Raw genomic sequence first — 112253 nt, 5'->3', positions numbered from 1 at the left:
GACATTGACGAAGAGATTGGTACTATAAGCGGGAGTCTGTGTCCTTTGCAAGGCCATATAGTCCAGAATCCTCCGCCGTCATCCTTATACCTAGAACTTGAACGTTACTAACTGCTTTACCTAGGGCTTGAATCTTTCGAACCGCAGTCTCCTCGATTTCCGCAAAAGTTTCCTGAACGGAGCTATATGATAGCATAGCTCCCCGTTCCTTTCTTTCCTGGCACACTCCGTTGACAATTTTGATCATAATATCTTCCGACAGAGACCGGTTATCTTTCCACTTCGCAGCTGGGGTCTGTAGTATCATTTCCAGTATTTCCGCGCTTCTGGCTTGTGTATTTTCTGCCGCGACAAGTGCAGCTTCACTCAAATCCTGGTAGCTTATAGTATGGCAAATTATCCAGCTCACCCTAAGGATGCAATTTTGTGCTGCGGTATATGTCAGGACGCGCTTAGTCTTACTTAGTGATAAAAAAGCGACGAGATGTGAGCACTAAAACGGAAAGGGAAAGGTCTCGAGTGCCAGGTATTATCCGGTACATAACTATGTAGTTAGTACATATGTATTACCATAATGAAGTGTATCATTGGCTGTAGAAATCCCCTAATATGCTTGGCTGATGTATATCCCGCAATAATAAATTCAGTCAATTAACATGCTTCTAGTTTAAAGAGATTATTCCAGAATACACATACTTTAGTATATTAACATATGTCAAGAGATTTCCGCTAGGGCTATATGTGCTTAGACCCTTAAGGCCTGGATACGGCGGGACTCTGGCTAGGAGTAGATTGTGTCATGGAGCTTTCCGGAGGGTTGGTGACCGCGGCTTAAAAGCCAATTTAACATAGGCTCCGGTTTTGTTCGATCCACTATCTCCAACCAACCAGGTGATGCGTTTCTAGGATAAGGTTTTCCCAGATCTAGGCCTGAGCCTAATAACTCGTTTGCAAGGTCTACATCGGTAAATTGCTATATATTTCTCATTTTATCTGGCCTAAGCGAGGTAAGGCCATTGTCGGCTAATGGCTTAAGTCGTTCCCAGCAACACTGAAACCATCTTTGATTCTATGTAGAGGCCTGAAAGATTGTGTATGGCTCTCCATTCGCTTCCCCCGTCAGAGTGGGACTCAAAAGATCTTTGGGTTCCATCGAAGACACCAGGCGTTGTATCAAGAAGTCGTCTTGGTCGCTTGTTGAGCTGCTCACGAATCTTTTGACTTTCTTGCGACTTACCAGCAATCCTTATGATGAGATTTGCTGGCATGTCAACACGGTTACCGGAGACAGTATGCGGGGAAGCGAGGACATGAGTCTGCCTTCAATGACTTCATTGGTAATATTAACGAACCGTTTCAGTGCAACCTGCCTTCTATTAGATCGACAAATATACCAAAAACCTCGAGTTATGAATCACCTTGTAGTAAGCTAGCATATAGTCCAACGATTCAGTAGATGCAAAACGTACCATATCTGGTTCCGATTGCTGCGACAGTGATTTGAATGCTCCACGCAGTAAGGCTCTTTTAAATTATTAACCCCAAAATAAAGCTCTAATGTCTTGGCTAGCTCGTATTCCTGGTGCTCGGTCCGGATATTCTGCAAGGTTTCTGTGAAGTAGTGATTGTAAGTAATGGGATGCCCTGTCTGGTGTGGCATCAGGAGCTCCCTAGTCTTGGTATCGATTTCCCGTTTGATGGTATTATAGGCTAGAATTATGATCTTCTCTAACACTGCAGCTGATGTGGCTTTATCCGTGATATGTTTGGCCACATGGGCGAGAAATTCTCTGGCAGCAGTGTATATACCGTCCGCGTGGCTGCGAGTCAGCTGTTCCTATAGGGAGCACTGTAATATTACTGTACCACGCTATGGACAGAAACCACTGTTCTCAATATAAAGCCGCAGCGAAATCGTGGTCGGCGCTTAGCTTCCTAGATTTGTCTCCTATTGACCAACCTGGTAATTTATTGATGGGTGTGGAAGATAATAAGACCTAAATGGATGAAAGTGAGTGTATTTTAGGCTAGGTAATACTAAGGTTTGAAGCTATGTATACTGGGCGCCTGGCACAGTCTGTTGTATCGTTCCCAAATGATTGGGATCGCGGATTTTCGAAAATGTGATTCTAACTAAAAAGCTATCTCCTACCTACCATACAATATATACCTCAATATTGTTAGATCTAAAGAATCATAACTCTGACCAGTTATACATTAGGGCGTTTAGTGAGTTTCGGGGGTTGAAATTCATGCTTAAAATAGTCCGCTTTCCCTGCTTGGCGTAAAGTAAATGATCTACAATTGTCCCTGATGTTAGGGGCCGCAGAAACTTAAAATTGTCAGAGTACATTCACTAATGTGTATACTCAGTAGCTAGGGCCTACCTGATAGTAGAAGCTTCCTAGAGAACTTTTTGAATTCTTCATCTAACACTGTTCTCATATGTGGCTTCCTAAATACTATTCGTCCGCGGCGCCTAACATTTCTGGTTGTCACATTAGTTATGGAGTATGTCGTCCAGTGGAAAATCTGATCAATTAGTCTTAGATATTTAAACAACTACTAGCTATGCTCACCAAATCTCTCTTGTCAATATCTAGTAGATAAGTTAGCTTATCGGGTGCCCAGTCTCTATGTGCTATCATTCCTCTAGTTAGTCATGATTGAGAGTTAAACATATAAAGTAAACTTACCGTCATCTTCGACTATCTATATAATGGCAACTCTTCCTAAGCGATGGGGATAACGCTGTAGATCGATTAACCATTTCAGATATGGTAGCTGGGCTGTAATGCCAATATCGGTTGCCACAAAAAGAAAGTTATCCCAGTAACTTGTGTCTAAAGCCTTTCCGTACGGGCCATCTGCTAGTAGCCTAAGCGATCTAGCAGTGGCTAAAGATAGGTTTCGGGTAATCCCGAACTGAACTTTAGCGATCACGTAGATTCTGCTTGCCCTACTAGATTCGTCTTGATCCCACTAAATAATATTAAAAGGATGAGACTCTGCGAAAGATAATGGATAGATCCCATATGCCCGAAGAAAGATATAGTTACTAGGATGAACCTCCTAGGGATGAGGTAGCGCAAAATCTATTATGACGGCATCTACCAATGTCTGGCGCTGTCCGGTGATTAAAAACTGCTTTCTCGTGATATTGTGAAATAACTCCCGAGTAGTATAGAAGAATGTGTTCAAAAGAAGGACGGCGACTGAGCAAATCAGTAGCTATCTATTAAGACCGTAGCGATCCTTTATATATATCTATATCATCACTATAGAGAAGACCCCGATCACGAAGTGCAGCTTTATGTAGATTTCGTAGATATAACGGCGGATGCACGGAACTACAACGAGCGATAATATACCGATAGAGACTATAGCCTAACTAGAAAGTGTCAGTACTTGAATTCAATGCAAATCAATCACTTACGATGAAACCGTTCTTTTGATACTTCTATTATAAGTCGAATGGTACGGCTCGGATAGAGAGGATAATATGTAGCGAGGATTGAAAAACTCCTATAACTCTAATGGTCCTATGGAGCTGGTGATATGTTTGTAAAGAGATTCCGAAGAATGCGGTACCGAAAGTAAGACGGGGTACCATACTTATAAGGGCGAGATGTAAGATTGCAAGAGCCCCGGTACGAGTACGAGCAGTTTCTAACGTCGAAGCCCTGATGATATTGTATGTTATTGTACCTATAATATATAGGCAATAGATCATGGCTTGGAGTCTTATTAAAGGACCCCAGAGAACCCGCCTTCTAAATAGATATGGGAGTATTAGGTGCCTTGTAATCAGACCATATATACGGCGAATGCGAGAAGTTGGACGAGGATTGAAGTATTATTAGAGAAAAAGCAAAGTGGTAATAGCTGCCATAACATATAGGTAGAGCAAGAAAACCTCTATTTCTGATAATTCTAATAGAGTAAGAATAATGAGCCTGTACTTTGAAACTTTTTGTATCACAAAATTGCTACGCTTTTTGTGGTTATTTGTGAGTGGGGCAAAACCACGACTTTTGTATCTACGTTTTTTACTGATAAAACCTATTGATCGCTCAGTCGACTAAGAAAAACTATTATGCGACAAAGATGGAGCCCTAAGAAAATACTAACCATAACCGTGTATCTGTCTTTCCAAGACCAAGAAATGGGGAAGCACGGCTCAAGAGGCTGTTAGCTGATCAGGAATCCGCTATCTAGGGAACGAAAGAAAGTGCACAGAAGCTCTAAAAGTAAAGACAGGGGGTTTTCACCGCCTTATATAAGGCAGCCTACAATCCCTGGGAGCGATACCGGAAAAGTTTCAAAATTAATCAGGCCGGACCAAGTTGGATCGTTTATACGAACGATGCCACTTTCTCGGAGAGAATTATCAAGGAAGTGAAAAGTTCAAAAAGTGAATTATCTAAGATTATAACTAGTCCTTATGAGAACCTCGTCTATCTCTAAGAAGCAATCTATCACGAGGGGACGGTGTTTCTCGTATATGAGATTATAGATGTTTCCTTAGCTCAAGTCTTTAGTACACCGCTTGGCCGTCTTCAGCTCTTTGAAGTAGCAGCCTTTGCGCGCGGATTACTGACAGGAATTGAGTATATCCATAAATCTCTGAAGATAACCCACGGGTACCTATTATCCGACTCGGTTCTTCTATCAGTATCTGGTACTATTAAAATAGGTATATTACTACTTTAACAATATCTGAGCAGAAGCTAAGGGATTATAGCAAATTTGGGAACCTCGATGCTAGAAAACAAAACCACTAGCGAATCACAATGAGATATCGAAGCGGTTGGCAATATTATCATCGAATGCCTTGAACCGAGTACATTTCTGCTGAGGGGTGCCTCGCTTATGTCCGATTGGGGACCTGATACTCTGAATTTCGTCGAAAGCACAAAATCGCAATCTGCGATAAAACTTCTGAAAGTATATATATCCCCCGAAGCTGAAGATTAAGATAGAGCTGACTAGGTTTAGTATGACTTTCTACAGCGTTCTCCAGGCCTATGTTGCCTTAAGCTATATATTCGCCTTGCTCGAGAGTTAGCTGCGAAAGAGGTGGAAGTCTTTAGAGAATAAACGGAAAGATTTCGGATAGTCTGTATAATTGGGAGTTGATTTCTTTTATCCTCTTGTTTGCCACGCTACAGTCAAATGATCGTTACAATAAGTTGGATATAATACCTGTTATAGGATTTCCCCTATGAGTGGATCAGTCATAATACTGTAGCTTGAATATATCTAGATACCCCGATGAATCAATCGAGCGGAGGATTCTATCCATCGTAGGACCGAATATGTAGATTTTCTACTGATAATTATGCGCGGTTAGTCTAGGAGCAACAGGGAGCCGTGGTCATTCGTAGGATATAAGTTCCTCAATCATTATAATCGTGCGATTAGTCAGGATAGGCTTGCTTCTTCTGATAGAACCTATCCTGGGATAGACCACGGTTTTCCCTTTTCAGGCTATCCTACGCAGGCTTACTTCTTCTGATAGAACCTATCCTGGGATAGACCACGGTTTTCCCTTTTCAGGCTATCCTACGCAGGCTTACTTCTTCTGATAGAACCTATCCTGGGATAGACCACGGTTTTCCCTTTTCAGGCTATCCTACGCAGGCTTACTTCTTCTGATAGAACCTATCCTGGGATAGACCACGGTTTTCCCTTTTTAGGCTATCCTATGTAGGCTTACTTCTTCTGATAGAACCTATCCTGGGATAGACCACGGTTTTCTCCCCTTTTTAGGCTATCCTACGCAGGCTTGCTTCTTCTGATAGAACCTATCCTGGGATAGACCACGGTTTTCTCCCCTTTTCAGGCTATCCTACGCAGGCTTGCTTCTTCTGATAGAATCTATCCTGGGATAGACCACGGTTTTCTCCCCTTTTCAGGCTATCCTATGTAGGCTTACTTCTTCTGATAGAACCTATCCTGGGATGGACCACGGTTTTCTCCCCTTTTCAGGCTATCCTACGTAGGCTTGCTTCTTCTGATAGAATCTATCCTGGGATAGACCACAGTTTTCTCCCCTTTTTAGGCTATCCTACGCAGGCTTGCTTCTTCTGATAGAACCTATCCTGGGATGGACCACGGTTTTCTCCCCTTTTCAGGCTATCCTACGCAGGCTTGCTTCTTCTGATAGAATCTATCCTGGGATAGACCACGGTTTTCTCCCCTTTTCAGGCTATCCTATGTAGGCTTACTTCTTCTGATAGAACCTATCCTGGGATAGACCACGGTTTTCTCCCCTTTTCAGGCTATCCTACGTAGGCTTACTTCTTCTGATAGAGCCCGTCTGGGATGTAGTCTTCTAAGTTCCGAGGTATGATCTAACGGGAGGAAAGGGAAATCCTCTTTAAGATTACAGAATGGCGTTCAATGATCTTGAGACTTCTCGTCACTTGGTTGCAGCCTGTATAGGCTCCTTTAGAGTCTGAGGATTGAACCATACCACCTTCGAAGGGAACGATGTGTATGGATCTTAAGCCTTTAGGTAATCTAAAGTCGACAGTATTATCCATAGGTTCGAGCAGGAGGGATGTCGTCGACTCGATCCACTGACTTGGATTCCGTGCGAAGTAGCAGCTACAGACCTATAATAATTGGTAGAGCCTAGCTTATCTGCTGGATACTTTTAAGATTTATAGGTCCCAGAGGGAGTAAATCTTCACTGTTTCTAAGGCTAATACCGTATTGCTGCTGCACTTCAGTGGCTCGACCTAAACGACCATTAGTGGAATTTTGAGATATACGACTCCGCGCAATTGAATGATGCCTGTCGTAGAAGACTCTGTGAATTTGATCAAAACTCCTAAAACTTCGGTGATGGGGAGATATTTCGCAATATACGTTACTACTAACGGGGTAGAAAGGCAGAAGCTGCTAAAGAGTGGCTTACAAAATGGTTACCTACAAAATGCCGCGAATTTAACCGGATTTATTGTCCGAAAGTAAGTACAGCTGCGTTTACTTCTCTAGGAGATATGCTAGACTTATTACTTCTATTCTCGGTACTTTGGATATCCTGGTTTATAGGGACTTATCTCCTGAGCCTAAGATATCCTGAGGTAAGGAAGTCACTGATTTGGCTTAAACCCTTGAATAATATCCCTATAGGAGCTGGTGGATTTATTGTCGGAGATTTATAAGGTATGGCAGTCGCTGACTTATTAATTACCAGAGAGCTTAGACCCAACGACACTTTTACTGTTAGAGGGTCGATATCTACGCTTATCCCTTACAGATCGGGTGTACATTAAAGAAATATTCTGCAATAGGAGGGTATTTCCAGATATTTCTAATCCAGATATACGCTTGTAACTTCAGCATACCGCCCTGGGATACCCGAAAATTATACTATCTCTTCGAACTTTCCTAGAGAATACCAAATATCTTAAGGCAATGACAGGCGTTATAAAAAGGATATTGCCTCCAAAATTCAATGGTACTATACGGGAGTATATAACGAAATACTATGTTTCCCCTATTGGGCGGCAATATTAAGTTCAAACTTCTGAAAACGACTTTTCTCGGGAGGAAGGTTTAACCTAATATAGGTTTTGGGCGGCCTATAGATAGTTATTCCTCTTCGCTATGCGACATTTTTTCGGTCTTACTAATGTCCAGCCGCTTGCCTTGGGCTCTTATAAATAGAGGTTTGATACTTCTGAATTATAGAGGAGGTTCAATCTATGTGCAGCGAATGTCGGGTTCGTTCTACCAGGACCTAACGGCTCGACGAACTCGAGGTTAACGACTTCCGTTGAATTCGTTGCTATTTACCGATTACTTACCCGTTTACGTCCGCCTGATTTATTCGTATACGACGAGGCTAGGCTAGCCGAGTGTAGTAACTAGCTTGTATCTCTTCTGAATATGATGCCTGCGCGTAAAGTTGATAATATAATAGTATCTCAAAGTTGGGACAAAATCGAAGACTGGAAATTTGAGGAGCGTTGTGGTATGATAACTGCGGATACTTTCTTCTCCGATCAGAAGTACCTGTTCTTGCATAATATATATTCAAATGACCAGCCTGCGCGCGTAAGTATGACGTCGTTTGCTGTGAAGCGGGATATTTTCAGGTCATTCTTTCTGGACTTTGATAGCGACAGTCATATGGACGAAACAATGACACTGGCCCCAGAAATACCTACCCCAGTGATTCCAGTACCAGCACCAACGATTCCAGCACCAACGATTCCAGCACCAACGATTCCAGCACCAACGATTCCTGCCCCAGCAAATCCTGCACTTATGGATCTGGATAGCCTAACGATGGCCCCTGGAGCAATGGTTCTATACCAGCCCTAGGTACCTCAGCCATCGAATCAAAATAAACTAATAAACATTATATATTAGTCGACGACAGAGTGCCAGTGTCGGGTTAATATGAGCCCTGACGCCTTTTATTCGTCATGCCAGTCATTTGTGAGGGAAAATCCTTGTGTTATATTCTTCGACATATCGTCTAATATGGCGTACTTCATCCGATAATACGATGATACTAGACTAGCTAACCTATGTACTGATAATTGTCGCTGGTTTGCACGTGTTCATTCGGTTACACTCGCCTTTCAGACACTCACTTTAGGTGAAGTCAGGGGATACTGTCGAGCGGGTTCATGTATAATATTCACTGGAATAGGGGATTTCAGTACCACCCTTGTACCAGTAGCTACAGAGAGCATTTCGTTCCCTAAGTTTCAGTCGAACGAAAATCAATGGATAGTGTGAAAATAGTTAAATGTAACTTACAAATTAAAGATAAATCCTATGATACCTGAACAGTGCCAGTTTCAGTTAGGTTGATATGAGCCCTAACATATTTTATTTATCCTGCTTGCTACTTATAAGCGGTAATCTGCACATTGTTTCGTTTAATATATGGGACAGGACGGTTCGTTTCATACGATACTCATTACAGCGACGATATACTAGCCAATTTGTGTAGTGAGGATCGGTGGTTTGTAAGAGCCTATCGAGATACACTTGCTCTCTAAATACCCCTAAGTGAGATAATATTGCCTGGCGAGTAGTTATATTATATCTCACGGGATACGAAATTTCAGCTCTATACTCACCCCGGCGACTGCCGAGGGGCTTTTATTACCGAATTTACCGAATTTGACCAGCGATTAATGAAATGGAAAACTTAATTCATATAATCAAAGATAAATCTTGTGATGCTTGGCTAGATGGCTCTTATATCCAGGAAGAGATATACAAACACTCAAATATTCAGGAATATCACATTGGCGACCTGAGCTTTCGAAAAGGTCTGGCAGATGATGACCTTTAAAATGAACCTGAAGTACGTCCTTTTGTGAGTACTTATATAGCCTGGCGATGGGGTCCAAGCCTGTATTCCCTAGGCATATAGGATATTCTAGTCTAGATGAGCTTTCCATTAGAACCACTATTTGTCTTAATGCTTCCTTCGGTCTACCTTTGAACATAATTCGGTTTTTTAAGGCCTTGGGCATATGAAGGCTGTTTAGTTTCAGTTATAGCTCGAGAGATCGAATGCGGTCTTCAATTAATTCCGTATCATCGATCATATCGATATCCCTATTCTTGAATTTAAGCTCGGCAAGCGCAATTCTCTCCGGCTAAATATGACTGACGTCTGGAGTGAAAGTGACCGGAGTACCTTGCTGGTTTTGCTCAATGATCCTGTTTCTAATACTATCGAAGAATTTCTTCTAGGCTTCCTTTTGAGCGCGGCGTTCTAACTTTTTTCGTTTTATCCGGATCTTTTGTTGCAGTCGCTTCATTTCAGTGAACTGTGTATCTGACGCTCCCTCCGCTTTCCTTAATATATAGAATTCTGATATGAGTACGTCTCTGGTGGACTTAACCGCCTTTTTCATATCTTGAAGTTTGGCATCCGTTTCGATAGACTCTCTTTACTCTGCATTTAGGTATTGTGGCGCTGATTCATCCTGTGTCAGATTGCTATGGCATGCGAGATTCAATAAAGAATCCCTCGTCGGGGTTTGCATAAAAATGGATTGGGTGTTATTAAACACGGATATATAATTTGAAAAAGTTGTACTTCTTCGGTGACCTATGATTATATTACGTGAGTGCTTATCAAGATTCCCTAAAATTTGTTAGTATCTAATTTATCGATCTCTAGTTTCTCTTCGTTATACTCAAGTTTTCAGCTGCACCTTTGTGGTATTTATAGAGTGATCCCTCGTCTGGGAATCTAGCCTTTGCGCTAGCCTTCTTTTCGTATTCTTATACCTGGGAATATGAAAAGCCGGCTGTATAGTCAGTGGCCTAAGCTCCGGTTTTTGTTCTTATAGTGTGCCTGAAAATGGGGATGTTTTTAACGTAATCCTTAAAATGAATAGGAGTGCTGTGGCGATGGTCTGGAACGTTTGTGAAGCGCTAAATATCTCGAGGACATTTGATATACGGACTTGCAAATGTATTATTAAGAAAAGCATATATAAGTATATCTTGGATAACGTATAGTCCGAGATTGTCGTTTCTTTCAGTATACGTGAATGTAGGCCTACTGATTGTGAGACTGAATCATAGTTAATGGTATAAGAATAGGACTCACGGGGCTCCTTGATTTCTCTTTCCCTTATTAAGCCTATGCCTAGCCCTTATAAGAAGAACTTAGGAATTAGTATATTCGGGGTATTTGACCATATATAGGTCAATATCTTTCTATTTTAGTGTGTCATTTTCCTCCTCGTAATATGAAGACAGTACAAGGGTTCCAGGTTAGGCTAAAGTCGAGACCATTATTTTCTGTAGGGTATTCAATTAAAAAAGAACCCGGACTGTGGGAAATGCTATATTGTAAGTAGCTACCAAGTGACGTGTGATGAAAAATACCTCGTTGATGCTAAAGGGCGGCTGCTCTTTCGCGGTCTTATCAAGATCGTGCTTTATAGCTATTGATTGGGCCAGCTTGTCAAGTAAGTGAAAGGACTAGAGATTAGACTGTAGAAATCATACCGAACTAATATCCTTTCTAAGTTGATAAGGAAGGTAAAGGCCCCTTTCATCCATCTAGTACATTCTGAAAAAGCGCACAATTGTCATGAAGCTGGACTTGTAACTTATATCATGCTCTTCCAAATACCACTTAAGAAAGCCTTCAACTATCCTTAGTGTGATATTTTCAAGCCAATATTTGTAGTCTTTGTTATCAAGTTCTTGCACCCATCTGAAAGTTCTTCAGTTAGTTAAAGCATATAGATCAAATAAGTAACGGTATAATACCTCTGAAAATTAAAATGGATTCCCCTCAACCGCTCCTCCGTCGATGGGACTTTGTTGGTCTTGACTATTGGATCCGGCTGGCGTACAAATGCATTCCAGTCTCTAACCTGCTTTTGTGGCTTTCGGGGAGGCATTCTGATATGTATGGGCTTGAAGGGGAGAGATTGATTAAGATCTAGGTAGAGGGGGAGTGTACGATATTTAACCACTGCGAATCAAGATAATAATAACAACCAATGCGTAGTGAAAGTACAAATTTGGAAATCAATTAATTGTAGCCCATGATAAAGCCGCCGGGCTTATTGACATACAGCACAGCAAGATCCGGACAATTATGCGCTAAACCCAGTTGGACATAGGCGCTAGTTCCCATAACATCTATAAAATCGCCTATACGGAATCACCACGATTATCTCCCACAAAACCACGCACAACCGTGGTCTTTCCGCTGTCCCCCTGGATTACACCATATCGGACGGTTAGAATTTCTTCCACAAATTACGTCTTTTGGACTAGCATCCGCTCTTCGGGTTTAGCGTCTCCTGCCCCTCCACGCCGCCGTGCGTGGTTCTATGAAGTCCCCTTGTCCCAGGGTGAATAAAGAAGAAAAAGAAAGTTACACCTACTTAATCAATTGTGATGACCTCGGGGCCATTATTATCTAGGTCGATAGGATAGGATGCTGTTCTAATAGCTAACTAACCTTGTGGAGGCGTTATCTAAACTGGGGAAGCGGCCCGTCTTCTTGTTCTATTTCGGGTGCTGTTAGGGAACAAACTGGATTGCAACAATCTACAGTGCTTCCTATATACAAGAAGGTTTCGTTAAGGAACAGGAAGGAAAGGGGTAAACACAGGCGTAAGTATGCTCGTACGAGGCGGTGAGAAGTCACGAGACTCCCCAGTCGAGTACTCAGGTGCTATTACTATCTCGCACGGAGTATCGAGATGTATGATCTTAGAACTTATATCTGCTATATGCTCTACCGACGTTGTAAAGAAATACTAGTTGTCAGGCTAGTCCTGTTGGTCAGGCGAGTTGAATAGTGGGAGGGAGAAACGTATGGTATTCTTTCTGCAGAGACTAATTCTTCCTACGTCTAGGTTACTATAACGGGCCAGTGCCCGGTTGATATCACGTGCGTACGTGACCTTCCCCACACCCCCTTTTATTTACGTTCGACCCCGTCAACTCTCTCTTCTTTCCTTAAGCTTTTAGACAACTGCAAACGGCTTAGTTAGTCTGAATCAAGACTGGCTACGTCCCTTCACACCTCCCCCTGAATCTTGGACTTAGCAAGAATTAGTCTCTGCAGAAGGAATACCATACATTTCTCCCCCCACTGTTCAACTCGCCTGACCAACAGGACTAGCCTGACAACTAGTATTTCTTTACAGTGCCGCTATACTAGTTCGATTTTACGCGTTTCGTGTTCTAGATCGAACTATAAAAGGACTGGCGAATAGAGTTCGTTCAAATCAGTGATAGTGACACTAGGTGTAGATGACGCGTAGACGTGCATTTCTCTAGGAATAGTAGCAATATTGTGGTATGATCACGGGGACGCGGCGCTCGTATCTTCGAGATCTGCGTAGACCCGACCTAACACCGAAGTCGCCTTTTACCGAAATCCTTATTAGTTTCAAGATTGATTAGTATAATAGATAAGATAGATAGATATGAACCTGGTTTATTTTTGCAGAAATAGCGTCGTGTAGACCGGATATAATATATCTCACTAATGCTCCGTCCTACGCGTTTCGTCTTCTATCCTAAATTATAGAATAACTAGCAAGTAGAGCTTTACAATCGGTGGTAATAACACTATACGCGGATGTGTTATAGATTATCCTCGTTGCACACGAACGAACGATATGACATATATATTAAGTGATACTATCCCTCTATACTATTACAAAAAGTAATCTACGTAGATATATCTCGATATCTGCTGAGACTAAGGAAATTGCACGAAGGCTTAAGAGTGTGAAATAAATACAATCGATCAGGACCCTACTTAGTCACATTTGGTCTTCACTAGAAAATTGTTAGTGACTTCCCGTCTACCTCCAGTCGGATTTTGATCCTAATGCAGCATAGCCTCTGCGTGTTACGTGCCAGGTTCTCTTTAACGAAAGAAGTGCATTCTAATCAAATATCAAGTATGAAGAAAAAAGGAAAAGAAAACAAAACGTAAAACAATAAACGGGTCCTTATACCCCTTCGGGGGCAAAGCCCTATCCTCGCTTAGCTATAAAGGAAGGTACGATTGCTTGCGTAAACGACTAACGGTACAATCCTAAACGGGAAGGTATAAGTTCTACATATGCCAATCGTAATATAACCCCTGGGCGAGAATACATTTAGTCCCTAAATACTAGCTTCTCGTTATCCACGTGGTTATCTAATATTCGATCATCCTACGCAGCCTCGATCTATTCTTATAGATATATCGGTAGTCCGGGCTTCGCTAGATAGGTATTGTAGAATTCCTTGATTATCTCTAGAATATTCTTAAAGTTACCGGCTAGGTACTATATAGGATCTAGGTTATATCCTAACCACTATATATAGTACTACAGCTTCCTATAATACTTTCTTATATCTAGGATCTTTTTAACTTCCTACTTATTAGTCTATCCTACCTATATCGGAGGTAGTGGATCTATATATTATCCTATAAGTAGTTCTATACTCACTACCTTCCGCAGCTTACTTAGGTTAAATACTAGGTAGACGTTAATTAACTGTAGTAGTTCTAACTTATATATATTCCTAACCTTTTCGATAATCTTATAGGGTCTACTAGTTATATAAGAGAGTTTTCGACTTAGATAGTCCTATAGCTAATCTTTTATAGTAATAAAGACTAGGTCGCTAATATCAAAGTCCTCTTTATAATAATAACAGTTGGCCTATTATATTTATAGTTCCTATAACTTCGCAATTTATTTATATATATCTTCCTAGATTTATTATAACTTTAAGAGTCGATCAGCCGCTTCTTATTTATTATACATCAGTCCTATATAATTCTAATCGAAAGATATTACTAGTTTATAACCCTATTTAATAAAGAAAGGGGACCTCTTTATTATATCCTATAGAAGAATTGATACCATGAAATCTACTATTAGTAGGTATTCTAACTAGTTATCCTAGTTATATTTAATATATAGTCTTAATCGCTATACTATAAACTAATTTATAATTTCACTCTAGCTATCTATCTATAGGTGGTATATAGTAGATAGTTTTCGCTTAATCCCTAGGATTCTATAGAACTCTATCTAGAACTTAGAGATAAACTATCCTCCTTAGTCTAATATAATAGTTTTAGGGATTCCTATAATCTATATAACATTATCTATAAATAGACGCACTATCTGCTTTATATTAGTATCTTTATAATAGAGGATTGATATTAGTCTTTTACTTAGTTAGTTAATAATAACAAATACTATATTATAGCTATATCTATCCTTTAGGAAGGAATAGAAATCTATTAATAGATATTACTATAGTCGTTTAGGAATCAGTAGTAGGTATAGGAGACTAGGTATACAATCTCTCTAGGTCTTTATATATTTATATATTAGATAGTTATCTATATATCGCTTTATATCTATAACCTATCCTAGCTAATAGTATCTAGTTACAATAAGCTTCTTAAGTTTCTTAATACTAGGGTATATAGTTAGTGGTTATCGGTATATCTTATTGAGTAACTATACTTAAAGATCCCCTTCATTAGGTACTTCTAGATAATCTTTAAATAATAGTAATTTATCTTATACTACCTAATAGGGATCCGTTTAATCTCTTATAATCTATTAGAATACTTCTAGCTCTAGGTTCTAGCGGTTTACTAACTAGACTTATTCGGTTATATCTAGGTCCTATATAGTTTTAACCGGTAGGGGGAGAACCTTAGTATCTTATATAGGTTCTATCTATAAGGGAGATACCTTAATTTCTAATACTAGTTCCATTTCTTCTCCGAAACATTCCTTAGAGAGTAATATAAGGTATCGACTGATATCTATATAGGGACTTTCCTTTCTTAAAAGGATATCTATAATAATATTCTATTTCCTAGGGTAGTATTTAATTATAAAGTAGAACTATAAGAGGAACTCACTCTACTATACTTACCGTTAATTTATCTATTATACTGTTATAAAGTATTCGAGAGATTAATAATCTATAAGGATCTCGAAATATTCTATATAAGAGAGTCCTTTAAGTTCTAGGCGCTATTCCTAGAGTATATAAATAATCGCGAGGAATTCCTTATCCCTGATTTTATAATTAAGCTCTATAGGTTATATAGTCTTTAAGAAGAAGGTAATAGGATACTAAAAATCGTCAGCCTTATGATATTATAAGAGAATAGTACTAATAACTCTATTTAAGGTATCTATCTCTATATAGGTCTAGAGGTCTAGATTATAGTACTATAGGATAGGTATAGTTATTAACTTATACTTTAATTATATAAATGCTTACTTATAGTCTAGTAACCATTTATATACTATATTATATTATATAAGATAGTATAATAGTTTCAAAAGGAAACTATAATCCTTAATAAATTGTCGATAGAAGTTATAGAATCCTAAGAAGGATTATATTCCCTTAATTATTAATAGTATCTTCTAGTTTCTAATAACTATAATCTTCTCTAGATCTACCGTAATACCCTTAGTACTTATAATAAATCCTAAGAACTTAGTTTTCTATATAGAGAATTCATACTTAGATAGTATAACCTATAATCCTACCTTTTATAGTTATTCGAGGACTTCTCTAATATATTTCTTATATTCTTTAAGTATCTCACTATAGATTATAATATTATCTATAAATATAACTGCGTAGTTATCTATATAGTCTCCGAGTACTATATTTATAAATTACTAGAATATTACTAGACCATTTATAAGACTAAACGGAGTTACTTTATACTTAAATAATCTATATTAGGTATAGAATATTATAAGATCTTCTATAGCTAGTATTAATCTAATATAGTAGAAACCTTAATAGATATTGAGCTTTATAAAGAACTTCGCTTTACTTATTCGTTAGAATACTTTATCGATAAGGGGTAATAGGTAATAATCTTTCCTTATAATTATATTTAATCTTTAGAAGTCTATATAGAAACGTAGACTACCGCCTAGCTTCTTAGCTATTAAGATCGGTAAGGTATATAGAGCTAAACTAGGTATAATAAATCCTTTTTCGAGGTTATTAAGGATATACTATTTCGCAGCCTTTAGTTTATCTAATAATAATTTATAGAGTAGATAGTATCCTAGCTATACTTCTACTTTAAGGATGATTTTATAGTCTACCCCTAGGTAATATAGTAGTAGTTTATTAGACTTCTTCTTAGAGAATACTTCTATAAGATTATAGTATTCCTTCGGAAGGGTTTATTTAATCTTATTAAGTTCTATATCCTTTATAATTATAGATTTAATATTAATAATCCAATTAATTTTATAGAGTAAGGTCTAGAAGACTTCGATATCTTTATTAATAACTATCTATATTTATAAACAATTAAATCCTACCTAGCCGATAATACTAATATCTATTAGTAGGAGAACTTCCTTTATTTCTTCCTCTGGTACCTCTATTCAGAGAGGTACTAGTTCGATTTTATTATTTAGGTTTTATACTATCTTATAATACTCTTTGATTTACTAGTATCTATATTAATACTCCCTTATAATAGGGTATAGCTTCTAAGTCTTTAGGTCCTGCTATAGATTACTTAAGACTTATTTCTTAAAGAGATAATTATATTATTCTATATCTTTCTAGTAATCCGGCTTAATTTATATAGGCTGTTTAAGGATTATTATAGGTACTAGTACAGCTAACTATCCTACTACCTTATTAAAAAGGGTGTTCTTATCCGGCTAGATTATATAATACCGTCGGTAGTTAAGGAGGACATCGTTCTCAGCGAACCATATATATCTGATAATCATATTATATCTACCTAGATCTACTACTAGTATAGGAATCTACTATTAGATCCAGTTGTCTATACTTAGTATAAGGATGATAGTATATATAATCGGTTAGGATAATTTACTATCGAATCCTCTAACTAGATACTCGTAGTCTAGCTTATAGGTATATAATCCAAATTTCTTACTAAGTAGTATAACTAGTTCTATATTAATAAATATTAAGCTATCTACTCTAGTATCTACTAGCACTAAGATTATAAAGGAACGTCTATTATAAGTTAATCTTATATTAAATACTAAACTATCTCATAGACCTCCTAAAAGCTTATATAGATCTAGTATATATAGCGATACTTATTTCCTACCTAGGATTAAGACTTCTCCTAGGCTATCACTTTTCCTAGGTCTACATTATCCTCCAATTCTTCGAGTTTAGTTATATATAACTAGCTGCGGGTCTGGTTAGTTATAGTAACGGTACTTATAGCTATATTCACCTTTTTCTTTAGGTATTCGAATATTATATACCCCTTCTCCTTATAGTAGAAGTATTAACCCTCCTTTATAAGAGTCTCTTACTCTATAGCTAATAGGCTAGATAATAAGGTAGCCCCTTTATACTTTATATATAGGGTAAAACTAGACTAGTTAATAGTAGTCCTAGCTCTACTTCTAAACACAGTTATTATATAGGTATATATAATATCCTTTACTTCCTATTAGAGACTAATCTTATAGGATATACTCTAATAACTCTAGGTAAAGGTATCGAAAGGAACTATTTCCTAATTAATAGCCTATATAACTTAGCTCTATAATAGATATAGAAGTTTTAAATATAGGTTATACTTACAATTTTCTTTAATAACCGCGGCTTCCTCTATAAGTTATATAAATTTAGCTAAGAAGTCAGTAAAATCTTCCTTAGGTTTTATCTTAAGTTTATAGTAGGCTATATATACTTCTATATAATAATTTAGGTTTATAAAGATAGTATAGAGGTAGATAATAATATCTTCTATATCGATATATAGGTTATTAGAGGTTACACTTATTTATAAGGTAATATATAGCTATACTTTACCTTTATATCAGCTTTATATATATAGCTTCTAGTAAACTAGTAGTAGGTAGTAATTGGCATTTACTTCGAGTTTCTATCTAATAACCATTTCCTATATTTCGAAATAGACTTCCTTTCTATCCTTTAGTATTAGTATATTAGGTATCTTTATAGATCTCTAGCTAATAACTCCTATAATCGGTATATTACTTTAGGCCTAGTTTATTTCGCTCTAAGTAAGAATAAGGCAGTAGGTAAGGTCATCGCGCTTATATATAGTAATATCTCTATAAGTAGTAGCCTTATTATATTCTTCTATAGCTTAGTTACATTCTATTATAAGGCAATCTCTTTCTATATAGAATCGATCATATTCCTCTATAATTTATTTAATAGCTTCCTTAGACTTTCCGTTCTCTATAATTAGGATTTAGATTTCATCTTATATTATCTAGTTATTATCTTCGACTATTTAGAACCAATTAGCTAGCTTAACGAATTATTCCTTACTAGGAGTTATATATATAATCTCTTAGATAGAAGGAGTCGAAGGACCCTCCTTAGGGCCATTATATTTAATACTTTTAATTAGGTCCTATATTCTAGTAGGAGTCGGGGTTTTAAGGTTTACAGCTTCTTCTATAAGACAATCCGGCACTATAGGTTATTTTCCCTTACCAATCGCAGCGATCTATTATGGTAGAACTATAGCTAGTCCCATTCTGGTTAGTTTCAGGATAGGTAGGGTGAAACCGGACTAGGACTAATTATAATAATTATCTGTGCAGTTGTGCGGCTTTAAAAGTTTGGGTTTAGGGTAATACTTAATATTATATTACGTGCTAGGTTCTCTTTAACGAAAGAAGTGCATTCTAATCAAATATCAAGTATGAAGAAAAAAGGAAAAGAAAACAAAATGTAAAACAACAAACGGGTCCTTATACCCCTTCGGGGGTAAAGCCCTATCCTCGCTTAGCCATGAAGGAAGGTACAATTGCTTGCGTAAACGACCAACGGTACAATCCCAAACGGGAAGGTACGAGTTCTACACGTGCCAATCGTGACACTGCGTACGAATAAGGGGTTCTACCTTATCCTAATCATGGAGGCCCCGTGATCCGCGCTCTCATATAAGATCAAATTCCTTGACATATTGACCCATCCATCGCCCCATAATCAAGTATGCCATGGTTACTCGAGTCTTTCCATCTGACGTTAACCTCAAAATCTACTGAAGTCGAGATGAACTCAACATGCGGCATCCAAGGACAGGCAAGCATCGATATATGAGTCAGGTTTCTCCCTGATTCATCAGACCACAAAACTGAAGCTCCATTTTCCAATAGGAAGCGACGGATCGGGGCTCGGTTCAATATCAAAATTAGACGTTCGCAGACAGAGAGGTTGAGTGGGAAACTGACTTCTATATCAATACTATTCACATTCGCTCCATGAATCAACAGCGTGAGAATGAGTGCTTGTTCCACCGACAAGGTCGTAGATTTCACATGGCTCCGCATGGAGGGAGGCTAGAATCGTGGCACATATCATTCAATCAATAACAATCATCTATGCTCTAGAACTTCCTTGCTGCTCTTCTGGAGTATGTAATCAAACGCACCCTATAGCCCTTTCTTCGATAGAAGGGTGTTAAAGGCCCTATGGAGCGACTCCATCACCACGATATCAATATTGCTCTCGGCGAACATGTCAGCTAGATCAGTGAAATCCAGTTGCCCACCTCGTTCCGCAACAGCCCATATTTCCTGCACCATTTTGCGCAGAATTGCACTTCGGCACCGAGGATCATCTACCGCAATAGCTAAATTTTCCGTAATGAGAGACATTCGGCAGAGGTTGGCTTCAGATCCTCTTCTTCTCTCCATTCGATGCCTTGCCATTATATCATCATAGATACCGCGGTAGTAGGCGAGAGATTCGGGCGAATCTTCCCATACACCTTCTGGTTCCACCCCATGTTCCATAGACTCCTTATATCCGTACATAGCTGGGTCCCAGTCGCGCGTAAGCCACCCGGGATATCTTTCGTTGCCAAGAGTACGAGGCACAGCAGCGATCCCATCCCAATCGATAACACCTCGGAGCTCGCCCTCTTCGGATACGATGAAGTTCTGGATATCAAAGTCTGGATGTGCAAGGACAAAGGGATCCATACTACTAGGCTCAGAGATCCAGCTTATTAACTGGCGTAAGAGCATTGCGAGACCCCTAGGAACCTTGTTTCGTTCGGGGTGCATGTCGAGCATAAGGGTGTAGTACGCTTTCGGGTCGCTGGATGCCGCACACTCGATATAGATAGGGTCATCGTCTGGATCTTTATGAACGAACCATCGGTCAAGCATAGCCTTATGATCGACTCGTCGCATAGACCCGATATGAGATGGGTTGCCATCGTTTCCAAAGAGAAGACGGCCGCCGGTTCGAAATGAAAACCTGTCTAGCTGCACCATTGCCGAGGCGATGCTTTCAAGGGCGCGAATTCGGCGTAAATGGGTGGTGTCAGGACAGGCACCTTTTAGGCGGTGTCCAAACCAGACGTTGTATAAAGGGATTCCGGAAATAAAGGTCATGATAATATAAGGGCATCGAAGAGTGTTTTGCGTGGTTGAGGAGAAGTCCAAAACATCAGGTAGAGGGATGGTGGTCTCACGCTTCAAGAGGCGCATTGTGTTTGCCTCGGAGATCAGGGCCGAGGCAGACAACTCATCCCATTTGCTTGCCGTGCCGTTAATAGGGATTTTCGCGATCCAGCGAAGGCCGATATCAAACGTCAACGGGAAGAGTATGTGGTAAGATCTATACAGAGGCTCGCCGACCGAGGGTTTCGCATTGGTGGTTCGATGGAGGGGTTGGAGGCGCCGTAGAATGGCGTTCGCAAGCAGGGGCAACTGCTCTCTGTCAAGCGTCGAGAGAACTGCAGAAAATAATTCTGCGTTTTCATCATCCTCAGAAGAAGGCGAAGAAGGCGAGGAAGGCGACCGTTCAATATGCTGCTGTTGGGCCATTCTGGTCTGTAGAGCAGGGCGAGCGAGCCAGGAGAAACTGAAGCGACGAGTTCGGGGGTGGGGGGCTAGGCCAAGGCCATTCTACCACTCTACCATCTACCCTTCTACACAGGGAGGACTAAGAGATATATAAGGACACTCATTCATGTATCTAGTTTATTTCTTCATCTTCAATTACACATTGTTACTAGTGGTTACCTTTCGATTACCAGTGTGACTCTTGACTTGATTATAACTTGACAACACCCACGAGTAGGACCAATACTCCGGTATAGATCTACTCGGCGCTCTACCTGGCACCGTTCCGCGAGACACTCGAAAGAGCCTAACCTGCAGTAAGGCCTGTTGGCAACAGTGCGGCTGAGAGACAGATCGTTGACGTTGGAAGATCAGAGACCTATTGCAAGTATAACCCGTGATCTACTAACCCTAACTGTGACCAGTTTGCAGTGCGTAACAGGCGCTAGGATGTACAAGTGCTATATGAATGAAGCCCGGCTATACCTAGTCAGGTTTAGTGTATATGTAAGAAGTGCTGTATAAATAAACGCCGGCTATACCTAATCAGGTCCTAGTCTATTCATAACCGCACTATACTAACTTTATTCTTGCCTGCACGGAAACACCACAGTTTTCTTAGTATAACACCACGTAGAATCATGGTCTCTCCGTCGGTACACCCTATTACACCATATCGGATGAGGACTGTAAATTACTTCTGTAGATTTAAACTTATCACTTTAGTTTAGCGCTCGCGGGTCTCTGTGCGTGCCTGTGCGTGGTTGTATATACATAGTGTTCAAAAAGTCTGTCCCCCCAACAACCATCGTGTTTTTTTTCCTTCTTCCTACACACCCCCTAATGGTATTAAGCTAGTGAGCTCGAGAACAGTCGTTGAGCAGGGTTTTGGTTCTGCCCAGGGAGGCAGACGCGCCGAGCGAGACATGAGATCGAGGAGTGAACCTTGACCAGGACATCCTCACCCCTTGACAACAGTCGATACCTTCGGGTCAAACTGTCTACCCAATTCTACTCACAAGATTTATTCTGCGGTCACCAATGTCCTCGTTAGATTCACGGATCCCTGGTATCGATCGGCAAAAGGAGACGGGCCTACTCCCGCAACAGTGATTTGTGAGTGGATACGAATGGTGCAGCTGCTTGCGCGTCAGTTGGCCTCCCGGTTTCATTCTCCTTCCTGGGCTTTGGAACAATTGGCGAACAGAGCTGGATCAGACTAGTGGCGATGAAACTAGGTGCAGGCCGACTTGCAGTCTTCTTCCCGAAATAGCATCACTATATATAGTGGTCTACTGGAATGGCCATGCACTGCGCATTAGACAGGGGATCATTGGTAGATAGCTCTCCGTCTGAATGTGATGCTGTCGGGTGCTATCAGCGGATGGGGATAATAATAGATCACCACGTCCGCCTTGCGTTGATGGGGACAGTCGGCCACATATAAAAGTCTGTATCTCGCACCTCCACGAAATCAAGAATTGTCTTCCATTCATCTCCAAGCTTACGCTATATCAGCCATCAAATCTTCGATTTCACTACCTATTCCAGTTATAATGAGCTATTCCGATGAACTGCCGGAAGCCTCTGGTAAGAACCCCCTTGAAAGCATGCTCATTCTTTATTGGAAATTGTGAAGCATCCACGAAGCCTTGGGATACTAAGCTGGATAGCGCGAAATATAGCCCATCAAACTCAGTTTCCAATCTTCGCCTTGACATTGGTGAGCTAGCGGAGACCCTGACTTACGATACAAGCTGGCCTCGCCCGAACGAGGAGGTAGAAATCGACCTAGCTACTGTTCTCACTGTATGCTATTAGTACAGTGACCCGCGTGCTAGTAAAGATGATACCTAGGCCACGCGGAAACCAATAGTTAGACCGCCAGGCTGTCCAACTTGCGCCCTGAACTTGCGCCCTGACCTATCCTTCTAGGCTAGGGACCGAGTATTGTCTTACTCCATTGGGCTCAACTTCCAATCCCGTCCTGACGCATGCCGATGAGGATTAGTATCTTAGATGTCCTTTATAGGAAATATTCAGTCCGCCCATAATGTTGGAGATCAGGTGATCTCTCTCTCTATAATGTATAGGTCTTTAGCTTCCTCTCTTCTTCTTCTTCTTCTTCTTCTCTCTTTCTCTCTTTCTCTCTCTCAATAAATCAATGAGAATAAAACCTTTCCCTCTTCTTCTCCAATACATAACGTCGATGAAGAAGCGGTCTCCCGGTCCGGGTACGGAGGCCAATACTACAGTGGTTGAGAATAATACTGCTTCAGTGGGCTCGGCTACCATTTCCACTGTGACTCTCGTCGAAGGAGCTTGTTCCCAGAGGACAGACCGTTCTGATATAGACACCGAGAGAATGACCTTACGGGAATCCGGGACGGAATTCTGGGTAACTCTGGCACACGAAGATGTTGAAGCGCACACGGCCGAGACATTCTCGACAATCGAGCCGCTAGCCTATAAACACACAGAAAGCCAGCAAAATCATCTCAGCTATCTTCAGGAAATTCATAGTCCGCCAATGACCTCGATTATTACATGTGAATTGGCCGAACACCACACTGGTTTCCCCAGCTTGGGCACAGAAGAAGTGCTAGAAGATGGCCCTAATTCACTGTGCTCTGCTTCAAATAAATACGATTCTCAATTTGACGAGGCTAGGTCAGACATTCCCGATGCCGACACCGAGGTCATGACCTCGCCGGAATTTTGGGCGAATGTAGCACACGAGAACGCAGACTGCGCAGTCTCGACAATTAGACCGCCAGCATTTGAGAATAGAATGCTTAGAGTTAATGCGACCACCGAAACGCAAGTTATCACTTGAAGACGCCACGAGGGTAGTGACTCGTTTTGTGGCCTTCAAGTAGTTATTAGGCGCTCAATCCCTCACTAACCTTCGAAGGGACTACCAGCGGTGTATAGCTCTCGCTTTCTTAACGTTTGACAATTTTTTTATGCCGGCGGGTACACCACCTGCAGCTACTCCCTCATGTTGAGATTCGAATGGCAGGATCAGCAAAGAATTACTCCAATAAAGGGTTTGGATCAATATGTCTCCAGCATGACAAGGGTCAAGGCTGTCATATATTATTGGACCGAGAGCGTTGGCTAAAGCACAAAACCAATGTGAGATCCCGTGCATTAGCGCGAGGCTGTGCCACATATATAATTGCGGTCGATGTCAGGAGTGATATCTTTCTACGACGAAGTTATAGAGCCTCATTCCTCCAGTCTGACGAAACATTATTGGTCCAAAAAGAGTTTGGGACCGTCTAACTCAAAGCCGGTATACGGCTACATGGAGTACATAGGCTTCAAAAAAAGGACTCTAGCCATTGTAGTAACGACGTACAAGCGGGGCACAGCGCCCACTTTCTTAGCGCTTGGCCGACTTGTTTGGCCCGACGACTATATCAAGACAAAAGCTTCGGAACACAAAAACAGATTCACTCACTGTCAAGTCCAATCGCTGCAGTGAGTCGCTTTTGATATTCATCATCCAATGAATGATAATCTCTCCATATGCGAAGATTGACGTGGATCCATAAACAGGGGTCAACTATGTGAAATCAATAAGAAGTTTGGTGGCTGCATAAAATAAGGCTTGATCTTTTTGTGTTACTCTTAAATTGTTAAGACTAATCGTTCTCTAAGCACTACCGATCTGCAAGTAGGGCGACAAGCGGTAATTTTGGATGGCAGAATAGAATTAAGACCCACAATTACCAACACAGACATGATTTAACGGTCAAAAAGCTCGGCGAAGGAGAAAGAGAAGAAGGCTGCCAAAGATTCCTAGTTGGCAATACTAGAGAGGATGAGATCTCAATGCAGCGGGGATCTTTGATAAGTGACAGAAATATGCAGTACTAAACTTCCAGAGCGGATACAGACTAGCGAACTTGTTTCAAGGTACTCATGCTGTAAAGCAAGATTAGCATTAGGATACTCGACTAGGTACTAGGGAAGGTTTGAAACCCATATCGCCGTACTGTTCAAATAGAGTTCTCAAGAATTGCGTGGCGTCATACTGAGGCGTACATTGAGCTGGCTGTGGACTCGCCATTTCGCCTATTTTTTGGAATCTTACAGATTATTTACGCTTGTCTTCGAGGCTCTTGAAAATTCAAATCTTTCTAATTCGAACCGCCGGACGTCTTTGCCCTGCCATGGCCTGTTCTGATTGTACGCATACCCTTTCTAGCTCTGAAAAGGGCGACGAGCTATCGGACCCCAAGATGCTATCTTTACCTGGGGACAAAACACCAGAAGAAGCTCGTCTAGAGCGAGAAGGATGTATCAGGAATCTCCAAGTGTTTCGATACAATCTCTACCAGAAAGAGTCAAAGGCCTATGATTGTGACGCCTTTGCCGACCTACTCTACTACGAAGAGAAGTTGCGAAGGAATTGTCAATCGGAGATTATTTTCCGGCATAAAGTGAAGAAAAATCCGTGTTTCTGGGGCACTGCCGTTCCAAGCTTTGAGGACGAGATGAGCACACTCTACCAAGAGAATTGGATGCTGACACGAGCCTGGTGGTATACCCGTGGTGGGATCATTGGTATTTCCGGGCCCTTACAACGGGCATTTGAGTTATGGAGATCCAACCCTACGTGGTATATGCATCCAATTCTTGTTGAAGACTGCAAGTCTAGAGGCGGGTGTTGTGGTCGTGATTGTGGATGTTGTCTTGATGCTCAACGTGCAAATAGTTCAGCCGGGGCGCTTGGTATGGGACACTGCACTCTAGAATGCGGATGTTGTATAAGATCGCGTGGCTTTGAACTGAGTAAGGAAAGGGAAAAATTTCTTGTTGAACGCTTCTCATTTGATGATCGCTTCTCATCTAATGATCAGATGAATACTATGGATCATGAGGTCGATACTATGGATGATCAAATCGAGCCTTATCAGCGCCGAATTTGTCTTGCCTCTATTTGGGGTTTGAGTGTGGGTGATAGCTAGACGTTTACGGAGGCCGATACCCGCCCTGGGTTGTTACGATCCAGTCGTCATACTCTTGTTTGCTTGCTAGTTTGCATTAGCTAGATTGTTTGCTAGATAGTTTTAGCGAGATGATTCGAAGTTTGCATTGTTTGCAAAGTAGCAGCTATATCAACTAGCTGCTTCCCACTTAGCAACTTGCTTCTTCTTTCTCTCTCTATCTTAGTTTTTCTGAATTATATGTACTCTGCTTCCTTTGCAAGATCTGGCACGTCACAGGTGACTTAATTACTATTGGTCAATATTGCCTGGCAGAAAACTAGTCAATGCACTCAACTTGATTTTTCATTCTACCTCAATACTAAATTCTGCCATATGTTTCACCATACATATAATGCATTTGTTCTAGTAATAAAAAAAAGTAGCATACTGTTGGCACACTCCTTTTTTGTTACGACAGGTGGGCCTGACACCACCTCGCCAGAACGGGTAATCATCTGATAAGCCAACGCTCTACCAAAAAGACCACTATGACAACCAGTATACGGAGGCCCCGAGTGTGACATGCCAGGTCTTGCAAGATGAAAAGTGCAGTTAATTCAAGATAACTAAGATAGGGGAGAAAGAAGAAGCAAGTTGCAAAGTGGGAAGCAGCTAGTTGATATAGCTGCTACTTTGCAAACAATGCAAACTTCGAATCATCTCGCTAAAACTATCTAGCAAACAATCTAGCTAATGCAAACTAGTAAGCAAACAAGAGTATGGAGATTGGATCGTAACACCGAGTTCGATCCCTGGTGTGATCGTTCTTTCTACCACCGCAAGGAATATTATGGCTAGCCCGCCGTGTGGCGCCCTAGACCCAGATATAGCCTTGGAGATCTATAATTTATATATGCCTTGTCACCTATCCTACCCTCCAATGTTAGAACCCCTCGAGGAGGTGGATCTAGTATCGGGTCTGATCGGCATGGCTCACCGAGAAGTGAGGTTGAAAGGGTATATAAATTAGAAACCTGACATGACAACCATGCTGGTTGTCAGAGTGGTCTTTTTGGTAGAGCATTGGCTTATCAGATGAGTACCCGTTCTGGCGAGGTGGTGTCAGGCCCACCTGTCATAACACTGACTCATTCATCTGATTTTACTAGGTCTGTTGGGCTACACCTTCTCTCGGGTTTTATGTGGCGCTCCCGATTCAGTGTATCTGCAATTGAGGCTGACCGTCCTAGCAGCTGGTTATACCTGTAGACTTACACCGGACCTCTTATATAAATCAAAATTAGAGCCTAGCAGTACCCAAGGTAGCCCTGGATTACTATGAAAAGGACCAGTTACCAGCAAGCGTATTCGGCGTACCAGGGAAGATTTGAAAACCGAATGGATATTCCGAAGAGATATATATCAAGACAGCAATTCTCTAGATCAAATGACATTTGCTTACAATTATTTATTACTAGCACTACTGAGCCAGTTGCCGCTGGCGCTGTAGATATTAGTCTAGCCTAGGGTTCCACCGCCAACAAACCGAGGCTAATCAAGCCAACATCCCTCGAGCATTCATGATCCCATGCTCTTTCTATCTCGATAATTTCGCTTTGTCTTCTTTACTACCATCTATTCACTACCTACTACACATTTTCATATATCTCCGAGTCCCAGAGTCTACCTCCTCCCTCCATCAGATCTACCCCGAGTTCAGAGATACTGGCTACCAATTTACGGGAAGAAAATGGCCCCAGGTTAACGGCAAAGTTGCAACGTCAAAATTGATCAATGAATATAAAATAGATATAAATGTACAGGTTGCCTTCCGAGGCTTGAATGAAAACAAGAAAAACAAATAATAAGATATACATCAATATACAGACAAAACTTGGGGTTGGAGCCGAGGTCCAGTTTTTGGAAAAAAAAAGAAAAAGAAAAACAAAAGAGAAAAGGAGAGCCCTATAGCCCGGTGAAGCTCCTAATGTTGATATTAATCATGTCAGCAGTGTTCGAGAATCATTCCGAGATCATCAAAAAGGCATAAAAAGCGGCGAAACTGAAAGATTCTCTGCTTCGGCAGGACAAAGGATAGGAACATAAGAATCTCGAGGCAAATATCTACTCTTCTCGAGGACTTCAATGAAATAGTCCGCGGGACTTACGACTAGTTCGAGTTGGCAGTGCCGGCCCTGGACCTCGTATTGCTTGCTGGGCCATCAAACTCAGCGGTGCCGGCGAGGGGGGTTGGCCACGGCCACGGCCACTGACACGACCACTGGCACGACCACGGCCACTGCCACTGCCACTGGCACTAGGCGAGCGAGTAAGCGAGCGAGTAGGCTCGGCATCCTCAAGCTCAATTCCGGCCTCAACACCGGCGGCGCTATAGTGTGAGTCAGCATATACTGTAACCTGTGACGAGCCAGGTCTTGCAAAGATGAAAGAGTGCATCAATTCAAAATAACTAAGATAAGGGAGAAAGAAGAAGCAAGTTGCAAAGTGGGAGGCAGCTAGTTAATATAGCTAGCCGCTGACCGCTTTGCAATAATGCCAATAACAAACAAGCATAGCGATCGTAACATAACCCCCGCGCGAAATTCCATCTAGTCCCTAGATGCTAGACTAGCAATAGCAGCGTCGTAATCAAAATCATCTTCGTCACTAGCTTCGAGAGCAGCTAGGTCTGGGTTAATTGAACCAACAGCAAGGTCCATACGGTCGCTGTTATTGTGGTTGTTAGAATTAGTATGCGAAGAATTTGTTACGTTTGAATGAGTGGACGAGAAAGAATATCCGGCGAGTTATTGGACAATTTTGATAAATTCCGGGTAAGTACGTGGAAGATTCAGTTGTTGGGAAAGGCGACTGCGGAGTGAATTATTAAGGCCTTTGCGGAAAGCGGAGATCTTTATAACGTCGGGCCAGTCTTGACCTTGGCTTCGTAGAGAACTCTCTCAAACTTAGCGATATAAGCGGGGATCGAATCGGTATCCTGCTTGATCGAAAGGAGACGATCTTCGGCTTCTTGAGTCTTATTGGGATTATCGTAAACGCGACGGAGTTAATTGAGAATTGTATTGAAATCGTGTATGCCGGAATCGCGTGTGATAGCGAGCTGGGGTAGGACCATTACCTGAACTTGGCTTATAAGGTTGAGATAGACGTAATAGAATTGGGCTGTCGAATCTCCGATCGCTGGTCTGTCGATAGCGAGTTTGGCACAAATAGCGGCATCCCACGTATCGTATTTAACTGACTAACCAGTAAACTTCTCTGGATCTGGAAGCGAAGACTTTGGACGTCTTACTTGGGGAGCAGGTGGTTGTTGAAACTGCGCTTGTTGTTAAAGTGTCTGTTGAAGATCTCGGATTTCGCCGCGAAGGGTCTCGATTGTGGCGGTGAATTCTGCGCCAAGTTCGGTACGGAGTTCGGCGCGAAGTTGTTGTTAGGGATCCATTTTAACGAGGATCGAGGGAAGGGAGCGAGGTTGAAGAATTGCACTAGAACCGTGGCCTAGAAACTTCTAGGAGTTCAGCTAGAATAGCCGCTCTCTCCCGAGTCCCTACCCGACCTTTCGAGTGTGAACATGAGCTTTGCCCTAACAAGCCAAGATTTTCCGCTCATTCGTTTCAGCATGGAGGAAACTGAATAATTGGTGGCGCTATCAGATTCATCCGCGTGTATTTGAAGTTTGTCGGGTCTACTGTAGAATATATCTAGATAAACCCGTTGGAGTACTCGAAAGAAGCGGCACTCGCGTTCCATTCCGATATCAGTATGTTGAATGATAGCCCGAAGATTGTGACTGGAAGGCCAACATAGATTTATACTATCTTATCGAGGCTCTCTGGACGTAAAGCCTTGAGTATTAACCCAGCCTCCTCGATCGACTTTGAATCAATTATAACAGAGTCCGATACCTAGAATTCAGTTGACCAGCTATTGAAAATAGGAGGGACTCTCTCTAATAGGGAACGCTGGAGGTGAATGAGGCTTCCCCTGAGACTTTTCGTTTGGTTCTCCTTTTCCGTATTGAGAAGGATAATCTTTAGGTTTGCTGAATGTACTACCTCCAGAATTCCGATCTGATAGTCATGCGGTTCTAGGCTCGTTAGTTATGCCTAAGGGAAGATATGAACTGTGCCATTCTCGATAGACACGAATTTACCTTGGCTATCAGCTTTATTTAGTAGGTAACCTTATGGAATTATGGTAGAAGAGAGTGTGATATTGATACTCTGGCCACAGAGCTTTAACTATTACCACTTCTAAACGAGCTCCTCGGTCTTTGAGTATACAAAATGGGCTTTATTAACCAGAATTTTCGAAGAGCGATCAACATAAGGAACGTGCTTCCTGCTGCATTTAGCATCGTTACAAATGGTCATTGGAAGTCAAAAAACGTACCCATTGGCATGCCGCCAATGCGAGAAAAGCGGACGTTCAAGTACTTGTAACATCAAGTGCTATATCGGACAGTCCTTCCTAGGAAGAGCTTCTAGTAGCCATCCGCAGATACTGGTATTCTTCGACGTGAAGGTGCAGAATCAGCGCTAAACTGGTCCAGTTTGGCGATGATATCAGTGTATGAAGCTGTATCGGGAGGCCTTGAAGAGAATGAGGATAAAGGACAATGCAACCTACTGAGGACCAGGCAAGATCAAGGGTTTTGTATCACAACTTAAATGGGTTCAATGGAACCTAAAGGCCAAAAGGGCGTACATTGTCACAGGGGATATCTCGGTGACAGTAACAAACCGCAAATGTTGATAAACTGCCTAATAACATGTTCTCATTATCGGTCAACATTTCTCACTCAACGTTGAGTATGAGCTGTTAGACATAGTTCTTTCACATGGCCAGAGACAAAAGGTCAAGGTGAACAGGGTTGAAGAGAAGCAGGGGCTTTTTTTTCGGTGTACAGCCATCATTGCCTTGTGTAAATAGTTTCTTCGCATACATGTCTCTTACTACTGAATGTAGTTAATGAACCCCATTTTTACTTCAACTATCTCTCATAATTCCATTACTATTTCTTTCTAGTCCACAATAGTGTACAGAGTCCAATTTTAGCTTATATCCTTTTCAAAAGTATAAAATACAATCCCATTGTTTGATTAGCGTGCGGCTCTACCCGTCCGAGACCCCCACAACCCGGAGGTTACGCATAGGCATATTGGTCAGGGTCGGTTTCAGTTCCAAGGGTTTAATGCATGCAATCGTGCCATAATAAGGCCATAATAAGGTAACAAGGCCTCAACGCATCTGGCCCCACTAGCCCTAACCCTTTGCACCTGCATAACCACAGGTTACACAGATAGCCTATTCACTACTTCGTATATTCCAACCTCAACACATAAAAGCCAAAAATTCACATCAACTCATGAACCCAAAATCAGCACCAAAACCAAATTCAAAGTCAAATTGACAAGCAAAAAAAATTATACAAAATGCAAGCTGTCCGCGTCCACCCATCCCCATCCGACCCTCCATACTCCGCAACAAACCCAGCCCCATCAACAGCCCTCGAAATCGACACCATCCCAATCCCAACCCCAACCCCAGGCCACCTCCTAATCAGCATCAAAGCAACAACCATCATCCGAGACATGCTCACATGGCCTGAGACATACTCCCACCCATACGCAATCCCAGGCCACGACTTCTCGGGCATCGTAGCCGGCCTCCCACAGGGCCCAGACTCGGTAGCTCTAAATACCCTTTAGGATATACGCAGTTATCTACAGGAGGAGTTTCGCCCTAGGGGAGTGGGGCAGACATCCGGCCTGTCAGTACCTACATCCTGTGCTCCAAGTCCGGTCGACACTTATAAACATTGAGACCGGGCTTGTACGACTCCTGATGGATACTACGTTAGAGGTTCTCCACTAGATGAAAATTGATGAAAATTGATTGAATCCGATGGAAAAGTAAAAGATCATGATGATGATAATGATATTCTCAAGCAAGTCAATCTCATCCTTCCGCCCATATTCGTACTCTCCGCTAGCAAACCTTTCCCTATCTACCGGAACAGCTCTCCTCTCAAACATGCCTACACAGTCATACCATATTCCTGCGTAGAGACCTCCGAGTTAGAACTTTTCTGCGGGGTACGGAAGTCTTCTGGATATATTTCTCCCACGGTAATAATCTGTGAGCGACGGATCTCTTCGGGCAAAAGAAACCCCCCTTTAAAGACAGGGGCATCCTCCTTCTCATCGATATGCACATTCTCACTCGCCGTCAGGGGTGCCTCGAAGTTCTGGAAGAGAAGAGCTCTAGCTGTCTCGTGCTGTGGTTCGCCTAAGCATAGGACACTGCCTGATGCCCCGCGAACGCTATCGGTGTCTCGAAGAGTCCTCCATAGCAAAGCTGTACCAAACGCCCGTGCATCCCAGCTGTACTGGGTCCCATGGATAATACACTGCTGGGCTTGTGTTGTTACTCCATGGCCTTGGTGAGTAAATGTTCTTCCGGTTGAAATATGGTAGCGGTGCAGAAAAACTGGCCGGCCTTGAAGCGCCGCTTCATATGGACCCCATTCTGTCACCCGGGGGGTGTGGGGGGGGATTCGTGAGCTGGGGGAGGTTCGGCCCAGTGACCAAACTCAAATCGTGTTGAAATCCATTGGGATATGGAATCATACGGTGGCGCGTACATCGGTCGTAAGTTACTGTAATAGTGCCAATCTAGTGAGGTTAGTTATGTTCACATCATGTACCCTAGCACACCAAAGGAAAGATTATAGATACACAGGTGTCTGTTCCGCTCAACCATACTTGTTTACCAAGCGGCGAGTTCGCAACCTGTTTCGGGTGGACAATGGCAGCCTGTGGTGCCTGCCGCGGCGGTGGTCGCATCCGCTTGAGGTAATCTTTCGCTGTCAAGATATACTCCGTGAAACGTTTCCTTATTTTTGACATTCTGGAATCGGCAAGACGGACAAACGCATGCGTCACTGTCGTGATTGCCTCCTGGCCACCTGGGAGCCGTAATCGTAGGCCGAGTGCCGCCTGCGGGACATGGGTTCCTGGCGCACTGCTAACCGCTCGACCGGACTCGACGATGTTAGCTGTCGCATGGAATGATGCTATGATGTATCCGACCCGTAAACCACCGACCTCGTCCGGGACACCCTTATCCCAGCATGCCTCTAGCGACTTCTTCTCCGGAAACAAAATCAATAGCCAACCAGTGAGGAGTATTTGTGCTCCGATGGAACCTGGGAAGGCTTCGCGAATTAAGTTGACTTTCTGGGGTTCGAGAAAAGACCGGGGGTCGATACGGTGGATATTGACATAACGCATCAACAGACCCAAGGGGGTAACGGGTGGAAGAGTTTGTGCCGGCAGGACATGTATTTCCCTGCCAGCGGCGTGTGTGTTGTTGATATTCCGGGCGCCGCGGACATGGACTAGCCACAAAGGTTTCCTCACCGGACCACCCTCAACTACTGAAACACAATCGCAATGCTTCAGAGCAGGGTGCAGCGACCGAACCATTGTCTCTTCCTCGAGAGTTTGGATGCTGGTCATGAAGGCAACTTTAGCCCGAAGGCCCGGTTCATCAATGTTCGGTTTGCGTTCAACCGACCGGACTGTGGCGAAGCAGACAGGGTTATTGTTGAACCGGGGGCCACTCTGGTAGCGGATTAGTAAAGCGGATCAATTATTTCAGAGAGAACAAGTGACGTACCATGGTGTCGGGCATGAGATCGGTCCGAAGGAGTGGAGTAGAAGAAACTTAGCAGGGTATGGGGCTGGGGCGGAATCCTGTGGATGGCGGACAACAATCTGACAGCCAAAGAACAATGACCTGGCTGACACTAAGAATCCCCCTGTATCGGTACTCAAAATCCGGCGGGAGTTGAAGCAGATCTTTAGACCAGAAGACAGTACGAGTGGAATGGTGTCGATTCAGCGGGTCAAAAGATTGTTCGAGGCTATGGTCTTGCTCCGGGTCGACCAATATTAGAGGATGACGATGCCTCCACAATGATTTTCCAATCTAGCGATAAACTCTATATCTGGGATGTGCTTTATTATGATGTGTATGAAAAAGCATCTCAGGACATCACTGAAGTCGCCCGTGTTCTGTCTCAGGAAGGAGGTTACAAGAAGTTACAGAAACGCCTTCTTGATCCAGTTGAAGATATTGCTGTCTGAGCATGATAGTTGTGCCGGTTTAAGAGGGGTTTTGAGGAGGATTGGAAGAGGTCATGCGGCCACACGAGCGACACACTAGCCTCGGGGATTAATGGTTGGGTGGGAGGGGTTGCCTGATAGTGAACCTAGGTGTTAGTAGATCATCTTGTTATCATCGTTCTCGAAATTGGCTTGATAAATGTACACCTAACAACTCTTTCCTAGCCCCACTGCCAGGACTTAAATAATGATCATTTTGAACAGGCCGCATTAATTGAAGGGCCAACGTAAAACAAATATTTATAGTACCGTATCTTACTATAGTATGACATCTTACACTACGCAGAGAGCAAAGAGCTCAATATAGCTAACTCCATGGAAGCCGATAGCATGTCCGCCTCGGATCCGCCATGTGGATGATTCACTAGGCGGCTTCGGCCTTGCTCTGCCTATACAGTATACGCTAATCAGACGCAGGACATCCGCCAAATTGGCTGTTTGGTAGTAAGTCTTGTTCTTCTTCCCGGAAGGACAGGCGTCGCGCCACCTCTGCATAAGGAGCTTGCAGCGAATGTTCAGCAGTGAGATTAGGGATAGGTGTCGTTAACCAATCAAGCAGTCCAATTTCTTCCGGTTCCTGCTAAACTATGATCTTCGCATTGAATATATTCTATATGGACAGAATAATGTCTGCCAGGTAGGGCTTTCCTTTCTTGGCTGCCGCTTTTCTGAGAGTGCTCAGGCTCAGGATCAGTGAATAGATGTTAGCACGGGGGAAAACTCAGTGATCAAATTACACAAGTTATGTGAGGAATGACCAAGCGGGTTGGTACGGGTTCTCCACTAGTTGAAGAACAAGCTAAGGCCGACGGTCCCAAACACGTAAGACACCGCACCGAGATCAACGGTGTCGAGGGGCATCTGCTCAGCTAAATAGACGCCCGCTCTGGGCATCGGTGGTCTAGGCGGGTGCCCCCGCAGACCCAGCAAAACGACAGAAGTTCTCCGAAGCCCCTCGTGAAGCTCCATCAAAAACTGGCAATTTGCGCAGGGATCTGCGACTCGGGTTTAGAAACTGTCACTCAACATGTCCTGGTATTGCGCTGCCTTGAGCGCTTTCTTCTGGAGGGATAGTCCGTGAACATCCCTGTTTCTTTCATCGAGTCCGCTATACTTAATATTGTGCCTTTTCAGGAGGAAGGTCCTCCTGTCTCCGGAGGACCCCCAGATTTCTTTATCATATAATCTGCTTGGTCTTCAAGGCACTATCTCCCTTTTCCTTCATAGTCTTGATGATCTCATCCAGGGTTGTCAGAGAGGTGATTTCGAAGACATCGAGACCAACGCAATACCAGAAGTAGTACTTTCCGCCGGCTTCAAAAGGTAGGCATGGTCTGTGCAATGACACATAATCGGACAGCCTCTCCCAAGATTCATCTTTTCACAGAGATCTTGTCCGAAACTATCCTCCGTCTCCCAGTCATCTTCGTACTCGAGGTCCACCCGGACGGCGGGTCATCCTATGATCTACATTAGCGTTGAAAGCAATGTTTTGACAGCGACAGGCTTACCACGATGGCCATGATGTTGGATTCGTCAATAGATTGGAGTTATGGGGTATCTGAAACGAGTTGTGATGAGTGAATAGGTAGGTCGGAAATGTGTCATTTAACAGCTGTGAATGGTAGAAAACGGTCAGGGCATACCCACACCGCGATGCGGTGTGGGGCGGCGACACGATTACAGTGTTGCACTAGTATTCATAGCTGTGCGAACATAGTGTGGAAGATCCACACTCGTAGTCCGTGCACCCAGGGTGGTCATGTGCTTCTAGGGGGAAAGGAGCGGAGAAAGAAATTTTCGTCACGTAGTTCCTGAATCCTCAGTTCCTCCAGGCAAAACGGACACTCGATTCGGCCTCTACTGGTACAGTAGCTACATCGCATTACATCCTCTCCTTATTCCCTAAAGTCCGCCCAGGATGACTTCGGAGCCGCAGCTTTCTGGACGAAGGATTCAAGTCATTGGGGTTACGGGAGCAGGAAAGGTACTCCTACAGAAATGTCACGTCACTGTACGACTAATCTAATGCCGCACCCCTGATGCTAGAGTACTTTCGCACGGCGACTAGGCAAACAGCTTTCCATACCGGTATGCGAACTAGACTCTCTCTTCCACAAGTCCAGAGCCGGTGGCGCCCTATCAGAAGACGACGCCCGACGTACCGTCCAGGCTCTGGTCGAGTCGAACGACGAGTGGATTCTTGATGGCAAGTACGTTTTCGCGGTCCGCGTGAGGGATTAATGCTTAATTAAGGCACAGTCACTGGGTTCAGTTGAAGGACATATCCTACAGTGTAGCGACAGACATCATTTGTAAGATGAGTTTTATCGTATGCGCGACTGCTCATCTGCTGATTTGGTATCCTTGTTGCTTAGGGATTGATACGCCACTGCCATTGACACTGTGGCGTGTAATTACTCGCACCATCTGGGGTAATTCCTCTTCCACTTCCGACTATTTCTGCAAATGTTCGCTGATGATTAATTTGTACTGACTGTCGATCACAGAAGTGCTGACCATCCCCGGCGTTCTACGAAGGGAGCTCTCGAGCAATAGCTTAATCGCAATGTCACTCAGAGTCCGAGCGAGAAAATACGCCAATTGGAGCAAGCGTGTCGACACGGATTCCAGGTGGAAACGCTTAAGCGGCTGGTTCGGCCGTGATAGCTTCCTGGCAAGAGTGAGAGATACGCTTCGATCATCCTAAGAACTCAACGACCTATGACACATTCAGTAGTCCGCATAATACACTCATTTGCAAGTAAATACAGAAAATCATGCAACTTTAAGACGTGGAAGAAGCCCTGAAAGCAGTCATCGAACTTTGTAGTCTGAATCAGCAACGAGACACGACACGAAGAGGTCACTTATGCCGAGAGAATTTGATATCATTGCAAGAAGTCAGACGGTGACGGCGCACTCTACGAAGCAGGATCATCGCTCGAGGCTTAGGAAGACTTCATGTATCGCATGGACTGGAGCGCAAATAATTTAAACCAGTAACGCTTCAAGATCAGCAATCTAGACATTGTTCTCTTCCTTGCAGTAGAGCCCGCAATGCATCTTCCAAGCTTTCTTTCGGTCCATTATTGTCGAGTACAACATCAGCTATCTCTTTAACGCGCTCAGCACCCCGCTCCCTCTTTACGGCGTCTTTCTGTTCCAATCGAAGCCTTGGTCGGGCACTTCTCTCCAACCGTAGCTCTTCGTTTGTCTCAATGTAGATGATCTGCAAGAGGGATCCGAGATATGATTTCAAAGGTGCGATTGAATCGTACCGATGGACGCTCTCGATTGTGAGTGTCGATAGGTACCAATGGTAGCGGCCAAAAGCATCCAACCCTTTTAGTAAAGCTGCAGCTCGTCGCTCTCCGGACAGCGAATAGATGTCATGTCCTAACTCATTGCTCGCTCCATCAAGAAAGTATGACATCTTTAGTCGTGCTCCGCTCGTGCCATGTGCCTTATGGATCATGTCAGCGACTGTGCTCTTGCCACACTCCGAGAGTCCTGCTATCGCGTAGATAGTCTTGATCCTCTCGAAGGTCGGCTTCAGTAGATCCGGCAGAATCTTTGAGCTGCTCAAGTAGCCACGTATGACATCCTGAGTTTGACGCTGTGAATGCCGGCCTGGCTCAACGCAGATCAAATCGTATTGGCCTTCCAATTCCTGCATTCTGAGCGCTCGACGGAGCATCGCTTGATAGCGTTCATGATCTCGACCTATGGGGTTGCTCTTCCCGGAATGAGGCGTCTCCACTGCGTCATCGAGGTCTGAGTGATATTTGATAAGAATCATGTGATGTTCCCTTGGTATTGTGAGCCCCAGTTTAGAGATGATGATGTCGAATGTTGTTTTGGCGACTACGAGATCCTCGTGGTTCTCTTTGATCGCAATCATTGCTAGTGCGACAGCTTCAAACATCTTTACTCCGCATTGGAGGACAGCTAGGCGATGGGGGCTGCTTGAATCGGCGGCTCTCGAATGCCTCCTTATTACAGCCTTGAATAGCTCTGTCACGAACTCGTCTGTAGAGCTCTTCCACCACCAATCGGCAGCTGCCAGCTTCACATTGAGGTCCAAGTCATCATCGAGTATGTCGCCCAGGCAAAGGATTCGCCAGTCGGAAGGTAGTAAGTGAATTTGAGCAGTCTTCCCTAGACTGCCGGCGCCGTTGATTGATACAACGACTGCCATCGTTGTACAACCTACTTCGTAATCTAACGAAGGACGTTAAATGTCCTCAGTGTGTGTGCTTTGATGCGAGAGTGAGTCTTTGGCAAGCTCGTTCAAGTTGTCTTGATTAAGTTTTCGTGATTGTTTGCATTGCAGGAGTAAGACGAAGCACAAGCACAGAAATTGCGATGAAATCCGGTCAGCTGCACGTGACAAGTTATTTGCGTTGTGGACCTACTCCGTAGTAGGGGCGGGATTGCCTTAGTGTAGTGGAGCGCTCCAATATACCGAACCCTTTTTTTATATATACCATTTTCTTCTTAGCTTATATCCTTAAGATCTATTTTATTCAAATATTGCTTTCTATCAACATACAATATTGTGCGTAGTGGGGGGTGTTTCAATATCAAATACTATGTGAAGCTACTGAAGGGTGAAGAAAAAAAATCGACTTCGGTGGAAAAAGTCGTGGGGGGTGCGAGTCAGCTAATTTTTCGAACGTGGGTCAATGGTCGGTTCGGGCCGGGTCAAACGGGTCAACTCCATGTGTCTGTACAGGTCTACCCATTGAATTAATGGTGCGTGCTTTTCCGAAAAGTGATATGTATATTTGGGCGTTGGCCTTGGCGTATCGCCAGCTCAACTCTGCGGGATGAAGACCAATTATTTCCTACAAAACTAGACTTGAGCATTAGCTCCGTCAATTCCTATCCAATAGCGAAGCCACAGTGGGTGATAAAGTGGGTACTCAGAAATATGGTGGGGAAGAGTTTGCGCGTGATGGAAATCTAGGGAAGTGCGGCAGTTACCTAGGTATGTATATCCGTATATTCCTTTCGGCCGATGTGCTTACATGTCAGTAGGTGACGGGAATATACATGATGTCTTTCGCCAATCAGACCTAGCTTACTGCCGCCTGGAGGTTCATTCATCTAAATTTCGACGTCTCTATTGGATAGGCAGGGAGGATGTACAGCCGCACGTCCTGTGCGCAGCTTGCCCTGATGCTGCCGCTGTCTGCCTTCGATAGAAAAGCAAATGATTCAGCACGAAGAGTCAGAGCCATCCAAGACGACTGCCCATATCTTGAGCTTCTCAAAGGGCACCTTCCACTCAGCAAACAGACATGGATACATTGGCGAAGTTGATTTCCGACCATTTTCTGCATTATGACGAGTTTCTGGCTGACCAGCTTGATATCCTGGCTATTGTATTTAGTGGTAGTGCAGTCTACTACCACGCCGAACGCTCGACACTTGACCAAGCTCGGGATTTCGATGGCGCAATCTTGGTCAAAGGTCGTGGCGACATAGCGACGTTACTGAACGACAAAAGACCTCTGTTGAAAAGACTGCTAGCCATGCAACGGGAGGAACATCCTTCATGGGATCTCTCAGCAGACAGTTTGCAGTCGGTAGACGGAGTACGCTTCGCTGGTTGGACTTCGAATGATGTCAAGCTTTCTTACAAAATCCTGAGTCTTGAGAGCTTCTCTACGTCGCCAGGCGTTACTCATCTACTGTCTAGAAAAGATCGCAGAGTCTACGAAGGCTATACATCTGAAGGGTGGCCCACGTTGAGGGTGCAGCAAGCGACCAAGATCAAGAACCATACCGTTGTCCTGCACGACAACTGGGTTCTGGATTCTACATTCATCTTTCCCACAGGGTCAAAACAGGACTCTATCATCTTCGGGGTGACTGCCGACCTGCTTCTGACTGGCTACTGGTTTCGAGATCTGGAGAACAATGGGGACTTCATCAGGAGAAAGTTGATATCATATGCTTCCGAAAAGGGTAGCATAGGGATGTGTAGTCCAGTCTTTGCTCGTGACATGCGCTTTGAGCCACTCTATAGAGCTTGGCTTGCCAGTCAGCTTTCGCGGTATGTTAACTTCGGCTCTCTACATACGCGAGCTCGTGTGACTCGAGGTCCTGTACACATCTCGATAGCAAGCTCCATTGCGCGGCCTTCTTGTTTTTGTTCCCACTATGGCCCTTCAACTGTGTTAAGATTGGCCGTATCAATTGGGGAAGAGGAACTGAAAAAGGCGTTACAGCACTTGGAACATGATTACGTTCTCAACCCATTCTCTTCAAACTCTCGCACAGGCGTGGCTGAAGTTATGGCGATGACGTATGACGAATCATATCATCCTCTGAAAGTCTTTTTCAAGACCACGACCATCGAGAAGCAGAGGTTAGAGGAGAAGATCTGGGGGAAGATCACAGCATTCTATCCTTTCATTCAGAAGCCTCTGAATCTTGAAAGTGTAGCCTGCTATCCTTATCTAGACTTCTCCACGCAGTCGCAGCTTCATGCTGAGTATATGCATAAGCCGTCGGAGAACGGCCTGACGTCGATGATCGACATCGAAATGAGGAAATCTGAGGATACTCTCAGAGCGTATCGTGAATCCTTTCAGAGCCAGGGCTGTGGGAAATATATGGCTGAGAAATGGCAGATACATCGCTTCTTCTGGTTGAGACTGGCACAAGAGGAGCGATTTGCGAGATGGTACAAAGACGGCATTGTTGTTGACGGCCACCGATTGCAACTCGAGGAATTTACCAAGCTTACACTTTGTGTCAACGGCAAGCGTTATTCTTCTTTCGGAGATCTCCACGCTCTTGCACAGAGTGTGCTGGCCCCTACAAGCTTCTCGGACTCGCCAATTGTATTCGGCTTAGGAGATGCTCATGGGGGCAATGTGATGATCTCATCAGAAGGCTCACCTCTTCCAGGTGAAAAGCTTCTATATATCGACTACGAAGTCAGTGGATTCCATTCACCTTTCCTGGATCTTGCTAAGCCACTATATAACGACGTCTTTTTCGCAGCTCTATATGCCGACTTGGCACCGGCAAAGTTCTCGGTAAACGTGCGTCTAGAAAACGATTGTCTGTTCATTGACACACGCTGTCAGGAAGATTCCCTCGCTCTGGCGATATTGCGTATCAAGCGGCATTTCCTAATCGAGCCGTTATGCAAGACTTTAGTCGAAAATTCGGTCGATTTGGCAAGGGGGGTTCAGATTTTGGTGAACGCTCTGTTCGCATGTGCACTTCTCACACGCAACTTTGTTGACGGCTGGGATCAACTCTTCGTGAACCTCGCAATTGGGACCTCTCTGTCGTCTTGCCGTACTTTCGAGGATATCTGGCAAACTTGCACGGAGTTGCTGTCACCATCTTGTTGCTGCGAATACTCAAGGAATCCTGCACCTTTTTCTCGCGGTGAATGTATGTCAACGGATCAGATACTGGCTTAGTGTACACGGTGTATGGCTTACCCGATATGGAGAGCCACTTCGAAGCGAACATAGCTTCCTGTCGGAATATGGGATGGATACCGTCCTTTTTCATGCTTGTTACAGATTGATCATGTGACCCGCTCCCGGGCCAGGATTCTTTTCATGTTTTGATTACTCAGTTTGTCTGTCTGTCCACAAGATTGTCATTTCCGGACTTGTTAACTAATACACTTGCATTAACTACCGATTTTCCGTCACTTCCAACTGGATAAGACCGCCGCTTCTGGCACTCAAGACATTTGTGAATTTGTATGCTTATATATACTGTATGTACTGTAAACGCGAAGCATACGAGGTCGACCGAAAGAGTGTCCGGCTTTTTGTTGTAAAAAAATAAGATACATGCAGGCTGGCTTGGAATGTGGCTGGTACAGTATCAACATTGCCGATTTTGGCATAAGTAGCAGCCCGCTGCTGTGCTCTCTCTTTTTTTCTACCCTATTTGGAAGTGGGCGCCATGTCGGTACCTGCCTGGGTGTGCTTTGATTATGGTTTCATCTGTTTCTGGAAACTCCACGAACGGCTTTAACAAATCTTCTAAAGAAATATGGTACAGCGAGCGCACAGGAGATGTATACTGTACTGTTAGGTGGGGCAAATCCTTTAGCAAAGCCGACCTCAGCATTCCCAAGTAAATGACAGTTTGGACATACTTGTCAGCGTGTCGGGATGCTCCTCTACCAGCACCCTGAATTTTGTCTCCATTACCTGCACCTCCAGCGACTTGGCCTCCTTCCACCGGCCGGTTGAGTGATAGTGTATATGACGTGGGGTGGATTGATTGGTCGTATTAAGCCACCAAGTTGCCCAGCATGTTGGCATTGTCTGCTCAGCCCCCGGTGCTATATAATGCGTCAGAAAAGGCTCGCCGACTCAACTTTTCTTCCTGTCCCCCATCGAAATATCTTCGTCTCCATCAAGCCCCACAATCTCGTGACGGAACCACCTTCCCACGTTTCTACCTGTGCGACGAACCCACAAATCGCAATGGCCTCTGCGTCCCAGCAGAAGTGCGCTAGAGTGCTCAGCATTGTGGCCTCCGAGGATATTCGAGAGCTGGACTGGAGTCATATCCACTTGCTTGTATCCACTTCAGCAAAATGCGCAACAAAAAGGCTGACACTCGTGCTTGTCAACAATGTCTTCGTCGCAAGATCAGAGGCCCGATCGAGCTTGTTTCCGTACGTACAACATTACGTTACCACGATCACCTCACTGGCCCAAACGAGCGTCGAGTCAGCGACCGTTGCTATTGATGTACTATTATTCGGATGGTCCGACCTACAGCTTTCCGCGTACACATGGGATCAAGTATACTCTAACTCTCCTAGTATGTGGCAAAGCTGCAACGCAGCCGAAGTGTGTGGATTGAAGCGTCGAGGATATCTTTGCTGACGTCCAATATCGTGACAGGTCATGTCAAGCAGATCATCGGCGACGCTCCTTATTGTCAAATCGAGCCTATAATTCGAGTGCTTCCGTCAACGAATACGGAGCGGATGTGTGCGGACGATATTGCGATTGACACAGTCAGCGGTAGGCACATCATATCACATAACTTATCGTTGCATTGAGAGTACTCACGGCCTATACAGTGAACGGGACATTCGACCATTTGCATATTGGTCATAGAATTCACTTACTCTTGTCGGCTTGGCTTGCCACGAAGACGCTCCTTTGTGCTGTATCGACAGCTTCGCCGAGCGACCCATCGCATAAGAAGCTCCATCAGCTTTCAGAATCATTCGAGAGGCGTCAGAGTGCGGTAAGGCAATTCATAGAGGGCTTCCAGACGTTCGAAAGACGCCCATTCGAGCTGAAGGTGGTGCCGCGACAGAATTATGGCCCCCAAGTCTCCGAGCCAAAATTAGATGCGGTTGTCTTGTCTACAGAGTCAATGCATCATGGTGTTATAGTAAACCGCCTTCGAGTCGAAGCGGACCTACCACCGGTCAGAGTCTTTGTCGTGGATGTCGTTCAAGCAGCCGGTTCAACATTCTCCTACGACAATGCTCATAAATTGATGACACGAATGAGCTCATCCTTGATCCGAGAGTCGCTTGACAAGCGTGCTCTGAAGTTCATCCTTCTGAATGGCTTCGCCGGTGTCGGGAAATTCACGATTGCCTCTAAATTAGCGACTTATCTCGCTTTCGCTGGACTCGAGGCACGAGTCGTGCACAATCATCTTCTAGCTGATCTTGCAGATGCTGTGCGTTCAAAAACAGCACCCACATACCAGACGTTTCGCCGGCAGCTGCGGGACCTGGTATTCGATGCGATCAGCACAGATGAGCATATATTGCCCGGTACAGCTTTTGTCTTTACTGGAAACTTCTCACAGAGCATGGTCGGTCAAACGGCAGCACAGGAGTACGCGACTGCTGCCTCACGTTGTGGCGCCTCATTCATACCCGTCACTATACATTGCAACATCGAAGAGCTCGAGCGGCGCATAGTATCTAGAAGTCGATCCGAGGTATCATCGCGCAAGCTGCTGGATCCTGCGCGCGGTGCAAAGATCGCAACGCAGAAGGTGCTATACATATTTGAGAATACACAGGCATTGAGCCTAGATGTCTCTTTGATGTCTGCAGAACAAGCTGCGAAACGTATTGCCGAGCACGTCGAGAAGGTCCACCAGAAGAGAGAGATATAGTATCCTCATTCACCTTCTCTGTCTTTCTATCGGATATAGAATATACGAGAAACTCCGATCACGGCAGCCTTGGAAAGAGCTCCATTGTGATTGTGGTTAGTTAGTTACATTCCCAAAACAAACAAAACAGTGTTTACATAAGCCCAAACTAGGGCCCCTCAATGTCCCCCTGACCTGATTTCTCCTTCCCCACTGTGTTTTACTTGTGATCTCGCCGGCCTGCGGCCGTCGAGTCGTTGCAGAGCGAAGCAACTGATGATCACATGATGACCCACTAGAACGCTATTATTTCAGCCCCCTCAGAGAAAACTTGGCCACGTGACACGTACGTGAGACCTTTTGATTTATACTTGCTTGCTTCGCTTCGCAATAAACATGATTTTTACTTTTCTATATGAGACATCTAAATTTATTTTACTAGCCAATTAATTAAACTAGACATTAAAGCCCTAAAGCCCTTCTTCATTTAACTAGCTAGAGGGTCAAAAAAATAAGGTATTAGGTACATGTACCTTTTATATGAGCGGGCTATACAAAAGATACCTAATTCTGACAATTTCTGTTTAGCAGGACTGGAAAGGTATGGAGGCGGTAAGACGGCTATAGCCCGCGGTGATAACAGGCGGTGTAGAATTTGTTGTGAAATGTTTTGATGTCTAGTCAGTAGCAGAGCTTCCAAGGTGGTCGAACTTTTCTTGATCCCTCAAAGCAAAAGTTGTCGCTGTACTCGTACACAAGCAGTCAATTATCGAATATCACAGCTCAGTCCTAGCCTTTTCTTCTCTGACCACGAATAAACCTCTTCTCTTCCCAAACAATCTTGGGTTTTTTCCTCCCGACAACTCACCACTTGGTTTGTTCCTCACCCTTGCTCGCTATGGGACCATGTCACAACCCAGGATCGCTTCTCTGGTTGTTTGTTCTTCCTGCTTGGCTTTCCTCCTAGCTTGCTTCGGGCTCGAGCAATTCTGTCCTCGGCGGATGCGAATAGTAAACGTGTGGATTTGGTCTATGTTTGATTTATACGCTACCCTTGACACCATCCTGGCCCTCGGCATCCTTCTGCTCGTAGCCGGGATCTTCGCTCTAGGATATGCGTTCGCATCACCCGAGCATATCTCCCTCGACTATGGGTGCTCGGATTGGCGGATCAGTAGCCAAAGAGCCGCAGATCTGTACAGTTCTGGTACCAAGCTTTGGACGAGAGTGGATCTAAAGAACATAGAACAACAATTGGGCCAATCCTATACAATGGTCCGATTTTCAGTCCGTCGAATTGATGGAAACAAAATCCAAATTTCTAATCCCTTGTTCCAAGTATAGAATCCTATCTGGTACGTGGGTATGGTGTTCTGACCCAATTTCAGCCTGTAAGCTAAGTTTTCCTTAGGAAACCCTATATCAAGTACCAAGAATATTGGCAACTTGTGAAAATACAACCCAACGGCCCAACTGAAACCTACCTATGCTCTTATATTGTGGATTGGAGCAATCAGACTGCACGAAACTTTCGAGAGCTTATATCACAGCCTATGCAAGTCTTTGACGAGAAAGACTTATTATGGCAGAATAGCACGACCTGCAAGCATTTGGCAGCCTTAATCCAAGATTTACTCGGTACAAATACTGTGAAGAAAGTTCTTTACTTCGGGCTCGGTGATTTTTGCCGCTCTGCTCCTGAATGGCTAAAAAGGCAGCATAACTCTTAGAATGAGACCTCGGATATTGAAAATGTAACGGGCTGTATGATCCAGCATTCGATGGCTCTCACTATCGCTCAACTTTACCGTGGCAATGAAATAGTGCCATTACTTGCTCAGGACCCAGATTATACAGAGGTCGCAGAAGAGATTCTAACCAAGAAGGAATTCAAAATTATTGGACCTCACGGTACAGGAGGATTCGCGGAAATCGACGATGAATCGATTGTGATAGCACCCTTTGCTGCCGCCCCAGTTAAGCAGATCATCGCCGATCTTGCTCGGCCTGTGCTCATTATTTCCACCGGCTTTGATGTCTTCAATAGCAATGAGTAAGTTCGCTTTTGTCGATCATCGAATCTGTCTAACCAGGGTACTTCATAGAAAACCATTGGCAGATGCTGAATCTCCGAGAACCAGGAAAATGTGGCTTGATTATGATGCCTGTAGCCTTCCAAGCCATTCTGATGATGTTGAAATATGCTGTGCATTGAAAGGATTATATTTGTATCGTAGACGTCAGCAGCCTCTGGATTCGCAAGGAATGTCGCCTCGCCAGTCGAGACAAAGCAGCTGGTAACACCAATAGCTATCATCGCCATACATGGACAACTTTTTCCATTCCGGAAACTTAGCACCTGTTCATATTGTGAATGCTGTTATAGGCCACAATATAGATGTTGCGCAAAGTTCAGCAGCGGAGTAAAGGGTCCCCTGTGAATATTAAATACAAGGTGCGATTTCAGCTCTGCCCAACCTGGTACCAGGGTGATTTAGGTACATTCTTGTGAACGTGGCAGATTAACCCAAAAGGGTAATCGGAAGGGCCCAACAAAGTAAGGCAAACAAGAGGAATAACAGCCCTAAGATCGCCTCAAAATTTCCAGCCACCTCAGGTTAAGATAACTTTTATTTGATTACGCGTATCTCGGGTGTTTTGATACTGATTTTTCCATCACCTGAGCTCACGTGAGTCAATCCTAGTTTTGTTGCTGCATCGAATTACCTCGCGTTTATTTATAACCACCACAACAGGATGGATGGAGAATCTATCAACGCACAGCCTACCGGCGAACATCTCATCATGCGTCCATCCACCAGGGCTGACTTAGACTCGATAACCTGCGTTGTCGAAGCCGGCTTTCCTGATGATCTCGGCTGCCCTTACAAATTCCCCTACCGTGCCAAATACCCGGGTGATTTCTGAAAATGGACAAGAGTGCAGTATGAAGAGTACATTGACCAGCCTGAGAAATACATCTCACTCGTTGTTACTGCCCCAGTCTCACTTGGGAAAGAGGTTGTTCAAAAACCCATTTCGATTGGCATATGGGACGTGGCAGGTGAGACAAAGTCTGCCGGTGGCGGTATGTTTCCCCTGTTCTATCTTGATGCAGCAAGCCTTTTATTACATAGAAGACCTGACGGTGATTCACAGGCCTAGGTATCAATGAGCGCCGAGACGCTAATCCTGAACATATGAGGGCCTATTCTAGGACGATGACCTACGCTTTCGATACCTATTTCGCGAAGTATGGAAATAGGCAACTTCATCTTGGGTGGCTTATCACACACCCCGATTTCCGTCGGCGTGGGGCCGCAACCATGTTGTGTGATTGGGGTCGCAAAGAGGCCATGAAGAGGGGCTGGATGTGGACCGTGATAGCCAGTCCAATAGGAAAATTACTCTACGAGCACCTTGGATGCGACCTTGTTGGAGCTGAGACCATACGAGTACTTGGAGAGGATGAGAGCGTGGATATCTACATGATGGAGGAAAGATTCAAACATACTGCCTGGCATGAATCTGTCATTGCCCCAGTCTCTACGCTAATGAGTCTTGGCCTCGGGGCGCTATACTACATTTTCGGGAGAAAATAGGCGAGGTCAAGCCCGGGCTCTCAACTATTGCAGATCACATGAATAATGACGAATAATATGCACCCACCGAACTATATATGGAGCATAAGCTAGGGCACACCCAGATGAGGAGGGTCTTACTAGTGCTGGACCAGGGTACCCACACTTATTTTACGACCAGTAACCCCCCTCAGTACATAAACCTGAGGGGGGCCACCGTACCATTTTGGGTAATTTATTATAGGGGATTGATATATCAATCCCCCCTTGGTCAATCCAACACCCCCTTTGGACTTGTCAAAAGCTGAATTTTGCACATAGTTTTCTATGAATCGTCAAGTCCGATGTCCTTTCAACTGGAGTTCGACGCATACGTATCATGATAATGGTACCATAGTAGGCAGCACGTTCGGTCATTCCAGCTCCCATGACAAGCCACAGTCTCTTAATCCCTGACCAGAACATGTTGAATAACCGAGTCAGATGGATTGTTGCTGCTTGTAGTTTGAATCCGTGGGCGATGCCTCCAGCCTCTGGGAACAAACCCGATCCCGTTAACAATTTCACTTCTTAAGGAGTCGGGACTGGATTGCGCCAAACTTACCCTCTCGGTGGGCCCCTGCTAGGCATCTCGGCTTAAATTGGCAGCACAAGGGGAAGCAGAAAGTGGGAGATCAGTTGAAAGAAGGAGGTGTTTCGCGCCCGGAGTAGACAAAGAAAGCACAAAACATGCCATCGTAAGGCACTTTACAAGTCGTTCAATAGCCAAAGAGTGCTATCGAGTACGAGCACCAGAATGAAGATTTGTATTCAGCATTTGAGATGCCGACTTATGTTCAAGTCGAGAAGTTCCGGGTCCCGCAAATTATTATGGACTAGGAGATTGATAATCTCGTTACACCTCAGCCTAGGCGCTGAAAGAATATTCTTATTATAGGAGACATAAGAACTGGTAAGAGCAGCTTAGCTTAGTATATCGCTTCGCGATATAGAGTGTTTTCCGAGTTTAAACGGAATAGGATCTTAACGGCTACCGAGAGGGCCACATTTGTGCCGTCTTCCATGACATTCAGAAAGGATTTCGATACTGGAAAGGAGTTTTTGGTTGTCAACCAGTTATTACTGTGTGTGGGCGTATACCGTATGTGTTTTGGGCGCCTGGCACGATTAGTGGGGGATTCCAGAGCAGGATGACTAAGCGGCCATGTGATCCATGGATAACTACCCCTAAGGCAAAGATAGCAACGAAGACACCTACAGGTTGGCTTCAACCTTCCATTCTAGTAGTTACTCCATGGTGTTCTCCTCTCCAACATCCTACTACTCCCAATGAATGACTTTGCTTTCACCCCGTTTCGCAGGCAGGACTTGTTGGTACCCCTGCTGCCTCCGTTGCAGTGGCCCCCTCTTCGATAATGTAGTAGGCTACCTAGGCTCGAAACGCGAGGCAAAGTCGATCACATTATTGAGAGCTTTCCACATTCCAAGCCGGGCTGGCGCAATTGGCAGCGCATCAGACTTCTAATCTGGGGGTTGGGGGTTCGAGCCCCCCGTCTGGCTTTTTTTTTTTTTTTTTTTTTTGGTTAAACCTATTTATTGATTGGCCTTTACTTAGCCGTAGTACTTTTTTCGTGATCAAATTATTGTGCTTACATGGAATAATTAAAGGTTGTTGTCGTGTTACGCCACGCGGATCACGATTCACTTGTGCTTCGGCAAGAACGTGAAATACGACGGATGTCACTTGCTGACTTACAACTATGCTGCCAGTACTAACTATATTGACCCAGCCTAACAATATGATCCATAACATTGTTTGTTCTACAAGCTATGAGAGCATGTAGAAATAATTGAATTTACATCGTAGTAGCAAAGCAGAGTATTCCCGAGGGGTGGAGATATATATTTCTCTGTTAGAAGTGTTGCATACATTACTTTCTACACCATGAATCTATCCATGAACCTACTTACATTACGCAAGTCAACCTGCTAGCCTAGCCTGACAAGCTAGTATCGGTATCGTGAGATTGCCAATTGCTACGGAAACATCACGCACAACTATAGTGTTTATCTCTAAGTCGTCAACTCTCCCTGTGGGTAATGTATGTTGCCTTGCAATGGTACGATAAAGATCATGTATAGTAAAGAGGATCATTTTCCCATCCAATAGGTGCCATGGTCTAGTGGTATGACGACACATTGTGGTACAACAATGATCTGTGTTAGCCCCGGTTCGATTCCGGGTGGCGCCATTCTTTTTTTATTTTGAAAATTTTTATCAACTCGCATACTGTGATAATGAGGAGGGTGTGCGGAGTATATTGAACACGAAACAATACAAAAAAAGCAAACTGACAAGCCAATTCCATCGAGATCATTTCTGATCTTGTTCCTCAACCACAACATATGCTGGGGTGCTGTAGGGGCGAATAATGAGAAGAAACTAGAATACGGAGTACCTCCATGGGAGATTAGCACAACACATTTCTTTATTCTTCTTTGAACCTAATCCAGATGCTTTGGGGTAGAATAAACTGCGGCCCAATGACATGACCAGGAGAACTAATATGTCTTTCAATCTTGTAATTAGGTGGTTCTGTTTAACATCAACCTCAGTGCTTGCATGCAATGAAACATATGGTCATGTTGAAAAGACGAAACAGAAACATCACCTTGGAAATCCTTGGAAATTATTGGAACTAGCCCATCGGGAATGAACCACGGAAGATCAAATCTATAACACTAAGGGTCTTCTGGGTCGAGTTTTCAATCCAACCTGTCCTTCCAAGGTCACTTGCAACACAGATAGAATCCATCTTGATTCCAAGGCAGTATGGAAGCTAAGCATGGGTACAAGCTTGTCGTGGGTGTGGACTACGGTACCACCTTCACAGGTAAGAAAGTCCACTTTCCTTCAATAACTCATTCATTCCTTTCACTAACGAATTTTCCTCTTGGGAAATAGAAATTGCATATGTCCTTACAACTCATGTAGGTGGTCAAGCAGATATTGATAGTATCGATTTGATCAAGCAGTGGCCTCCAGGTATTAATGGTAAGGCCAACACCCCATCCCTAATTTCATACATGCAGGATGGAGGAGCCCCTCTCTGGGGCTTTGAGGTCACACAAGACGTGCGATCATATGCCTGGACAAAGCTGCTATTGGACGCAAACTTTCAAAGTAGCAGCAAGTTCGACGATACATTCCTGAAGATCGCCACTGCTTCAAAGATTCTGGAGCTGCCTGACCAGAAGGAAGCTGTAGACACCGTGAAAGACTATCTTTCTCAGATCTACACACACATCCAGACCTATATCTCCGCCGAACTGGGTCTAAGTGGAGTGCCGATCGATTTCTGGTTCACGACGCCGGCCAGCTGGTCCGAAGAGACGCAGAACCTAATGCATCAAGCAATCCAAGGAGCCGGCTTTGGAAAAAGCCCTCAACATCGAGTGTGGACCATACCAGAACCAGAGGCTGCAGCTCTTGCTGTTTTCAGTGACAGAAGGGTCAATTTCGAGGTAAGTAAAAATTATCAACCCGGTGTCCTCGGTTCGTTTAGCTAAATATTTTATTCACTTAACCTTAGCCTCGTGATGGAATCCTGATCTGTGACTGTAGAGGTGGTACAGTGGTGAGATACCCGATTATACCGTTGAAACTTCATAATCTTACACTGTGACTAGGATATCACAACATACTATGTCACAGATGTCGATCCGACAATCTCTCTTGAGCAGATCACCACCGTTATGGGTAAGTTATACAAAGATATAATTGACATGGACTGAACACTAATACGCAACAGGGGCTAAATGTGGTGGAACTGCTATTGACAGTCGATTCTATGAACTACTGTCTAATAGGGTTGAAGGGGGATTCGATTCCCTATCCCTGAGCGAGATCCGACCAGGGAGCCGCGCCATGGAAAAGTTTGAAAGGATCAAGACTCGTTTCAATGGTGAAATGAGTCGGTCTTGGCACTTTGATTTCAACTTGAATTTCCCGTCTCCCAGCCAAAGACGAAGACGTGTTGTCCTTGAACCCGAAGATAAACCCCGAACGCACGTGTAATTTGTTGGGTGCCCAGTAAGGCAGGCACCGCACATAGCTAGAGTAGATAGCCTCGTACCTTCTACCTTCATTCAGCCGAATCTACACTCGTTGTTACCCACCTCCACTTAGAATTTTCAGCTTATAGATAGCGTGGTATGTAATTCGGTACTTGTACAGATTCGAAATAATTTAATATCCAAACAACGGCGCTCTCAACCCTCAATTTAATATATAGTTGGGCCGCCAAGCATCACTAACTGCCTAGCATCCATCTGGCATATTATAAATCGATAAATTCAAGGCTTATACAGTATAGAAGAGAGGAACCAGGGGAACTTTATGTAATACAAATACGAGCGTAATACCAAGGACTAAGATGAATTAGGGAAATATTAGGCAGATCTCTGCCCACTAGAAAAGAGGGTGGGTAGACTGTTGTACCTCCCCGTACGGAGACTTTTGCGGTCCGACTGTAACCATGTGACTAGTATCATTTACAGTACAGTATCATAGAGCCGTGTCGAAAGCGGTCTGAAATATTCAACGACAATATATTACATTCTCATTCAATAATCCGACCCCTGCACCTTCGCACCCGTACAATCTGGCGCCCCCTTGCCACGTTGCCACGTTTGAAAGGCCCGATCATGACTCTCGAGAAGGATTTCCTTACATCCGTGCAAGGCCCGGGCATAGATGACATTGCAAGGCTTGTGGAACTATTAGAAGACGCCGGAATCTCTTCGGCGCTCTGGGGAGTAAACGCTGCTAGCTGTTATGGGGGGGGACTTTGTCCATTGGTATGTTATCCAGAGCTCTAAGAATGTTAGCAAAGGTCTATCTAACAGACAGCCAGGATATCGAGATTGTCATTAATGAAGTCGATCAAGCAAGAACATTCGAGTTATTATGCTCTTATGGGTGTCGGCCATCGCAGCCCCTATCGGATAAACCTGCGACTTGTCTAAATGACTTTGATGAATGGCGTGGACTGGCTTTGCATTACCAGTATCACGATCGACGGCGCTTACGTATCTGCACACCTATCTATGAGCTCCCCAAAACCGGAGATGCATTCAGTGACTTTTTTCTTCCGTTTATCATCGTGTACTCCGCAGAACTAGTGGGGTTGCCAGCAGTTCCGCCACTATCGGCGATCAAGGCCTATACAGACAGCAAGGGCGAGATCACAAGCCAACCAAGGGACCAAAAACACCAGGAGGAAGCAGGACACCAAGACGGAAAACACCATTGTGATTATGTTTTAATCAGCTCTCTTCCTCATTATGTATTGGGCTCCCACGAATCTCAATCAAACCTTCTGGTACCCGACTTTAGCCGCCTTATACAGTCCAATTTGCATGTTCTCTTACAACTCGCCAATCAATCGCCTATTTGGGGTCAATACATGGCCCAGCTCTCAGAATTGGTTCACTCACCTGGTTGTGAGATGGGACCCCACTCTTTTCACGATATTGTAAAGCCGACACAAGTGAAATTTGCACAGTGGGTTCAATTGGATTTGAAAGGGGAAAGTGATCAAGAAGCCTTGTGCAAAAATCTAAACGAGCATAAGGGGCAAACAGCGAACATCGGGAGCTAAAAAAATACATCCAAGCATAAGAACTGATGCCCAACATCATTGGAGTAAACCCACGATAGATTATTGAGGATGTCAGAGAAAGTTACTGATATAGGTTTCTTAGTGTGGAAAAATGTCTAATAGATGCCATAAATAATCCAAGAAGATGACTTGGAAATGTCCGCTACGCCGGAAGTATGTTGCCTGGAGGATAAATGCGAATATAGAGGAATGGCAAGGACATATCCTAACTACTCTGAGATGAGTTCTGATCCCCCAACCCTAACCTATCTTCAATAACCTTCACTATCTCAGTCCATTCCAACATCGCGCCACTCCCCACATCCCCACAAGCTAACACCTTCGACGACTGCGGGTGTAGAACCTCGAACCAGCCTGTTTCCTCTCCCCTGTCCTCGTCTTTATTAACCCCCCACTCCTCCTCTAGCACCCCGATATGCTGGGCCGTCACTGGGTGCCGCCACATAGCCGTATTCATGGCCGGCGCAACTACTATTCGCTTTCGTTTCCCGTCAACCTGGCCATCGGTATCCCACGCCCGACATACCGATGTCAACAGGTTATCGCTTAGTCCGTTGGCGAGCTTAGCTAGGGTGTTTGCGGAAAGAGGAGCAATGACAAGGATATCTGCCCAGCGTCGGAGAGAGATGTGCAAGATATCAACGCCTCGGCGCCAGGGCTCTGGTCCCCACTCAGCGTCATCGTCGTACACGGCTTCCACGCCAGGGAGAAAAATGAGGGACGAGGCGGTGGGCTGCTCGGCGGACTGGCCGGCGAGGAATTGCTTGGCTTTGGTGGTGAGGATTACTCTTATTGAGAGCTTGTGGATATGCGGGGAAAGGGCGCTGATGATATTGGCTATTTTGATAGTCGCGACTGAGCCGGTTGCGGCAAGCAGGAGATGAATGCGATTGTCACAGATCGGTGTTTTTGATGACGTGGGATTTTTGTATGAGGCATCTTCGATGCCACTGATGAAGTGAGTCGATTGAGACATGATGAGTCTGGATATAAACTTATATGCGTCAGGTTAGTTTGATTGTAACATGTGCAGTTTCTAGCTGGTCGTCATGGATGATTGTCCACGGGGTGATAAGAGCTTATCGATAAGAATTCTACGATATCATCGGGGACGGAGTTTAGCTTTCATTTTCTTGGTATAGGATACGATGACCGTTAGGTATCAATAATATTCACATGAGCGCTGATTATCATTTTTCTGTTTATACACTTCGTCGAACCCATCATGCATTTCGAATAATATATAGATCACGCCCGAGAAGGGAAGCATCACTCGTAGTGTGCTCCTTGTACTCCACAACAACAGCAAATCGAGCAAACCAAGCAAACCAAGCAACTCAAGTGCTCTTCTTAGCATTCTCACGCTCAGCCTTGCGGAGAGCGCGCTTGCGAATGCTCTCGTGCATAGACTTGTTCTGCCCGAGAACAAGCTTGCCCATAGTCCCAGAAACACAAGTCAGGAACCAGGCCATAATACCATGGCTCCAGTATGGCGACGAGCTGTAAGCGTAGGTAGGCGAACCACCACTACGACCAATCTTTGACAGAACGGAGCGAACGAAAGCGCGAGGGGTAGGAATAGAAGCCGAAGCACGACGGATCTTGGACATGGCAGAGGTAATCAGGTAGGCCTGGACAAGTTCCACATCAATGCCGTAGGGGGCCAACTCGCCGCCAAGAGCAGTAGACCAGTGCTGAAGGAAAGCCTTGCTGCCGGAGTAAGTGGCGAGGAACGGAGTAGGTAGGAGGCCACCGAAAGAGCCCATGGTCAGAATCAGACCGCGGCGGCGCTGTATCATGCCCGGAACGACAAGCTGAGTGACGCGCAGCGTGCCGGTGCAGTTGATGGTCACGATATCGGCCATCTCTGCGGCGGGGGTCTGGGCGAACGGAACGGGGATCGAATGGCTCAAGCCGACGTTGTTGACTAGAACGGAAACATCCAGATCGGAGACAAGTTCGCTCAGCGCCTGGTAGTCGGAATCGGCGTTGCGTGAGAAATCCATTGCGAGTGTCTTGGTCTGCACCTGCGGGAACTGCTTGCTGATATCCTCTGAAAGGGTTGCCAGCTTCGAGGCTGTTCGGGATACGAGCACAATGTTGAATTTCGACTTGGCCAATTGCAGCGCGAATTCCTTGCCTAGGCCGTCTGAGGCGCCTGTTACCACGGCCCAGCTACCGGGGGGACCGAACGAGCGAAGCTATTTGATCATTCTAGTCAGCTTCATCCCGTTAATTTCAGGATCTGAATATAAAATTTCATACCGGTTTACCCGGAAGCACGAACAGGCTGAGAAGCACCCGCACGAACGTCCAGACCTTGCAGGCAATGACCAGCCCGCCAGTCGCTAGGAGAAACAGCGCTCCATAAGTAGGTAAGCCCGGGGCAATATGAGCTGGCCATTGAGACAGGCATTCAATATGCTTCGAGATATCCATAACGAGCGAAGAAACGTGAATAGCAAGAAGTTGACAGAAGAAAAAGGAAAAGTTGAGCAAACTAATGCGAGGCTTGTTGGGAAGATCCACGCCAAGACTCCCGGAACATCCTCGGCGTCTCCTCGAGTCACAAGAAAAACAATCAACTCCCTTCAAACCAAACAAAAAGACAAAATCACGCTCAGAAATGGACCAATACTTAGCCTATCTGCCTCAGTCCGAGGGCCTCCTGCCCAAATGGCTCTTTTTCGTAAGTTCTACCCGTGTCCACCCCAGTCCCCATTACCACTGCCACTCCGAACCCCTAGCTACCGATGCCTCTATTCCCTCAATCTAACCACCACTCTCTATACAGGTCTCGGTCGTTTCCGCTCTTAACAGCCTGCAAGCCTACATTGCCCCGAATTACACCTCTCTACTCTACAGCAATGGCACGGTTCCCGCAACTCCGCTCTCCGGCCGCATCTTCGGAACCTGGACCTTCCTCTCTGCAGTCATTCGCATGACCGCTGCTTACAACATCACGAACCCTGTCGCGTACAACCTTGGCATGTGGACGTACGGCATTGCGCTGTCTCACTTTGTTGGCGAGCTCGTCCTCGGCAATGCCTCGCTCAAGGGCCGGTTCTTGAATCCTTTGATTGTTGCGTCGGGTTCGCTGGCTTGGATGTTCACCCAGCGCGGAGCGTACCTGGGTTAAGTGCCTGATTTGGAAGAGGGGATGATCCGGCTTCAGGGATGGTTCAATGCAATGCAACACACGGAACCGATAGCTATAGCGGAACGAGCATTGCATGTTGGACCACAACTATAACATAACTTACATTCGGCACAAAAGCCTTGGCGGAGAAAATAATATAATTGCATATAGATATAGGATGAAATAGGTTCAACTCTGGTATAACCCGCCCAGAATTCATCATTTTTTTTTTCTTTTTAATTCAGAGACATTCACGAATCGATCTTCTTCCTGTACAACTCACCACCGCAAGCCCGCAGCTTATCAGCAGCTTGCTCAGGAGTAATATCACGTTGAGGCTCCGCCATAAGCTCATAGCCAACCAAGAACTTACGCACGGTAGCGCTTCGCAACAGGGGCGGATAGAAATGCAAGTGCAGGTAGGATGCCTCAATCTCCTCCTCGGTACCATCAAGCGGAGCCTGGTGAATACCCATACTGTAAGGGAAGTGCGTCTCGAAGAGATTATCATAGCGACGGGTAGTCTCAGCGATCGCCTCAGCAAGCAGCATCTTATCGGCCTCGGACAAATCCACTAGTGCGCGTTTGTGCGTGCGGCTAATAATCATCGTCTCAAACGGCCACGTCGCCCACCATGGACAGACAACTATGAATGCCTCGTTCTCAAACACAACGCGCTCCTGCTTGCGGCTCTCTAGCGCCGCATAGTCCTCCAGCAGGTGGCTACCGCCGTGTTGCTGGCGGTACTTAATCATCTGATTCATTTCGGCGGCGGGCTCTTCCGGCATTGAGCTGGTTGTCCAGACTTGGCCGTGTGGGTGCGGGTTCGAGCACCCCATCGCCTCGCCCTTGTTTTCGAAGATTTGCATGTACCGGTACTGCTCCTTTGGCTTCGTGGCGCTTGTTAAGGTGGATGTGGGCGGTAGCGTTGTTACGGGTGCGTTTTTCGCTAGCGGCGAGGTCGGGGACAGGTGTGCTGCGTATATCTCTGTCCAGGCGTTGATCACGGGCATGATCTCGCGAGGCGCCAGGTCGGCAAGGGTCAGGTTGTGCGCGGATGAGAATGTGAGTACGTAGCACTTGCCGGTTACGGGCTCGGCTTTGAGAAATCGCGATTCGAGTTCTGTGGTTTGTGAGCTTGATACGTGTGGTACGGATGCGCTGGGCGGTTGGGCGTACCATCCTGGTTTGAGGGATTATAGGCCGCTTGTTCTTCCTTTACTGCGCTGTAGTCGTTCACGAATACGAAAGTGCTCTCATAATTGGGGTTGGTATCGCCCTGGGCGCGCTCATTCCCGGGACAGAGGTAGCATTTGGGGTCGTAGCCAGGTAGGGTAGTCTTGGAGGGGCTCTCCTGTGCTCCTCTGGATTGTTGTATGGTTAGCTGATTTGTTGGGCAATGTCGCTTTTTGACAACAATACTTACTGCCAGGGACGCTTGGTTCGGTGTGGGGAGACCAGGATGGAGGAGCCACGGAGGGGGTTATATCTCCGATGGGAGATGTCGTTGAGTACGTTGTCCATGGTTGTAGGTTGAAATAACAAAAATACTGGAGGGGAGAGAAGAAGAAACCGAAAGAAAAAAGAAATGCCCGAAAACAGTTGAAAGGGTCGGGGTTGGACTTCTAATGGGGAGGCGGGGTGTCCGGAGTAGGAATGAATGTATCAGGCCAAGTTTTGTGTATAGGAGGCCACACGTGGATCTCGCCTAATGTGCTAATGGTATCGCGAAGTTTTAGAAACAATATATATTAGCATACAACGCCTTGGCATCATTTTCTCTCGGTGACCCGTACAGAAATCGGGATCCCCCCAGTTTTCGGGGAACCAGGCACGTTCGGGGGGACTGTTTGACCCAAATTGAGCCGAAAGAGGCAATTTGGTACCGCAACTAACCGTGAAGATCACAATCCCCGGGTCGTGTCCCACATAGGATGCTTATGTGGGCTAGCAGTGGGTTAGCAGTGGACGGTAGTGGACTGTAGTGGACTGGCACACCAAAAAGCCGGAAAAGGAAATTCATGCCCGCCTCCCGCGATATGACGTCACCTATCCCTTATCCCTTATCGTCTCTATGTCGATGTACAGCAAGACCAACAGCAATAGTGCAACTCACATACACTTGTTGTCTCTGGTCTGTTGTATTACACCTTGGAGTATACACCTAGCATAAATTGGTCTATCTTCCCAGGTTGAATCTCAATTGACACAATAATCAACCACTATGAACCCCGCTAAACCCGTGATGACCTTGGACTCGCTGCCCAACGAAGTATGTACACAGAGCATACTCTGAGCTACGGTCCTAAAGAGATATCTAGGTATTCATCCAAATCCTATCCGACTTCTCAACACGGGCACTTCTCCCACTCATATCAGTCAACCACCGATTCTATGCGCTGGTTTCAAGAATCCTGCACTACCGCCTGCTCCTTAGCATACCACTCAAGGAATACAAACTGCTGCTGGAATGCTTCCATCCTAGCTCAAAACTCACCGAGCCCCACGTCTTCTGTCAATACCTTGGTACGGATGGACTGAGCGAGGGCCATGATGCCACCCATCAGCCAGGCAGAGTGACGGGGTTATACTCGCGCTTTCGCCCACAGGTAAGCAGCGACGAAGAAGAAGAAGAACGAAGCATAAATGGCTCGAAGTCCGGTTTTTCCACAGGTAGGTGCTTCTGCTGTTGGATATGGTGGGGTTCACATGGGCTGATATGGAGGTCGAAAAGACAAGGCAGAGGATGCAGTGATACGTGAGATTACTTTAGGTGGATATGAGAATTTCTCACAGTTATGTGTGGTGGTCAATCTAGTGCAAGTCAAGCCAGGAACGTCGTTGCTGTTGAGTGCATCGACTATTGAGGATGGTTTTATTCGGTTATGGAGAGAGTGGTTGCGTGGCCAAAGTAGGAGAACGAAGAAAACTACCGAGACCGACGGGGAAGGTGGCTTTGAAAAAGAGCGAATGTCTTCTGACGATATACTGTGGGTGGATATGAGCAAGACCGTTGGGTTGAAAATGCGCGTGCGGCCAAAGGCGTGGGATCCATCTTTTCCAGTGCTCATACATGAAGATGATCGGGATGATGACTCTTGGGATGGATATGAGGTTATTTTGCAAGGTCAGTCCATGGTCCAATTGAGAGGATCCTGTATTGACTTGATAGAACTTCACATTCGCTCCACGCGCTTGCTTTTGGCTGTCGAGCAGTCAAAGGAAGAGCTGAAAATCCACCAAACCAACGCAATGGTGATTGGGGCGGCCCCAATATCAGTATCTTGAGTAAAGAATAAAATTCATATGGCAATTATATATCTTGGATTTAATCCAATATAGAACTTGACGATTCATGACAATTTGGGAAATAAGATGATCACCTCATCATCGCCGGGCAGCCTCGGTCCATCTCCACCTCGGCCCCGACCTCCACGCTATAATCAACTCCTCTTCGTTGGTAGCCTGATTGATGATACTGAGATTGAATAGAAACTTATCGACTATAATTACTCATGTCTGGCAAGATTGATGCCTACATTGACTGCGGTACGCCTTCAGCTCCACCCCCTGAGATCTCATTCGCTAATTGTTTATTGCCGCTTGGACAGTATCGCCATACTCATACTATGCGACGCTTTATCTACGAAGAAACCGCAAGGTTCTAGAGTCACATGGGGTTGAGGTTGAGTATGCACATCCCTAGTTGTTACATTGGATGTATGTGTGTTGATGGAACAGATTCCACCCGGTCTTTCTAGGCGGGATCAATGTTGGCTCAGGTACGGAGTATAGATCGAAATATCATTCGTGATTAATATTCAGACCAGGATTACTGACACTTTGAATAGGGAATAAACCCCCCTGGTCACTCCCCGCCAAAGCAGCGTACTCGAAATTCGACTCGGAGCGAGCATGTAAATACTTTGGAGTTCCGCAGATCCAAACACCAGAGTTCTTCCCAATCCTGTCAATCCTGGTATATAATCCTCTCTATATCTTCGAAATGTTCTCAGTCACTAACCAGCCAGCCCCAACGATGCATGATCTACATAAAAAACCACTTCCCACGCGAGAAGTACGAAACAACCTTCCTGTCGCTGTGGGAGTGGATGTACTACAAGGGTATCGACATCAGCAAGCCAGAAAACCTAACCGAGCTACTCCAGAGCAATGGGTACTCTGACTCGGAAGTCAGGGAGATCCTGGCTGCGGCATCAAGCCCGGAGATCAAGCAGGCTTTGACGGCTAATACGCAGATTGCTCTTGATAAGGGGGCTTATGGCGCCCCGTGGTTTTGGGTGCGAAATTCCGAGGGAAAAGAGGAGCCGTTTTTTGGTAGTGATCGGTAGGTTTTGTATGATCTTTATGCGATGTATAGGATGCTGATTGATATAGGTTTGCCTTCATGTGGATGTATCTCGGGTTGCCGTTTCAGGATATTGCGATTACTGAGAAGGCGAGGCTTTAGGTTGGATATGATGTTTTGCGAATATCGGGTCGTATCGATTTTTCTCTAATTCTATATGCTTTTCTCAATCTGTTTTTCTAGGGCAGCTCTTGGCCACATTACACATTTTTGTATGTCACAACTGAACCCTTGAAAAGCCAATGCAGTATTCGAACACGGAGGAATATGTACAGGCAAGCCATGTCGAATTACCATGCAATCAACCCTTTAGCCTACTGAATACTTCGTATATATTGTCGCCCGACAATCGGCTAAGAACTGAGCCATGAGCCACTTTACCCCACACCCCACATCCCACCCGTATAAGGCCCCGATACTTCCCCGAACACCCCGAACACTCTTACACTTACAGTCTTTCTATACACATCCATCTATAACTACTACGCAATAATGGCAGGACCTCGAGTCGCATGGATAGGTCTCGGCAACATCGGCCGAGTAAGCCAACCCGCACCGCAACCAAAAAGCAACCCCATCTAACCCGCAATCGCAGGGCATGAGCCAAAACATCGCCGAAAAAGGACCCCAAACCGGCCCCCTCCTCCTCTACAACCGCACAACCGCACGAGCAACCGCCCACGCCTCGAAACTCCCAAACGCCAAAGCCGTCACAACCCTCCCGGAAGCAGTAAACCAATCCGACCTGATCTTCACCTGCGTCGGCGACGACGCCGCCCTGGACTCAATCGTCACGGCAATCCTATCGGACCCTACAATCCCGCAAGACCTGTCCGACAAGACCTTCATCGACTGCTCGACCGTGCACCCGGATACATCGCGACGAACCGAGGCCGCCTTCAACGAGCGGGGAGCGGGGTTCGTCGCGTGTCCGGTCTTCGGGGCACCGAATATGGCAGATGCGGGACAGCTTATCGTCGTTCCGGCTGGGAAGCGTGCGGCAATTGAGAAAGTGCGGCCGTTTTTCGACGGTGTCGTGTCTAAGAAGACGATTGATCTTTCGTCTGGGAAAGGAGGTGATGTAGATGTTGGACGGGCGTCGACGCTGAAATTACTCGGTAACACGTTCATTCTCAATACTGTTGGTGTTCTTGCTGAGGCCCTTGTTGCCGCTGAGGCGTCCGGGCTGGGGGTTGAGCCGCTGCAAGAATGGCTTGGGCTTTTTGCGCCGGGCCCGTTTGCTAATTATGCGCAGAGGATGGTGGGCGGGGATTATTGTACCCGGGACGAGCCGCTTTTTGCAGTTGATCTTGCTAGGAAGGATCTGAGACATGCTTATGGGATTGCGAAGGAGGGAGGACTACGGATGAAAAACGTCGAGGTTATGGATGGGCTTCTAGAGGTCGTTAAGGAGGTTAAGGGGGCTAAGGGAGATGTTGCTGCTGTTTACGGGGCGGCTAGAAAGGAAGCTGGGATGGAATTTGGGAATCAATGAGGTTAATGTGAGGATTAGATCTAGTTATGTGTCTTACAGCTGATTTGAATTAATTTGATAAGAAAATGAGATTGCTAAAACAAGCCTGGCTTGTAGCTATTAAATCATGGTCTCCCTAGGAATATGGTGGAGACTCAAATGATCCCGGAGTAGAGTTAAGTATGAACACAGAATTTTGTGAAAAAGCATCCACGCAAGCGCCGCGCGATACACGCTATCATTTCAGCCATTATCGCATTATTTCTCAGCAACTTCCTGAGACTCGCCGTCGTGATGCTGGTGCTCACTAGTACCGGCCTCACCGTCCTTGTGGGCCTCGGTAGAAGGTCCGTGCAGGTCGGCAACGATGCCCTCGGGGGGAACCCAGCCAGCGGACTTCCAGGGCTTGACGTGGAGGATGTACATGGTGTCGACCTCTTCGAGAGTCCGGCCCTGGGTCTCATTGACGAAAAGGAAGACAACGATAACCGCTAAGAAGCAGCAGGCGGCGAAGACGTAGCCGTAGCGGAAGTCGATAGTGTTGGAGATGAACGGGGTGAAGAAGGAGATCAAGAAATTCCAGGTCCAGTTGGCAGCGGTAGCAATACCCATGCAGACGGCGCGGTACTTGAAGGGGTACATTTCACCACAGATAGCCCAAACGATAGGACCCCAGGTGGTGGCGAAGCCCACAATGAAGAAGCAGGTGAAGACAATCATGGCAACACCGGCGGGGTGGGAGGAGGGGCTTTGGACCAGGATCTCGTGACCGACGGAGGCCCAGATCATGAAACAGACAAACATCCAAGCCGCGCCGTACATCAGACACTTGCGGCGACCATAGTGTTCGACGATGTACAGACCGGGCAGGGTCATACCGAAGTTGACGGCACCGAGAATGATGGAGGTGACGTAAGAGTTGCTCAGACCAATACCCTGGAAGATACTGGTTCCGTAGTAGAAGATGAAGTTGGCACCGGTCAACTGTTGCAGAGACTGCAGACCAACACCGAGCAAGATACGGTGCATCATGCGGGGACCAGTGAAGACCTCTTGCCAGTGAGCCTTGCCGTGGGCAAGCTCCTCCTCATGCTTTAGCTTCATATCGGCCATCTCCTGGGCAACGACACGGTGGTTGTGGGGGACACCGTAGAGCTTGCACATAACATCGCGGGCCTCTTCGACACGACCGTGGCCATAGGCGTAACGAGGAGACTCAGGCAAGAAGAGGGTACCGATGGCAAGAATCAAGGGCCAGGCGAAGCCAATGCCCATGGTGATGCGCCACGAGGCGTCGCTCTTGAGGGTCTCGGTGCCGAAGTTGACAATGTAGGAGATGAAGATACCGAAGGCAACGAACAGCTGGAAAGCACTGACCATCGCACCACGGACCTGGCGAGGGGCAGACTCAGACTGGTACATGGGGACGACACTGGAAAGCGCACCGACACCCAGACCAGCAACCCAACGGCCGAGAGCGATTTGGTACCATTTATCAATGGTGGCAATCTGCACAATGATACCGACGATGTGGACGAGGGCCCAGAAGGAGATGGAGTACTTGCGGCCAATGCGGTCTGCAATGGGAGCAGCTACCAGGGCACCAATCATAGTTCCGATAGAGAGCTAGTATAGAGTTAGTATGGGTATGACTTGCATGCGGGAATCCATTGACATCTCTAACATACCAGGCCGACAATCAGACCGTTGCGAACGTTACTGAAAGCATATTCTCCAGTGGCGGCATTGTACTCGGCGAAGCGCTGTTTGAAATCGATCATGGTCGTGAAACCCGAGATTTGACCTGAGGTTCGGCTATTATTAACGTTGCATCCACAGTGGTGAGGGCTGTGTGACACTTACCAGTAGAATATCCGAAAATGAAACCACCCATGGAGACACACAGACCGAGGATGAAAGACCGCCAGGTCAGGTACTTGACGGGGCTATCATCGAGGGTGAGGTTGTCCTTCTCAGCAGTGGTCGAGTCGGCACGAGCAGGACTGGCCTGGGAGGAGACCTGGGATTCGGCCTTCCCATGCTTGATCTTATCCATGAAGGTAGAGACACCCATGATGAACAGACAGATGGGATGATAGAAAGAAGCTGAAGGAGGAAAAAGGCGAAGAGAAAGGAAGAGGATGAACTAAATAGTTCCTGGGGGAAGTCTTGGGGGGTGGCCCTTTCCCTTGGGGTTACCGTGGGTACTCCGTATGTGTAGAGTACTATGACCGGCAAAAGACGGGGGCGCGCGGATCTTACTTTGTACTGTCCAATGAGTTTTTGAACATGAGATGGGTGAAATGGGGTTTATAAGGTTATGAATTTTACTCCATGGGCCTAAAAGGTCTTGGCCCTTTTCAATGTCTAGCGCCATATACTCCGGGTTTAGGTTCCTCTTTTTTCTTATGGTGGAGAAGGTGGAGGACGGGGGAATGTTAGGGTACCTGGAATGCACGTGAGCTGAAAACGTATTCATGTAGATGTTGTATGACTTTGTTCTAAAAATTGATTGCATTCATGATATAGTCAGAGGCTATGCAACCTTGGAACAGACAGGCCATACAATGTAAACACTTACATCAAACAATAAACAGTAACGTGTGAGCATAAAAACTAAAAGATCACCCGACCTTCTTACCACCTTCTAGAAACATACGGGATTCAGTCAGATATCTGGGTCCTCGGTGCAAATGCGCGAATGAGAATGCGGTGCCTAGGCCGAGTGCCAGATATCGATACGTAAGAGTGACCATGATACTTCTGTTTCTGGTTCTAGTTCCTGGCGACAATGTAAGAATAATAACTCACTTCTATTAAAGTGACGTATATGTCCAGGTGGTCGCCTTCACATCGGGTTCTAGTGCCGTGTTTACAGGGTCTACGACCGGGGTATGAATAGATTAGAAACTGTACTGGCATGATAGATAGACGGAAATAAAAGGCGACTGAAACCGGATGGATTCCCTAAAAGAGAAGGCGAAAACCGAAAAAAACAAACAAGAAAGAAATAGTAATACCAAGAGACGAGTGGGTCATAATACGTGGACACTGGACGCTGCTCCCTACCCGGTCATATGGGCGCTGATCATAGTTAAAATTGAGAGCTCTAGAATATCTGATTGCAGTTGATAGCTAAATTAGGAAAGTCAAACGAAAAACAAAGATGCTCTACACACAGAGATAGATAGTCCCATTAATTATGTATCCTGGAACAAATCCCAGTGAATCGAAACGTGCTAATAAGAAAAAATCCAAGCTTGGCATGGAAAAGACTACCTATAAAACCACTACCGTTAGGCTTCGGCCGAGCCGACTCCTATGGTAGATGTTTCCGCTGTGTTGATCTTGTATCCACTTCTTCTCAATCGGCACACCGAATGTCCTTTCTCTGCCGAGCCGAGTGGAATCCCGAGTCGGCATAGCCGAAAACACACATGTACCGTGTACCAAAAGATATGTACCATATATATGGATTGGAACATTATAGATACTTCATGGATCTTCATGAATACAATACTTAAAGCCCTACGGAGTACTCCGTAGTCCGTAGCATGATTCCGTTTTCCCTAAGATGTTCGCCTTTCGGTATGTTCGTCATTGTCTTTCGCGGCATCCCTTGTTCGGCCTAGACCCAAAATGAAAATCCCCTAGAAAAAAAAACTCTGACTGGTATCAGGCCATTGTGAAAACAGTAAAAAAACTTTGTGGACACCCTAAACCTCCTCTAGTTAGACTCCCACTGGGAAATAAACTCAATCCAGCCTTATGTCTGTGTGAGCTGACTTTTTCGCATGTAACCCTAGATTGGATTGATTTCCGGGGCAAGCCTGACCAGCCCCGCAGGCTTTGTGTATGTTATACGTGGCATAATGAACATAGAGTGAGTTTAAGTATTCTGGGGTCTTTATCTAAACACAATAAATCATCTTAATGGGTATATTATACCTGATGCTGTTTGATTTAACAACCTAGGGCAAGGATTTAGAGTTTGCCTGACAGTAGATCTTTACCCCATGCCATATTGGGAACATTTTGATAAATCAAGTTCAATGAACAAATATTGGTCAGCCTTGTCTAATCTTCTGAGACACAACCATAATGACGTCTACACTATATGCAACATACAATATAACTATAACGGAGTACTCCGTACATGTTGTACTTCTGTATAGCATGCCATACAACCCAAATAAGCCACCCCGCCTCCCCATGAAAAGCTACCCCATTGCACAGGCGACAATGCTTATCTCCGATCCTTTTTGACAGGAAAGTATCTTGTTCAGTTTAGCACATGTCCGATGCCGTCATTCTTTATAACCCGGTGCTCGGTTAGTTGCGGACATCCAAGGGTGGGCTGTTAACCTCGCCATATACTAGGATCTGCTCTGTTCTGTTCTACCATGATATTGTCAGAGAACTTGCAACTTGCAAAAGTCAGCCGAGCTATCATGCTATGTATCTAGACCTAGAAGAGAGAGTGGGGGCCCCATATGTCAATGGATATTAACCCTCTAATAACCATTATGCTTGTTGCATGCTTAAAGTTTGATTCAACTGTGCCTTCACTACTTTCGGGCTTTCCTTAACATTATTTTTCTTTCTAAGTTGTGCTACATAAATGCTAGGCTACCTTAACAAATGATCACAACCATAGGAAGAATCGTATGATTGGTGAACATTGCTATTAACAACCTTTCAGCCTTTCAGCCTTTCAGCCCACCGGTTAATGCACTCCTTGTTACACTCCATCCAATATACACCTAGGGACCAATGCACCTAAGGACGTAACCAGCTGCTCTATGTAACTAGCTAAGCACCGGCGACCTGTCTCTACCCAAGGGTGATCTTTGTTAGAGGGTATAACTCCGTACGAGAAAGACTGATTAATAATGTAGACACTAGGATTGGAGTCTAAGTGTTGTACCACATAAAACCAAAGATCATCTGTATTGGCGGTATATGCAAGATCATCAAGTTATAGAACTTTTTCGTCCTATTGACCAGGAGAACGAACTCCCACAAATCATTACTGTGTCAAATAAACATAAATCATCCACAGTAAACAGTCGTGGAAACCAAAAATGCGCGTCAAATGAACATTTGGACGAAACTCGGAGGGGAAAAAAAATTGAAACATTAAACGCCCAACACCATTTTGCACCCGGTATCGAAACCAATGGACAATGATTAAGAATGGGTCTCGTTGAAGCCGCATCGGCATCAGCGGGGCTTCTAACGACGATCTGTCTTGCCCATACCACGCTTTCCGGCGTACTGAAGAGAAAAAAAGTTAGCAAATAATCCCGAAAAAAAGAATGACGTAGAAAAACATACCAAGTGCTTGTCAAGAGAGGCGGTTGTGTGACGATCAGCCTCACCAGCACGAGCCATACGGTTCATCTTCTTCTGGCCCAACTTGGCCATACGCTCAGCCTTATCACGGTTGGTGAAGGTGGTGACACCGTCGAGACGACGATCAGTTGCAGGTGTGCTGCGGGCACGGCTCTTAGCGCGAGCAAGGGCCTTGTGTGGGTTGTCGTCGACGTCCATGGCATCGGGGTCAGCAGTAGGCTCACGGATAGAAGCACGGCCGCGAGGCTGGTTGGCGGCACGGGCACGAGAACCAGCTGCGGCATTGTCGTAGCCAGCGGAGTCCAGACCCCTGGTCATCTCGGACAGCTTCTTGGACTTGGCGCTGCGGGGGATGGCGGCGCGGTTCTTTAGCGACTTGCGCATCTTGGCTTCGTTGCGCATCAGCACGCGCTTCTCGCGGATGAGATCGGCCTTCAAGCGGTTGTCGGCGTCTTCGACGTCTTCCACGCTCTCGTCGGACTCGTAATAGCCATCGGCCTCGAGCTTCTCTTCTTCTTCCTCGAGGGCGGCGAGCTTGCTCTCGATATCCGGATCCACAAAGTCGTAGATGTTCTTGCCCTTCCACACCTCGGGAATCTTATCGTGGTTCCACTCATCGTTGCCAAGAGTGTAGTCGCGCTGCATGTCGAAGTTGTAGACACCGGCACCGCCGTTCTCCTCTTCGATATCGCGTTCCAGTCTCCGGCGGTTGGGGTCGTTCTTGTCGTACTTCTTGAGGTCCTTGACGGCCTCGGGGATGAAGGTCTCGCGCAGACCACCCATGGGCTGAGCCACGTGGATACGGGACAAAACGTCGCCGAGACGGCTGCCGGGGGTGGCAGCGGTGGAGCCGGACTTGAGCTTCTGGGAGACTCGCTCAGCGAGGAGCTTGTCGCAGGCAGCGTTCTTGACGGCGGTGACACCTTCGGTGGTGGTGCAGGAAACCTGCAGCATCTCGACATCCTCTGCCTTGAGGATCTCTTGCAGCTGCTCCTGGTACTCAGGCTCCAGGTCCTCGGGACGACGCACATCAATCTTGTTAACGACAATAAACACAATCTTGTTGGCAAACAAGGGCTTGATGCTGTGGAAAAGCTTGATCTGATCGCCGACGGAGTATCCACACTGCTCGGAAAGATCCATGAAGTAGAGGATAGCAGACCGCAAGTGAGCAACAGCGGTGATCGATTGCATTTCAATGGTGTTCATCTCCTCCAGAGGGTGGTCCAGAATTCCGGGGGTATCAATAGCCTGGAAACGGAGGTATTTGTAATCGAAATGGCCAACGAACAAACTCTTAGTGGTGAAAGCGTAGGGCTGAACATCGACGTCTGCGCGGGTAATATTGCGCAGGAAGCTTGACTTTCCGACGTTGGGGTATCCACAAATCAAAAGAGTACGAGTGTTGGGGTCGATCGAGGGCAGACGACCCAAGTGCTGGCGGACCTGCTCCAGGTAGACGAGAGGGTCCTTCAGACGGCGGGTGATAGTTGCCATGCGACCGAGTGCAGCGCGCTTGAGCTGCTTGCACTGGAACAAAGACTGTGCATACTTGATGAGACGGACGTAATCGCGAGAAACGGTTTCAATCAGGTGCTTGGCGGTCGAGACTTGACCAAGGGCGATACGGAAGTGGTCGGCATCATAAAGAGTGTTCATCAAATCCTTGTCTGGTGGATATTAGACCCCACCCGAGCAACCATAATCGCCATAGGAGTAAAACTTACGGAAAGGATGGATATCCTGCAGACGAGGGAATCCATCGAGGATGTGCTGGAACTTTTCACCGAAAGTCTCCTGTGTATATTTGACCTTTCTGGTGTAGAACCCTGATGGAAAGAAAATTCGATCAGCAATTGTGCTTTATCGATAACCGCGATAACTTTTTTTTTTGCCGATGTTGGATCAGATGAAAAGATTGTGATCATACCTCTGATACGGCTGATCTTGAAACCAGCACGAATCTGTGTGGGAAGCTGTCTCTGAGTGCGACTCAAGACAATATCCAAGAATTCCTGGTGTGTCGGCACAGGCGCAATCTACCAAGCGGTGAAAAATACATTAGCACTCTCCTCAGTCAAATCTGGCGCAAAAGGGCAGTCGGGAAATTGACTCACATCCTTCCACGTTGTCTTCATAATGGGCACAAGTCAGGAGTCAAATTAAGTATTGACTCTTGAAGTAATGCCGTGAGTGAATGGGTGTTGATAGAGTGGGTTTTTCTCCATGAAAAAATTGTTGGCAGTCCTTTTTTTCTGCCGGGCGGAGAATAAATGCGGGGACCAGGATTGGACGAACCGGAATATAGCCGAGTCACGTGATGAGATATGGAACAAAATGATCAAAGACTCGATTTCATGCCTCGAGGATTTATATAGGACGTTTGGAGGTTGATATCTATCTCTGGCCTAAATTCAACAATCATCCTCATATATATTGCATTGTCGTCAACTATGGTACACAAGCCCTTGTGACCGATTCGGGAAGCCCAAGCCGTTTCTGCCCAGATTCATAAAAGTAATCCCGCCCAAAGAAACTCCGTTGCTTTTCATTTGAAAGCCCGTCTAGGATAAACCCTTGAGATGAGACAAAAACATGGATGTGTGTAATAAAAACGGGTTGAACCCGTCAGTGGTTAACATGCCCCAAGCCGAAAAGATAGAAAAAGAAGAGGGAAAAAAAGCAATACGAAAAACTTCCTACTCCTCAAGAGGCTCAGGGCCAAACTCCAAGATCTATTTAGGGTCAGCATATATTCGCTGACAGTCAAAAAGAGAACATACCATATCGACCCAATTACCCCCACCGAACTGGCACTTGCTAGGGCCATGGGACTCGAAGCCAAATGACTCGTAGAAGGGGATCAGGTGATCGTGTACAATGATCGCGATGCGATCAGCAATCTGGGCCTCTCTGATACGGTGGATATATGACTTCATCAATGTGCTTCCGACCTGCTTGCCCTGGTGCTTTGGGTCCACAGCAAGCGAATGAATGGCAATAGTGCGGCCGCCTTCTTCGTGACCAACAGCTTGTCCGTTCTCAATGGACCAACGCTCGTTTTTCCAGTTGGTCGGAAGTTGCATCGACCGATCTGTCACAATGGGCTCTGAAGTACGAGTGGCAATGATGTGTCCGACGAGCGTTGGGCGGGGTTTTGTTTCTCCTTCTGCGAGCAAAGGAAGAGTGAAGAGGCCTAGACTGAGCTCGGGGCATTTGCTGAGACGGTAACGGAACTATGAAATTATTAGCAATGAAGTCTCCATCCGTCTGAAGTCGCATCAATTCATATCGAGTGAGATGATTTGAATGTTGAATTGATGCTCTATGGTGTAATTGAATTCGGGTAGCCATACCTTATCGAGAGAGCAACGCTCCTGCTCGGGGAAAGCTTCCTCCACTTTCACACAATCTTCCACATTAGATATGGAGAGCAATTGGACAAAAGGATGCAGCTCATCCAGCTTTGTGCGGTTGTGGGAGGGTGGGCGGCGGAACCAGTATGGGAAATCGTTTGCGTCGTCATCCTGATCAACGGCAGAATAGTCCTCATCCAGCTCGTCCTCGTCGTCGTCCTCGTCGTCGTCCTCGTCGTCATCGACTGGAAATCCATTGGCTAGTTGAATGCCAGCACGGCTCATGATACGAGCCAAATCGCTGTTAGGGTTTCCGAGAGACAAGTCGTCCGCATTAGACAACGGCCTGAGCCCGTTGTCCTGGCCGGACATGGAGTCGGAGAGGTATTCGCTCTGATCGGACATAGTGAGGATGAAGAACTTGACTGGGGTATCGAGGGTCAAGGCGGTTGGGATCAAAATTTCCGACGGTGAGACCAGGCTAGGGTGCCACGATCAATTGGAGTTGCAGGGAGGGTAAGCGGCGTGGTGGCGTACGAGGGCTGTAAATCTAAAATGGTGGGGATCAATCTCAAGCAGGTAATTAGGACCAATAGTCGAAACAGACAGTGCCAATTATCACAGTAAATTGACAGCTATTGTTCCTAGTGATTCCGAGCAATCCTTAGGAGATGTTGAGCAATTCATAGGAATTTGCGCTGTATTGCAAGGAGGGGTGTTGCGACCGGGGTTGGATTTGAAGAGGGGGAGGAGAGAGGAGCGGGCGCACTTACTTGGATTTGATATTTGGCAATATTTGATGAGTCTTCAGTGGTTCAGAGGCGTGTTATTCAGAGGCGTGTTTCAAGCAGGTATTCTTTTTTTTAGATGACGAGGGTGAGCAACTTTTGCAGTGGCGGGGGAGGTTCAGCCGATAAAGTATAGGAACCTTTCAGTACCCCGTTCCAGGCCGGATTCGCCATAGATTACGATGTATCCCCTTCGTACTGTTACATTTTGCCCAAAGCGGTCTACACGTATAAACGGGCTACTGGCTTCTAGAACCTGACCCTGACTATACTTCCAAGGTTCCCTTTAGGGTATATACTATATGTAGGTCATAAGAGGAGTGGATAGTACACCCGTGGACTCTAGTGCTAGCTGTATCAAAAGTACTATATTGAAATCAGTGAGCATTTTGGTCACGAAAATGACGTGGGTGATTCGAATAGGTTGTATTTCTTTCTACTTTTATTGTTAGGCAGTATAAAAACATTTCAATTCCTTTCTTTGATCTTTGTGTCTTATTTTATGCTTGAAGAGACCTAAAACTAAGAAGAGTTGGGCTGTATGTACAACATGTATATCATTTTGCTATTTATAACCACCAGCTGTTATGGTTGATTATATATTTCTCGAAAGTGGGTAGATTTTCTTATACACTCCGTACTAGGATAGGTAGCTGCCTTTAAAACACAGTCTATTTCCGTTAAGTCCTGGTCCACTAATATCCTTGTACTGAGTGTATAGAACAGAGATGTACAATTTATAGCCCTGAAGTGGACAGAAGTGGACAGCCTTTCTTATCAATCTCGGTATCCACAGGCGGTGAGCTATACCTAGCCGAGGATGCGTCATATTATTTTCTTTTTCCTCAGAAAGATTTGTTTGATCTTGACTCATTCCTCCTATATTATATGTTTACTGTTGATTCGTGGTGAGGTTGTTTCTCCGATGCTCTTGCATTGGCGTCAACTATATACACCCAACCATGACCTCCCGAACGCTCAACTGGTCTCGAACGGCCAAGTCCTCACTGGTGAAGGTAATTAAACCCCGTATACCCCGCCAATGCTAAGCATTTATTGACTAGAAGTCTGCAGCAACATCTCGTTCGTCCTAGTGACCCCATTACGGCGCGCCCGGCACAGGCGCTGAATGTCCGAGCCCAGCAATTCGCCGAGTTCTCGGGTAGCAGCGAAAGCCAAGATCGCCTCGGCCACCGCGCAAAGGAGAAATTGCTTGATCGGGTAGGTGGCATATCACTATTCTTCTTTTCTTTCTGTTCATATGCTAACAGCGGCATTTTCGGCTTAGGAATTCTTTCTTAGCCTCCTGAGCTCCGCATCGACTAAGCGTGAAGCTAGGTCGTACTTAGCTCGGCTAAAGGCCAGCCCCGCCAAATCGAGCCAAGAATCTACCGAGCCTCCGAAGGAGTCGATACCAGGATCTCTGCCCTCCGGTGTCAATTTGGGCTCATTCTACGGTGCTTCTAGGGCGGTGTACGATAGTCCTGTCTTCCGGCAAGATACAACTCCTACTCCGCGCGCGCAGGTTATACCTGAAAGGCTGCACTTGGCCCTGATCAAAATCACCACCCCACAATTGCTCGATGATTCCGTCATTAAGGGAGTGGCGAAGACCCTCTCGCAGCTCGTCCGCCTGGGCATGGCATGCTGTGTAGTTGTCGACCCCGGGAAGATGGGCGGCCCTGCCGGGCGACAAATATCCATTGAACAGGCAAATCGGATATCGGCGGCAATCGATGAGCAGCCGGACTCAAAATCTTTCAGACTAGACTCGGCGTTATCTATATCCGAGCGGGGATCTGGTCAACCCACGGTGCTGTCGCGAAAAATGCTCTTGAGCGCCCTTCGGGATGGCCATGTGGTACTTGTTCCGCCCATTGCCTATACGGAGGAAAACCCACGAGCCGTGACAGTTTCAGCTGATGATGCTACCCTTGCACTGACGAAAGAATTTGCGGGACTGTCAACAAATCCAGACCCGGACGAAGATCCAGCAGTAACTGCCGAGAGAATCAATACTCTACAAAGGGAGGTCTCTCTGGACCGTGTCATTGTTCTCGATGCGCTTGGGGGCATCCCGGCTTTCAAGGGCCCTCAATCATCGCACGTTTTCATCAACATGGAGCAAGAGTTTGATCAAATTGAAGATGAGCTTTCCCAGGCACGAAACTCTATTTCTGGCCACAATGATCCCTCGAAACAGGTAACTACGGAAGCCACTTACCCAATCTTGGAGAGTAACCCGTTCTCAAAATTCGTCAATCGCGAGGTTGTCTCGCCTGTGCCACCTACCGCACCCGCCCAATCACCGGCTGCCGAGGCGATGGAGGAGGTGCTAGATGGCCATTTGGAGAATCTCAGATTAACCCAACAAGCATTAGCCATGCTACCGTCAGCCTCTTCAGGCATCATTACCTCCCCACAAGAAGTTTCTTACTCAGCGCGTTCACCAAAAGAGGCTGCTTCAGACCCGTCAGCGGTTGGAACCCGTCGACAGCGCAACCCATTAATCCACCACCTCCTTACCGACAAGCCTCTACTATCATCCTCTCTACCCCCAGGTCGACGCGGTGCTTCCAATGGCGGATTCAGCCCATTCAACCCAGTTAGCTCCCACACGACCTTTGTAAAACGTGGAATGCCTCTCACAATCCTCCCAAACCCCTACACACACCCCTGGACAGCCCAGATCCAACCGCGACTGGGATTGAACGACCCTTCTATCGATCTCCCCCGCCTAGTCGCCCTAATCGAAGACTCCTTTGACCGCAAACTCAACGTCCAAAACTACCTCGATCGAGTAAACAACCGTATCGCCGGTATCATCGTCGCCGGCGAGTACGAAGGCGGCGCAATCCTGACCTGGGAAACGCCGCCGGGCGTACCAGACGACGGAAGCGAAGCCAGTGCCGCGCGCATGGTGCCCTATTTGGATAAATTCGCCGTGCTCAAGCGCAGCCAAGGCGCGGGGGTGTCGCCGACATTGTGTTCAACGCGATGGTGCGCACATGTTTCCCCAATGGAGTCTGCTGGCGTAGTCGCATGGACAACCCGGTTAATAAATGGTACTTCGAGCGGTCTTCAGGTACTTGGAAGCTGGCTGATAGTAACTGGGCTATGTTCTGGACAACGCCTGGGCTGGTGGAGGATACCCAGCGCTTCCAGGATTATGAGGCTGTTTGTCGGTCTATTCAGCCTAGCTGGGCTGACGAGAAAAGTGTCATTGACTGAGACGTGTATATAGAAAGGAACATTGATGTCGAGCAACACTAATGATTCTCAGTGTCCTCTGGTGCTGCTCGAATTATGGGAATTGTTCATAGTCTAATGTCCCAACCGCGTTTTTTCCTTGATTCGGGAATATGGATGTCTCCTCTAAACCTTGGAGTCATTCGGCTCATTTTGAATACGGAGGGTGGCTGAGTGAAATACCCCTTTTTTCCATTTTTGTCTCCAACATCATATTTTCCTTCGCAGCAATTCTTGAACAGTTAGCAGTAGTGGACCCCTAGGGCTTATGCTAATTCAGCTAGATCTATCAACCGTCGAACTTCGGTTTTTAATAACGGCCTAAAGGGAAGGACACGGGCTCTTTTGTCTAACAACTCTCATTCTTTAAGCCTTTTCCTTTTCAAACACCATGTACTTAGGATATGGCTATGTCTAGATTGTAAACCTACTAATTGTTTTGCAGAATGTCAACAATCATTGGGTTTCTAAGTACACTGGCACTCGGAGTCATCTGCTGTATTCGGCCCACATAACCTGGGTCTGTAACAGGCATGGCAGCTTTGAGTACAGGTCTTTCTTGCAATTTTATTCGACAATAGTAAATGCAGTGCATTTTGAGACGTGGGAAACCATAATTCGCCATAAATTGGAAGCAAATGCTGACCATTACCCCCTGTCCATTGGAAGATATATATGTAGAGTCGTTGTGAGGGCAAGGCTCAACTCCATATCGAACCCCGTATAAGTTCCGAATCGAGTAATTCCTATGCCGACACGGATTTTCTCGCTAGTTAATGTAGCTCGCAGAAGAAGCTACACGTCTAGACTAACCAGGTTTTATTCTTGGCAAGTGGAGGTCTTCTGGGGTGCCACGCGCAGGCACCTAGGCGGACTTAGAACGGAAGGAGTTTGATATTCCCGCTGAAACATTTAAGGGCTTGGTATTCACTCGGCACTCTTGATGCGTTGCCCTTAACGGCAATGGCTATAGGTTCATACGTTGGAGTAGATTCTCACTGATAAATAAACACCGCCACACAAATCGACTGTAGATGAAGTTGGCTCTCTTACGCAAATATTATTGGCTTATTCCATCCATTCCTGATGTGGATATATCCCCTTATTATCTTTTCATACTTGGAGTTAGGATTGGGTACCATGCATCTGAATACAATTGGCCAAGCCCTACGTGATACGTTAACGGAGTTAGCTTAGATGCATGCAAAGAGCCCTTCTAGTTTCTATCGTGTGCTTTCTCTGAATTCGAAATTCTTTGATGGACTTGCTGTCATGTTTTATTTAGAGGCTAATTATGAGAGCAGTACATCCTTGATAGTTATAGGCTACATTGACTGCCTCTCTTTCCCGAATTTGCACTATTGGATTCATGGATTCTGGCCGAGCTGTGATAGTATCCCGGTTTATTGCCTCCTGCTATCACAGGGGCTCTTTTGCTATTCCCTATTTGTCGATTGGCCAAGTTTCGGTAGTCCTCTCGTGCTAAAATCTTGGCTCACGAAATACCGGAGTGTTGCCGATAAAGCCAAAACAAAGATAAAATCACAGTTGCTTTGACCCGGTATAATCCGATAGAAATGGTTTTATGGCTATTGCAAGCGAATCTATAGTCCACTCCGGATGTTGGAGTATGGAAAGACCCGCCTAGAAAGCCCGAAAGGGAAGGGCTACCGACAATCTTCACACAATCGCCGCTAAACTATTTTCAGTATATCTGCCGCTGGCCGCAATTTTCAACTGATTTAAGTCATGTGATAGGTATTGAGGATACCATATTAATCTGCATAAGCTAATTCCGAATTGCGGCCAGCGGCAGACTTATCAGAAATAGCTTAGTGGATTTTATCGCTAGATAAAGATTGTCGGTAGCCCTTCTCTTTCAAGGTTACCGATTACCCCGATTACTCCAGTTTCCTCGACAAAGGCTTGTGCCGCGGTAGTTTTTTGAAATCTTGAAACTTTGACTGGCCGCATGGCGAAATTATTGTCAAATTTCGGCGACATCCCCGTTTCGGGATTCCGCTTGGCGGCGACCACTTGCCGAAATTCTGCTGCTATCTTGTCGGCTTATAGCCCGATCTGCCCTCTTCCAACATGAGATCTTTGCTCGAAGACATCTACAAATAGTGAAGCTGCCTCTTTCTTCAAAGCGTCTGGGGTAAAACCCTTCATGTAAAAAGCTCCTGCGAGTGCGTGAATAACGAGGAGACCCACACTATAAAACATGTCTTGGTCTACATATCAGCCGGGGGGAAGGGGGCCCCAGGGGTCCTATTAGATGGAGACTTCGAAAATACTCGGCTATGGCCCGCATACCCCATGGAGTTTACCCCGACATGCGGGCCTCCGGGTTCTTGGTTTGGTCTGGCAATAATTGAACTTTTCCTCTATAAAAAAAAAAGGTATATATACGATCGTTTCCCTGCAAACCGGTTGGTTCGATTCTTCTAAAATTCTCTTTTTCCTCTGTGGGCTTCTAAGTCTATCGAGTTTACTGTTCTTTACCTCAAAAACGTACATCTTCGAACATGGCAGGTCTTGATCTCAAGATCGACTGGAAGTCGAATCGGCGGGCCATCGCCTACTGTATGGTGGCTGCCATCGGTGCCCTCTGCTACGGTTACGATACGATCTACTATACTGGGATTCAGGGTATGACATGGTTTGCCAAGGACTACGGGGAGAGAAATGCAGACGGGTCATACTCTCTTGGGACATCGTTCCTCTCGGTGTCTGCTAGCATCATCTATGTCGGAGAGCTAGTTGGAGCTATTGGCGCCGCTCCCATCAATGACTTCTTCGGCCGGCGTGCTGTTTTCCTGTCGGCTTCTCTTTGTATCATTGTTGGAGCCATCGTGCAAGTGTGCTCATTTGGCTCTGACTCAGTCTTCTATGTCAGTCGTGTGTTGATTGGTCTAGGTATTGGACAGTTCACCGCTACTTGCCTGATGTACATTGGAGAGGTGGCGCCGTCTGCCATCAGAGGTCCGGCCCTCATGTGCTTCCAGTTCATGCAGTCTATCTCGCAGTTAGTCGGAGCCTGTGTCAACCAAGGCACCCAGAGCATTTCCAGTTCTCAATCTTATCGCATTCCCATGTGCCTGCTGGTTGTTCTTCCCGGTATCTTGCTTCTGTGCCTTCCTTTCACACCCGAGAGTCCAGTGTGGTACATGTACAAAGGCAAGCGTGACAAAGCCATCAAAGCTCTCCGCCGAATCAACCACAGCTGCCGCGACTATGATCCCTCAGCGGACATACAAGCTATCGAGGACCAAGTTCAGATGGAGCGTGAAATGGCCAAGGACGCTACCTGGGTCTCACTCATCATGGATCCCATTGAGCGCCGCAAGCTCTTCTACGCCTGTGGCGTCATGTTCGTGCAGCAGATTAACGGTATCCAATTCTGGTACACCTATGGCGTTGTGTTCGCCCAGTCCATCGGCGTTTCAGATCCTTTCACCATCAACACCATCATCTATGTCCTGCAAATCATTACCGTCGGCCTAGCAGTCGTTCTCGGAAACAAGATCAACCGCCGCACGAACCTCCTCGTCTGCTCAGGGGGTATGTTCATCTCCCTCATTGCCGTCGGCGGCCTCGGCACCACCAAAGCATCCGATGGCACCTTCAGCCGTGGCATCGGCATCGGCATCGTTGTTCTCGCCTACATCAACATCATCTTCTACAACTTCTCCATCGGGACCCTCTCATACACTATTGCATCGGAAATGTCCGTTGGCCGCAACAGAAACAAGATCACCGCGTGCGCCATGGGCGTCTTCTTTCTCACGCTCTGGGTCATGGTCTTCACCAGCCCCTATATGTACTACACGGGTCATTTAGGTCCGATGATCGGTTTTGTCTACGGAGCAACAACCACGTCTTTGCTAGCATATTCGTGGTTCTGTGTTGGTGAGACTGCAGGTCGCAGCAATGCGGAAATCGAGAGACTCTTCCAGGACAAGGTTCCTGCTCGTCAGTGGGCGACATATGTTATTCCCTCTGATGATGTGACAGTCACGAAGAAGGGTGCCGAAGATGAGCAGATTGAGATGGCATGAGTTATATGAAATGAGTTGTATGACATGAATCTAGATCTAGATCTGTACTAGTATGAAAGATACGACATCTGTCTAGCTGTCTTTTGAGTTGCCTTTTCTTTGACATCTCTCATATGAATATCGTTCCGGGATTTTTCCAAAGCCTCCAAATAGCACAACACAAAAGACTGGAAATATGTAAACAATAGTGATGCATTAAGGCTTTGGCTGCCTTCATGCAGGTTGACAGACCTCCCTTTGCTTCTTTCCATCATGCTTATGTGTGGAGAAGTACAGATCCAATATAAATGAAGGGCTCCCTAGCTAAGGTTTCGAAGAACGGGAGATGCGAAACCCAATACGAGGAAAGTGTACGATCACCTGTCCTACAAGAGGATCATCACGCACAACGGCAACCTCTCGCGGTGTCAAAGTCACTAGGCGTCCAGTGGTATGTCCCTGTCCGTAATCGTCTGGCGTAACTATCACATCATCCCCAGGCGAAAGTCCAAGTGCATCCTCGGAATCTACGCTGTGGCCGGGAAGAGGTGTGCTGCAACGAGCCGACTCGTGTGCTTCCGCAATATCAATGACCCGGTTGCTCCCGTGGCCAATCTTCCGGACTCTCTCTTCCCAAAGAGGCATCTTTTGGAATGGTTTGAACAGTTCTTGTGCAAAATCCAAGTAAGCGCGTGCTGTCCAAATGTCAACGTAAGCATGGAAATCAGCAAGACTCGGCGCTTCACCCAGCCAGAACGGACGGCCGTCACTAAGCTGTGAAGCGCAGGTGCATCTCGATGATCTTTCCACCAATCATCTCGGCATTGAGCATGCCTCTGTAGTCTGGCAAGTGTAGCTCTATAAAATCCACGAGTGTTCGCTCGTCCTGCTGTGGTACAGCGATATTGACTTCCCATCTGTCGAAGGTGCCGCCGCCAGAGGGAATGCCCAGCGTGTGGGATAGCCAGACTACTTTTCCGTCGAGAACCGCCACGTCAGTGCTGATGTGGTCACCTTCAAGAAGCTCTGACCACATATGTCCTGACGAGCAGTGCTCACGGTAGTCTTCCATGTCTTCAAGAATTCTGGTTCCCGCTCCAAGATTCCTGATGTTGTAAATCGGCTTGCTGAAGACAGGGAATTTCTCAGGAGCTATTCCATGTGGTGCACACGCCAGTCCCTGCTTCTCTGCGATTTCCAGCTTATTGTACACCCATCGGTGTACCGGATTGGGGCCGTACGCATTGTAGTCCTTCAATGGAATGACTACATGCTCGGGACATTCGGTACTACTGTAGAACTGTCTTTTCCAGGGCTCCTGAGTTTCGAAAGGCATAGCGTTCAATTGAACTTCAGTGAAAACTGTTGGTCAGCATGCCGAATATTAGGGGAGTGAATGTGAGAAAACAGACAGGTTTAGATGGTTACGTAGCGTGTGCGTAGCTGGCCGCGTCCTTCAGAGTGTTTAATTGCGAGCGACTTTTGCTGCGAGAGCAGATGTCCATTATAAGGAGATTCAGGAAACAAAACGATACGGATATTGAAACTTCATACATACTCGTGGACCCTTCAGGCGGCAACTCCGAACAGATCGGAGGATACAGGCCCAATAGATCCACCGTTCTCCTGCAAAGCGATGGGGTCCGTCTGTTCCCCGTCCAACCACAGATGCAGAGACCTGTTCCTGGTATCGGTCGTGTTCCTGGCGTCGGTCGGTACTTTCATGGTCTTCATTTGAGTGATATGGGTAGCAGACCTGAATTGGGTTTGTAGCTTGTAGTATGCATGGATCCTTCAGGATCTCGTATGGTTGTTGGGTTCTATTTTCCCAATAACGTGTCTGGTTAATCGGATATCCCAACAAACTATGCAGATCATGGAACTCTTCAGGGCCAGAAGTGGTTATTTGCTCGTTGATCATTTCTTATGGGCAATGCTTCGTTCCTTGTTAGGCAAAAACATACGTATGCCTTTGCACGGGTGTGGATTCATCTCATTGTCCTGACCCACCTAGTACGAGAACCGAGATGCACCGGCGATTCGGTTTCGCTGCCCCGGAGGTATTACTACTGATACATTCAAATATTGAAAAAGTCAATCTTGGAGTTTATAAATGAATTTGACATAGTTAGAGAACAAGCATTGGAGGAAAAACAAATTGTAGATGATGTTGAAACAATATATCCGTACCCGTCCGCTTAGAATTCACCATGGTTATAGATACCTTCCTCAAGAGCCTTGATCTGGAGTGCCAGAATCTTAGAATAGTATCTTGCAGTCGCCAGATTGCCTCCATGGAAGTAGAATCCTGGGTGCCCACTATTCTGCCACATGGTCCTAATTTCTCCTTCGTTATTGTAGCCCCAAACATCAGACACCTTATCAGCAACCTTATCGCCCAGCATCGTCCTCGTCTGCGAGCGCATATTGTCGTATCCAGTAGCGAAGATAATCTCATCGGCTTCGAGCTCAGTGCCATCGGCAAATTTGAGGCCTCGAGGCAGAATTTCAGCAATCTCCTGACCTTGCTTCACCTTAATCTTGCCATCAACGATCATTTGGGAGGCTCCGACGTCGATATAGTAGCCGCCACCGCGCTGGAAATATTTGACGAAGAGTCCACCGCCATTTGGACCACGATCAACCTTGAATCCGGCCTTTTCAAGCCCCTCAAGAAGCTCCTTATCGTGCTCTGCTTCTTGGGAAGTGATATGGATCTGAAGCGCTTTCATAACTGGTGTGGGAGTGCCATGGAGAAGGAGATCGGCATCTGCCAATGCGGGACCATCCTCTTCGTAAAGGCCCTTCAGACCGATCTTTGTGATGGCAGTCGAGGAGATAATGCAGGTTGTGGATCTCTGGACCATAGTGATATCGTAGCCTCTCTCCTGATAATCTTGTGCGATATCGTGGGCGGAATTGCATGAGCCCACGACGATAGCCTTTTTGCCTTGGCTGTTTCTCTTGGCACCTGGGAATTGCGAGGAGTGACAAAGAAGGTCACCCTGGAAGCTGTCCACGCCGGGGACTTCAGGCATCTTCATCTTTCCAGAATGACCGGTCGCTTGGATGATATGGCGCGGGTGGAACACTCTCTCTTCAGTGGTACCGTCCTTCTGTTTGCGAGAAAGGGTCACGGTCCAGTTGGCAGTCTTCTCATTCCATTCGCAATTGGTGATAGTGGTTGTGGTCCAAACATTGAGTTCAAGCATTTTGACGTAGCACTCGAAGAATTCAGCCAGCTTATCCTTCGGGGTGAAGATAGGCCAAGTCGCTGGGAACTCCATGTAGGGCATGTGATCGTACCATACGGGATCGTGCAGGACAAGCTGACGGTATCGGAGTCGCCAGTTATCCCCGACGGACTCGTTTTTATCGATGATGAGAGAGTCCACTCCGAGCATCTTCAATCTCGCAGCTGCGGTCAAACCACCCTGTCCGCCGCCTTTGAAATAAGGATTAGCTGGGTTCTTGAAAATGATGAAAAGATAGGAACTTACCGATAATCAGCACACTTGGCTCGCGACCGTCAGTGTAAGCAGCAGAGTCGGCTCTTTTTTCGGCCCAATTCTTGCGATCCGGGTTACCACCGTGCTCTGCGCCCTTGGGTCTCCGACGTCCAAGAAGCTCCTCATGGCCCTTGAGCTCTTGAAGACCAGTAAACAAGGTGAATATTTTCCACGTGTGGTTCTGCAGCGCGAGGCGGGCGATTCCGGTCGCAGAGCCATGGGACGTCTCTGCCTTGAAGAAAAATTGGATGCCTTGAACTTCGCCAGCTCCGTCAAGTGACCACACTTTCGGGGCGCGAACAGGAGTGCTTCTGTCAATAGAGATTTTCTTGAGTCGCAGGCCGTCCCTGGACTCGGAAGATCTCTCGAGGAATTTCACGATCGCTTCATGGCCTTGCACTGTTCGAAGCTGCCAGGTCAGAGCTAGATGGTCGCGCCAGAAGCCGTTGTCTCCGAATAAGTTTGCGATGCCGTTGAAGTCACGTTTGGCCAATGCAAGGTTGAAAGCCTCAACAAGTGTCGATGCAACGTGCTCCGGTTCACATGTGGCACACTTGGAGGGAACTGGGAAGCTTGCTACTGGTATGTTGACTGAGCCGGGCACTCCACGGATGTGCGAGGGAATATTCTGCTGGATATCTGCGCTGGCCATTGTGGAAAAACCAATAAGGGAAAATTTTTAATAAAGGTAAAAAAAGGGTAAGAAGTTTTGAAGAGGATGGATTGGATTCTCTTCGGATGGTATGAGTATCGAGAAAGAAGGATAGTTGAGGGGATTTATAACTTTTTCGGGGGCACCTGATTAATCCAATCCACTTGCTCAGGTGAGCGTGCTATCTTGGTATTCGGTGAACTTGTTTGGAACCGCTGAGGCACACATCTTGATCGTTTCGCGAAGGTGGGAGTTTCTCGACGTGGGGAGCGGTTCCGACTTGGGTTGGGAATGTAGGATGGGAGGAATGACCAGTCAAATTCCAAGGCGGCAAGGCGGCTGTAACCCCAGCTTCGCCTTTTTACGGGGCCCCGCATCATCGGCTCCACCGCACTCCACTACTCCAGGTTCTAGGGGTCTTGCAGAGCGCATCCGCTCCTCCGACCATGAATAGGGGCTGGAATGCGGGGTTTGCGATGGCGGAAGCTATTCGCATGTTGATTCGCAGGAGCTACTTCTCCTTCTCCGTATATCCGAATCGATAGCTTACGCCACCCCCACAAACTATCTGCTGCCGCTCTGCTTCAACGCGGGGGCGATGTAGATCTACAACATTTGGAATCCCGTCTAGACTCACTAGTGGAAGCTTTTTCTGCTGTGCGCTGTTCGCAGGACGTTTCCGGTACCCCAGAATCCAAATAAGCAAGGAAAGTTTGGTCCCATTAGATGCTGGTATGTAGCTAGTAATTACCACGGTATATATTGCTTAGGAAGTGTCCATGTGTTTGAAGCTGCTTTCAATTCTATCTTTGCCAACACCCCTATTTTCACCATTATATTTTACCAAAGATGGCTAAAACATCTGATTCGAGCACTTCCGAGGGCGTGAACTTTGCCAACGACGTTCAGCATGCGGAAAATGGAGACTCTAGTGCCTTTGAGAGGACCAGGTCTAGAGGAAGCATCATGCTATCTCCGGAACTCTTTGAGAAGCTTTACTTGAATCCGAAACCTCAAGTTGCTGGAAACCTTCGGAGTATCATTGGCAATCCAACCCCTATGTATGGCAGCTGTGTTCCGATCACCCCTTCTAGGAAATAACTGACACCAGCGTAGAGCCATCACAGGATTCGTCATGGCCTTGACTCCTCTCTCTTTTTCCCTCATGGGCTGGAGAGGAGCTGGCAACAATGGAATTGCTCATATGTGAGTAGTTGGAATCAGTCTGATTCCATATTCAGGGGCGCATGCTAACTCGCTATTCTTTCAGTGGAGCATACATCTTCTTCGGAGGCATTCTCTTGCTTGTTGGTGGATTGCTAGAGTGTATAATCGGTAACACCTTCTCATCCGTGGTGTTCATGTCCTTTGGTAAGTGATACTGTGCTCGTGGCCTTTCCAGATATATGTCAAATACTAATAACATCAATGATGCAGCATGCTTCTACCTCACCCTCGCCACGACCCTACAGCCCTTCTATAATGCCTACGCAGCCTATTCACCAAACCCTGATGATCCCACTGCAGGACTCACATCGGAGGGTTTCAATGCCAGCTTTGGTTCGTCAAGCACCCCATTCTTCCGACCTTGCTTTTTGAGCAGAGCGTGAACAAGATTCTAACGATCAAATGGTATACAGGATTTTTCATAGTTTGTTTCAATCTTCTATGCTTCTTTTACTTGATCTGCTCCTTCCGGACCAATTTTGTCCTTGTCTATATCCTTTTCACCGTGGTTATTGGAGTTGGCCTCATCAATGCTGCCTACTGGTACTTGGCTATGCAGGAGACAGTACTTGCTGGGAAGTTCCAAATAGTGAGTCCCCTTGCGGTATCTTTAATTTTCTCGTTACTGACGCAATCGATCTCATTTCAGGGCGGAGGAGCTGTGCTATTCGCAGCATGCCTCGGTGGATGGTATTTACTCTTTTCTTTGTTGCTTGAATCCGTCGATTTCCCTCTGCGGCTTCCCGTGGGTGATCTCTCTAGCCATGTCCCGGGACTATCGCAACTTCAGAAGAAGTCAAATTGATCACAGCTCTACCTGGTAGACCTAGTTTGCAGAATTGCGCGTGCGTATAGGAGTTTTGAAAGGCGGGTTCATCAGCCAAGTAAAATGGGACGCGAGGGACGGATATTTAGTGACAGGCCAATGGGAAACAATACAGATGTACCCAGGATATATAGTTTACTCAAACTCCTTTCAATAAAAAATAAGCTCTTTTAACATATATCGACGCAATATATTTTCAAGCCCTGCAGCAAAGTAGTTACCCCAAAGTAATTACCCCAGATACTGTGCAGCAACGGTAGTACCCCGGACCCCGGACCCAGTTTGAAAACCTTGCCGATCTTTGTCGAGTCACATGGTGTTTTTGTGGAGTTGAGACACCTAATGTCTCAAACGCCGAACCTGGCGTTGATCATCCCTGCGTTCCCTAAAATATGAAAGTTTACTTTACCTCAGACCTCATTGGGCACAACCCCCTTTATACCCCACCGATCTTCTCCGTACCTCCAGCGGACCCGACCCGATCGTGCGGAGCCGATCGGGGCGGGGTCGAACCCAAACCCTAACCAAAGCGGACCCGACTGCCCAGGTCTCGCACGCATCATGGCCCAACAGAATCATATCTAAGCCTGATCGAATCTACTCACCGGGGTTTATGGATCTGCGGGACACCTACATATGCATGACGAAGAGTATAGGAAGAGAATGTCTGAAAATGACGTTAAGCTAAAGCAAATCTTGTTCTCCCCAGGTTAATCATCCAATTAGATAATGCCGAATCTTTTTGTTAGACGCTATGTTAAGTTGAAACGTGGCCAAGATTTCATGTACAATAGTTATAGAGTGATTGCTGCGGGCGAGACTGGAGAGGTTTAGACACATGCCGTATCGCGTATCGCACAACCACTCAGTCGTAGGATTTGCTATGTCTTAAAGAAAACATCGAGTGCTGGGTTAGTGATTGATCTGGTCTAACTCCAAAAGCAGAAGAATAGAAAAACATACAACAGCATGTGTAAGGTGGTGGTCACCAGGCGCCTACGGATCGGGCATAGTATACAGGGCACTGAGGGTGGATATTCACTTACCTGAATATTCTTTGCCCGAATATTCAGCCCGTAGTTATGCCAAATGGTACTTTTCCTATCATGTCTGAAAAAGTAGCCTTCTTTTCCCCTCAGTTTTCATCACTCCAAGTTTACTTTGTCACGAGCAAGATACGTACCAAACATGACCCAACTTTCGGGAATTCGATTTTCCATAGGAACAAAAGGAGGAGATCCGAAAGGATTTAGGAGATCGCCTTTCATACGCTACTTCAAAATATCTCCAAAAATTGGCTACTTGGTTTATTTGCCCCGTGAGGCGCCAGAGATCCAACTTACGGCAAATCTTTGGGCTAACTAGGCTAAAGTGAGGATAAGGCGCTATGAATGTCCTGCTTTACCTTGAGAAGGCATGCTGAGCTGGTGCAATATCTTTTTCTCGGGACTACTAGCTAGTGTTTGCATGCTCAGTTATTTCTCAGTTATAGATCAACGTTTGCAGAAGCGCCGGATATATAAGCATGCCACCTCCTACTTCAGCACTTGCTTCTTCTTTCCTTCTCTATCTTACTCATTCTGAATTGATTGCACTCTTCCTTAATTGAATAGATGTGGCATATCACAAGAATGACCACAATATTACCTCCGATCTCGCCGAGTCTATACAGTCTTTTGGATGGGGAAAAGCACTTCTCTATATCAGACGTCTAGGGTAATTAATGCTAACAGAACTTTTGGACGGTGAATACAATCATCGATTCAATTATCGAACAGCTTCCAAGCACCGAATCACAGACCACAATCGAGGACGTCCATACCCAGTTCATATCAGAGGAAACTGATTTGATACTTGAAGTGAGAGCAGAAGAACAATTCCTAGCTAACCAAATCATAGAAGAGGAGATTCAGGAGCTGCTTGTCCAACCAGAGAACCCCAAAGTGTCACAGCCTAAACCCGCGGAGCCTGATATATCGTAAATGATACCCCCACCGCAGCAAACACGATATCAGTCCGAACCAGAGATAACATTCGAAACGGTTCAGCAGCGTCGAGTGCCCGGGGTAATGACCGAGTTCCAGTTACTTCTATCTATCTGGTTAGATAAGAGTGGTATCTCTCGCAAGCACTACTCTGAGCTAGTGGACATTCTTCGGACAGTCACAGACATAAAATCGCTACAAGAACTTCCACAGGATATTACCACTCTCTAGAAGCGACTTCGAGGTCAGATTTCGTTATTCCTAGTCGTGAGGCGAAAGATTCCCATTGTCACAGCACAATTTCCAACTCTATCTCCTGCTGACCGCGGTCTGTATGTCTTCTGGGATATTATGCAGCAAAGGGGGTCATAGATATCTACTTGCGGATGTTCGAACGGTATCTCAACAGGTAAGATCAGTATGAAACGAATGTCGAGGTGTGCACAGACGCCGTTGATGACCCCTTGATCCAGACCTCGAGCACGTCTGAGTCTTTTCCGAAAACCACTCGGACGCCAATTCGGAAGTCTCGTTTCCTTACGAGTTCCCCAGAGGAGGCTCTCCAACGCGCACAGAGACGCGTCTTTCATCATTATTTCTATGACCTTCATTATCGATACATACAAAGTCTGGGATCACATGCCCATGAATACAGTTAGGCGGAAAGACAAGCCCTTCAAGAGGAAGTGGATCGCCGACAGGCGACCACGGTATCCGACGATCCAGCCGAACAACGGATTAGATGAAGCGCAATGAAGCCAGGCAACTGGTATCTCAGATGACCAATATAGATTTGTTGAGTCACTTTGACTATCTGCAATAAGGCTCGGGCGCATACATAACCGAGAAACGGAGGAGAGGAGTTTGTCTAAATAAATAGAGCGGGGAGACGGGAGAGGGTTCCTCCCCTCCTGGTAGAACTTCCGAGAAGAATATCATGGTTTTTACTAGTTTTATCCATCGTCATTAGGATCACTGAAATCAATTAATTCATCGTTCGACTCTGACTGGTGCTAACGTCTGAGGCGCAGACTGGCATAGGACGGATGATGATATGAATTGCTCGTCATATAGATGGTTTTTTGAAGAGCGAGAACATTCTCAAGAGTGAGCTGTGGCCAATTCATTTGCGCAGTACTTGGTTGTAGGATACGTTTGGAGAGGTTTATCACAAGGTCCCGACATTGGGGCTCCGATAGAACGGCCTTTCGTGTGCCGGTGTTGCTTTCCTCGTTGGCGTTTGTGTAAAGCATCAGGACGTCGGTATCTGATTCGGTAGACGTGATATTGTGATACGTTTTGAGCTCTGATATCGTCAGGTCGTGGTTAAGGAGGTAGATATCGCGAATTCGGGGTTTACTGTAGGTCTGACCATATAATTGCTCGCGAGTAGGTCTCAGGGTCCGGGGCCTTGGCAAACTGTCTACTGAAGTAGACTGGGGGGCTTCCAGACAAACAAGCGTTTCTTATGGGGAGTCTTCGGAGAGAGGTAGGTGCCTCCGAGAGTCTAGAAGAAGGAACGCGAACCGAGAAAGACAAAAAAAATTCATTGAACCGTGCAATCTGATGTTGTCTCTGATCCTTGATACACCTTCGAGATTAAGACAAAAAAAATATCCTAAAATAATATAGCCACAGCCAAAACCACCATCACCCTCAGGCCCGACAGAACTCCAGAAGTTGTGACCACCGTTTCTAAGCCAGGCCCCCAGGCACCCCCAGGCGCCCCCACGTCTTCCGATGTATGTAGAGTGGGCAGGTTCTGTGCAAGCTTCAGAAGAAGCTCGGACTCAAGTGTCCTACTGGGACTGGGATGATGAAAACATCCCAGTACGTTTCTTCGCTCCGCCGGTGGGCACCCACCTCCCCGCCCCCCAAAGCAAAGGAAGTCTCAAACTTCCTAGATATGCTCCGCGGGAGTAAGGGATAAATATCCCACAGCCTGCTTGTTTCACTTCTTGCTTCAACCACTCAAATAGTGGATTCGCCCGTCCCCTTTCCTGTGCAGGCTATCTGTTACGATCGCTATGTTTATTTGCATGTTTGTTGTTTGCAGCGTTTGCAGAGTACCGGCTATATAAGCAGGTCCTCTCCCACTTTGCAACTTGCTTCTTCTTTCTTCCTTCTTTCTTTATCTTAGTTATCTTCGTCGGAATACACTCTTCTGTTGTATATGCACTCTTTCTTTATTGATCGACCTGGCACGTCACACTATCCTCCCTGCACTTATATTTTCCTTTGGATCGGAGTTGGGGCTGCTTTTGGTTTTTATTTTCGATATCATTATATTGTCTGCTTGCTGCTTGCTGTTTCTTGTTTCTTGTTTCTATGTTTATGGTGCGTTGGATATATACTATTCCTCTTCTTGGAAATGAGATGTCCGGGCGACCCATTCCTCAGTACTAAACTCTGTCTATACCATGGTCATTGTCAGACCGCATTCTGACCTACCCTTCCAGCGGAATAGATCCTTCTGACCAGACAGTCTTGGCAGTCTTCCACGAGGCCGGGCGACTGGCACAACTTCCCGCTCCCCCATTTCTCTAGCAGAAATCTCTTCAATATGCTCCCTCTTATCAGTAATAAGGTTTCTATAGTGAGTTAAGTTTTCTACTTAAACCACTAGAGCCTTGGATATTCATAGACGAATTGGATATCGGCTTTGAAAGACCTCGTAAATGTAACGTCAGAGTCATGAGTCCTCCGATGAAGAGTTTTCCGACGCAACCTTCGCACATATATTACCATTACCCAGGCTAAAATTTAAAGATGCAGCGACGCCGAAAATTGCCTAGCATACTACCCCGCCTAGGCCAAAGTCATCCTGATGACGACGAGGAATCTCGTTGTCTATTAGGAGGTAGAGAGAAGACAAACCGGGGACACGGTTGGGGACTGGCTATCGCTTCTCAGAATAACCAAAATGAAAAGCAACAAATGTGGGGAGAAATACAGCGAGCCTGGAGTTTCTGCACAAAAAGATTCTCCCTCTTATCTATTATTTCCCGGAGAAAAGGCCCTGGAATACTTTCTCTACAAGAGAGTGTGCTATGCAATATCTATAGACAACTTCCTCTTGTCGATAAAGCATGTCTATCGCTCAGCTGTAAACGACTTTTTGACCTCTTTGGCACGATTTTGAAAGAAAAGGAAATTGAGTTCTCACCACTTTTACGATGTCCGCCCTCTATACTATGTGTGATGAATTATAAGGTGGCACGAACTCAACTACTTATTCGAGTTCAGAGCCGCTCCTGGATATATTGCGGAAGGTGTTTAAGGCTCCATTCACGAAAGAGATTTAGGAAGAATTCACTCGCAATTCCAGCTCCACAGATGACTTGCGAAAAGCATTTGGGTGCTGTTCAGATATGTCCGTGTTCTTCCTTAACGATTCGAGAAGTCCGGAATATTGTGAAACTTCTTAAATCACCCACTGCGCCGTCCCAAGCTAAAGTTGGCCTCTTCACATTTGACCTTACTAGTGGAACTCAACCACGAGGCTATGTTTCAGCTGGTTTTCACTTGATTAGGGGTCATGCAAGCCACTGTAACTCGTTGCCTACTACATCCGACTACGAGGTCCGGGTTGAGACGATCCGTATATCTATCGACTCATCTAACAATCTGGATATGTTTGCTCAATATAAAGTATGTTGGTCTTCCCTTCATTATCCTTTTGAAGACTCCATGATTATTCCATTGTCCTGCCCACTGGGATCCTACATCTTGGATAGGTTGGAATCGTCCCAGGTGTCGGACCAGGCACCACATGGGACAGACCCCGTTGTAGATAGCTAGATTGCTCTGTCCCCCCCTTCTCTCCCTTCTTCTATTTGTCCCTTCGCTGCCATTCAAATCATACAGCATTGCTTCCCCATTTCGGATCTCCACTTTAGTAGATTATTATCAATATCTCTTGTAGAATTAATACTTGAAAGTGTCAAAGGTAAATTGTAAAACTGTCTAATATCTTCATACATAAAGAAGTCCATGTTTATAGGCTTCTTCTTTTTCCTCCCCTGTACATCCGGAAACCCCTCAGTTGGCTAATATGAATTTGTAATAGAACCAGAGAGGAAATCAGAAAGAAGTGAGTTAAAACCTTATGCCTCATCACCAATCATCATTCTATGATACTTGCTCTTCATTCGAATCCGGGGCCCAAAATGATAAAACACCCACGGGAGGGGAGCAAATGCTAGTGCAAAGAAACCTAGCAGGCTCGATCCCCACGGCACGCCAAGTCCGTCGTACAGATACGTTCCAAAGAGAGGAAATACCGCTCCGAAGACTGAGCGGAAGACTGCATTGGCCGCAAGCGCACTCGCGCCATACGGACCATAGCAGTCCGTGAGGTAAGATGTGATGCCAAGGAAAAGTAATATCAGGCTGAACCCAAACGGAACCCCCGAAATGATTGCTACAATCCAATGCGTCGGAGGCAGGGCGGTCCAGCCGAACCAGAACAGGCTGACAGGGATCAGCCAAGACAAGATCATGAGGTGGGGTAGTCTGGCTTCTGGGACGGGACCAAGTTTGGATACGTATTTGCCGTGAATCGTATTTACATAGGGAGAGGCAATCGTGGCAATGGCCATGCCGGTACCCATTCCGAGAAAGGATAGGCCTGCAATACCAGGAGACCAGCCGCGGGACTGTTTATATACAATCGGATACGCCGTGAAGTCGAGGTAGAGAATGCCGTAAATGAAGGCCATGTAGAGAGAGAGGAGGAATAAGATCGGCTCCGCGAAAAGCATCAGCCAGGGACGGATAAGGCAGGTCCGGAGCTGCTCTTGGAGGGAGGGCCCGGACTGGACGACTCCCAGGCGCCGGGCCTTATCCCGTAAAAGCTTGGCTGCGTACGTCTCTGGAAGGAAGAGCACGCATGTGGCGTAGACAACTCCGCTCAGAATAAGCACCAACCAGAAGTTCCATCTCCAGGAAAGGTATTCCGAGACGAACCCGCCAGCTACCGGGGCAAAAACAGGCCCAAGGAAGCTACCGGCGGAGAACAGAGCTAACGGTACTGATCGTTCGCTTTGCGGCCAGAGGTCCGTGATAGACGCGCCCGAGTTTGTGACCGTCGGAGAGCCGAAAAAGCCGGCCAAGAATCGAAATATGATCAGCGCGGCTATGTTTGGGGCTAATGCACAACCGATTTGGAAGAGGACAAACAAACCCAGCGTCAGCCGGAAGATGGGGTTGCGACCGCTAGATCAATCCTCGTATAAGCAGCTGAAGGTAGGAGGGTCTCAACATAGACTGACTATAATTCCGACAGGGGAGCAAAGATGAGAGGCCCCGATGCAAACCCTAGTAGAAAGGTGGTCACTCCTAGAGTAGCCACTGTCTGCGAACACCCATAGGTGGCAGTAATAAGGTTGGTTCCTGCTGTATAGATACTCGAACAAAAGGCAATTACTCCAGTCATCAGCGCCACAATCACCGTATAGAGCCCTAATCATATAGCCATAATTGTCAGTTAACCCATATATTACTTTGGTAGAGATTCAAAATCAAAGAGGTCTCTCACATTTTCTGCTTTTCGGCCATCTCTTAGGATCTTCCTTCTCATCAAGAGTAATTGGGCTGTCTGGGGGGGCATCACGACCATATTCCTCCGCCGAGTTCGGGCGACCCATTCACTCGGGGCTGAGAAGTTGATGTTGACTGCTAAACGCTTAAGGAAAGAGACCACGGAATTCTGGGCAATCACAGGTTATCAAGGCTGTGACATCTCTTTAAGTACTTTGTACGGAGTATAATTTTATATAACAAATGTCAAAGGGCGTGGGGGGTGGGGCGCCCTACTGCATGCGGGAATCGATGTGGCCACTACAGGTGTTTGCTCTGAGTCTAGCTCCGATTACACCATCGCCGATCCATTAACCTCATACGTTGTAGGGATAATTACTCCGTAGTTAATTAAAGGCAGGTATGTACCCTGTCTAGGCTTACGGGGCCCAAGATACTCACCGCCGTCCTGTTTAGGGGCAAACAACGACCGTCGAATTGAAGACACTGATGGTATATTTTATGGTAATGCTATAAACCCCTATATTGAATTGCATCAAGCTTCTAATTTAAACTAAAGTTATAGTAAAGAAAATAAGATCGGAAATTTGATCCGGTTTATATGCGTTGTTGCATTTACTTTGTGTTATGGGGTGACCGGGCTGACCGGGCGGCCCGCTCCGCTTGCTTATAAATTCCTTTATTTCATCATTTCCTTTCCCATTCGTTACGGGCAGCTCAATTGTCATAATTAATATTGGATTAGATCGAAGGCAACCGTCTCGTTGTTTATCTGCCAAGATCTACTATTTGTAAAGATTCCTGGTTCACATAATCCGATCAAGCACCTTTGCTTTGAAATTTAACAGCAAAATGCCAAGCCCGCCTCGTGGACGCACGCCGGCCCACAGGATTCCCGATTCTCACCCGATTGCCTTTTGTTACAGGGATGAAATGCACGCGCGTGAGCCAACTCGTGGGGGCTGAAAGTGGCCCAAGGGACCTACAAATCTATGGAACCGATTATAGCATCTGTTCGCTACGCGAAATTACCAAAATAAATACGGCTGTCTGTTTTGATTATCTTGAGAAGGGCTCAAGTTCAAGTGAAGCCCTAGGCCTAAGGTAGCCAAATATTGCGATCCGCGACTAAAACAGCGCCAACCGAGGGCGCAGCATCGTGCATGAAGGGGGGGAGCGGGCGGGGCACCAGTGTTACAAGTACTGGAAAGAGGCGTCAGGGGATGCTAGTCTTTTCACAAAGATTTCACTTAATAGCCCGCAGGATCCCAAGAACGTAGTTGACAAGAGATTCAACCGATTTCAATAAAAATGAGTATCCCTTCATCGGGAGGAACCTTCACTACTACTACTGCTTCTGAGTCGGGAAGAATACTCACACCCACCTCGTCTCAAGATAGCAGTGGCAGTGAGAGAGGTTTGCCAATTCGGCAAGCCTCGAGCGTACTCAGAACCTTGCCCATAGCTCAACCACCGATAAGTCTCTTTCAAAGCCTGCAACCAGATCAAACATCATCAATCACTACCCCTAGACGAAGCTCACCAAATTCACGATTGAGTCCTGGTCGGTCGCCATCCACGTATGCTGATCAACACAATGCCTCCCCAAGTCCAAGGCCGAGACGCATACACCCTTGCCGTCCGAGGCGAAGTACCGGAGAAAACGCCTCTCGGTCATTAAGTACCAGCCAAGTCGTTAGGGGATTGAGTAGCTCGAGCCTACAATCTGCAGCTACTTCTGTGCATACCGAAGATGTTCAAGTTCCCAGAACTTTTCCAGCAGGTAGTGGTAGTACTTCAGCGGTCACTTCATCTCATGAGAATGAGGACGAGAACGAGAGGGTATCCAATGATATCCGGGACGAAACTCTTCCTCCAGCCCCAATCTACAATAACAGGCTTCAGGATGGACTGAAAGCCGTTAAGGACCACCTGGCCAGTCTCGCCAGCGCAATGCGTCTTTCGGAATTGACACAAGATCAATCGACGAGCTTGTACACTCTGTATAAGCGTACTGAAGAGATGAGCAGATTCCAGTATCCGGTCACACGTACTGTGGGCTTTATTGGAGACTCTTGAGTTGGTATGGAAATTTTCGGGCATTCTCATATTTGGGTTCCGTCTCTAATGTTGTTACAGGCAAGAGTTCGCTGATCAACTCACTACTTGACCAGAAGATAGCACGATCCGTATGTGAATGCTCTCATTTCGGTTCTCCGTTTATCCTGAAATTTCTTTCACTGACACCTAATTTCAGAGCAGAGAGGGATCTGCCTGCACCTGTGTGGTGACGGAATTCCGTCACACCAATCAAGACCATACCGGTCCATTCAGCATCGAAGCAGAGTTCATGAACAGAGAGGAAAGGGGAAACTTACTTGAGCATCTCCTGCTAGACTTCCGAAAATACTACGTCAGTTCCATCTACAGGGAGCTTCAGACAATCGAGGAACAACGAAAATGCCAAGATGCAGCTGTCAAATCATGGGAAACCCTTCACTCGCTTTTCAAGACTCAGCCAAGACTTACGATTGAGTTCTTATCAGATGAGTCTGAGGGTGCACACTCTGAGATCCTTGCGATGCTGGAAGGCTGGGCATACGCCGGCTTAATAAACCGACAAGGTGGGTCTGATGCGCTCGAATACTCAGTCATTGCCGGCGACGTTGAAGAATGTAAATCTATTCTCGACCATCTTGCTGCTGATAACCCGGAGGGCGGTGGCCCTGCATTATGGCCTTTTATCAAGTTGATTAGGTTCGCTGAGCATTGTCTTCTATAACGAGCTTTGATCTGATGCTTTTGCAGGGTATATCTCAGCTCACCTATCTTGCGGACTGGATTGGTTTTGACTGATCTGCCTGGTATATGTTGAAACTATATAGAGGTTCACACATTGGCCTTGGCTAATGCATTATAGGACTCCGAGATCTCAATTTTGCAAGAGTGCGAACAACTGAGAGATACCTTGCTCATCAATGCGATGAGGTTTTTATTGTGGCAAACATCTCCCGAGCTGGGACTGACGAATCTGTTGGTGACATCATGAGAAGATGTAGACAAAATCAGCCTCGAAGAATTATTTGCACAAACTCAGAGGTGTGTATAGTTTCTCTAGGCTCACCCATTTGTTCCTGCACAAGTCCTTCTGACTGTATCTATAGAATGTTTCACCAGAAGAGGTCTCCCGTGAGCAAGGGCCAGACGGCCGACGCGTCCGGGAAATGAACAAAGAGCTCGAGATGGTCAATGCCCAAAAGATGAAAGCTAAGTCGCAAAGAATAAAGTCACAGGGAGATGATCGGCTCCAATGGTCACTGAAGGAGTCGGAACTCAGGTGACTATCGCTTTCCCTAATTGCCATGACCCATGCTGACTCCAGGACAGTGACCAGGTAGACGAGTTGGACTTTGAGTAAGTCAATGCCTTGATCATCAATTATACCAACTTTAACACTAACTTGTAACGCAGCATTACGCGCTTCCTCATCAACCGGCGAAACCTCAACGTTTCACGCGAGCTTCGCAGGAAATATGACGACATCCAGGTATTCTGTGTCAGCAACACACTATACTTTGAGCATCGCAACAGCGACCCAACCCAGGCAGATAGGTATCTCGAGCTGACTGGTATACGAGAGCTGCGCCGCTATTGCCAGCTAGTCCCAGCTGAAGCTCAAATGCTCGCAACAACAGCGTTCCTAGAAGACGAGGTCCCGGCAATGGTAGGCTCAATTCGTCAATGGGCGCTTTCTGGTACAGACCCGGTCACTGCAGAAAAGGCTGCCCAACTTCGCCGTGTTTTGAGAGATTGTCAAGATGCTCTTCGTCGGGTATGCCTAGAAACAAGGATGCTTTGAATGGTTCAGGCTTCATTTTCTGATAGTTAACAGGATTTTCAATCGTCGGAAGACCATGTAGCTTGCATGTTTCGAGACTTGAGACAGCGTTTTGACAATTCTATTATCTTCTGTATCGGTAAGCAGAATCACCTCGCCTTACTTTTGCTAGCTCTGACATCTTCATAAAACAGATACGTCTCGAGCTCAGTGGAAACAAAACAGCCTCAATATCAGTCAGCGCTGGGTAAAGGTAATTCTCACCTTTTGACACAGATATTTTGAAAAATATGTCGCACATTACTGAATGATATTTTAGTGGCACGTTGGCTCATACGCTGCATTCTGTCAACACTATGGTACGTGGAGCACGAAAGCACAGCCAAATGAGCGGCCCTGGAATGAGCAATTCATGCAGCGAGCCCGTGAAGCATTGGATCCCGCATGGGAAGACATAATGGATTGGCTGGAGTCAGGAATTGAAATTTTGACTGATGGGGTTGACATGTCATTTCAACTACTACGTTTCGAGATCCAAGGCAAGTCGTTATTCTCTTTTGAAAACACACATTTTCTAACGTTTCGTTCTAATATCCTGCATATTTACAGAGCATCAGCATCTTGCACCCCACGCGCTGCAAAACATCATTGTCAACATGGGACATAGACGAGAGAATATCAATACACACATCAAGAATGAGATGAGAAACCTCATCCTAAAGACACAGTATGGCAAATCTCACCTGAACATATAGTGTAGCAACGGGTCTAACAATCTCTCAGAATTACCAAGCGAGACATGCTAGAGCATCATACTGATTCATTTATCTCGATGCTCATGGAGCCATGTTATAATCATTGTAACAGTGAGGGAGGTACGCGAAAATTCCTCTTGGCAACATCATCTTTAGTCATTAACCGTATATCAGGAGAAGGTTGTGACAAACGGCGAAAGAGTCACATGGAAGACCACTTGAGATACTCCAGGTTATTTTCCAAATACTCTACACATGCCAAGAATGTCTACGGTGGAGTCATGGCCGAAAGCCTCAAATCACTACAAGAGGAAATTGATAACCAGATAGAAGGCATAGTGCTAGACTTCCACGCCGTGGTAGTCGATGAAGGAGAAATACCAGAGGCGGAGCGGGCACCTTCACTGGCAAATGAACTGAGATCCCTCATTCAGAGTGGACAGGCTACTATTGATGATACCAAGGGATTCGCCCAACAGCTCAATGGGCGCAGTGACTGAACAGCGGACCTTTTTTAACGGAAACTAGTGTGGCTTGGGGGAAATGCAGGTCAGATAAGCCTTTAAATTATAACTCGGCGAAATAAATTCTGATTGAATCCAGGTTTTGGCTTCATGTGCATGTAACGTAAAGACAGCCCACGATATACAATATTAAATACCAAATAGAGGAAGCTGTGCAACTAGAGCCACTAGTCGTCCTCGAACAGCCAGTAGGATAAGGATACTTCGAGTCATACTGCCTGTCACGATTGGCACTTGTAGAACTTGTACCTTCCCGTTTGGGATTGTACCGTTGGTCGTTCCTTCTCGTTTGCGCAGGCAATCGTACCTTCCTTCTAGGATAAGCAAGGATAGGGCTTTGCCCCCGAAGGGGTATAAAGACCCATTTATTGTTTTACGTTTATTTTCTTTTCTTTTCTTTCTCTATACTTGATATTCGATTAGCAATACACTTCTTCTATTAAAAAGAACCTGGTATATAATATAATATTAAGTATCACCCTAAACCTAAACTTTCGAAGCTATATAACTATATAGATAATTATTACAATCGGTCCTAGTCTGGTTTTACCCTACCTATCCTAAAACTTACTAGAATAGGACTAGCTATAGTTCTACTATAATAGATTGCCGCGATTGGTAAGGGAAAATAACCTATAGTACCGGATCGCCTCGTAGAAGAAGCTGTAAACCTTAAAACCCCGACTCCTACTAGAATATAGGACCTAATTAAAAGTATTAAATATAATAGCTCTAAGGAGGGTCCTTCAACTCCTTCTATCTAAGAGATTATATATACAACTCCTAGTAAGGAACGATTCGTTAAGCTAGCTAATTAGTTCTAAATAGTCGAAGATAATAACTAGATAATATAAGACGAAATCTAAATCCTAATTACAGAGAATGGAAAGTCTAAGGAAGCTATTAAACGAATTACAGAGGAATATAAACGATTCTATATAGAAAGGGATCGTCTTATAATAGAATATTTCAACTTCCAATATATAACTGCGTATATCACTATCTCTATTTCCCAATCCTCCGTTACATACAGCATTCCCTTAGGCATTCTATACCTAGGGGTCTCACATCCAGGCCTGTTCTGACGTATTCAAATCAGATATAATCAAGAATAGCTTTAAAGCTACAGGACTAATATCTCTTAACTCAAAATTAGTCTTATTAAAGCTTAATATTCAGCTTTATACGCTTACACCTCCAGAAGTTATGACAGTTAAGCAAGCGCTTTTTACCCTTATACACCCGCAAATATGGACAAGTTTTATAAGTAAGCAGACTTAATCAAAGCTTTCCTAAAAAGACGCTCAAAAAGTCCCCTATCACCGTCATAGATCGCGCTAAACCAGCTTATTAAAGGCTGTCAAATCGTGATGTAAAACGGTATCTTTCTCAAGCAAGAAAACACACAGCTACACAAGAAAAATTCTGTGCAGAAGAAAAATCGTGCTCGTACGATTAGGTGGATAGCCCATGATAATCGTCTATCTGTACAAGAAGCAATAGAGCTCGAGGAAGCTCATAATGCGTTCTTTCAGGTAATACCAGGTCCATGAGTGCCACCAGCGCAGGGTACGCAAGCACCGAGGGCACGGGCCCTACCTAAATGCTGTAATTGCAGTGAAATAGGGCATAAGAAAAATGCTTGTCCAAATAGATAATAATGAATATAAAGGCGGTATGGTTGATATATATCTATAAAAGTGTAGGAAGATCGGGCGGGTGCGTCACTCGCTTACATGCGCCACTCGCTTACCGACCACGTTAAGAGGAAGGGGAGGTTGGTAGCATCAATTCCCTACAATAAATGAAGAGTTCCATCTAAGGGAAGACATAATACTTCAATGGCATGCGTAGCGTGTCGAGAGAGTAAAGACAAGGTTATTAGACAGCCCAGTGGGGAACCAAATGACGAGGCTAATTCCAGCAGCGTGGCGCTGGTGACTCTTATAAAATAAGAGCTTCGAGCATATCAACATATCTTTGCGTAATCTAAGGGCTACCTTAGCTCCAGAATATATAGAAGTTAAAATACACTGCGGTCAGGCTCTCTCTAAATACCCAGCTTCTCCCTCTCAGACGCTACACGATCTTCCTGTAGCACTCATCAATGATTTTCCTCTCTGTATGACGATTGGTAAATACGCACTAGAGTCATCCAAAAACCCGTACAGATGCCAAATTTCCGGGAGCCAGAAAGACATAGAGTAGTGGCTATCTTGTAAAAAGAATTTCACTATGAAATGCTGAATCCATTATTGTGGTTGAAAGTCTTTGTGCTTTGCGCTTTGCGTTATATAGAGGGATCTTGCGTATGCGACGTGCTACCTGTTAGACCAAACTCATCTAGGTAGTCGTATGTATTTGCGTTGTTTGCTTCAAAGCGGGATATGGCGTTATTTGACATTATTTGCGACTCTGTCAGATTGGATGGCGCACGCCGTTGGCCACTTTCGAGATCGGACCAATTACTGTGGCTACTCCGGACAGGTTCAATATGACCAGCCTCCACAATTGTAGTCAATTTTCCAAGTACAGCAAATTCAAGTTTGAGTTTGATGCTGTAAATGGTGTCCTTCAACAAGACTTGTATATAATACAAGCCGATGAACTCGATCGTAACAACGAGGATATCCATAACCATGATAAGGATGTTGATGGCCAACAGTTGGTACATGGTATTTTTTCGGCGCTTGCTATTCGTAGGGCGAAGCTGGAGTAGCTTGATAGTCTCCCGGATGTACAGCATCGAGATAACGAATTCTTGCACACAAAACCAGGTCACTTGCAGCCGCTCCACGATTTTATAACCCCCATTCCACGGGCCAGTCTGCATGAAGGCTGAGCCGAATGACATAATCGTCACTAGGATGGAAAAGATGATACCGTTGATGATCACTGCGCAGAAGAGAAAACGTAAGAGTCGCTGGTTGAAAAGTACCAAGTGGAGTCGCGAGTATAGAACAACGGATTGAGCGGGAACCAGGAAGTAGAACCCGACATTAGATAGTGCGAGGGCCAAACTCAACGGCCCAATGTCGAAGAAGTGTAGGAGATTGCCGATACCACTGGGTATAAGCCCAACAGTTGCGGAAAGCGTCAAAGAGCAAAAGTAGAGACCCCAGTAGCGATGAAATGTCATGAGAATGAGCACTGTGAGTTCGACTGCATTGTACAACACGATGGCGATCAGGACGCCCATGATCACCTTGATAACGGTGCTGTCTCCTTGATAGCCTCCAACAAGCCCATCTGGTGCCTCACCCAAGGAAGGTACAGGGGCCATTGCAGAATTCATTCATTCATGACACCAGTGAGAAATATTAGCAACAGAGAATTATGGCTAGAGTCGTCTGATGCTGCAGACCAGAATGCCATTGGAGACTCCTACGCAGTGGAGAGACCATCATCTATGCCTGGAAACGGAATCGGCGAAGGTGAGGTTAATTTTTTAGAGAGGACCACGAGTAAAGATTAGCATATAATAGAAGAGAAAAGGGGGTACGGGGGAAATATTCCCCGGTTTTATTAGGTGCCAGAGCTCAATTAGCCTTTTCGCTAAACTTTGGACTTCATGCTAAAACGGGGTCGCAAGGTCTGGGTGCAATAACGATCCTTTCTGGGAGTCTCATAGTTCAGATGATCCGCTTAGCCACGAAGCCACATTAAATGTATGAGCTCCTGTCCATTCATGTTCTCCATTCCGGGGTAATCTGGAAAACTCTGTGGAGCGGAGTTTGAACCGCAGCGCCTGCAAGGCCCCATGATCGTGGCCAAACAGAGAAACATCATCAGCAAAACTTTAAACTAGGCGGCCCACCAATCAATGCAACCCCGATGACGGATGGTGATGGGGCGTTTTGAGACGGCAAATTGCCCTGGCAGTGCGGGGAACCCAAGTACAAATGTATCTGTCCCCTGCAACCAGCGCTGGCCTGTAATAATGGTAATTTATGAAAGGGTTTGTTCCTAGGCCGGAAATATCATCTTTGCGAGAAGTGGCTCACCCATATTCCAGCCTCACGGCTTAATTCCTCTTGTTCCTGCTCTCCTCATTTGTCTCGTTGGCCTTCCAGATCCCTTCGCCAACCCGCCAGCGCAAGATACACTGTCAGCCAACAATCTAAATTCCTACGGCCGCAGCTCGCTCGTGGTCTTCTGGATGTTTAACCGCGTCGGCGTGACATCGCTCAGATTCCCATGCAAGAACATGGCGATAATCCTGAATTCCCATGGAGCTCGCCTTTCCTTGAGCTTCTGGGTATCATCAAAGTCGCCACTTGGCTTTATGCCATCTATGTCGCCGATCATTTTATAGGTGGTGATATGCGCGGCAGTTGCACCGAAGTAATTTATATTTCCGCTCTGTTGATCGTGAAGCCCATTCTAACAAAATACTCCATTCGTCAAGGCATTGCGTACGATCCTTTTAGAAATTCACTAGGACTTGGCCGTAAGAGGCTTATGGCCGTGGTGTTTAGCTGTTTATTCTCTCTGTGCTGTATTCTTACGGTTATTGTGGCTTAATTACGATTTTTCTTTGACCTTGCGTTGTATTCTTCTGTTTTAATTACTGCATGGGCGTGGTGGTAGGTCATAATGGTAGTTGCATGTAATCAAATATATATTTTGGAGATACGATTTAACAGGTATAAATGGAGGCTTCTGATTGGTTAGTATAGATGATTCAGCAGCTCCTAAGGCTCTGATTGGCCGACACGCGTGACTCAGCAAATTTGGCGATATATCGGCTGATATATCGGCCGGGTTCCAGCAGAACGGGGGTAAGAATAATAACGTGACCTGGACCCACTTTCGGTGCTTTGTTGTTCCGTGTTTTTAACCCCCGGTGGGTCTAATTATAGCCTTTTTATTGGCTGCTGTCATATATACTAAATTCTACGACTACTATATACTATACTCAGTTTTTGTATACTTAAAAAACTTCAATAACATATGGTTCTCATATGTTTTGGGTGAATAAAAGAGTTAATGACGCCATTGGCTGTCGCTCCTTCCTTTTAAGCTGTAAATAGCATACATTTGGAAGGCACGCGCTTCGTGCAGTGAATGACAACAAAGGACTCGGATCCGCGATATATATAAACAACATCACCATCATATCTCTTCATCTCTTTCACATATCTTCAACATATCGAACACTTATCTCTTGCTTCATCTTTCTGCACTCCACGATGGCTGATCACACTTCGTTCGCAATGTTTACGGGTCATCAACTCTCACGCGGCTTCTTTGAAGCGCCTGGAGTCGACACTGCAGTGAACCCTCATCCTGCTTGGGGATACTTTCATGGTCTGATGAGTTCCAAGACAATTTGAAGCCTTTGAAACATATGCTAATCATATTCAAATCATATCCAGGCCCTGTGATCGATCCGAACCCGAACTGGAAACCTGCTGCATGGCACACTGCACAGGCCGCTGGCAATCCAAGATACAATATCACTGCCGGGGACATCGACAACGTGAATGACCAGCCTCCAAATCCTCGTCTGACACTGTCGAAGATGAATCTCCTCGTTTGCCCAGTTGTTGAAATCGTCCCGGCTCACCAGTGCGGTATGACTTTCGAAACACAGCCTGACTTCCGCCGCCATCTCCGCATGGTTCATTCTGGCTGCTGTAAGTATATGCTCTACATATGTTCAACATCTGGGAAAGAAATGCTAATATGTTGTAGTTTGGAACCCTGACCGGAAGCCAATCTCGCGTCTCGAAAGGAACGAGGGTCATTTGGCACTGGTCAACTACATCCGATCCGGCGAGTGGCGCAATGCTTATTTCATGAACGAACCAGGTCGCGGACCGGCAGCCAGTATTGTCGGATACTGGGCAGATTGCATGTCAACTGTCGCTCGTAATGACGATGACTGGTGCAATGAGTTTGGGCTTCTTTATCATCGTGACCAGCAACCTGTGGCCCCAACCAGTGGAGGCCGGGGCCGACGCGTAAGTGGCTATTGTTGTTTTCATACGCGATCTCTATGCTAATCATATGTAGCGTGGCCAAAACCCTCCACCTGCTCCGATCCCATTCATGAATCTTATGCAGCTTAACGCTACTGACAATCTTGCGGATCCTCCCTCTGACAATGACGAAGACAATCACGATACTGATACTGATATGGATATTGATACTGACGTCAGTGATAGCGATGAAGATGACGAGCTCAGTCACCTCTACCAGTTTTGCGAATGGGCCCTTATCAAGTCAGACGTCCTTCTCCTCCTGGCTCGGAAGAAGATGAGGATGAATCGGAAGAGGATGAACAGATGGAGACTAGCAGTTCTGATGCTTTTGATAACGGTGATGATGATGAGGATGGAGATGGTGATACTGTGAGTGTGTGAATAGGATTTCTTCATGTTTACGCTTTATGATGAACTTTACAAGTGATTGATCAATTCAATTCTATTCTTATGCAAAAGATATTCTATCCATATGTGATTACTGTCTTGAAAGTTGTCGAAGCTCCTCCCGAAGTCGTTTATTCTCCTTTTTTGCCTTGAGTATTGCAAGTTGCTCACGTAATTCTTGATTCTCTGTCTCTACCTGAATTCTTTCATAACTTTGAGGTTGTCTTGATATAGATTTTGACGTTGATCGAGATTGAGGCCGGGAGGCGAGAGAGTCAGACATTGAAAGAGTATCTGATTGAAAATCATCTGTTGATTGTATTCCAGACTGTGGAGGTGGCAGCATTAAAGGTTCAATACTCATATACACATTAGAAGATCGCTGCTGAGCGATACCTTGGCGTCGAAATCGATGAGCCGAAGAACGTTCTTGAGAATTCTTCTTCCGATTTGATTTTGCGACACGCGTAATATGATTCGAATCCCGCCATGTTGAATAACGACCGGCTTCAGTTGCATCACGGGTTTTAGCATACATCCTTTTGATATGACGCTTTGTTCTGTTTTAAATAAGTTAGTCATATGCTAGACATATGTGAATGTGAATCATACGCTAGAATAGCACCTAAGAGTGACTTCTTTCGCCCAACTGCTTCATTATCCATGAAATGACTGCTCTCACAACTTCCGGTATGATGCTGTGCCGCTATCCACCAATCAATTGGTATTTTCGAAGCCTCTCGTGTTATACCGGATAGTATCCAGGGCACTTGCTTATTCTTGAACCAGAACGCTGTTTCTGGCCACTTATCAGATGCATCTTTCATGATTGCATAGACTTTATGAATACTGTTTGCAACAAGAAGATCATCAATAGCCCCAATACCTGGATGATCTCGCCATCTCTTGAGAAATGCACGTCGAACATGGGTCTCACAGAAGACAAGGACATGAAACAAATGCTCATTCCATGATAAGCCAGCTTTAGGCATGATAGAAGCAAGGTATTCACCAAATCCTATATGAATAATTAGTATATGTAAGACATATGTAATACGTATGTTTCTCTTAGACATACCACGAGCTTGTGATCTGCTCATATCAAGTGTAACAGTACGAATCCCCTCACTTGAATCATGTCCACCAGACTGATATGCCCACCTGATAGGTTTCCGACCAACATCACCAAGAACCTTGAAAAGCCGCTCAAAAAGAATCTTATAAGTCCAGGGCTTTTCCAAATTGATATACACATATGCATATGTGTTGATCTGTCTTGCCTCTCGATTGTAGGTTGCAATACTGTAGACCATAGTTTTGCCCTGAACTGTTTTGAAGGCAAGATCCATTTCAATATGACGTACCTTTTGAAAGGCCTTAGCCTGTTCATATGTACAGCATATGATTGAGTAATATTTCTGTTGTTCATCAAAGAAATAGATATCTCGAATCCATTGCTCTTCTGGTTGTCGGCTTTTTTCAAACTCAAATTCTTGTTGAACCCCTGCAAGATCAGAACCCTGAGGATACTGAAGCAATTTTTGCTTTCGAATAAGAGCTGTAATTCGATCTTCAATTAATAAACTCCCATGAAGACCGCGGATAGCTGCTTTGCCATGTGCTGTAAGAAATGTCTTCATAAGAGGCGAAAGCATCAGTGTACGTGAAGTAATCTCGAGAACATTATGCTCTGCAATAGCCTCTAGAAGCTCCGTTCGAAGTGTAAAGGGAAGCTTATTAGGTGGTGGAGGAAAGTGAGAATGATTACCACGGCCAACTAATAGAACATATGGGTATCGACTCCAATGTTGCGGGATATAAAGATCAAATTTCACAGAGCATGGTGTTACCACCAGCTTTCCAGCACCTTTCCGATGGATAAAATCTATTTAATTAGTATTAATTACATATGTTTCGCATATGGTAAACTTACCACAGTAACGACCGTGTCTCATCCGGTTTGCAACAAAGAAACAATTGTAATCTGATTGTTGATAATCTGGTTCATCACGATAACCCTCAACTAATACCTTAAGAAATTCAGGGTAGATATTATCCGTATTGCGAATTGTCTGGATATAATGCCAGTTATTATTGCCAAACAGATTAGGGCATCCGATTCGCCACTGATCAGCATCTTGCCAGATACATGGTGGTTGACCAACACAAGTAAGTGTTCCATCTTCATGTCGGCATCGATCTGGATGCTCCCAGTTTCTCATAAAAGCATGGAAATATCTAGAAAATAAATTAGCAAAGACCTATAGATTTGATATGATATACATATGGGTTTGATATGATCATACACTCGTGTATTAGCTTCGATCTCTTGTCGTACAGTTTGAAGAATCGGAACAGCAGCCTTCTTTCGAATCTCTCGAAAAATCTCGGGATTTATTCGATTATATTGCTCACAGGGAGTAATAATATCAGGATGGGATAGCTGGCAGCGTTGAATCCCACTACAATTGTATTGTCGATGCCATACACGTGCATTTTCATCCTTTGGATATGCTTGTAAAAGCCGGAGTGAAAGCTCATTAGGTACGCTTACTTTGCTAAGCGAGAACTGGATCTGGAACATATCATTAACATATGTTCACCATAACAATAATAGAGTACTCACATGTGATGCAAGCTGGGTAAAGATTGGCGTTACATCTTTTGCCGTTGCTGATTCTATGTTCAAGTCTGCAAATGGACTTTTTGATAGATAGATTGAGTGTAGAACACCACCTGATGATACCGCAGGATAATCAGGGAATGATATGTGCTCTTCACGAGTTGTTGCAAAGACTTTATGAGAACTGTTCGCACTAATCAGAGCTCCGCGAGGATCATTAAGATCGTCTTCACGAAGTCCTAAGCTAAATGGGAAAGCTTCAATATCCTTATATACCTCAATATCTGTCTCACTATCTGATCTCCCACCCCGATCAGATTCAAACTCTTCTTCAGCATCTTCGTATACAGACTCGGAATCACTTTCGGGCTATAATAAAAATATAGTTAGGTTATGTAGCTGATATGTAATCAATATGTAAAAAGAATAAATACCTGAAGATTGTATGTAAGTTTAGCAAAGTGTTCTTTTGCGGCAGATTTTTCATGCCACAACCGTCGCTTTTCAAGCTCTTCTGGTGGTGTTAGAGGGCGTGGTGGAGGCCATGGTTCATCTTGAAAAGAGAGTTGCTGCTCTCGAACCACATTTCGTAATACTGGAAGAGGTATTTCGGTAGCCATGTTGTATACAGAAATAATGCAATTGTGAGCAATAGGGGGTAACAGCTGAACGACCGACAGCTGGTCGAATGTTAGAATGGGACCGCTAATTTTTAGCGCCTCTTGGCCCAGAGGAACATGTATTAATCCGAATTCCGAGAGCTCGGCGAATGTCAGACATCAGCGAATGTCGGGATTCTTTTAGGGGTTATAATACCCTAGTACAGAAGAAGATAGGATTTAGTGGTAAAGATAATACTGTAAATAATGATCACGGGGTCTTTATGAACGTCTATTATAAGCTATGAAGACATCCTAGTATAAAGAGGGATCTCGACATTCGCTAAGACCCCTCTGAGCAGATAGATGGTCGAAACGCGGATTAACACGGATTAATATATTTTCCTTCACGCTAAATTAGCGGTCCCATTCTAACATTCGATCAGCTGTAAGCCCACAGCTGAATAAAAACAAATAGCACTAGTTTTGAGGCTTACTAAGGCTACCGGGGGTAAAAGTTTTTAGCCCCCGGTGGGTCTAGGTCACGTTATCTTTTTACCCCCGTTCTGCTGTGTCCCCATATCGGCATCGCCAACCTTCTGGCGATGGCGATGCGATAATTATCGTCAAAAAAATTGACCTGCCGATCCGATATCGGATCGCCAAAAGCCGATCAGATATCGCCAAATTACCGATATCGTGTCCAGCTCTAGTCTCTACTTGCCATCTCGTCTTCCTATCTTTATTTTGCTGCTACTTTCACTCCCTTCATTTCATTTCAGGGCATTAGCTTGCGAAGCGCGCGTCGCCAGTTGATATTGCTGTTAGCCAAACTCTGGTTTCTAATTCACTGCTTCTGTGTTCCACTGTCATATTGTTATCTTATTCTTCTTCTTCTATACACGCCCTCTTGAGACTAGGGCGCAGTTTGAAGGCTACTGGCTAATTGGCTGATGTGGAGTAAGGGGTCGATCCCTAAGATCGAAAAGGTAATCGGGTAGGGTGTGACAACACACATGGATACAAAGACGGCATTACGGTAGAAACAGGTGCGAGCGTGCGGCTCTGCGGAAGAGGATCAATCAGAGTCTATCATGTGACACAGAATCGAAGAGGAGGATCAAACAATGTTGCGAACGCTATGTACTTAAACCGCTGCCCCAGCAGCTCTAGCTCTTTTCCTTCGGCAGTTTCGTTGCCCTATTGAAATATAGACGCGTTTTTCACTTCCTTTAGATCAACATATGTCCTGGGTTGTTATACGAGATAGATTTTCACAAACTTTGTAACCTAATTCTCAAGGACTGAAGAGCTAGGGTTATTCCACACGATTCGAGTAAAAATTTGCAGTAGAAGGCCGGGGAGCTGCTCCGCGGGGATCTATTAAAAGAATCCACTTTTAGAAGTGATTCCTCTTTAATTTCTGTTAGTTTATATGAATTGGCGCGTGAAATCGCACAGTTTATGTCTCCACGGCGACGGGCGCGAAGTGTCGACTTAGGCACTTTAAAACAGCGGGCTGCAGCGCGAACTGAGCTAATTTCTTCGTTCTTAATAGCCTAGATACTAAAAAAATATTACCCTATTTCTCTACTGAATTTCTAGAGCTTCGGGAGCGAATTTCTGGCATAGTAGGTGGTGGAATTAACTAAGAGCTAATTCATGAACGCGTTTTGGGCGGTGTTGATGCTTGAAACATCAGGCCTTAAGACCCCCAACACTTTGAATTTCAATGGGTTTGACGGGATCCACATTCTCCGCGTGGGAGGCTTCGCCTTTGTCTACCACCTCGGTTACGCCCGCATGAAGGCCCCCGGCGTTGTAGGTCTTTCGCATTTCGATCTTTTCTCGTCGCATCTCCTTTGATTTCTTGACGCCGAAGCCATCGTCGAAGAGGGTGAAGGCTTCGTCGACCGATAGGCCCTCTAGAAAGGTAAATTAGCAACATACCAAGACTCGACTGAGGGCCATTGCTTACTAGTTTCGGGGTAGCAGAAGTAGGCAAGCACAAGGCCGATGATGATGAAGCAGAGGTATAGACCGTATGTCCCACTGGGAGTCAGCTGTTCGAGTCTATAATCGGGTCAGCCAAATTGCCCAATGCTCAAACGGGAGAGAGACGGACTCGCTCAGGAAGGACACGGCGACCACCAAATTTGCTGTAAAGCTTGCGGTCGTGCTGATAGCACTGCCCGCCGCACGAATCTCGAGGGCGAGGTACTCGGACTGGTACCAACAAAGGTGTGCATAGGTGGAACCGAAGCCGGCGACGAAGATAACGATTCCGGCGATGACCAGGCCGACATCCTTCTGGGGATAGGGATAGCCATCAACGAGGACGTGTCCTGTGGGCTTGCACATGAAGTAGAAAGCGACTAGACACCAAGTGAGGCCGATAACCATGATAGGGCCAAATTTCATCAGCAGCCCACGGCGACCGATCCGGTCCACCATGACCATACCACAAAGAAGGAAGAACGTATTAGTGACCGAGGGGATCAAACCGCCAACAGCCGGGTTGGAAAGGCCCAGGAGTCCGAACAGCGTGCCAGCGTAATAAAGAAGGGTGTTGAATCCAGTGAATTGACCAAATACCTGGATAAGACTGACAGTGAAAATTGAACGGCGGTACTGTTTGTTAGTCCACAGCTTCTTGGAGCGTTGCCAAAAAGTGGTCGATTGTTTCAGAGCCGTGGTGGCGGCAATGTGATCCTTAACGATGCGCAACTTGAGCTCGATGATCTCGGGTGAGGCGTACTTGTAGATTTTCTTGAGTACTTCGCGAGCCTTGTCGTCCTGACCACGAAGGATAAGAACACGAGGCGACTCCGGGAGCTTATGCATGAGGGCGAGCTGCAGAAGCGAGGGCACAACGCCAAGACCGAAGAGGATCCGCCAGTTGCCTTTGACGTGCTGCATGCCGGCACCAATGGCGACAGCGACTGTCTGGCCGAATGGAATGCAGAAGCCGTTTGTCCCGACACAACGCCCACGAACGGCAGTGGGAGCCAGCTCAGTTATGTAAAGGGGGCATATAACAGCCGCCCCACCCACTCCGACGCCAAGGATAAGACGACCAGCGATGAGCTGGCCGAGAGAGAAACTCGATGCGATGACGATAGCACCGGCGGTAAAGAACAAGTCAGAGATCAGTAGGCAGATTTTTCGACCCCAGCTGTCGGCGTACATGCCCAAGATGGCAGCCCCGAAGATAGAGCCGATGGTGGTGGCCGCTGTAGCAATCTCCTGTTCTGGGTAGGTGAGTGTACGACCACCAAAGTCGGTCCCAATATAAGGAAGTGCAACACCGACAACGCCGGTGTCGTAACCGTATAGGAATCCACCAAGTGCCGCCTAGGATTTGTCAGTCGATCAGTCGATACACAAAGGCTCGTACGCGTTATATCTGACCGAAGCAATCAAGAAGAACAGGTAAGGGGTCATCTTGTCTTCATTTTCGGCTTTGATAACGTGGTCATCCTGAAACCCTGATTAATATCATCCCGCGCCGAGATACGGTCGAGGACTTACGACGAAGTGACTTTGTTCGACTCCGGGAATACCGTTTTGAGAAACAACAGAGTGTGTCCTTGGTGGCGGATCCGCCGGGGCGGTCTCGACGTAAGATACCATATTGTAGAAGCCCAACTGATTGTTTCGGGCAAATGTAGAGGGGAAGATGGTGGAGAAGAACAGAAGATCGTCATTCATCGACCTATATATACATGACCTCCTGGGATCTTTTGGAAAGAAGTTGTCGCGGAAAATGATCTCCGATAGCGTCGTCAAGGCAGGCACGGGCAATTTTGGCTTTACCAGCCACAGGATAGAGCTTAAGAAAACCGAGGTTGGCCTGGGGAAACGTAGGGAGGGTTTTCTTGAGTTTTGTGGGAGTTGGACTGCGCAATGGTATTGGAGGCAACGGTCAAAATCCGGGGCAGCTCCACCATCCATAAATCATTCATTGGCCGGTAACTAGTCTTATCGGATTGACTTTGCTCTATGCCTAGTCGAGATCGACCACCGCTGCTGGGTGGCCACCATTGTACGGAGTAAGGTTCGCGACGCTCCGCCCCCCCGCCAATCGGTGATAAATCCGGGTGGGCCTAG

At 45.8% G+C, this 112253-nt stretch overlaps 36 protein-coding genes across 36 annotated transcripts; 18 read left to right on the top strand and 18 right to left on the bottom strand.

The window, feature by feature from the left end:
• Positions 1-7645: 7645 nt before the first annotated feature.
• N7518_002761 (uncharacterized protein) lies at positions 7646-7884 on the top strand (the record flags this gene model as incomplete). The annotated part of the gene is made up of 2 exons (XM_057183689.1): positions 7646-7682; positions 7727-7884. 2 exons carry the CDS (start codon positions 7646-7648, stop codon positions 7882-7884), a joined length of 195 nt encoding a protein of 64 aa, XP_057045139.1.
• A 21-nt stretch (positions 7885-7905) lies between these two features.
• On the top strand, positions 7906-8297 carry N7518_002760 (uncharacterized protein; the record flags this gene model as incomplete). Its single annotated transcript, XM_057183688.1, has 2 exons — positions 7906-8070; positions 8136-8297. The coding sequence occupies 2 exons, from the start codon at positions 7906-7908 to the stop codon at positions 8295-8297; spliced, it is 327 nt and encodes a 108-aa protein (XP_057045138.1).
• A 2764-nt stretch (positions 8298-11061) lies between these two features.
• N7518_002759 (uncharacterized protein) lies at positions 11062-11408 on the bottom strand (the record flags this gene model as incomplete). The annotated part of the gene is made up of 2 exons (XM_057183687.1): positions 11062-11218; positions 11275-11408. 2 exons carry the CDS (start codon positions 11406-11408, stop codon positions 11062-11064), a joined length of 291 nt encoding a protein of 96 aa, XP_057045137.1.
• An 8541-nt stretch (positions 11409-19949) lies between these two features.
• Positions 19950-21353, bottom strand: N7518_002758 (phosphotransferase family protein; the record flags this gene model as incomplete). The annotated part of the gene is made up of 1 exon (XM_057183686.1): positions 19950-21353. One exon carries the CDS (start codon positions 21351-21353, stop codon positions 19950-19952), a length of 1404 nt encoding a protein of 467 aa, XP_057045136.1.
• A 1574-nt stretch (positions 21354-22927) lies between these two features.
• N7518_002757 (uncharacterized protein) lies at positions 22928-23228 on the top strand (the record flags this gene model as incomplete). Its single annotated transcript, XM_057183685.1, is given in 3 exon segments — positions 22928-22961; positions 23071-23180; positions 23193-23228. 3 exon segments carry the CDS (start codon positions 22928-22930, stop codon positions 23226-23228), a joined length of 180 nt encoding a protein of 59 aa, XP_057045135.1.
• A 352-nt stretch (positions 23229-23580) lies between these two features.
• N7518_002756 (uncharacterized protein) lies at positions 23581-24207 on the top strand (the record flags this gene model as incomplete). The annotated part of the gene is made up of 1 exon (XM_057183684.1): positions 23581-24207. The coding sequence occupies one exon, from the start codon at positions 23581-23583 to the stop codon at positions 24205-24207; it is 627 nt and encodes a 208-aa protein (XP_057045134.1).
• Positions 24208-31767: 7560 nt separating this feature from the next.
• On the top strand, positions 31768-32043 carry N7518_002755 (uncharacterized protein; the record flags this gene model as incomplete). The annotated part of the gene is made up of 1 exon (XM_057183683.1): positions 31768-32043. The coding sequence occupies one exon, from the start codon at positions 31768-31770 to the stop codon at positions 32041-32043; it is 276 nt and encodes a 91-aa protein (XP_057045133.1).
• Positions 32044-32372: 329 nt separating this feature from the next.
• On the bottom strand, positions 32373-34030 carry N7518_002754 (uncharacterized protein; the record flags this gene model as incomplete). Its single annotated transcript, XM_057183682.1, has 4 exons — positions 32373-32926; positions 32979-33009; positions 33100-33960; positions 34016-34030. 4 exons carry the CDS (start codon positions 34028-34030, stop codon positions 32373-32375), a joined length of 1461 nt encoding a protein of 486 aa, XP_057045132.1.
• Positions 34031-37540: 3510 nt separating this feature from the next.
• N7518_002753 (uncharacterized protein) lies at positions 37541-38725 on the bottom strand (the record flags this gene model as incomplete). Its single annotated transcript, XM_057183681.1, has 1 exon — positions 37541-38725. The coding sequence occupies one exon, from the start codon at positions 38723-38725 to the stop codon at positions 37541-37543; it is 1185 nt and encodes a 394-aa protein (XP_057045131.1).
• A 1105-nt stretch (positions 38726-39830) lies between these two features.
• N7518_002752 (uncharacterized protein) lies at positions 39831-41975 on the top strand (the record flags this gene model as incomplete). Its single annotated transcript, XM_057183680.1, has 1 exon — positions 39831-41975. The coding sequence occupies one exon, from the start codon at positions 39831-39833 to the stop codon at positions 41973-41975; it is 2145 nt and encodes a 714-aa protein (XP_057045130.1).
• Positions 41976-43004: 1029 nt separating this feature from the next.
• On the top strand, positions 43005-44676 carry N7518_002751 (uncharacterized protein; the record flags this gene model as incomplete). Its single annotated transcript, XM_057183679.1, has 3 exons — positions 43005-43347; positions 43431-43553; positions 43712-44676. 3 exons carry the CDS (start codon positions 43005-43007, stop codon positions 44674-44676), a joined length of 1431 nt encoding a protein of 476 aa, XP_057045129.1.
• Positions 44677-46436: 1760 nt separating this feature from the next.
• On the top strand, positions 46437-46956 carry N7518_002750 (uncharacterized protein; the record flags this gene model as incomplete). Its single annotated transcript, XM_057183678.1, has 2 exons — positions 46437-46708; positions 46761-46956. 2 exons carry the CDS (start codon positions 46437-46439, stop codon positions 46954-46956), a joined length of 468 nt encoding a protein of 155 aa, XP_057045128.1.
• Positions 46957-47412: 456 nt separating this feature from the next.
• Positions 47413-48257, top strand: N7518_002749 (GNAT family N-acetyltransferase; the record flags this gene model as incomplete). Its single annotated transcript, XM_057183677.1, has 3 exons — positions 47413-47572; positions 47609-47743; positions 47815-48257. The coding sequence occupies 3 exons, from the start codon at positions 47413-47415 to the stop codon at positions 48255-48257; spliced, it is 738 nt and encodes a 245-aa protein (XP_057045127.1).
• Positions 48258-51069: 2812 nt separating this feature from the next.
• On the top strand, positions 51070-52314 carry N7518_002748 (Hsp70 family protein; the record flags this gene model as incomplete). The annotated part of the gene is made up of 4 exons (XM_057183676.1): positions 51070-51130; positions 51202-51761; positions 51927-51996; positions 52049-52314. The coding sequence occupies 4 exons, from the start codon at positions 51070-51072 to the stop codon at positions 52312-52314; spliced, it is 957 nt and encodes a 318-aa protein (XP_057045126.1).
• Positions 52315-54125: 1811 nt separating this feature from the next.
• N7518_002747 (uncharacterized protein) lies at positions 54126-54896 on the bottom strand (the record flags this gene model as incomplete). The annotated part of the gene is made up of 1 exon (XM_057183675.1): positions 54126-54896. The coding sequence occupies one exon, from the start codon at positions 54894-54896 to the stop codon at positions 54126-54128; it is 771 nt and encodes a 256-aa protein (XP_057045125.1).
• A 361-nt stretch (positions 54897-55257) lies between these two features.
• On the bottom strand, positions 55258-56359 carry N7518_002746 (ketoreductase; the record flags this gene model as incomplete). The annotated part of the gene is made up of 2 exons (XM_057183674.1): positions 55258-56121; positions 56186-56359. 2 exons carry the CDS (start codon positions 56357-56359, stop codon positions 55258-55260), a joined length of 1038 nt encoding a protein of 345 aa, XP_057045124.1.
• A 187-nt stretch (positions 56360-56546) lies between these two features.
• On the top strand, positions 56547-57059 carry N7518_002745 (Erg28 family protein; the record flags this gene model as incomplete). Its single annotated transcript, XM_057183673.1, has 2 exons — positions 56547-56609; positions 56715-57059. The coding sequence occupies 2 exons, from the start codon at positions 56547-56549 to the stop codon at positions 57057-57059; spliced, it is 408 nt and encodes a 135-aa protein (XP_057045123.1).
• A 251-nt stretch (positions 57060-57310) lies between these two features.
• N7518_002744 (UDP-glucose:hexose-1-phosphate uridylyltransferase) lies at positions 57311-58583 on the bottom strand (the record flags this gene model as incomplete). Its single annotated transcript, XM_057183672.1, has 3 exons — positions 57311-58182; positions 58239-58423; positions 58486-58583. 3 exons carry the CDS (start codon positions 58581-58583, stop codon positions 57311-57313), a joined length of 1155 nt encoding a protein of 384 aa, XP_057045122.1.
• A 1991-nt stretch (positions 58584-60574) lies between these two features.
• On the top strand, positions 60575-61530 carry N7518_002743 (putative DSBA family oxidoreductase; the record flags this gene model as incomplete). The annotated part of the gene is made up of 6 exons (XM_057183671.1): positions 60575-60608; positions 60671-60749; positions 60801-60841; positions 60911-61038; positions 61091-61407; positions 61458-61530. 6 exons carry the CDS (start codon positions 60575-60577, stop codon positions 61528-61530), a joined length of 672 nt encoding a protein of 223 aa, XP_057045121.1.
• A 390-nt stretch (positions 61531-61920) lies between these two features.
• N7518_002742 (NAD(P)-dependent oxidoreductase) lies at positions 61921-62923 on the top strand (the record flags this gene model as incomplete). Its single annotated transcript, XM_057183670.1, has 2 exons — positions 61921-61968; positions 62024-62923. 2 exons carry the CDS (start codon positions 61921-61923, stop codon positions 62921-62923), a joined length of 948 nt encoding a protein of 315 aa, XP_057045120.1.
• A 237-nt stretch (positions 62924-63160) lies between these two features.
• N7518_002741 (sugar porter family MFS transporter) lies at positions 63161-64976 on the bottom strand (the record flags this gene model as incomplete). The annotated part of the gene is made up of 3 exons (XM_057183669.1): positions 63161-64528; positions 64591-64706; positions 64766-64976. The coding sequence occupies 3 exons, from the start codon at positions 64974-64976 to the stop codon at positions 63161-63163; spliced, it is 1695 nt and encodes a 564-aa protein (XP_057045119.1).
• A 3161-nt stretch (positions 64977-68137) lies between these two features.
• N7518_002740 (putative GTPase NOG1) lies at positions 68138-70395 on the bottom strand (the record flags this gene model as incomplete). Its single annotated transcript, XM_057183668.1, has 5 exons — positions 68138-68179; positions 68240-69927; positions 69985-70086; positions 70188-70296; positions 70375-70395. 5 exons carry the CDS (start codon positions 70393-70395, stop codon positions 68138-68140), a joined length of 1962 nt encoding a protein of 653 aa, XP_057045118.1.
• A 561-nt stretch (positions 70396-70956) lies between these two features.
• On the bottom strand, positions 70957-72018 carry N7518_002739 (polyamine acetyltransferase; the record flags this gene model as incomplete). Its single annotated transcript, XM_057183667.1, has 3 exons — positions 70957-70992; positions 71041-71493; positions 71614-72018. The coding sequence occupies 3 exons, from the start codon at positions 72016-72018 to the stop codon at positions 70957-70959; spliced, it is 894 nt and encodes a 297-aa protein (XP_057045117.1).
• A 1345-nt stretch (positions 72019-73363) lies between these two features.
• On the top strand, positions 73364-75632 carry arg2 (acetyl-CoA:L-glutamate N-acetyltransferase; the record flags this gene model as incomplete). Its single annotated transcript, XM_057183666.1, is given in 4 exon segments — positions 73364-73417; positions 73476-73622; positions 73690-75345; positions 75360-75632. 4 exon segments carry the CDS (start codon positions 73364-73366, stop codon positions 75630-75632), a joined length of 2130 nt encoding a protein of 709 aa, XP_057045116.1.
• Positions 75633-78178: 2546 nt separating this feature from the next.
• On the top strand, positions 78179-79711 carry N7518_002737 (uncharacterized protein; the record flags this gene model as incomplete). Its single annotated transcript, XM_057183665.1, has 1 exon — positions 78179-79711. One exon carries the CDS (start codon positions 78179-78181, stop codon positions 79709-79711), a length of 1533 nt encoding a protein of 510 aa, XP_057045115.1.
• A 303-nt stretch (positions 79712-80014) lies between these two features.
• N7518_002736 (uncharacterized protein) lies at positions 80015-80335 on the bottom strand (the record flags this gene model as incomplete). The annotated part of the gene is made up of 1 exon (XM_057183664.1): positions 80015-80335. One exon carries the CDS (start codon positions 80333-80335, stop codon positions 80015-80017), a length of 321 nt encoding a protein of 106 aa, XP_057045114.1.
• A 124-nt stretch (positions 80336-80459) lies between these two features.
• Positions 80460-81026, bottom strand: N7518_002735 (uncharacterized protein; the record flags this gene model as incomplete). The annotated part of the gene is made up of 1 exon (XM_057183663.1): positions 80460-81026. One exon carries the CDS (start codon positions 81024-81026, stop codon positions 80460-80462), a length of 567 nt encoding a protein of 188 aa, XP_057045113.1.
• Positions 81027-81888: 862 nt separating this feature from the next.
• Positions 81889-83851, bottom strand: N7518_002734 (uncharacterized protein; the record flags this gene model as incomplete). Its single annotated transcript, XM_057183662.1, has 2 exons — positions 81889-83135; positions 83191-83851. 2 exons carry the CDS (start codon positions 83849-83851, stop codon positions 81889-81891), a joined length of 1908 nt encoding a protein of 635 aa, XP_057045112.1.
• An 849-nt stretch (positions 83852-84700) lies between these two features.
• On the top strand, positions 84701-85795 carry N7518_002733 (uncharacterized protein; the record flags this gene model as incomplete). The annotated part of the gene is made up of 5 exons (XM_057183661.1): positions 84701-84912; positions 84968-85057; positions 85122-85222; positions 85289-85411; positions 85728-85795. The coding sequence occupies 5 exons, from the start codon at positions 84701-84703 to the stop codon at positions 85793-85795; spliced, it is 594 nt and encodes a 197-aa protein (XP_057045111.1).
• A 6200-nt stretch (positions 85796-91995) lies between these two features.
• N7518_002732 (MFS transporter) lies at positions 91996-93537 on the bottom strand (the record flags this gene model as incomplete). The annotated part of the gene is made up of 3 exons (XM_057183660.1): positions 91996-93106; positions 93163-93352; positions 93429-93537. The coding sequence occupies 3 exons, from the start codon at positions 93535-93537 to the stop codon at positions 91996-91998; spliced, it is 1410 nt and encodes a 469-aa protein (XP_057045110.1).
• Positions 93538-94741: 1204 nt separating this feature from the next.
• Positions 94742-98523, top strand: N7518_002731 (uncharacterized protein; the record flags this gene model as incomplete). The annotated part of the gene is made up of 13 exons (XM_057183659.1): positions 94742-95480; positions 95570-95619; positions 95688-96187; positions 96239-96294; positions 96351-96529; positions 96595-96767; positions 96902-97262; positions 97323-97407; positions 97463-97521; positions 97588-97627; positions 97878-97995; positions 98052-98143; positions 98198-98523. The coding sequence occupies 13 exons, from the start codon at positions 94742-94744 to the stop codon at positions 98521-98523; spliced, it is 2778 nt and encodes a 925-aa protein (XP_057045109.1).
• Positions 98524-100837: 2314 nt separating this feature from the next.
• Positions 100838-101830, bottom strand: N7518_002730 (uncharacterized protein; the record flags this gene model as incomplete). Its single annotated transcript, XM_057183658.1, has 1 exon — positions 100838-101830. The coding sequence occupies one exon, from the start codon at positions 101828-101830 to the stop codon at positions 100838-100840; it is 993 nt and encodes a 330-aa protein (XP_057045108.1).
• Positions 101831-102675: 845 nt separating this feature from the next.
• N7518_002729 (uncharacterized protein) lies at positions 102676-102855 on the bottom strand (the record flags this gene model as incomplete). Its single annotated transcript, XM_057183657.1, has 1 exon — positions 102676-102855. The coding sequence occupies one exon, from the start codon at positions 102853-102855 to the stop codon at positions 102676-102678; it is 180 nt and encodes a 59-aa protein (XP_057045107.1).
• An 884-nt stretch (positions 102856-103739) lies between these two features.
• Positions 103740-104907, top strand: N7518_002728 (uncharacterized protein; the record flags this gene model as incomplete). The annotated part of the gene is made up of 4 exons (XM_057183656.1): positions 103740-103857; positions 103926-104186; positions 104245-104513; positions 104566-104907. 4 exons carry the CDS (start codon positions 103740-103742, stop codon positions 104905-104907), a joined length of 990 nt encoding a protein of 329 aa, XP_057045106.1.
• A 592-nt stretch (positions 104908-105499) lies between these two features.
• Positions 105500-106270, bottom strand: N7518_002727 (uncharacterized protein; the record flags this gene model as incomplete). The annotated part of the gene is made up of 3 exons (XM_057183655.1): positions 105500-105506; positions 105534-105939; positions 106000-106270. The coding sequence occupies 3 exons, from the start codon at positions 106268-106270 to the stop codon at positions 105500-105502; spliced, it is 684 nt and encodes a 227-aa protein (XP_057045105.1).
• Positions 106271-109235: 2965 nt separating this feature from the next.
• Positions 109236-111854, bottom strand: N7518_002726 (uncharacterized protein; the record flags this gene model as incomplete). Its single annotated transcript, XM_057183654.1, has 6 exons — positions 109236-109343; positions 109887-110068; positions 110122-110216; positions 110269-111497; positions 111555-111623; positions 111675-111854. 6 exons carry the CDS (start codon positions 111852-111854, stop codon positions 109236-109238), a joined length of 1863 nt encoding a protein of 620 aa, XP_057045104.1.
• Positions 111855-112253: the final 399 nt, after the last annotated feature.

This window comes from Penicillium psychrosexuale (genome assembly GCF_028828465.1).
Source record: "Penicillium psychrosexuale strain IBT 29551 chromosome Unknown utg000002l, whole genome shotgun sequence".
NCBI classification, from domain to species: domain Eukaryota; kingdom Fungi; phylum Ascomycota; class Eurotiomycetes; order Eurotiales; family Aspergillaceae; genus Penicillium; species Penicillium psychrosexuale.
Note: the sequence above shows the minus strand (reverse complement) of the source record. Positions and strands in the feature narration are given on the sequence as shown.